The sequence below is a fragment of the Giraffa tippelskirchi genome, chromosome 3 (genome assembly GCF_054371585.1).
Source record: "Giraffa tippelskirchi isolate mGirTip1 chromosome 3, T2T-mGirTip1v1.2.pri, whole genome shotgun sequence".
In the NCBI taxonomy this organism is placed as follows: domain Eukaryota; kingdom Metazoa; phylum Chordata; class Mammalia; order Artiodactyla; family Giraffidae; genus Giraffa; species Giraffa tippelskirchi.
Genome location: NC_137277.1, coordinates 1521008 through 1652144, shown reverse-complemented (window position 1 = coordinate 1652144; position 131137 = coordinate 1521008). Strand labels below are relative to the sequence as shown.

Here is a 131137-nt window from a genome sequence, read left to right as displayed (position 1 = left end):
CATCTAAAGTCTCTTCACTTGAGCCCCTGTCTAGGCAAAGCCCCTAATTGTTACCCCCAAGACTCTCTTCGAAGACCTGGAACAATGGTAAACATGTACAAGGCTCTGCTCCCCACCCTCTGGGGAAGAAAATATAGGCCTCTTTTTCCTAAAATAATTGAGAACAAGTAGACATGGTTTCTTTGGGTCCATAGTTCAGCCTTGGCACTGATCCTGTGTTACAAAGAGTTCTATTTGGATGCCTGAAATCAAAACAGATTGGTTTCATACAATTTCACTTGTCAATTTACCTCAATAAAGCTGAAGGATCATTTGTTTTCATGAATAAGTGTTAAAATACAAAAAAAGAAAAGGTTGGATTCTTGGACTGTGCTTAGGAATCCCATTCTTAGGAGGGTGACCGTGGCCAACGCCACTCTCCCTTCCCCGCCCCCTCCCTCTGGTATCCCCGACGGGGCGGTGAGCTCATGTATTGCGGGGCGGTGAGCTCATGTATTGCCTTGGGTGACAAAGGTGGTGTTACAGACTGAGGATTTCACACGTTGCTTTCTGATTTCTCTGGGGGGGGGAAGCTGCTGCCATAAACGAAGCGGAAAGGAGGCCAAGAGGTAAAAGGAAGACAAAGAAACTCAAGCGAGTGAAAAGAATAACATTAAAAAGATGAAATAAAAAAGATAAAAACTGTAGTATTAGGTTGGCCAAAAGGTTCGTTTGGGTTCTTCCGATACTTCTTGAAAAAACCCAAACAAACACTTTGGCCGACCCAATAGCGCCCTCAGTTTCTGCCTCTGGCCCTGAGCAGTTTCTGCCTTGAAGGTGTGAAAACAAACTCCCTGTGCAGGTGTTTGCGATGAGGCGCCCAGAAAGGCAAGGCGTCTGCCTAAAGTCATGCGGCAGAGGAGCCTGGGTTTGAATCCGTGTTCTTCTTAAAGCTTCAGAGCCCATGTTCTTGTTGATCAACGGCAGAAGCACCCTGTCCTCAGCCCTTAGAGAATCTTACCAAACAGAAGAAAGAAGCAGCAGAGGAGTCCCTGGAAGAGTCATCATTCAGAGTCAAAACTTGGGTGGAAAGCATTTAGCGCGCCTGTCTTGTGCTGGCCTCGGCCGTTTGCACCTCTCGTGTCATTGAACAGAGACCATTAAAGAGACAAATCGCACAGAGGCTGGTGGGGAAAGTGCAACCCCCTTGGGGACACAGGGTAACCTGGCCGTGTGAGGACCGGACCGGGGCGGAAAGCATCTTGATGTCAGGGGGTTGGCGAAATTCCACCCCGAACGCCTCCAGCTCGGCTTTGAGCTGGTTTTCACACTTACAGCACTACCTGCTCAAGACTACGATGTCTTTGTTTTTTGCTAACTTCTACTATGAACAATTTCCAAATGTCCACAGCATTTAAAAGAATAGCACAACGAGGGGCTCAGTGGTGTCTCAGTGGTAAAGAACCCGCCTGCCAGTGCAGGAGACGTGCGCTTGAACCCTGCTCCGGGAAGATCCCACAGGCCAAGGGGCAATAAGTCCGTGCATCACAACTCCGGAGCCCGTGCTCTAGAGCCCGTGCCCCCAAACCATCAGAGCCCGCTCGCCCAGGAGCCCAGGCTCCGCAACGAGAAGCGCCACGAGAAGCCTGCGCACCGCAACTCTAGAGGAGCCCCTTCAGCAACGAAGACTCAGCACAGCCAAAAATTGATGAATAAATAAAATGATGAAAAAAACTGAAAAAAATAAAGACTAGCACAACGAACAATTTTTTTTTGACCTGTTGTCTTATTTTATTCAAATACCAGGCTGCTCACACATGGTCCAAGAACACCCGAATAATAAAGCAAACATAATCACATGTTACATATTGGTCTTCAAACATCACAACCAATGATGCCACACTTGGCTATGATCTCGCCAGCATGAAACCACATCCACAGCTCAGCGGTCACCAAACCACCCAGCAGAGCTGCCTTAGCTGGGAGCTGTCTGAAGCTAGCAGCTTGAGCACCATTCAGTTCAGTTGCTCAGTCGTGTCTGGCTCTTTTGACCCCCTGGACCACAGCACGCCAGGCCTCCCTGTCCATCACCAACTCCTGGAGTCCACCCAAACTCACGTCCATTGAGTCGGTGATACCATCCAACCATCTCATCCTCTGTCGTCCCCTTCTCCTCCTGCCCCCAATCCTTCCCAGCATTAGGGTCTTTTCCAATGAATCAGTTCTTTGCATCACGTGGCCAAAGTATTGGAGTTTCAGCTTCAACATCAGTCCTTCCAGTGAATATTCAGGACTGATCTCCTTTAGGATGGACTGTTTGGATCTCCTTGCAGTCCAAGGGACTCTCAAGAGTCTTCTCCAACACCACAGTTCAAAAGCATCAATTCTTCTGCCCTCAGCTTTCTTTATAGTCCAACTCTCACATCCATACATGACCACTGGAAAAACCATAGCTTTGATTAGATGGACCTTTGCTGTCAAAGTATTGTCTCTGCTCTTTAATATGCTGTCTAGGTTGGTCACAACTTTTCTTCCAAGAAGCAAGCGTCTTTTAATTTCATGGCTGCAGTCACCATCTGCAGTGATTTTGGAGCCCAAAAAGATCAAGTCTGTCACTTTCCACTGAGCACTACAGATCATCTTTTTTCGCATTTTGCCCCAAAATGCGGCCGATTGAGGCTTGGAGTAAGTTGCTGCAGACTTAACTGGTACTGGGGCCTTCTCTGCAAGGTTATGGATGAACTGGGCCATGGTTCTTGGGTGGAAAGTCCATCGCCCTGACTGAAAGATTCAGATCTTGCCCTTTATTGTGTATCTCTGTCTGTCTCTGGGAGAGAGGTCTTGCTGCTCCATCCTCTTCCCCTACACCTCGCCCCCTCCTCCCTGGTGAGCCCCAGGCCTCAGGGCCTGTGCACCTGCTGTACCCTTCGCCTAGAATGTCTTCATCCTGCCTGTCTCTGTAGAAAAGTTAGAAAGGGTGGAGAAGACAAGATGTCTTGTGATGACCATCCCTCCAAAATAAAGTTAACATTTTGGTGTCTATTTTTAGTGTTCTTTGTTGTTGTTGCAAACTGTGTGGAATGATTGACGGCTCAAATTCTTTTCTGCAAAAACAGTCTTACTGTGTATATAATTCACGAACTATAAAATTCACAGATTTAAAGACACAATTCAACAGTTTTTAGTCGATTCACAGTTAGGCAACCATATCTATGATCTAGACCTGATTTTTTTTCTGTGCCATGCGTTAATCTATTTTATTATTATTTTTTAATGTTTTTATTTTTAATGAAGTATAGCTGAACTAAGACTTTAATTTTTTTTTTTTGCCATGTGGGATTTTAGTTCCCTGACCAGGGATTGAGCCCTGAGTCCATAGCAGTGAAAGAATAGAGTCCTAACCACTGGACCAATAGGAACCTCTAATTTGAGGACAAGACCATCAGACCCCAAAGAGAGTCACACCCCACCCCCCATCCCAACAGCCCCAGGCCATCACTAACATGTGTTCTCTATCTATAGATTTGCCTGTTTGGGATATTTCATATTTATGAAATCATATAACATGATTGTAAAGATACAGCCAGCTTCTTTAACTTAACGTCATGTTTTCAAGGTTCATCAATGTTGTAACGCATGTCAGTACTTTATTCATTTTATTGAATAATATTCTATTGTATGAATATTCCCCATTTTATCCACATGTCAGTGGTTGGACGTTGGGGTTCTCAATTTTCCTCTATTATAAATAAAGCTGCTCATTTACCCATTTTTTATGGACGTGTTCACACTTCTCTGGGGTACATACCTAGGGGTGGAATTGCTGGGTCATGTGATAACTCTGTCTTCCTGGGTGGCTCATTGGTAAAGAATCCACCCGCCAATGCAGGATATGCAAGAAATACGAGTTCAATCCCTGGGTCGGGAAGATCCCTGCAAGAGAAAATGGCAACCCACTTCAGTGTTCTTGCCTGGGAAATCCCACAGAAGAGGACCCTGGTGGGCTACACTCCATGGGGTCGCAAAGAGTTGGACACGACTGAGCAACTGAGTATGACAACTCTGTGTTTAACATTTTGAGGCCCTGACTGTATTCTAAAGGAAAACAATCTCACCAGCAGTGAATGAAGGTTCGATTCTCCTCCATCTCACCAACACTTGTTACGGTCCTTTTTTTTAAAAATTCTAGCCATCCTAGTAAGTGTGAAGTGGTTCTCATTTGTGGTTTTGATTTGCATCTCCCTGACAGTTAAGTGATTTTGAGCATCTTTTCATGTGCTTATTGAGAGCTTAAATTCTCATTTGGGCATTGCTACAAAGATCTTGGTTACTGTGCCAAAGACAAGTATCAAGTTGCCGGTGAATAAAAACCTAAGTTTGGTAACTAAGCACCCTTCCTGGGCTCTCAGTTTAGAGCTGGTTTTTGTAAACAACCATGAGGACCTCCTTGGACACAAACACTATACTGTTGGACGCATGAAACTAATCACCACAAAAAGCCCCCCAAACCTAGAAATATAAGAGTAATAAAACTATACTGAAATTTAATTTTACAACGTTGAAATAAAATGTATATGCATAGGTATAAACATATGTATACCTATGGCTGATTCATGCTGACATTTGGCAGAAAACAACAAAATTCTGTAAAGCAATTACCCTTCAATTACAATAAGTAAATTTCAAAAACTCATTTTATTATTTTTTATTGTTAAATGGGTGAAAAATTATTTACTATCAGATCTAGAGATAGCGTATGGAAAACGAGAATGTTTTTCACAATACCAGTGGTAACATGGAATGCGGGGTCAGTCCTAAAGAGTTCTGCTCAATGGTACCACAAAGAATCTGCGGTTGAACTCTCAGGAAAACCTGGAAGACCATAGAAACGGTGGATTTATGAGAACATAAGATGATTCCTGAAGCAAATGCCCCGGCTCAGAAGTCATCTGGTTTGCAGAAATTTGAACACAAAGCAGGCACGTGAACACAAATTTAACCATCGTTGTTGCCATTTTTAAAATACTTGTATTATTTATTTACGTTGTTTTGTCTGCTCTGGGCCTCGTTGCTGCGCACGGGCTCTTGCGGAGCTGCTGTCTAGGTGTGCACCGGCTTCTCACGGCCGCACCTCTCCTTGTGCAGTGCAGGCCCCAGGCGGCTGCGCTTCCGGAGCTGCGGCACGTGGGCTCGACAGCTGTGGTTCCCGGGCTGCAGAGCGCGGGGTCAGTCGTGGTTCCCGGGCTCTAGAGTGCCGGTCAGTTGTGGTGCACGGGCTTAGCTGCTCTGAGACATATGGGGTCTTCCCGGACCAGAGAGAGACCCTGAGGCCGCTGCATTTGCAGGAGGATTCCTAACCACTGGCCACTAGGGAAGTCCCATAGTTGCTACAGTAAGAATAGTTCGCCCCGCTAGCTTGGGCAAGAAGTCAAAGTAGAAAGATACAGGCAGGCACGAAGTGAAATATACAGCCATCTAGTTATCACTGGGACTTAAGCTAAACATGTTAATGAATCATATATACAGAAAATGGACTAGACAGAAATACTAACTTTATTTTAGTGGTTGTGTAGACTAGTAACATTGGGGTAATTTTTTTTAAGCCAAAAGTTTTTGGTCTTATATGGAGAATATAATATTCCCTGGAAGGACTGATGCTGAAGCGCCAATACTTTGGCCACCTGATGTGAAAAGCCAAGTTACTGGAAAAGACCCTGATCCTGGGAAAGATTGAGGGCAGGAGGAGAAGGGGATGACAGAGGATGAGATGGTTGGATGGCATCACCGACTCGATGGACACGAGTCTGAGCCAGCTCTGGGAGTTGGTGATGGACATGAAAGCCTGGTGCGCTGCCGTCCATGGGACCGCAAAGAGCCGGCCAGGACTAAGTGACTGAACAACAAGAGAGAAAGTTTTACAAAGCGGTGTTAAACGGAAGATTCTCAGGAACTCCTGGATTCTTATCACAGGCTTCCCTGCTGGCTCAGTGCTAAACAATCTGCCTGCAATGCGGGAGACCTGGGTTCAATCCCTGGGTCGGGAAGATCCCCTGGAGGAGAAAACGGCAACCCACTCCACTATTCATGCCTGGGAAATCCCATGGACAGAGGAGCCTGGTGGGCTACAGTCCATGGGGTCACAAAGAGTCAGATACGACTGAAGGGACTTAGCATGCATGCACACATATTAAAAATATTCTTTTCCATTATGGTTTAACAGAGGATATTGAATATAGTTTCCTATGCTATACAGTAGGACCTTGTAGTTTATCCATTATTAATATACATACAGAAGCTTACATCTGCTAACCCCAATCTCCCATTCCATCGCTTCCCCAAGCCCCCCAGCCCCTCCCCCTTGGCAACCACAAGTCTGTTCTCTGTGAGTCTGTTCCTGTTTCCTAGACGAGTTCATCTGTGTAATATTCTAGATTCCACACGTAAGTGGTCTCATATGCTACTTGTCTTTGTCTGACTTAGTTCACATACTATGATGATCTCCAGGTCCATGCCCGTTGCTACAAGTGGCATCATTTCATTCTTTTTTATGGCTGAGTAATACTCCACTCTAAATATGTACCACACTTCTTTATCCTTTCCTCTGTCCATGGATCTTTTGGTTGTTTCCACGTCCTGGCTATTGTAAGTGCTGTTGTTAGGAACACTGGGATACATGTATCTTTTTGAATCACAGTTTTCTGCAGATATAGGCCCAGGAGTGGGATGGCTGAATCATTTCTAGTTTTATGAGGAACCTCCATACTGTTTTCCACAGTGGCTGCCCGAACTTCAGTTCCCACTAGAGTAATTTTTATCGCAGGTTGAACTGAAATAATGACCGTAAAATGAATGAATCTGACTTTCATGTATCTGAAAGCTCCAGTGAGTTTTTGAGGACATCAGAACCTAACTTTCAACACCTCAGAAAGACAACACACTGGAATATCTACGGCCTGTTACAAGGGCATTCTCCATGAGGAAAAGAGGGCAGGAAAAAAATAACACACTGGTAGCGGGGAGGCGGGTGGTGAATTTTCCAAAAATCTGTTGAGTTACCCTTAGAGTCTTCAGAGACATGTAGTTATAATTTTCCCCATAAAATCCTTTTTTTTTTCCAGGAAAACTTGAAGACCTTATCATAGGAATTTTGTATATACAGACTATAATCCTGTATTACACTATGAACTATTTTTGTTGCAAGTTGGGATATTCTAGAAGGCTTTCAAGAATCTGAAAGTAGTAAAGAACATGGGAGCCATGGAGCTCAAGCTCCTCGTTTCCCCGATAATCAGTCTAGTCGGGCCACTCTGTAAGTTAGTGACCATCCCCGAGGGCGGGCTGAGTGCTCTTCACCCCTCAGGCTCCCCTCAGGCTCCGTCCCAACGGGTCGGCGAGTCTTCTAAGAAGGGGACCCTGTGTGGTGCCTCTTGGGGAGTCAGACACGTCAGACGGGTGTACTGCGAAAGCATCCATGTAATAATGTTGGGTTCGTGTCGTCGCGAGCAGAAGAGCTCAGCGCGGACGTCAGCGGCTCCACAGGACCGGCCCTGAGAGACAGCTGCAGCCTGGGGTGGAAGCCAGCCTGCCATCTCCCTCTCTCGCAGTCTCAAAGGGTGGGTGCGATTTGTTGCCGTTCAGTTGCTAAGTCCTGTCCAACTCTCTGTGACGCCATAGACTGCAGCACGCCAGGGTCGTCTGTCTTTCACTGTCTCCCAGAGTTTGCTCAGATTCTTGTCCGTTGAGTTGGTGATGCCGTCCAACCACCTCATCCTCTATTGTCCCCTTCTCTTCCTGCCTTCGATCTTCCCCAGCATCAGGGTCTTTTCCAATGAGTCAGCTCTTCGCATCAAGTGGCCAAAGTATTGGAGCTTCAGTTTCAGCATCAGCCCTTCCAATGAACATTCAGGGTTGATTTCCTCTAGGAGGGACTGGTCTGCTCTCCCTGCAGTCCAAGGGACTCTCAAGAGTCTTCTCCAGCCTCACAATTCGAGAGCATAAATTCGACCGAGGGATGGAACACGCGTCTCCTGCAAGGCCCGGCCAATTCTTAACCGCCAAGCCACCAGGGAAGCCCTTAGCAGGATTTTGCTAAGAGAACCAGGGGAGAGGTGCGGGGGCAAACAGCCACGTGGTCCAGCTGGAATGAAGGAAGCAGGAGGGGAGGCTGGCTGGAGAGGGAGGTTGATGCCTTGAATGTTGGGCGGAGGTTTGAACAAAATTTTGTTTCCTATGCCTTAGAAAGGGCTGTGCTGGGGCTTCCCCGGTGGCTCAGAGGTAGAGAACTTGCCTACTCAAGCAAGAGACATGAGTCTGATCTCCCATCAGGGAAGATCTCGTCTGCCATGGAGCCACTAAGCCCGTGAGCCACCACAGGCTTATCCTTGAGCCTGCGCACTCGAGTCCGTGCTCCACCTCCAGAGAGCAGTCCTCACTCACCGCAAGTAGAGAAAAGCCTGCGCAGCAGCAAAGACCCAGCACAGCCCAGAATAAAACGTGGATACGTGAAGAAGGGTGCTGTCTAGGGCACCCGTGTCACACTGAGGGTTATCACTGCCGTAAAGCCGGGCAGCAACCCAGGTTTGGAATGTCCTCTTTTTCAAAAATATATTTATTTATTTGGCTGTGCTGGGTCTTCGTGGTGGCACGCGGGCTCTAGTTCGCCGACCAGAGATGGAGCCCGCGCCCCTGCCTTGGCAGTGTGGCACCGTCCCTGCTGGACCCCCGAAGAAGACACTCACCCACACTGACTCATAGCATCGTCCCCCAGAACTACAACCTGCCTCGGAAACGCAGGGACGGCCTGGGCACCACCCGCTCTCCTGTCTGCGGAGCCTGGGCATGGCGATGGTCTTTTTCTCAAGATAAAGTTTCAGTGGCCTCATTCCGGCGTTCAATGAAACCAGCGAGTTGATTCTCGCAAAGCTGACAAGAGCTGGGATTTTCCACGGAGGAGAACAGACAAGAGAACACGCACGCTTCTCCTCTCCCGAGGTCAACAGTATCTGGCCTCGTGGCGTCTTAGAAGTTCGTTCTCTCCCTTCTCCCACGTTTGACGGGAGCAAAGTCCAGCCCAAATCTAAAGTGGCCGTGAAGTCGGCTGACGAAAGAACGATCAACTCTTCGAGACGCCTCACTGCTTGTCTTCCTTCCACGGAACTCCGTGGGGAAAACACCAAGCAACACTGTACGATCGTTCCTCCTGGGGGCACTTCCTTCCGCCTCCTTGGGGCTGCTGCCCTGCGGTGGCCTCGGACGGAGCCCCGCGGGAGCCTCTCGTCTCGGTGGACCTGCAAACAGACGCTCGGGCACTCGTGACCGTGTTTCTGTCCCTCCTTGCTCCAGCTGCAGTTCTGTCTTCCAGGGGCCCCGCTTGCTCCCGGGGGAAAGTCACACAGTATGTCTTTTAAAACATGGCCTGAGTCTTTTTGTTTTTTGGAGGATTTGCCAAATTTCCTGTCACCCAAACAAACTTCTGGTTTAACCTATGAACTCCGAGTTTCCTGCATTCTCAAGGGACAGAAGTCTCTTTTCTCTTTCAAAAACCCACAGTCTGGGCAACGGGGCAGGCCATTTTGCCAGGGCGATGTGACTGCCAATCAGCCATGTCGACAGTGCCTGGCACTTGACTGGACAACAGGTTTTTAGCCGTCTCCATCGACAAATGAGTATTCTCTTGTTCCAACAACAGAATAAGAAAAGTTGTGGGATTTTCTTTTTTTTTTTAAGACCTCTTGGTTTGCTTTGGGAGATTCAAACGCACAAGTGAGTTTAGTTTCAATTTTAAAAGATCTTAAATCTCACAAAGAAAGCCTGTTTGCAGTCTACAAATTGGTAGGTATTTGTAGATTTGGAAGTACCTCCAGATTTTTCTCAATTTTTCTTGCGGTTAACAGGGAAATCTCACAGTAAATGTGAGTTTGGGGCACAATTTTTATTTTGCGAGAAACGCCTGGAACCAACCAGTCCTGGATTACAGCCATCACCACGAATGCTTGTTCACACCTGATCTGCAGTCCCGATGGTAGGGAAAGCCCCTTCTTTCTGCTCTGGGGAAGAAAAGCACCCATTGTCTCCCGTAGCGGCAGTTAAGGAAAGGTGCACACAGACCCGAAGGTATCGGACTTCTGACCGAGCGGAAGTTGCAAAGGAAAGGACGAATGATGTAATCGCACAAGTGCCGCCTCAGCTCTGAGGCCCTGAACACAGAACCCAGTCCAGTCACGAGGAAGACACCAGGCTGCTCCCAACAGAGGGGCGGGCAACCGCACACCCGCCTGGCATTACTCCCCAAACCGCCGAGGCCACCCGGAACGAGGGAAGTCTGCGAGGCTGTGACAGGACGGCCCAGACAGACAGGACACGGCATCGTAAGATGGCGTCCTGGATGGATGGACTTGGAATAGAAAGGGGCAACAGGGAAAAACTAAGAAAATCTGAATGAATATAGGTTTTAGTGAAGACTAAAGTATCGAAATCGACACTGGCTCATTAATTTTAACAAATGCTCTACTATGGGACATGAGTATAATGCAAGGCATTAATTAGGGTAGTTCAAGATGTTCACTGGGGAGACCATCACCCACAGTGCGGTTTCAGGAAACTGCTACTTTTGCAATTTTTCTGTAAATCATCAAGTTTCTTGAAACAAAAAAAGGAGTGGAATCGTATCAGTTTGCTTTTAAAACACCATTTCAGCTACAAAAGACGTTAACAGTGTTAGACTTGCAGGCGGACAAACTGACACCAGACAACTGTACACAACTTCAGTGTTTTCAAGAGCAGCAGAGAGGAGGTGGCGTTTCCTGCTCCTGGTTCCCACTCAAAACGAACGCTGGGGAACCTTCTTGAAGTCCACATCCCTTCTTCAGTGAGGAAACGTTTATAGACCAACTTAAGTCAAAGTATTGTCAGAGATCTGCCAAGAGAGATTGCTGAGGTTCCAGTCACTGGGTGGAACTTCTTTCAGACTTTAAGTATCTGCTTTACTCTTGACATTAATCAAAGAGTTAGTTTAAATAACATCATAGTATGGAACAGCTTATAAATGTTTATTAAAAGTCAGTAATTTTTACAAAGCAAATATTAATAGCAAGAGGCAAAATTTTTGCAAAATATGTACAAAAGTAAAAAGCCTTGATGACTAGTAATTCATTTTATCAAATCATTCTTTCCACTTTCAGACCTCCTGTAGAAATAATTTATTGCCAATCCTAAAGCACTGACAGAAAAAAAAATGTACAACAATTACCAAATAATGTGCTCAGTTCTCAGAGTTATAAAAAGATAGATGTATAAAAAATCTGAAGCTGCAAATACTTTGATACAGAGCTAATACAAATCATGTTGTTAGGTACAGTATCTATCAGGTTGTTACAAAATAGACTTTTTGATAAGGCGTCTGTGGTAAATGAGCTCCACCACACTGGAGTAGCAGGGAAAAGCCATTTCAACATTTTGCAATTCTACTTTCAAGTAAGAGGTAAAGAAAGGGTAAACGGTGTAGTCTGCTGCATTGTTACAGGTCCTTGCCAAGAATTAACCCCTAAACAGGCATGATTGAGGATGAACACAACACTTAACTGTGGCAAGAAATACTACAAACAGGATTTCCAGAGACAAGCCCAGATCAGAGACTGAGTAAGGAGCATCCTTCATCAGGAGATTCACAGACTGAGAGTGTAATGCCTCCTGGGGCCCTGCTTCCGTCCATCTGGAAATGCTCATCACTCAAAGGTGGTGAGTGTTTTGGAAAGGTCACAAAATCTCTTACCAACCCAGAAATCACTGCCCTACCACTAACATTTTTTGTTCCATGTAAGCTCTGCCACTGGAAATCAGGCAGACCTAGACGCCGCGAGGATGAGTTCTTTCTATGCTAACTATCCATTCAAGTACAGACAGGAGAATGCCAGCGGTGCACTGCAGGTGTGTCAACAACCACGCCTCTGCCAAGGCTAGTAGCAAGCTGATGGTGCCGAAAAAGCCTCCAGGTTCAACTTGATTGAAAAGTGTCCAGGTTTAGACTTGACTTTGATCTCTATAAATTTATTAAGCCCTAACCTCGTACCATAAAATAATGGGAATGGTTACTGTTTGCTTTATCTGGAACGTGGAGACACACACACACACTCACACACTCTCTCCCTTCCTCGTGGTTACTACACTGAAAAGCCAAGCTGTATCCTATCACTCGAAGGAAGAAGGAAAGAAAAAGCAGCACTTTTAGTCCAGCAGCACAGACCTACGGACAGATCACCTGTGAGTAACGTAACTTTGCCTGATGAAATGATGTGAAAGGCAGATAAAGTCAGATTTTCAACTGAAAAAAAAAAAAGACATGCAGAATCTGTGCTCTTGATCCCTCAATTAAAACTTTCTTTCATTAAAAGAAATGAAAAGGTAACGGAGTGACTTTCTCTAGGTTTATTAGCGAGATTATTACAAATGTGTGACTGAAATTTACAGGCATGATTTCATGGATTCAAACAAGAAATGGAGAGTTAACACTGATAGGCAGCCTTCTCAATACAGGTACAGAAGTAACACTTCTACAGATTGCAACGGAGAGAATTTTGTTTCAAATGGCTTGGTTTGGGGCTCTGTCACAATGTATCATTATATAATGAAAGCACCAATTTGAGGGTTTCTCACACAGTGATTTGAATTTCAGAACATTGCAGAACATGACTTGGTAACTTTATTCTTCATATAAATAAGGCATAACCGGATACGTGTACTAATGCTGAAAATAACATCCTACCAAAAGCATAAATACAAGTATTTGGACAGATGCAGGAAGTTAAGATTTACTCATTTCTGCTTACAATTATGGAGCCCATGATTTCTGTGCATGTAAATCAACACTTCTAATCACTCCTGGGGTTGGGGGAATCTGACTTCTTCCTGCTTTATACCGACCACTGAACAAGGACTTCCCTCGGCAGCCTCACCAGAGTCTAACCAGAGGGTCTTCGCCGTGTGAAGGACACGTGGTGGGGCTTCCACGGTCGCTGTAGGGCCCTAGCTATCGGTGCCCGTCCCAGAAAACACAGCTACAGATTCCAGTTTAACAACACTTGGCAGCAAGCGATCATGTCGGTGGTTAAAAACGATATTTAAGTGGCAGAGGCATGCCTTTCAATTATTTGGATCTTCAGAAAAAATATCTGACAAAAAACTCTTCCCTATTTAAAAAAAAAAGGCAAAAATTTGAGGTGTTCTTTGCTTTATAAGGCAACTCTGTATACTCTAAGGTTCTTCAAGGTCAATGAAGACACTTGTGTGACATTTCTTAAGAATTAAACAAGAAGACATTCAGACCTAAGAACAGAATGTAATGGAGAATTAGGCACATTTTACTCCAATTGTAACCATGAAGACTTAGAAAATTAAATACAGTGAAGAATTTTAAATTCCAATTGCATTCTTAGAGACTGGGGTGGGGGGACTGGCACGGGGAAAACTAGGAGCACCCTTGCAGGTTCGTCCCTAACGTCCATCCCTCCTTCACATAGTGGTATTTTAAAAGGATCTGGTTTCCATGATACAGGTATAGGACTCTTTCACATGGTTTAAAAATACAGTATATAAAACATGTGAACTAAAGCCTTCAGACTGAACCTGCAAGCCTGTATGAGTAATTTACTGCCTCAAAATATTCTCAAGGTTTTACTTTAGAAGAAAGTTGACTCTGAGACTTCACACACATCAGGAAAGGAATCTCACATGCTCAGAAGAGTATCCCACCTCTTTGGTGTTTTAACATCTGATTGCGGTGGTCAGAATGGGGACCTCTGCTTTGTCAGGCCGCGCGTGGCTCATGTCAAAGGTCCGAACGAGCACCTCCCAGACCGTCCCTCCTGCCTGCACACACTGACTTCAGCCCTCACTGGAGTGAACCACCACCTCCCGCTGAACCGACGCACAAACCTCCACCAAAGTCTCCGTGTAGCGTGCACGTGCGTGCCCTGAAATGGTTCACTCTGCGGGTTAAACGACACACTTGTGTTTGCTAGGAAGCACTGGACACGGACTCTCAGACATGCACGGGCCCCGCTCTACGGCGCCTGTGTCACAGGGAGGGGCTCACAGCAGCCGCACAGGATCAGCAAGACACGGACACGGGCAGCCGCGGGAGGGAGCGGCGGAGGAGCTCCAAGTGCGAGAAGTCAGGCGCGCCGACAGCCCCTGGTCGGGTCCCTGCCGAGTCCTACCCTGACCGGAAGCGAGACGGACCGAGAGCCCGACCGGGGAGGCCTGGGGGACCCAGAATTCTGACCAGTCTTTCCAGGACTTCCTGCCTAGAAAACGCCCGAAAACACAGCCAGCTGCACAGCACAGGGGCAGGGATCACAGTCAGTCACCATTTTCAGGGAAGGGAGAAAACCCATCACTTTCCAAACCGTCACTTTGTACACCTGTTTCTCTACCCAATTCCAACACCACACATAGCCTACAAGGCGGCCCTCTTAATGCTGAAAACCAGCCATTCTGAGGCGCTGGAGGAGGATGCGTCTGTTAATGGCAAAGCTCCTTGGGGGGGTGCGTTTTAATTCGGGGCGTGGTGGGGGAGGTCACATGTAAGCATCTTTCAGCAGAAACTGGAACACGACTACTCATTCTTGGGAGAATCCTTGAACCTTCCAAATGCAGCTCAGGAGAGCTGGAATTCCACCAACAACAGCGCTGTAAACACGTACAGCCTCTTTTAAAGCCATACCAAGAAGGAATGAGAACCTCAAACAATGGCTTCCTGAATAGCGTGACAGGAAAATACTGCCCTTGGCAAGCTCCGAAGAACCGCATAAATGCTGCCGCCTGGAGCTGACTGGAATAGGCAGGAGCGTGAAGAACCACGTCGGTGATGGTGCGACAGGGATTCCCACTGTGGGACCCACCGCGTCTGAGACGGGATCTCAACGTCTGAGAGTAAAACAGAACATCCTTGGGAAGGGCTGTGTTTATTCAGGAAGTTGTTACCAGGTTGCACTTCTTAGCTGCTGCTATGGCCAGAGTGTTCCCTGCATGGCACCTATGACATATCTAAGTTTGAGAACGGCAGCCTGAACGTCACTCTTCTGACTGCTGATGAAAACGCTGCGCAAGGCACGTGCCTGCGCACACTGAACCACGTGAGCTTCCGCCCGCGTCGGATGAGACAGCCTTCCGTAAACTAAGACACACGCAGAATCCTGCCTTCAGGAGCCACAGAACAGCACAACTGCTGGGTACACAAGCAATCAGAAAATCGCGAAGGCCAAAGCCAGGGAACTGACCGACCGCCCCTCCTCAGAGCAAACTTCCCCCAGTGGCCCTTTCCCAAAGGCCACGAGGCTGGACACGGCCACGGCCGCTGCGCGCGGGCAACGGGAGGCACCCGCGCGCGCCCGGGTCTGCGCGTCCCCGAGCTCGCCCCGCAGGGCCAAGGGCGCCAAGCGCACCACAGGAGCACTGCTGGAGGAGCGGAGGGTCAAAGCCGGAAGGACACCTCGGCGGAGGCCTGGTGGGAGGACGGCCCGCGGGCGTCAGCCACGGGCGGCCCTCCGCCGGGGGCCGGGACTGGCAGGAGGAGAGCTGACATTTCCAAGGAGTTAAACCCAGAATCAAGAGTGTTCTAATGCCTGCTGTAAACGCCTGCTTTAAAAAGGAAACAAAGAGCGAACAGGAAGGCGGCGGGCGGGCGCCGGGCGTCACTGCAGCATCAGCTGCTTGAGGTTGTCGTGCAGGATGGTGTCCTTGACGTCGCGGAACACCAGGCGGATGTTCTCGGTGTTGATGGCCGTGGTGAAGTGGTGGTACAGGGGCTTCTGCTGCTGCTCCCGGCGCTTGCTGCGGAAACACTCCACCAGGAATTTCTGGACGTCTCTTAAGCAGTGGGGGTCCCCTTCAAATTCTAAGAAATAGTCTTTGATGCTCACAATTTGCACTTTCTCCTCAAGCAAATCTGTCTTGTTCAAGAAGAGAATTATGGAGACGTTGCTGAAAACCCGGTTATTGACGATGGTTTCAAAAATGTTCAGAGACTCGGTCAGGCGGTTGGTCAGTCGGTCTTCCATGAGCACCTGGTCAAACTCGCTCGAGGAGACGAGGAACAGTATAGACGTCACGCTGTCGAAGCACTCAAACCAGCGCTTCCGCTCTGACCGCTGGCCACCCACGTCAACCATTTTGAAAGGAACATTCTTGATTTCAAAGTCGTACTCGTGGATGCCTTTGGTGGGTCTTCTGGCGAGCAGAATGTCTTGCTGGGATGGAATGTACTCCTGGAAAAGAGAAAAGTATTTCCTGCTCAGTGATTCAGGAATAATGAGAAAGTGTCGTGTACCATTAACTGGTCTGCACACGAATCTGAGCAAACTCCGGGAGACAGTGGAGGACCGGGAGCCTGGCAGGCTGCAGGGTATTTGCTGAATGTCGAAGAGGTGCCAGGCACTGTCGCTAAGCAGCAAAAACTCAGCTCTTCAGAACCAAGACACAAGGTCCCTGTCTTCAGGGAAAGAGGCAGGGAAAGACCAGCCAACCTCACATGAACAAACAACTGTAATACAAGCAATGGAGTCTGAAAACAAGAGGAAGGACCCAGGATGAGTGGTATGTTCAAGGAAGGCCTACACGAAAAGGCGAACTCAGAACAGGTCAGGTCCACGCTATCTGAATTGGAAAACATGAAATACCTCTTAAAAACTGAGTTTATCCACTAAAATTTCTCTCCACTTGGCTGGTACTTAACTTTTCTTTAAGGCTGACTACCACCTAACCCGATGGGAGAGTGACAGTGAGGTAGGTCTTCACACAAAGTCTCACTGATGTGGACGGAGCGGACAAACCAGACAAGCACAGAGGCCTCCACGGAGAGCGAACCCCGAGGACACCCGCGTCTGGGGAGACGCGGGCCACTGAGCGGAGGAGGGAGAGCAGGGGGAGGGCGGAGCGCATCCCGCCAGAACGAGAGCAGGTCCTTCTCCACATCCTGGACACGCGGGGCTGCTTCCTACCCGCAACAGGGCTCATGCTGTGCGCTCCTTCCGTTTTATTTTCAGGGTTAAATATCTCCAAGACCCCGTAAGACCACATGAGACTCTACACAGAACCGGGTTCAGGAGGAGGCACCCGAAGCCAGGCTCGGGAGGGGTCGGGACTGGCGCGGCGCCAGAGCAGCGGCTCTCAGGGGCCTTCTGAGCAGCGGGAAGCCTCCTCCAGGGAGGCCTCTGCCTGAGCCCCGCGTGGAGAGTGGCCAGCGCCAGCCTCTGCCGGCTCGGGGCCACGGGGAACACACCGCGGGACGGTCCAGCCGGCGGCTCCCTGGGCACGAGTGCCTCTGCCCACACCACAGCGTCGAGAATCCAGCCTCCAGCCCTGCAAATGGGGTTCCTGAACTGGAAAACACTGTTCGCCGGAAGTTCCGAACTCAGTGAGCACTCTGCGTTCAGCCTCCGCTTACAGAAAAGCAAAGACCGCGACACGGACTCGTTCATGTTCCAGCTTCTTTTCCAGCATAAACTTCTTTCTGTAAAGTTTTACCTTCATGAAACAGTGGGCAGCGTGGAAATGGCAGCGGTCAGGAGGGGAGAGGGTGGAAAAAATGAAGTGGGAACAATCCGAATACAGCCACGAGGAAAAAGGGAATAATAGCTCAATACATAATTTTTCCAAATTTTCTCATCCTGGCTACTGCTTTCTAACGGCAATAAACATAAACACTGCCTGAAAACTTACTGGTTCTCCGAGTTTATCCAAGTTATCCAGGAAATATTTTACAGATTCACCCTGAAAACAAGAAGAAAATAAATCGTTATTAGCGCTGAGAAATGGAAGACTTTGTTACAACAGTTTATGTTAAACTGTCTGGTTGTACACTTAATCCAAACATACTCTGTTTAGTCACCAACTTCAGACGGAGCAGCTGACTCCACTAAAAACGTACAAAACGTCTGCTTCCGCCGAAGCCTGGGAGTCTCTGAGTCTCTGCACGAGCGTCCACCGCGACCACCCCCTCAAAGAGGATTCCACGCACACACTTCCACACAGCTGCAAGTCCACAGGGAAGACCTAATGAAAAGGTGCAAACTGCTTTCGAGATAAAACATACAACTACAGTCCCGGTGGGATGGTTTCTGTCTACATCCTCCCATCTCAAGCTTACGTCAGTGGTGGTCGTCTTCTGAGACAGGGGCAAAGCACGGACGAGGTGGGGACCCCGAGGGGACAGGCGAGTCCAGGCACACGCCCCGCCCCCGAGCCCCAGTGCCCAAAGTTCTCCCAGACGTCAGGCAATTTCGGACACCTGAAGAGTTCGGGAGCACCTTCCTCAAGGAAATCCTTGAACAGCGGACAGACAGGTGAGTGGGGAGCACCCACGCAGAGAAGGCTGTGTGTTCACTCCCCACCCAATGAATATCTGCCACCCCAGCGCCCGTCTGCCAGAAGCTGCCCCCCAGGTCTGGCTCCGGAAGGCCGTGCCTCCCTGATGCAGAAGAGAGTCACCGAAAGGTCTTGTCTGTAGGTAGTTTCTGCAATCAGGTGATTTCTGGGGCCACACTCTGAGTCATGAGGCCTTAGAGCTGCGGATCTCACAATTTTAGTCTCTGGATGCCCTTTATACACTTAAGATTCTTCAGGATCCCAAAGAGACTTTGTTTAAGTGGATTACAGCTACAATACCATGTTAGAAAGTAAAATGAGGCAGCTTAACAAATATTTTACTCATTAATTCACTTAAAAATACCAATAATAAACTCATTCACGCGAGCTCAGTACAGACAGTAAGACACGCGACTGCGTCTGCACCCGCGCTGCCACCAAAGGGGACTTCAGCTGGAGCCACTTGAGGAGGTCCGGCCTCCTACAGAATGCCCGCTGGAAATGGAGTATCTTAATAGCCTCTGCCGTTGTAGATATTTTTGTTTCTACACCGGAATTTGACAAATGACAGCTTATTAAAAGTCTACCTCGTACTCTGAACGGGTCTTTTAAGCCCCAACAATTTTGCAGCATCAAGCCCTGGAATACAGTGGACAATGAGTTGTATGAAACACGATGTGGAGAGAATCATACTCACTGTCCTCAGCATGGCCTAGTAAGAAGCCTTGCGGCTCGGGACGTCAACAAGCTCACAGTCGCAAGCAGACGCAAGCTTTCCTAAATTATGATCGCAGTTGAAAGCTTAAGTTTTATCAATGGCAATAAACTTATTTTCCTCAAATTGACGGGCTAATAATTTCACTCATTTTCTTAAAAAAAAAGAAAAGGCCCATCAAATGCCCAAGTGTGAGTAAGCTGGTTGTCTGTTTCAAGGAATAACGGTGTTCCATGAAAAATACAGTGAATTCGAACACAACACGGCCAGTCACCAAGGCACTTCCCAGAGACTGTGGTCTGCTGCAGGAGGCTGCTCCATCCAGAGCTCTTCACGTGGAGATTTGAAACAGTCTTCACTGCTCGATCAAGGACAATCTTAGGGAAACCTGGTGTGTGTTTTCCTTGGGGCTTCTCTGGTGGCTCAGACAGTGAAGCATCTGCCCCGCAATGCGGGAGACCTGGGTTCGATCCCTGGGTCGGGAAGATCCCCGGAGCAGAAAATGGCTACCCACTCCAGCATTCTGGTCTGGAGAATCCCATGACAGAGGGGCCTGGCGGGCTACAGTCCATGGAGTTGAAGAGAGTCGGGCATGACTAACACTTAACTGCTAAACTGAGGTAGATGATTACAAAGCGAAGGACCACAAGCTCCCCGTGAGCTTGGCCCCAGCACTCCCGTGGCAGCAAAGCCGACCCAAACTGCCGAGAGGCACTGTGCAGTCTTTATTTCTCGTACCGGGTCAAACTATTGAAGTGTTTTGCTGCAAAACACGGTGGAGATTACACAGTATGCAGTGTCTATCTGTAATCCAGAAAATTCTTAATTCCGTTAATAAAGGTGTACTCGGGGGTTCATGATAAGAATAGTTCTGCAGTACATAGGTTTTGGTTTTCGCTATTTAAAATATGGACTAGGTAATCTGGCAGTTCTGAGTGACTATATTCTCTTCTCAAAACAGGAAAATCATCCCCATTTGGTCTCCTCTTGGTATTATTATACAAAGAAATATTTTAAATTTCACTAAAGCTTCCTGATTTAACTGCATTCTCTAAGAGGGGTCTCAGAACGTGCCTTTGTTTATTAGGAATTCATAAAGTCATCAAAATCACATGATGATATTACACAAATACGCAAGTGCTCCTGTTAACAAGTTTCAACTTCTACTGAAGAAAGTTTCATCAGTATCATCTACAAAGTCCTCTGTGCACTTGACACTGTACAAAATCTAAATAAAAACATTTTAATTCATTTTCACACATTTCAATGTGTGGATTATCGCTAATATTTTAAATCCTAAATAAGGTGCCCTTTGCCTTCTCCCCTAACATTTGGCCAGTATCTATTCAAGGACAAGAAATGCTTTAAAATATTATTCCTGTGAAAAACATGTTTTGGTTTAAAATAATTCCTCAGTCAAAAAAAGCAATGTTCACTCATCTTTTATATCACAGGTGACATGACTGAGCCTCCGTTAGTGAGAAGACTGAAGTAGGAATGATCATCTTAAGAATAACCTCAATGGTCTTTTGATGGAGGCCTCTGACTGTCGAGAGGTGAAGTTTCCCCCCAGACCTGTCCTGAGACAATACAGGTTTAAACACACACGTGCGGTGTGAACACACACACTATGGAAGGGTGAACACTCTTCTGAGTTCGGTAACTCGGGGGAAATTCCTTACAGGAGCTTTAAGGACCTCTACTGGGGAAACAGCAGAGAGAAATCTATTTTTACAACCTTAAAAAAAAGAGAAACAAATCCAAATTAAAAGATAAAAAAGGACCTCGCTGGTGGTCCAGTGGCTGAGCCTCTGAGCTCCCTCTGCAGGGGACCCGGTTCGATCTCTGGTCAGGGAACTAGATCCCTCATGCCACAACCAAAGTTCAAATGCTGCACCTAAGATCTGGAGCAGCTAAATAAATAAACATTTCTTAAAATATATATAAAATGTGTGTTCCTTGCAATTCAACCATGAAGGACAGAGAGAATGAACGACGGCATCCCTGTTCTCAGTAGCCTCTGTCTGAGCAGAGGTTCCGTATGCAAACCCGACGCCTCACTCAGCACGGCCTTGCGGCCCCCTCGCCTCCCCTCCGGGGCCTGGGGATGAACTGTGAAGAACCCAGGGCCGACCTCCCTCAAATCCTTTGCCCTAACCACTTCAGAGGTGATCGGAAGTCTTTGGACTGTCTAACATTAACTTTGATTCGAGTCCTCTCCTCAATGCTGAGCGATCTGGCAAGCCCCTAAACTTCTCTGAGCCTCAATCTAACGGTCGGTAGAATGAGGAAGTCCCCTGGTTCGATGGGTAATCACCAAAGCTGTGCCCTAGGCAACAATTCCAGTTTGTACAACTGACTTGAAGTGAAGTTCTCCTTTCCTTTACCTTTGTGCCTGCGAACTCTGAAGTGGGCACTTCTGCTGTGACTCACTATTCAAGCTCAGTCCCCTGGCTAACACAGAAGTAACTTCAGGTCCTGGGCAAGAAACACCATGGGTTCAAGACTCACTTTTCTGATCATGACTTGAGGCGCCATTATAACTCTCCTCAGTATGTTATGTTACTGAAGGGAATTCTTAATAAACTTCCAAAGAAAAGCCATTTCACATTTACGACTTTTAAAACCTAAGATGTTTGAGGTCATCCCTTAGTTCTTTTCTCTGTGTGAAATCCTGAGGGAAGCTTCTAGGTTGCTGCGGCCGGCCTGAGGGGTACAGGGCTCTCTGACGGGCTCCCCGTTTCTCCACCCGGTGTGTGTCCGGGTTCGGCCCACACAAGGGCAGAGTGGCCGCAGACGCGGTGCTCATCACATGACAGGCTCCGCTGCTGACAAAACCAGGGGCCTGATGACGTCACCTCAAGAGTCAGATAAACTGACAGGTGAGATCAACTGGCTCCGGCATCCCTCTGAACTGAATTCTATGAGTTCTATCAACCTCACTCCGTGCCAGCTTCACAGAGCTGAGCCTAAGCGAGGGCTGGCCTCAGCGTCGCCCCTGGACAGGAGGCACGTGTCAGAAAGACTGTCTTTGCTGGCGGAGACGAAGTGGGTCAGGGCCACAAGCGCACAGGTGTGCGGACGGCGCTGAGCACCACAGCGCAGACCAAGCTCTCGGAACAGAACGCCACACCACGGAGGAGCAAGGCAACAAAACCAACATTCTAAACGGAACAGCTCGTCACAGGACTTCTTCACAAGAGGTAAAAATGGAAATGAGGCTGCAGCTGAGGGCTGACGAGTCTCCGGTAGCTGGGGTTTGCGAGCCAAGGGAGGACTGCCCCCACTGCCCAGGGGTGGTTTCCTCAGGGGTCAGTGCCAAGCACGGAATGACTGAAGAGGGAGCCTGAGCGAGCGGTCTGCGGGAGAGCTGCAGGCGAGCGCGCACAGCCTGCGCCGGGGCCTGCAGCACGGCCGCCAGCAGCGAAGGTGTGGAGCAGAAAAGGCCACTTCACAGACTGTGGAAACAGTCACACCACAGGTTCTTCGGGAAGATTCTCCTGGAGAAGGGAATGGCAACCCACTCCAGTGCTCTTGCCTGGAGAATCCCATGGACAGAGGAGCCTGGTGGGCTGCAGTCCATGGGGTCACAAGAGTCGGACACGACTGAGCGACTAACCCCCCCCGGATTCTTCACTAGCAGGGACTCTGCAGGAAACACCTGACGTCTATACTGTCTTACAGAGCCAGTGCTGTTAAGGAAAGACTTAATCTGCTCTCATGGACGGGACTGTCACCAGGCCCACGAGCTTGGTCAGCAAGAAAAGTTGAATATGCTGACCTGCCCTATTACACCTGTCCCATGTCTCAGCCGGGGTAAATTTTCACTGAGATTTTAATGGATGAAACCAAATTTTTTTGCAATAAGAACCCACCTTCAACCACTAAAGCGGAACACTGAACAGTTTTTCAAAATCAACTTTGGGGAAGACTTGACTACACTTCCCAACGAGTTCAATCCAAACCTAAAGGCAAAATACATTATGTAGGGGCTTCCCAGGTGGCTCAGTGGTAAAGAATCCACCCACCAATGCAGGAGATGAGGGTTCAATCCCTGGGTGGGGAAGATCCCCTGGAGAAGAAAATGGCAACCCACTCCAGTACTCTTGCCTGGAAAATCCCATGGACAGAGGAGCCTGGCAGGCTACAGTCCATGGGGTCGTAAAGAGTCAGACATGACTGAGCACGCACATGCATGCAAAAATCACTTTGACAGTCAGCATTCCTGGAATTACAAGCAACATCCAACCACTTAGAACACGTTCTCAGCTGTCAAGTTAAAACAGTGGGCCTCCATTTTCACGCAAACATGCAGCAGACAGATATTTGTAAAATAAAACATAGTTCTAGCAACATCTTTCAGACCATAATGCAAGTGTAAAAAAAAAAAAAAAAACGCAGCCATACTTCGAATTCCACTCAGCTATGCAAGAACTGGTGATGGTAAAGCTGCAGCATAAAGGCCACGCCCAGAGGCAAACACGGAGAGGCTCCAACAGAACCCTCTCAGATCTCTCACGGTAAAATCCATCCGGGTGAGGCAGAGACTCTCCCAAGGGTGAGATGCACAGATCAGCATGAACAGTGAGCACTTATCACTGATTCTGATGACAGCAGACTCCTCCCAAAAGCAAAACGCTGCCCCCTTCCAGAAGAATCTAATTCTCATTAGTAAACCTGTACTAAGAAACACTGTGTACAACTTACTATTATGGATTTCTTCAATAAAAAGTCTGTGGAAGTTTGAATTCTCTCTTGTTAACACAAATACCTACAAAATGCCCTGGATTTTGTCCTTTGGCATGTGAAGTCTAAAATATCATACCATCAAGCCTATGACAAGAATTTTTGAAGAGGGTGCTCCTTAAAAACAAAGCTTCCCTAGGCCTAGCACAGTTCCACCAAATCAAAATTTTAACAAGTCCCACAAGAAGTGATTCTGAGGAGCCAATCCCAGCATCAGTTCAGGTCTGGACTTACTGAATATTTTATTCAAAACTGGATTTCATATTATCTTTTTTTAAAAAAATTGTTTTTATTTATTTATTTGGCTATGCTGGATCTTAAACGCAGCCTCTGGGATCTAGTTCCCCGACCAGGGATCGAACCCAGGCTCCTGCATTAGGAGTGTGGTCTTAACCACTGGACCACCAGGAAGACCCTCATATTAATTTTATCTTTTGATATTGATTATACCAAACCAGCTAGGGTTTTAAAAAGCTTTGTAAAAATGCCAAGAATATTAAGAATCTATAATAGAAACTTACTTAGCTTTACCTTATGACCAAAGTAGGTTTCAAGCACATTTACTTGAGTTGAACTACGTTTCACAAGAAAAGCATTGGGCCTTCCTTTGACATATCTGAACTGTGACCTGAAGAGCAAAATTAAGCCTTTGAGCACAGCTTTCTCTTTTTAAAGGCTGGCGTGGTGACTCAGAGGAGCTTTACTTCCCGTGTTACTGCAGCCCTGGCCGCTTTCCTCTCCGTACCCCCAGAGCCCGTTTTCAAATGTCCACAGAGCCCACAGCCTTCAAAGTGAGCCCCCAGAGCCTCCCGTGGTTAAAAGTCAATGAAACTGGTACTACAGCTGTAACCGAGTACGCAGCTAAAAAAGCACAAATGAGAACAACTATTAGAACTGCTACTTATATTTTGGCAGCAGGACCCTAAGGAACTTAAATTTAACTTCAATTTGTTATAAAATTAATTTGCTTCTGCAACAGACAGCTGAACTTTGCATGACAGGTAAATAAACCAATGCAAAGTGTTTAAGAGCAGTCTATCTTTTTACCGGGTGAACAGGTAAAAATTACACTTTAGAAAGAAAAGAGCTGATAAAATTCAATCAAATGTGAACTGTAAGTACTGCAACAGATTTTAGCTTGTTACTAAAATGCTTAATCTTGTAAAATGTCTAGAACGTAACTGCAGGCTGATTAGGTATGTCTCATAAATGGCAGAAAATTCACTGTGAATAAAAGTCAATTAGAAAAATATAAGTGCTCCTTAATTGAAACATTCCATTTTTATGTGTGGAGGCCCTTCTAGTTACAAGATTGCTGTTGTTGTTTAGTCACCAAGTCACGTGTGACTCTTTGCAACCCCATGGACTGTAGACCGCCAGGCTCCTGTGTCCATGCAATTTCCCAGGGAAGAATACTGGAGTGGGTTGCCATTTCCTTCTTCAGGGGATCTTCCTGAGCCAGGGATCAAACCTTCATCTCCTGCTTTGGGAGGTGGATTGTTTACCACTGAGCCGCCAGCGAAGCTCCAGTTATGAGACTAGCACTATTCACTAGTTTTTTAAGAGTAAATGTGGGAAAAAAAAAAAAAACAGTAAATGTGGGAGTACAGGAAATACTACAATTCAAAGAAAATCTGTATCATCAGGATAATTAAGCAGAGAGAAGTCTTCCTCTGAGATCTAAGCATACACGTGATTCTGAAAACGATGACGTAAGTTAATATTCAGCTTTTCCTTACGCAGAGGAGCCGCCACTAGGCGAGCATTGTGACCGGCGCACACGTCCTGAAGAGCAATCAACTACGAACAGAGGCCCGTGTCCCAAACAGCCAAATCTAGCGGCTGAGTGGCTCTCACAGCTGCCATGCACTTTAAGCCCTTCCCATCTGCAAGTCTGGAGTATTTCAAAGAGGAGACAGAATCAAGAGATAAGAGAAAGTTACAAATCTCTTTACTCCTTAAATTGATCACAACTGTCAACTGACCAGCCCTGTGGTGTTGCCTGGACTGTCATCGGAAGTTTTTTTTTGTATACCTATAATATGCCTTTACTTTTCATCCATCTTACAATCCTCAAACTAAGCCAGGTAGACATGTTTCCTGAATACTCATTTAGGTAGGCTTCACCATACATATGTTTAAAGAACATCTTATTCAGTAGGAAACTTATTAACTTGCCTTTAAAAGTCACCTAGAAGGTTTTTTTTTTTTAACTCAGTAATTCATATTTGTATACACTGATAATTTCAGCCCTGCAAATATCCTGGTGAAGCCACATCTAAATAGACTTTAGAGAAGACTTTAAATAGTCTATGAATAGACTCTGTGTAATATAAGCCTTTCCATCTGGCATTTACTTATATATGTAAGATTTACAGCAAGAATCAAATGCCAAATATAAACAAGCAACAAAATGGAAATGTTTGAGGTTAAAGCTGGTTAGTGAATCGAGACTTCTCATTCCAATCTAAGGATGTGGCTGGCAATAAAGACAGGAGGCAATACTTCTTGCTGGATGGCCCCAGGTCCGTTCCCCCTTAGTTTTCATTTTGAAGAAAGACGCGGTGGTGTGGCTGACGAGCTCCCCGCGCCAGTGGGCACGGCACTCTCCTGTGCCCGGCACCCGCCTCTCGCAGCTCACTTCTGCTTTCCTTCGCCTGCCCTTCCAGACGTGCTCCTTCTGCCTGCTCTCCACAAAGGACCCATTTCACTGCTCCTTGTCTTCGAGATGACCGACCTTTTCTGTTTTTACGATGACGTTCATTCGTCTCTGGAGAAAGCATCGCAGTGCACTGAAGTGACACATAGCACGTGTTTAGTGAGGGGGCTGCTTCCCCTCCAGGTGCCACCACTCACACCTGCTGCGTGGTTCACAGGCAGGAAGACCGTCTATTTACACTCGAAGAAAGGTAAGGACTCTTCCCCTGCTCAGCGGACAGGTCTAAATTAAGTGGAGTCCAGCTGAATGCGCTTGCAAATATCTCACTAGCATCTTCTACGTGCACCACTCAAAACTCCCCAAAGAGCCAAAATTGGTCAGTCACATTAAAAAGCACCAAACATTTTTTGAAAGCATTTTTTTTCAAATTAAATACCTCTCCAGACTAAGCTAGGTTATAACAGCCTAAGCAGAATTTTGGAAAGAATACCTCTAATTTAAACAGCTTCAGATTTCTCTTGCATATAAGCTAGAAAAACAAAGCAGTGCACGATATTAGTAATAAGATACTTTTGGAAAGAAGTTAGCACTTTATTTTATAAATTGACAGCTTCTTGCCACTGCTCACAAATACAATCTTTCAATATCAGGCTTTCTAATTAGACTTATCACCGAAATGACGTAAAGCTAATGATCTTAGTTTTCTAACAGGATTCTTGTAGTCCTACCAAATTCCAATTTACATGTAACACAAAATGTAAACGCAGTTTAATAATTCTACTACAGATGTTACCAAAAAATGAAGGACTTTATTAAAATGCTTCATCCTGGAGAGACAGAAAGAGAGAGTTTGGCTGTATGTTTAATAAGTACTTATAAATGCTTATGTCTTACACTTATATGATGTTCAATTTTGTTATCTTCAAGTATCAATTGGGGCTTCCCTGGTGGCTCAAAGGGTAAAGCGTCTGCCTGTAATGTGGGAGATCTGGGTTTGATCCCTGGGTCGGGAAGATTCCCCTGGAGAAGGGAATGGCAACCCATTCCAGTATTCTTGCCTGGAAAATTCCATGGACGGAGGAGCCTGGTAGGTACTGTCTATCAGACTGCAAAGAGTCACACATGACTGAGCAACTTCACTTCTAAAGTATCAATTATTTTCAAAAGCCTATATAAGAATCACAGCCCCTTCTTTAACATGCAGGTTTCAGAGTGGCAGACGGTATTTCCTTACAAAACCTCACTCCCTGAAAAATCAAACGCACATTTTCCGTGTGTGGTAGGAGGCGGTAATGAGAGGTGGGCGAGCTCTGATGTCGTGCACCACGCAACTCACCAGGGCAGCGTGACGACAGGACTACCCGTCAGCACCACCCTCTTCACAAGATACTCACGTGTGGATACCAGAAAGAACTGTCCATGCAAGTCAAAAATTCACACCCACTTTCCAGAAGAACACCTTGCCAGTCCTCCGAGAAAATCACCTCCTTCCAGGAGATGCTAATGGTACAACATTAAATGAAGGGATGTGAACTTCTGTACAGAAACTACAGGAGAGGTGAACTCGACGGCAATAGTGTATCCGAAGACTGGAAGACAGCGCACCAGCGGCTCACCAGAGGCCAGCCAACAGCGGGCACGGACGCGCTTTAACATCTAAATCGGAAAAAAAAAGCTATTTTGGATTCTGGAGCCTATTACAAGTAATTCCCTCAGAAGATAAAATAAAAACAAAAACCAATCACCGTCTTTTCAGATGATGACAACACTAAGAAGCTTAAGAGCTCTGAACCCTGAAAAAGTCCTCAAAATTAAATACTTTTTAGAAAAGGAGCAATCATATACGATCCTAACAGCATACAAAGAACTGCTGTGAGTTCAGAAAGAAACGACCCTGACTGCTGAGAAAAACAAAACAAAAAGAATATGCAGTTTTCCAACGTCAGACGTAACTTCCCAAATCGAGTTTCAATTCCCCTGCTGTCTAAGCAGAGGAGCCCACGCGCAGGAGTGCTGTGACCCCGGGCGCCTCTGCACCGGGCTGCCGTGCAGCGCTGCCCCTTGCGATCCGCTCGACCCAACACACGCGACAGTCAACCTTCATGAACCAAGCCTTCCTACGCCTAAGAGCACACCGCAGGTGAGAGGAAAACCTGGGTCACTTCACTCCCAGTTTCCCAACCTTGGGGCAGCAGAGAAGCCGGCCTGAGCACTAACGAGCCAGCCCCAGCCCCAGCTCCAGTCAGGCAGGCCGGAAGGCACAGGCGCGGGCAGTCTCACACACTGCTGCGTGTGGCCGCGGCTCCCGGCGCGCAGTCACCGCTGGGCTAGCTGTGCTCTTAAGGGAGGCGGGGGGGCACCGCAGTCAGGATCCCACCGTGACCCCACTCACCCAAACTAGCCCTGACCTTACCCTTGAAGGGCCTGCTCTCCTGAGCTGCAGACACTTGCCGATTGCGCCTGCTCGTGGCAGGGAGGCTACAGATCAGTGCTCTACACCGCTCACTGGATCGCCAGCAGCACTGCGGGGGACTTACCTGCCCGTCCCTGGACCCAGAGCTCCGTGAGGGCAGCCCAGCAGGTGGTTCCCGGTCCCCAGGGCCTGCCCATCCCAGGACACGTGTGGCAGGCCTCCCACACACGCCTGATGAGGAGGCGAGCTGACGGGCTCCACACTCCGTCGCTGGATCCGTGAGCCACGGTCACAGGTGAGCACTGCCAGCCTCCGGGACAGCGCACAGGACGGATGGATGCTGGCTGGCTGCTCCTTCCCTGGGTGCCCACCCCCAGCGAGCTCCCCCCACACAGGTCCTACACACGTGGTCCTCCTCCTGTCGGGCTCAACTCTTTCCTCATCTTTCCATCCCTGGGGTCTCAACCTCAACCTCACCTCTTCTGACCACCCTCCCGCTCTCTCGTCACCTTCTTTTCTTTCCCCCAGAGCATTTATCACATGTGTGGCTATTTACTTCTTTGCTTTTTAATGCTGGTTCCTCCGAATAGCATCTAAGATTGATGCGAACAAAGACTACTTTCATTCGGTTCGCTAGCAAGTACTCAGCCTGCTAAAAAGTGCCTGACTGGTTGGTGGGTGGCCAGTACCACTGTCCTTGAACAGCTGCTGAAAGCTGGCAGCTGACGTGATTTCTTCAAGGTTTAACTCATCTCCTGAAACGTGCTACATAAGGCTTTCTTGTCCTTTTACACTTGCTCTGCAGTTCTCACATTTGAAAAGAATTCAGATTATCATGATGAAAAATGGATACTCTAAAAGTAATGCCTAAACCTTCACATCTACACAGAGTATAAAATAGTTACACATAAAAATATCAAATGGATATGTTCATATATATTCCTATAAAAAGAATGAAGTTCTACCGGATGAATTTTTTTTTATAAAGCTCCTTTTTCAAAAGAAAGCTATCTTACATTAAGGTCAAATGTGCAAAATACAAGAGGTGGGGACACTGGCTTCTCACTAGATTGTAACACCAATCTTAAAATTGATTGCAATATTTGATCATAACATAACAATTAAAAAGTTAAAGAAAAAAATTAAGTATAATGCTCCTTACCCTAGCGTAGGGTTGACATGTATATAATCTATATGACAACAATTCAATGTCCCCATCATTTTTGAAGCTGCAGCTAACAAAGACAGTTTTACTGCAAATGTGACAAACAAATTAGTATCATTTGAAAATGGCAAATCATTTGCAATGCAATATTTTAACTCTACAGGCTAAATCACATTCCTTTTATGAAAATATTTCAATGAGGATATACAGTATTTGCAGCTTTGTAAATATAAAGCATTTGACTATTAAGGTTTAAAAAAATTTAATAGAAAATGAACTGAGACGCCGCCTCACACCTGAAGAGCCACGTGCCCGCCTGCTGTGGGCGTGGGCCTCCTCTCACCCGTGGGGCCCGCCGGGCACTGCTCGCCACTCCCCAGACACCGGAGAAGCTGGTGCCACCGCTTCCAGCCAGCGCTGCCCTGAGGTTCCCTTTTACTTAACGTCAGTAAATGCGAACCACTACACTTCACGGCAAGAAGCCTCAGCGCGCATCGGAGGATGTAAGAGTGCAGACTTGCTGTGCAGTCTCTAGGGAGGCAGTTCATCCTCCTTCAGAGGAAAATCATCTTGAAAAGATCACTCGGGGGTAACAAGTGGTAACCAGGATACCGAAAGGGAAAGTGAAAGCCTCTCACCCCGTGAGAATACTCACTTCCTAGCACCTCTTGCTGAATTTTCTGGAAAAGAGAAGACAAACATCCCACGAACAGGCTGATGCGGCTGCACTGGTGGAAGAACCCAGCGACACCGGGCTGTCTGGGGGAAGCAGGGCTGACACTACACGAGTCCTGTTTGCAAATCTGAAGTTTATTTTGCTCCATTACTCTATTAATGTTTTTAGTTGGTAGTTTTTAACAAAACGATCAGGAGTTCTAAAATCTCTCAGAAAGTAACATGAAACCTTAAACAAAAAAAAAAGATTCTGTGTTTTATGAATATAACGATTTTTTCTAGGTTGGAAAAGCCCAAATACCCTCCTTAACATGAATGCTGACATCTCTGCCAGGGAACGGCGAAACGGGGAAGAGGGTGCGTGTGTGCAGTGGAGGGGTGCTGGAGAAGTGCAGGGCGGGAAGCCGACGCCCTGGCCGGTTCTGACCACACACCTGAAGCGTTTCAGGAGCACATTCTCCAAACAATTAACTGGTTCTGGCTATACATATCATGCAGTGCAAGAGACCCAGGTTCGATCCCTGGGTTGGGAAGATCCCCTGGAGAAGGGAATGGCAACCCGCTCCAGCATCCTTGCCTGGGGAATCCATGGCCACAGTCCATGGGATGGCAGACAGTCAGACACGACAGAAGCAACCAGCACGCACACATGCAAGTAGAAGAACCACATCATGAGCGTTCCGTCTGAAAATCAAGCACAGCGACGCGAGGAAGGAAACAAGAGGCAACGCGGCCATGAAAACCTCAAACCCTCCCGTGGCGCCGCCTTCGTCCGAGACCACGCGGTCTGACGAGAATGAAGTACCGTCCTGCACCAGTTAGAACACAGGACCGTCACCCTGGAAATCAAGCTCAGAGTCAAATCAAAGTTCACAGGGCTTTATACTGTAGAAAACGACTTACAGTCTGTGCACATGGCAGGACTGTTCATAGCTAATGCTGAGAACATGGTCAACAGGTGTCCAGGTGTCGGACACTGGGCCACAGGCTTTAATTACATGGATGATCTGAGCTCATGGAATCCCTGCAACTCATAATAGTCTCAGAATCGTCCCCACTTCACAGTGGGAGAAAGAGGAAGTCAGAGAGGCTGGGGGCCTTGCCGGGGTCACACAGGAGAGGCGGGGCCAGGACGCCCGCTCGGTGTGGCCTTCGAGGCCACTTCACCCCATGGCCCAGCGGGGAACCACATCACACTGTGAAGTCACATTAAAGCCGTTCAGAAGAATGTTCTACAATATGTGAAATACATCAATACATCCAGACACGGTTACTTTCCAATTTGTTTGGAAGATACAAAGTAAAGTTCCACGTGGAAAACCAAGTGTCTAAGTCTTATGACTTAGACCAAAACTAAAACAAATCCGAGACGAGTAACTCTCCTGAAGTACTCCGCAGCTACTGTACAGCAGTCGCGGATGGAAAAGTTCACCCACTGCACTGATTTCAAAATCTTTTTTATTCATTTTGCCAAAAGAAGAGAAAGTGAATTGGAAAGATAAACAACTACCATCACTGAAAGAGACTGGCAAATTTAGCCAAGGCCACTAAAGTCCAGTTTCAAAACAAATCTATTTCCTTGATCTGTATCAGCTCATTCTAATAATGTGGATGTAACAAAACCTCTTCAAAAAAGGCATCTTGTAAAAATAAAATGTTCACAACACACACTGAAGAATTGTATCACACAGCTAGGAAAAGACCATGGAACAGAAATCACTATTAATTTCCAGAAACAGGTACTTTATAATTGAAGAAAAATCTGCAACAAACTGTAATCTGAATCTGGAATGCTCATAAGCAGAATGCAACCTGTGGCAACTACATGAGAAACACGGCAAAGGGATTCATACACGTAACAGAAGAAAAGCGCCCTGACATCTTCTAACCCCAAGAACAGCTCTGAGCAACTGTGTACACGATGTGTGCCGAGTCCCAGTGTCCCTTTCCCAGAAAAGTGTACGCCTACCTTTCAGACAACTGGCTGTCACTCAACTTGTCCTCTTCGGGGCACATTAAACCATGTTCACTGATGCAACAGCAAGTGAGGGTCACCAAAGCGAGCTTTCAAGGCGGAGAACGTTCCAACAGCCTTTACCATGACCCATGCTGGGTGGGATAAACTGCACCTCTCTAAGTTAGTAAGTTTACCAGTGCATTTAGGATTATCACCATCCCCATCATAACTATGAGGTAATACAGGGAAAGAGGAGCGCACGGGATGTCAGGAAAAGCTCAGAACAAAAGTGACTCTGTGCCTGTCAGAGCAGCGCCACATATTCCTAAGAAAACACATATTCAAAACGGGGTGCCAGAGCGTCCTAGGGGGGTGTTAACTGAGTGCATCATGCTGTTCAGATGGAGGCCGGGACAAGAGGAAAGAGCCCCCGAGGCCTGGGCGGCCCCTGGACAGGAGGCGCAGACTGGGCTCCAGGCCCAACCTGTCGCCACGACCACCTCTGCGATCGGAAGGCACGACCGCGCTGCCTCCGAGTCTGTTCATCTGTGAGAGCAGGACCAGAGCCCACACTGCGTATGTTCGTTCACTCGAGGATTCAGTGACAGTGCATGTCATAGAAATAATTAATGTACTTTGAAAAGCACAAAGCAATTTTTGCAAAACATAAGGAATTAAAACGTCGTGTAATTAATCACCAGCACTAGAATTTTCCGGAGAAACCGGCGCCTGCCGTGGGCTGACAGGACGGGACCGGGCACACCGGTCGGGCTGCCTCTGTGGAAGGTGAGCAGGACCCTGCCGTGCACGGGGCCCTGGGGCCAGCATGCTTCCCCTACCGGCGCGCTCCCAGCCCCTCTCCCGAGGGAGGGCTACACCCCAGCCCAGGAGAGCAGACGCAGGCGGCACACCCACAGCCGCTCTTCAGCACCCGAGTTCAGATCCCTACAGCCAGCCAAGCTTCCGCCTGAAGTGAAATGACCTAAACACGAGCGTGTCACCTTGACAGAGCACATCGGGAGATAAACTCAGGTGTGCGTATGTGTGTTACATGTAGAGTGTGTTAGTCACTCAGCTGTGTCTGCCTCTTCGTGACCCCATGGACTGTAGCCCGCCAGGCTCCTCTGTCCATGGAATTCTTCAGGCAAGAACACTGCAGTGGGTAGCCATTCTCTTCTCCAGGGGATCTTCCCGACCCAGGGATCGAACCGGGGTCTCCTGAACTGTGGGCAGATTCTTTACCAACGGAGCCCCCAGGGATCTCGGTATTTGTTACACACACGCGATCTCACAAAGTTACAGGAAAACTATAAGCACACGCCAAACCGGCCTCTTTGTTTTCAATGTAAACAGGAGGACAGCTCTAGGTTTCCAAGGCTTAGATAAAATGGAACCATTCTGACATCCAATCAAGTTCACCAAAAAATAAAAACAAATTCTACAGAGACCTAAATTTAAAATCTCTACAAATTCTAATGTTACATATAATCCTTGTAATACAGACTGAAATATTTCCCCCTAAGCCTACCATCAGTAGAGTTTTAGCAACTTGAAGTCAAAGTCCTTAAGTGATTTCATTTCATAAAGAAAATGGACCAAATCCTTCAACTATTTTCTCCTGAAAATAGTTCACAACTGAAACAGTGATTCTCCCTCTAAAGCAAACCCTGATCGGTGCTACGGAACAAACAGAGGCCTCTCTCCCCACAGTACCGCGAATCCACGCCGCAGTGCCAACAAGTAACGAGCGTCTCAGCCTGAAGGAAGTTTCTATTTTACTGAGCTCTCTGCGCCTTTCCACAGGCCCCCGCCTGAGGCTAAACAGTTACTGTCACCCAGACTGTGGGAAGCTCAGTCCTAAGAAAGACTAGCTCATCAACCTGGAGAGGTGAAGCCATCCTCAAGCACCAGCTGTACCCCTGGAGCGAGAGAAACCACGTCAAACTCAAGGTACCACACGACACAGAAGGCAGTTTCAGCTGCGGGATTTGCAAAGGCAAGACTGGCCATCTCAGGAAGTCGCATTAATGCTGACGACGGCAGAGTGTGTACAGAAGTCCAGGAGTGCTCCCCCCAGGGTCACACACTCTCCTGCCCTATGTAAGCAGGTCTGTACATTTTGCTTAGGCTCCTGAATAAGCAACTGTGTATTACACACTCCAGTGACTCCTAGCTGTGTTGTTAGTTCTGACATGCATCTCCAACCTCTGGAGCCTCCATCTCTGGAGCCATCTCAGCAAATTCCCTAGCTACGGTCACCTTGTTTTTCTAGAGAGGGTATCTCTCCAGCGCAGTGGCAGGCTATGGTGAAGGCACGCCCCAGGCAGAGGATTAGACATTTAACCGAGACACTAAGAGACCACCTCTCAGGATGCACCTTCCTCAGTGCGCGAGTTCACAGGAACGAGAAAAGACAACGTAAGCTGTGACAACAACATGAACCTTTAGACTTTTCTTTTCCACAGTAAGGCATTTAGCTCACTCACAGTGATACTAACCAGAAAAGGAAATGTTTGCCTTTGGGAGCTAGAGAAAGAAAACACTCATGTTTGCACCCAAAGTTACTACTAACAAATGAACAGCCTGCTAAAACCTAAAAACCTATGCTGTGCTATCACTCCACTGCCCTCGGCCCAAAAACTGACTCAAGGGCAGTCATTCCTCTTAAGCTAAAAAGTGGTAAAGAGCTTAGAAATTGCCATTTTTTGGCATTTGAATTTGCATTAATAAGCTTAATAATCAAGTGGTAGTTGAAAGCAAAAAGGCTTATTTCAGTTCTTTTAGCTGCTAAATCCTCGCATTTCCTCTGATGTTTACTCTTCCTACCCAAGATTCAAGAATACACTACACGGTCAAACATAACAAAAAAGAAAAATCGATCCGTAATGCGAGAACTTCCCATCTCCTGGAAAATTAACAAATCAGCACACAGAGAACCCCACGGACAGGGAAGCCTGGCGGGCTCCAGTCCACAGGGTCGCAAAGAGTTGGACACGACTGACCGACTAACACAACAGAAACACCCGTGTTTCCCAGGAAACAAAAAGGCTGTTTTTTTCTAGAAAAGCATTATAATTCAGATCACCTAACAAAATGAGGAAATACGTAGGTGGCAGACCCTATGCCAGTGAGAGAGAAAGAGACCAAACAGAGGCAGCCCAAAGGAGACCCTGCCTCAGAGGGAGAGCTGGCCCAGGCAGGGTGCTGGCGGGGTCACCAGCAGGCTGAGGGGCCGCCTCCAGGTCCAGCGGGAGGACCAGGCGAGGCCGCTGGCAGGGGCGCTCGGGGCCGGACAAGCCACCCCTCACCCTCCCGTGGGTCTGCCACAAACACTGCACCAACCAAGGGGCCCTCCAAGGCTCCCCAAGTGAGGAAGGGGTCATCGCAGAAACTGCTGTTCTTCGGATTCCAGCTGAACCCACGGAGAGGGCCCCGGGCCTGCATGGAGGTGCGTCCGCCCTGTTCTGTGCAGGGTAGACCGGATGAACGGTATGGGCGTGAAGGAGCCGGGCAGAGGACCTGGCGAGGGCAGCCATGGGGGTAGACGCCCTCAGCGCGCGGGATCTGAGCGGGTGCAGGGTGTGTGCCGTGGTCTAGCAACACTGGCGTCACAGGCAAGCCCCTTCGAGTCCAGGCTCACGGAAGAGGTGGCTCTGTTCCGGAAGCAGTGGTGATGAGCAGAGCTTCCCGGCAAACCCGGCCAGGTCTGGATAAGGTTACTGGGGTCCAGGGAGGAGACACCGGGCCAGAGGGGAGGAGGGGCGGAGTGGAGGATGCAAGAGACTCTTAGGGGCAGAAAAAACAGAACTTAGGCTTTGTGTATGCAGACGAGAGAAGGAATGAAGAGGACTCGGAAGAAAATTTTAAGTAAGCAAAGTGACTTCCCAGTGTCAGCCGCATGCTAGGCACCACGGAGCATCCCGAAGTGTGAGAGCCATTAATCCCACCTGACAACCCAGTACCTATCGCCTGTGCCACGTACCGTTCACAATGCAGGGCGCACAGAAGGATCCCTGTCCTCAGGAGCTTAAAACCAGACCTCTCCCTGTTCCTCTTTCCTTGTGCCTCTACTTCTTATCATGAACTTGCCTCTCCTTGTCCCTGAGGCTGTCTGCTCTGAAAGCATCAGCTGGCTCAAGCTAAGAATCTGCAGGTTCTCAGCCTGAGCGGTTTAACAGTCTGTTCTTAATGGCAAATAAATTCTCAGGAGTATCTTCTCAATAGTGATGACCATGAGAGTGTCAGACATGAACGTTCAAAAGCAAGAAGTGCCAGGGAGGTCCATCTTCACCTAAACGGACTTGCGGAGCTTCCCAGAGGCCCGTGCAGGACAGCAGGCTGGTCACTTCCTGAACTAACACGCAGTGTGTGCTATTACACATAGACGTTTCTTCCCTAACCTGGAAGGATGAATAACCTCCTGACAAAGCGCATAGTGAAATGTGGAGTTTGTTGAGAAAATGAATTTAGAAGAAAGGAGAATAATCCGCACTTAACAACAGCAGGGAGGGTAAATGAAGTTGAAGAGAGGTGTGTGAAAGACAAAAATTAACTCCAAGTCTGACCGCTGGATGGAGGCTACTTGTCAAGTCAAATTCATAATTTTCAACGTATAATGCTTCCAGCTACTCAACTTTAACAAGAATGTAGGACTGCCTCTGCCGCTTATTAATGCGTAAGTTAAACAAAATACACACAGCAAAGAAAAGAACTAACCCAGCCGGTACACAATCAAGTGCTCGGCTGTGTGACCCACAGGAAGGCCATCATTCAGACAAAGGAGCGATTCAGGTCTCTGCTTTATCAAGAGCCGTCGTGAACACTTTTTGAGAACTCTGGCAGCCAAGGCTGCTGCTGAGTACAAACTGTGACAGCAAGGACCGCTGGCTGCATGTCACTTCGCAGCCACACCCAGATACATGAACTGTCTTAACACCGTGATATCATCAAACAAGTTTCTAAGCAGTTTTACTTTTAACAGTCATTTTATTTTGATCACATTAGTAAAACTTACTTTACTTCCGAACTCCCTCCAAACTGCATACAGGAGAGATGGCTATCATTCCTGGGATCTTTCTGGTCTTTGGCATAAAACCCCAGATACAATCAACCCATTCACAATTAGACTTTTTTTTATCAAGTGCTTTGTAATTTATTTCGATTATTATTTTTTTACTTTTAACCTAGATCAGGACTTTATTTCCCACCCTCTCTTCAATGCTGTGTAATAGCTACAAACTTTTACACTCTTGTGTAAGACAAAGTTGAAATAATAAATGCAAAATAAATTCTAGGTGTTTCCCATGGAAAAGAGAAGTACAAAAAACAACACATTATTTTAAGGAGGAACATTCTGTAAAATGTGCTTAGAAGCTTTTAAAAAGCATAGCATGCAAATATACAAAAAGCACAATGACTGTTAAATATTAAGGATTTTAACCTCTCTATACTGATGAATTGTGAAATAAATACCTCTAAAGGCTAAAGAGCATACTTGAACAATTAAGTTACTGAACTCTTAATTCAAAAATAAAAGGTCAGTTTTTAGAAAGATCAATATTGCTGTTATAACTGAGATGAAATTACTTTTAAAAGGAGAAAAAATTAGATGAAAGTGCCTGAGAAACTCATTATGATCTTACCCTCGAAAAAGAAAAAGGACCAACTAATTACTCAATATAACAGCTTCACAAACCCACTGGGGATTTGCACTGATTTCATCTGGGTCAGTTTATAAAGCTCATCTAGAAAACTATCCACATTTCTGAGGCTGAAACTTTGGATACACACATCATATTGTGGAAGGCAGTGAAAAAGGTGTATTACAATTAGATGTTAATAAATGCCTTTAAAATAAAATCACATTAAAAAAAAATCTCTTACCAGCTGAAACTCTCGACGCCGGTCGTAGGCATTCTGTATGCCACTGTCTGCCCATAATGCTCTTATAGCAGGAAGGTACTGTAAGAAAACTCGCGTTTCCACAATTCCCTGGGCGGTCAAGGGCGTCCGGGTATCGAATGCCATCAGCTTGTCTCCATTGAGCTGGTTTGAGTTATCCCCCCAAGGAATGTGGAGTTTCTCTCGGGCATCTACCAGCACCCTCATACCTTTGTTTAAAAAAAAAAAAAAAGTGTAATGGGAGTCATTAGATATTCTCAGAGATTAGATTCTAGTATTCTTTCCTTAAATTTCTTGAGTCCTCGAGGCCCAGCACCTCCAAAAAATGGAAACCAACATCAAAACAAATAGAAGTAACTTCTCAGAGTGTAAAAAGAAAAAATATAAAAACTGGCAGTTGTTCAGTCATAAAATTAGAACCTTGAAAAGCAAACACAATTAACACAAGTGCTTCTCCTGTAGGATTTTAACATGTTCTAGTTAATAAAATAATTCCTGGGCAGAAGGGAGTCGTAAGACAACCAAGACCAGCAGAGGAAGAAGGAACCACGCTGCATGACCTGACGCCCAGGCTCTGAAGACCCGCAAACGGGCCGCTGAGCCTCTCAGAGACGCCCAGGCTCTGAAGACCCGCAAACGGGGCGCTGAGTCTCACAGACAGACTTCTATGAAATGCCAAGAAGAGACTCAGCGCCCCGTGTTCTCTCGGCCCCTGAGCACCCTGCCCAGCCCAACCCACGGCTTCCAGGACCACGCTCAGCACTCAGACACTTCTCCCCTCCCAAGCTTCCAATCCGGGTGAGGCTCAGGGTGGCGTGAGACTTCCCTAAAAGGAGGAAGACCAACTGCAAAAAAGATGTAGAAGCAGAGATTTCAACTCACAGAGATTAATTCAAACCCATTATTTCTAACACTAAACTGTTACCTTTAGTCCCTCCTAACAGTCAGGTGACTATTAGGTCATTTGTTTAGATAACCGAAAAACCGTCGGGCTGTCAATTTTCTGATCACGTCAACTCAGAAACTGCAGATGGCTAGTGACGTCATCTCATCAACGCTCGAGGTAGGTCACAGTTAGGAGCCAGTGTACAAGAGGAACTGGGCACTAAGCAAGAGTCAGGTGTCTACCTGGCCATCAGTCAACAGCTGGTCTACTCATTAACAGAACCCCTTACCATCAGCTGCATCAGATACAAAGGTACCTTCGGTTAAGGACTGACTACACGGAGTCTTGGGCCTTGAGAGACACCTCAGACTAATTTTGTACTAAACTTGAAGAAAGGATAAATTCAACCTCTTCACAGCTTCCAGCCGAAGCCCGAGGGCTGGCTGCGGTCTGAGCTCCTGGTGTCCTGCCCCTCCCTCACCGTCACCCCCACAAAGCTCCCCCTCTCCATTCCCCGCACCCCAAGCGGTTTTCCTCCACTCAATCCTGGGAGGGGAAAAAAAAGTGACTCCAAAGAGTGACTTAAGTACTTCCTCAACAAAACCCCCCCCTTAAAAAAAACGCTGCTTGGAAAGGCTTGACATCTATTACCAACCCCTAGATAAACTGCTACCCAGATGCCACAGCCAGCACCTTCACGCACCTTAAGAACCAGGCCCTGTATCTCAATTCTGCCAAAATGCCTTTTATAAAGTAGAAAACAGCTGGACACTAAAAAGAGTGCTAATTATAGCTCAAATGACAAAAGTAAAATCCCCTCCTATTTGTTTGAAAGCCCAGAACTAAAATTCCTGTGCGTTCTTCACTTGAGAACAAAGCTCAACTCTAGTTTTAAAAATACCCACGAACAGCAGCAGAACCTATGACCCACGTCAACAAGGATTCATTGACCCACCCTGCAGGGTCTCAGGCCCTAGACCCTCTGTACCCACACACAAGGCCGTTTAAGCAGCAGACGCTCCCCCTACCGCAGTCAGAAGCAGGAGGGTGCAAGGTGCTCAGTGATGACAGGCACACATCCTGCCCGACCGTGACACTGGGGCGAAAAACCACTGATGCTAAAACTTTTTTAGACCGACTGCATGGTGCGCTCTTTCCTGAGGGCAGCACAGCAAACAGAACACCCTCGAGTTTCACATCCTTGCCCCCAAAGGGCCAGGAGCCTGTCACCCTTCGCCCTTGACCAGAGTCTCGGGCACAAGGTTCCGGAGCTCCGCGGCCCCGGAGCTGGGAGTAGCCCCGACCCCATGTGACTCGGCCACCCGCCACCCGGCGCGCGAGGCTGGGCGGGCAGCGCCCGGGCGCGGGGTGGGCTGGCTCAGTCCGGGGGAGAGGCCAGCCCGCACCCCGGGGCGCTTCCCTCCGGCGGGGGCCGAGGCCAGCGGCGGGGTGGGGGGGCCCCGCCGCGTCCCCCGCCCGGGCCGCCGCCGGGATCCTCTCCCCCGGCCGCGCCCCCTTCCCGCGGCTCCGGAGAGGAGGGCGGTGCCCGGCGCCGCCGCCCCGGCCCCCGGCCCCCCGCTCCCCGGCCCCGGTGCCCCCGCTCCCCCGGGCCCCACCTTTGATCACGTTGCTGTAGATGGTGGGGCGGAACTCCTCGCGCGCGCGCTGGTCGAAGTCCTGCCCGTGGATGATGCGCATCTGCTTGAGGAAGGTGGACTTGCCGCTCTCGCCCGCGCCCAGCAGCAGGATCTTCACCAGGCGCTTCACGTAGGTCTTCTCCCGCGACAGGCACTTGTCGATCTCCTTGGACTTGCGCTGCTGCTCGGCCTCGCCGCTCGTCAGCACGCAGCCCGGGAAGCACACGGACAGCACGGACCGCGACGGCAGGAAGTCCGCCATCTTGCCGCCTCGGCGGGGCCCTGCGGCTCCTCCGCCCGCTCGGCGCGCGGCTCCGGCTCCGGCTCGGCGGCTCGAGGGCGGGGGGCGCCGCGGCGGCCCGGGCGCGCCGGCGGAGGGCGGGAGCCGGCGGTCTGACTCGCAGGGCGGGCCGGGCAGGGCGGGCCGGGCGCGCCGCGGAGGGAGGGCGGGAGGGCGGGCCCGGCGGGGCGGCGGCCCCGGGGCGTGCGCGCGCACGCCGCCTCGCGGGGGCGCGCACGCAGGCCGCGCCGGGAGACTCGCGTTCTCTCGCGAGCCCGCGAGCTCCGCCGGGCGCGCGCGGGGCGGGGCGGGGCCCGGCGGTCACGTGGCCCGCTCCGCGGCTGCGTCTCCAGCTTCCTTGGAAGGAGCCGCACCCACCTCGGGGCCGCGCAGCTACTTCCGGGGTCCCCGGGGGCCGGAGACGCGTCCCCGGCCCTGCCCTCTGGGTCCCAGCGGCTTCCTCGCTCCCAGTCCCCGCCGCCGGCCGCTGAAGCCTTTGGCTCCAAAGTTGTTCAAACAGAGCGCGGGCGTTTGCAGTTTCGGTGCATTTTCTCCCAGTGGGTCCCTTGACACCCCGCCCTCCCGAGCCCGGGATGGGAACCGGCGTGACCCCCCAGCCCCACCCGCAGACCCTGCCGAGACGCTGCTTGGGGAGGAGGGGCCGGGGAGGCGCCGGGACGGGCTGCGGATGCCGCCGGACGCGGTCTGCGTGCGGGCTGACGCCGACGTCCGTACGGTAGTTGCTGGCGGGTGAGGTCACCCCGAAAATCCCCCCGCACCGGACGCCGACGCGGCCGTTCCCCAGAAGGAAGCAGATAAGCAGACAGACCGAGGACAGCAGCCGGCGGAGGTTAGGTTTCCTGCCGGATTGCAGAGGATGTGACCGGCCAAGACTCGGGCCCAGACACCTGCAGGGCTGCGTGGCGACAAGTGACACCTGGGCTGGCAAAGGGACGCCTCGCAAGGACCCTGGAAGCCAGCTTCTCTCTCAGCGCTGTAGTTTCAAGTGGAAAAAGCCCTCTGGGCAGGTCTCTATGGCAGTGCAGCTCCTCCCAAGAGCCTTGCCTGAGGCTTCCGGGGCTCAGAAGCCTGTGTGTGTCAGGCAGTGAGGTAGCAAGAGGTCCGTGCCCCGAGAGGCTCAAGAACACGTTTAAACAAAAAAAAATCAGTGCTAATCAGTTTGCTGGCCGGATTGGGTTAAGGGCTGAGGAGACCCATGACTCAGTAAATTGGCTGCAGTAAACAATACCTGCCGTAGATTATCTCCTGTTATCCTGGCCAAGCCCATCGTGTGGACAAGCTGCCGTATACAAAGTAGGGTAGGTTCTCCTCCAGTATCACTAGGCGGTCCTTTAGGCAAAATATATAGTAAAAGTCCACCCAGGTTGGAAGAGCTCTCTGCAGCTTCAGCTGCTGTTTGGGAAGCTTGGTTCTCCACCCTTGAAAGGACCGACCTCTGCCCAGGACAGGGTATAGTGCTGGCCCCCAAGCAGCATGTCTGCTTGGACTCCACATGCTGATCTGAATGCCACAAAAACAGGAAGAGGGAAGCCTATCAATTAGATAGTTGGCATCTTTTTCTTCCTTTTCCAGGAGTGCTCACAAAATAATTGAAGCACCAACGATGCCTCGCGGGCAGGAAGGCTTTCCCGCCCTGCCAGTTCATGCTGTGACATGTAGAAGAGCAGAGGAAGCTGTCCAGAGCCCTGCCTGTAACCTCGCGTTGAACAAGCTTGACTCATATCAAACCCCGCTGCTGGCCCCAGTGCTTCAGGAAAAAAGAGACCTCTTTGGGCCCTGCCTGGGGTCAGGCTGCAGTCATCCAATAGCTGCTGTCTGGTTGTCAAGCCACCTTGAAAGTGTGAGCATTAAAATGAGCTGGTGGTACAGTAGATAAGAAACCTCCTGCCGAGGCAGGGGCCACAGGGTTCAGTCCCTTGTCCGGGAAGATCCCACGTGCTGCAGAGCAACTGAGCCCCGTGTGCCACAACTAGTGGGCACACGGGCTCCCAGAGCCCACGCTCTGCAGTGAGAAGCCGCTGCAATGAGAAATGCAACATAGAGAAAAGCCCGTGCACAGCAATGAAGACCCAAGGGCAATCAAAATTAAATAAGTAAATTATTTTTAAAAGTGATCTGGAGGACTTCCCTGCCAGTCTGTTGGTCAAGACTTCTCCTCCCACTGCAGCGGGGCCCAGGTTCCATCCCTGGTCGGGGAGCCAAGATCCCACATGCCTCTTGGCCAAAAAACCAAAGCATAAAACAGAAGCAATATTGTAACAAAGACTTTAAAAAAAATGATACACATTAAAAAAAAAATCTAAAAAGAAAATGAGCTAGAGATTTGATGGTTCCTCAGAAAGTTACACTTAGGATTGCTGTATGACCCAGCAATTTCCTTCCTAGGTATATACCCCCAAAGAATTGAAAACAGGTGTTCAAAGGAAAAATTGTACACCTGTGTTCATGGCAGCACTATTCAGAACAGCCCAAAGGGGTGAACAACTCATATATCCATCGATGGGTAGATGGGTAAACAAAGTTTAGTGTATCTATGCAGTTCAATTATTCAGGCATTAAAAGGAATGAAGCGCTGATATGTGCTACAACATGGATAAACCCTGAAAACATTATGCTACATGGAAAGGCTGGTCATGAAAGTCCACACGGTGTAAGGCTCTATTTATAAGAAATGTCCAGAACAGACAAATCCATAGAAACAGCAGATTAGTACTTGCCAGCAGTAGGCAGAAAGGAGAACAGGGAGTGATTGCTTCATGAGTATAGGCTTTCCTTTCGGGGTGATGAATATGTTTAAGAACTAGATAGTGGTGATGGTTCATTCACAGAATTTTGGGAATATATATATTATATACATACATATAATATATATATATGTATAGGATGTGCTCAGTTATGTCCGACTCTCTGTGACCCCATAGACTGTAGCCCGCTGGGCTCCTCTGTCCATGGGATTCTCCAGGCAAGAATGCTGGAGTGGGTTGCCATTTCCTTCTCCAGGAGTTCTTCCCCATCCCAGGGTAGAACCTGCATCTCCTGCACTGCAGGCAGATTCTTCACCCACTGAGCCATCGGGGAAGCCCCTGGGAATCTACTGCTGCTAAGTCACTTCAGTTGTGTCCAACTCTGTGTGACCCCATAGACGGCAGCCTACCAGGCTCTTCCGTCCCTGGGATTCTCCAGGCAAGAACGCTGGAGTGGGTTGCCATTTCCTTCTCCAATGCATGAGAGTGAAAAGTGAAAGTGAAGTCGCTCAGTCGTGTCCGACTCCTAGCGACCCCATGGACTGCAGCTCACCAGGCTCCTCCATCCATGGGAGTTTCCAGGCAAGAGTACTGCAGTGGGTTGCCTTGCCTTCTCCGGGGAATCTACTAAATGCCTCCAAATCATACACTTTAAAATGGTCAAATGATGAATTTAATGTTTTGTAAATTTCACCACAATAAAAAATGAGGTAGGGAAAACAATAGCTCCCATAAACCAAAAGTCACTGGAGTCATTTACCATTGAAGACCCACAGTGTACAATGTTCAGTGAATGAAAGTGTGATGATGAGTTTTTTTTCTTTTTTGGCCTTGCAGCTTGTGGGATCTTAGTTCTCTGAGCAGGGACTGAACTCAGGCCCTCAGCAGTGAAAGAGCTGAGTCCCAACCACTGGATAGCCAGGGAATTCTCTGGTTATGTTTATTTTAAAGTAACTCGAACGATTTAAATTATTTGCACCAGAAGCAAATCTACTCTAGCTATTGCTTCAAGTCATCATTGTAATGATATTGATAGTGAATATTATAATTTTCAGACGAATTGTTCCATAACTGAAAAGAAAATCTAAACTTTTTAAGGGAATATAGAGTCCGTTGGTTGGAATTGGATCTGCTGGCTACTGTATTTCTGATAGACGCAGATGTGAATCCATCGGAAACATCTGTATTAGCCGGTGAATCCGTGTGCAGATGAGGGGTTCAGATACCCCGAGGAGGAGCTGTGATAAAAAGATTGCACAGTTAAACAGTTAATTAGTTGTAGTGTGGCTCTCTTCTTACCAGAAACTCAAAGTCTAGTGGCAGTCTTGCTAGATAAATAATCAAGGTGTGACTAACAGTGTAGAAGCATATTTCCATACAGCTTTTCTGCTCTAATGTGGTCCCCTTACGAAGGATCAGGCCCCGTCTAGCAATACTGTTGATTCCTCTAATCTATTGTCTGTTCTTTTTTTTCCCTCCTTGGCCACTCCATGGGCTTGTGGGGTCTTAGTTCCCCGACCTGGGATGGGACCCGTGCTCCCTGCAGTGGAAGCGCTGAGTCCTAACTGTTGAACCTCCAGGGCAGTCCAGCTATTCGTAACTTTCTGTTGGAACTGAAAGAAAGCCAGGTTTCCTGTCTTACAGTCACAGTTGTTTAAAAAGTGTGGGCTTCCCTCGTGGCTCAGTTAGTAAAGAATCTGCCTGCATCCTGGAGACCCTAGTTTGATCCCTGGGTCCAGAAGATCCCCTGGAGAAGAAAATGGCAACCCACTGCAGTACTCTTGCCTGGGAAATCCCGTGGACAGAGGAACCTGGCGGGCTACAGTCCATGGGGTTGCAAAGAGTCGGACACGACTGAGCAACTAACACTTTTTAAAATAGTGGCACTACTTAGCTCACTTACCAGACTCTGTGACAAATAACTTTGGGCTGTTTATAATCAATGTTTTTCACAAAGGACAAAAATGTGTCACCCTCAGACATGTTTGAAAGAATGTGCCAGAGGCTCTCGGAAGGATTCCAAAAAAGGAGTTTAAAAAAAAGATTTTGGAACAATGGGAAACATAATTTAAATAAGTGTTTGGCCTGCTAAGGTGACTACTCACTCTTCAGGATGGGACAACACCCATTTATGTGTGTTTATTTAAAAATCAGTCACATTACTGGATGGGGAAACCATGGGTTAATTTTCTAATAAAGATGACAACACACCCAAGGTTCTCTCTACTTGACTCTTCAGTCTCATCACCAGCGTTATTATAATAGGTGGATTCTGCTGCTTTCTTTCAGATAAAACAGGCGTGGGTTTTTCGTGTATTCCTTTCTGTGCTAGGAAAGGAAGGGAATTCCCTAGTCTTCCCAGGATACAGATCTCTTTTGAGTTGTGTGTGTGTGTAATGTTTTAAACGCCCCAAAGCACTTTGACCTACTTTATCTCATTCTCTGCTCACAACAGGCTGACGGAGCACCCAGTGTTGAGCCAACTCCCTGAGCAGGAGGAAGCCGGGGGGAGAGGTCTGAGGACTCCCAGCCTCCATCCGCCTGGCCGGGGGCAGAGTCAGAACCTAAACCACCTCCTGTTGACTCTAAATCCAGGGCTCTTTCTGAGTCATCAGAAAGAGGTAGTTCCCCGGGTGCCCAGGTGTATGAAGATCGCATTTAAGCAACAAGTAGTTAAGTTTGTTTATTTGTTGGCTGGTTACTTGGTCTGTTTTTCCAGCCCCTTTTGGGCTAAATGCCACCTCAAAGTTTACCAGCTTTCAGGCTGATTCTAGCACAGTAAGATGTTCTGCACGGGAGCTCAGACTCTGGTTTGTAAAATGTTCTGGGTGACCGAGGTAGAAACAAGAAAAGAGGAGGCAGGCTTTACAGCCATATTTACATGGTGGCGGAAGCCCCAGAGGGTCCCTTCACGTGAGTCAGGTATGAAAAGGCAACTTTGTTAGGAAACGCGATGGTGCCCTTACGAGAATAAGCCTCTCATGTGGAAAGTTTTGTATGAAACCCGGCATGTGGAATTACCTTCGTGGTGGTTTTTGTTGCTGGTGTTATTGAAGGAAAACGTGACTTTAATTACTGGTTGTGTTTTTCTCAGCCTCCAAGGAAGATCCGTGAGCTGCTGTTGGGCAGTCGTGACTTCTCTCAGCTTCTCTGGAGTCAGAAGCCTGCCTCTGAAAGACACACACCCGTCCTGGGAGAAATGCTCACGCCTCGCTTGCTCAACCGCGCGGGCGCGTTTATGGGCAGTCTGTTTATGTGACCCTGGACGCGAGGCTTTGCTTGGAAATCTGGGTTCTTTCTGGGAAGCTCAGAACATCCTGCTTGGTGGGCCTCCTCTTCCCTAACCGCTTCCGAAGATGAGGTCAGCTTTTTCTGTTGTTCTGCCTGTACACGGCCCGCGCCTTGCCGGTAACAGTAAAGCTTCTCTAACATAAGTTCTGATTCTCCAGAGAAGCTAAAGTGTGCGGGGTCTCAGCTGACTCCTGTATCTTCACACCCTCTGCTCCCAATGCAGTGTTCTTTCCCTCGGAACGTGGACTGGCAGGCCGGGCCTGCTGCTTCCATGAACCGTGCTCCTGACTCGCTGGCAGCCAGGCGTAGCGTGGCATGCCGAGACCGGCCTTCGCCTCTGTACCTGCCAGGGCGCTGACCGTCACGCAGTCAGGGCTCACCCAGGGCCACCGAGAAGCGGTCCCCAGGGCCTTTGTCAGCTGCGGCTGCCTGGCTCCCCGGGGCAAATAATGCCATCCCCGCACTGTCTCCAAACTCCTGTGTCAGCCGCTAAGGGAAAGAACAGGCTGGCTCCCGGCAGGATTCAGGGAGGGACACCAGCTGCTGAGTCAGAGTCACAGGCTCAGAGGTCTGGAAGCTGAGCCATGAAGGCCTGTCTCCGTCTCTCGCTGTAGTTACTGCCTTTCTCCTGGCCCTGGGAGGGTTGGCCGGGCCCCTCACTCCACAGAAGAGGATGAGGAGGGGGTAGAAGCAAGAGGAAGCGTTTCCTTGTGTGCCTGCGGTTCTCCACTCGTTGTTTGCCCTTTCTTGTACACAGCTGGTGCTGGGAAAAGTCCTTTAAGCAATGAGTTGAGGTCACCTGCGTCTCTGGTTTAACCCTGTGAAGTAGACCAAACCGTCTGCTGGTTGTTCCCTTTCCCAGAGAAGGAAAGGAGCAAGGGTGCAGGACCTTGGGGAGAACTCCCTGAACATAGCGTGCCCCACTTTCCCTGTCTGTAAAATGGGAGTTTGGTGATGATGGTGATGGTGATTTTTACCTTTTGGCCACATCGAACAATGTGAGATCTTAGTTCCCGGACAGGTGATGGAACCTGTGCTCCCTGCAGGGGAAGCTCGGGGCCCTAACCACTGGACAGCCTGGGAGGTCCCTCAGGATAAAAGCGTTTTCTTAGGGAGACATTGCTCCTGGTGAATTTCATGCCACCCTGGTCCAGTGCCGGCCATTTTTCTCATTTGGCCCACGGTGGCAGAGAAGACCCAAAGTTCTCCCTGCTGTATTTCCCAGGTCTTGTGCCTTTTGCTTTCCTTCTCAGACCTCCACCCCCACCCCCATCGCCCACCCTGTCATCATTTCTCTCCCCTCCTCCCTCCCCCCACCCCCAGGCTGATTAAGGTTCCCAGCCTCTGAGGTCCCCCAGCATTCAGAGCACGGGTCACAGTGGACTGTAACTTCCCTCCCTCCCCCACTGCCCCGGAATCTGGGCTCCCCCCGGCCGAGGCCAGGACCACAGCCCGCTCACTGGTGCCTTCGGCATCCAGCGTGGCATTCGGTGTGCACTCGTGTGCTTGAGCTCAGTCGTATGCGACTCTCTGCGACCCCGTGGGCTGTAGCCCGCTAGGCTCCTCTGTCCACGGGGATCCTCCAGGCAAGGACACTGGAGCAGGTTGCCGTTTCCTTCTCCAGGGGTTATTTCCGACGCAGGGATCAGACCTTCGTCTCTTGCATTGGCAGGCGGATTCTTCACCACTGAGCTCCCGGGGAATCCCATGTCATATGGTAAAGACTCACTGAATGTGTGTCATTTAAATGAGTAGTCACTGTCTGCCGCTCACGGACGTCTCCCTGCATTTCTGACGCTACCAGCTGGATCTGCAGCCCTGCAGGACTGGAGGGACGTGTGTGCAGTGACCACCCTTGTAGCTCCGCCCCACCGCTCAGAACCAGGGTACAGATCCTGCGGGATGCTCCGCTAACTTGGCACGGCCGGACACCGCTCGTGAGGGGCTCTCAGGTGACCTGAGCTAGCGGGAGGGTGTGCCTGCCGCGGGCGACTAGGACATGCCACCACTCCCTGCGATCCGTCAAGCGGCCGCCCTGCGGGGCAGCCAGGACGCTGCAGACGCCCGCAGGCCGGGAGAAACTAGAACTTGAGCTATCATCTCTCTCAGCTGCTGCCCACTCCTATCAGGCTCTGGCTGGGGTTGCGGAGAGCAGCAGGGAGAGCTGGACACGCGTGGGATCCAATCCGAGCTGCTGCCCACGCGTCTACCCTGTCGTTCTTGTTGTCGTTCAGTCGCTCAGTCGTGTCCGACTCTCTGCGACCCCATGGACTGTAGCACGCAGGCTGGCTCTTTAGTGAGAGCAAGGACAGAGGCAGAGGTGCTGGGAGGCGTGGGGGCTGCCCGTCTGGGAGACTGGGTTGACCCTGAAAGGCTTAAGGCGCGAGGGTGCTTCTGTCCATCAGAAAGCTCCTCTCCTGAGGAAGGACTGAATGCAGGCCCAGGAGACTTGTGTGTGTGTGTGTGTTTTAAAACAAATGTGTAATTTATGATATCTACTCCACCCTCTGAATCACACAGTGACCTGAGACTTTGCCCAGAGTCTGTGAGATTGTGAAGGACACTCCTTAATTCTAGGAACTCCTGGAGGTGCTGGGTCCAGGCTGGAGATATCAGAAGTTGGAGGAAAAGTCAAGTCTCCAACGGCTCCCTGGCTAGCTTTTCAGTCCCCCTCATACCTTCCCCGGGGAAAGGCACGACTTCTAACAGGACTTCGGGCTTTGCTGTGTTGGAAGGGGGAAGACTCTGCTGGAAGAGAGCTGGCCCACCCACCAGCAGGCCTCCCCCTTTCCCCGGCTCCTCTAATCCTCCAGCGGCCTGAGTCACTGTGACCCCAGTCTCCTTCTGCAGACGGTCCAGGTCAAAAGCTGGCCTGTGGTGGCTGGTGTACAGGGAGGGACTGACCTATGGACCATGATACCAGCCCAGCACTGCTCTCTCTGGACGTGTGGGGAGCATCTGTGTGGGCCGGGCACTGTGCCCTGTGTTGTAGGTTCAGAGGGGAGGGCCATTGCAGGGAGGGTGCAATAGATGAGGCCAACTGGTCAGCCAGCCATCACAGTGCTAAGTTGGGAACAGGGACAGCTGATGTGTTAGAGCGAATCCACCAGCCTGGGAACTCAGGTGGGGCCTTGGAAATCAGGTGGATGGTATTTGAGTTATTTTGAAAGAAAAGAAGGGGAACAGGGGGCTGGGAAGGTGAACGTTCTGGGCTGGGGAATAACATTCGGAGAAAGACAAGGAGGCCTGGAATGACAGTGGAACAATGAGACGATGCTGGTGGAAGTTTGTTGTCCGGAGCTCTCGCTCTGTGCTGGGCGAGCCCTGTTTCCATTTCCCAGATGGGTAGACTGAGCTGTCAAGGGCACTCATCAAGTTCGCACTCAAGGGGTGATGCTGATTGAAATCCGGAAATGCCTGACTCCGGCCATCCCACCCAGCAGCGCGGGGCACCCTGGGGGCTGCAACTCATTTGACTTCACGTGGGGGGCACGTGGGGACCCCACACTGATTCACAAGCATTTTTTTCTTTGAATTGTCTTGGTGAGTAGACCTGGAGGAGCTGAGCAGGTGGCTCTGTGCAGGACACGAAGGAGGCCCTAAGTGACGGTCGTGCCCTGCCCAGCATGGCAGGTCCGTCGTCAGGGCGGTGTGTGCAGTGTGGCCTCGCCCCCGGGCACGTCAAGCAGCTCTGGGCTCATGGGCACTTCATGGGTGCTGGCTGGGCACCAGATGTGGGTTTCTTTCTAGGTCAGGCGGCCCGAGGATGCAGTCAGTGTAAACTGCAGACCCGGCCGGAGGGCTGTGTAAACACAGACTATCTCCTACCCCACTCTTTCCTTTGCAGAGGCCTCTTCCAGCTGGGGCACTTGATTCCAACTTCCTTATCAATTTGGGCTTCCTACCCTGATATAAGGAAGCTGTTAGAGTCCACTTCCTGGTCTTGCCTTGACCTCCCCTGGCCTTGTTTGCGCTGGCATGGAGCTGTCTCATCGAGTGACCGAGAGAGACAGGGCCCTGCCTAGCTCATGCCTGAGTGTGACCTGTAGCCGCTCGTGTTCCCTGATGTTCCACGCTTCGGTCCTGCCCATCCCGGCCCTTTGCTCCCGCCATGGCCCGGGGGACATGGGGAGCACCTTCTGTCTACCTGTCAGACACTGGCTCTGAGATGCTCTGACAGCCAGGTCACTGGGAAGCTCAACTGCTCACCTCAACACCTGCTCCCTCCCCGTCCTGCCTGGGGGCCTGGGAGTCCAGGCGGGGGGTGGGGGGGGTGGGGGGGTGGAGTGGGGGTGGGTCTCCTGACAAACTGGATCCTGGTTCCCAGGGGCTGCTGCAGGGAGCCTGGGCTGAGCAAGGTCCTGCGTGTCCTTTAGGGACCCTCCAATGGGGACCTGCCGCCTGCTCAACCATCGCTTTACAAGTGCGTCTTCCCGAATGTGTGGGGAGGGGCAGGAGCAGACCTTAAAGGTGAATGCCACGGGCTCCTGCTCCCCAGGTCTGCGAGGAGGAGGATGGACTATACAACCCAAGGCTGGGGCGGGGGCGGGCAGCGATGGGAGTGTGGGGATGGCAGGAGGCCAGGCCCCGTTTTCACCTGGGAACGGGGACCTCCAGGCTGTCAGTGTTAACCTGCTGGCCTCTGGAAGCAGGGTGCCAGGCCGCTTGGAGAGTGGTGCCTTACGTCTGTTCCAGGGGCTTTTGGGAAGACAGAAGAAGGGGAAGGGAAGTGCAGACCCTGGAGTCCCGGCTGGCTTCTCTCCAGGGAGCTGTGAGGCATCCTTGGGAACACAAGAACCCAGGAGAGCCCCCGGAGCCCCCGGAGCCTCTGCCTGCGGGTCTGGTGGTGGCGAGGCCTCCCCAGCTGTCTGAGCCTCCCAGGGCTCCGGTCACATGGCACCAGCAACAGAAATGCACGCCCCCCCCTCAACCGGGGGCCACAAGCCCAAACTCCCGGGGTGGCCAGCTGGGGACGAGGCGACTCCTTTGCTTGTCCAGCGTCTGCGGTGGCCGCACTCCTGGACACGCCCCGCCTGCAGGCACACCGTTCTGCTCCCACGGCCGTTTCTTTCTGTGGGTCTTCCCGTCATCTTCCTTGCGTCCAAATTTCCCCTTGTAAGGAAAAGGGTCTACCTGACCTCGTTTTAACTTGATTTTCTCTGAACAGACCCTGTTTCTCTATCAAGTCACATTCTCGCATATACGGGGTGTCAGGACTTTTGTACATCTTTTGGGGGGACACAACTGGACTCCTGTCCCTGGCCTCACCAGGCTATTCTTAGCAAGTCCCATAACCAAGGCAGAAGGAGACAGAGTCAGAGACAGACAGGGTGGAGCAGGCTCAAGGAGGAGATGGCAGCAAGCAGACGGAGCTCACACCAGGGAGGCGGAGGCCTCCAGCGGAGGACAGTTTTACCCTCTGGCAGGAGTCAGTGAGGACGCACCAGGGCAGGGTCGGGGGGGGGGGGGGCGGTAAAGGTCAAGAGCGCCAAGCTTCCTACAGAGAATCAGAGAGGTGAGGTCTGCTCAGGGGTGTGGACGAGCCGCAGGGGCCCCGCCAAGGTCACAGGGCGATGAGTAGTTTGAGGACCCAGATCAGACGGCGACCTGGGGTCGTGCTGACGAGATTCCACAGCCGGGTTTTCCTCCCGGGTCTCTTATTCTCTCGCACGAGGCATCTCCCCTCACCCGGGGGGCTGGAGGGCGAGGCTGAGCACGGGGGCCCAGGAGGCTCGAAAGCGAGTTTGCTGGCTGAGCTGGAGTCCAGCGAAAGGGGCGGGAAGCGCGGCCACTGGAGGCGGGCGTTAGGGGGGCTGGGGGTGGAGGGCCTGAGGGGCGTCAGGGGGGGCTGGGGGAGGGCCTGAGGGGCGTCAGGGGGGCCCAGGGGGGAGGGCCTGAGGGGCGTCAGGGGGGCGGGGGGGGAGGGCCTGAGGGGCGTCAGGGGGGCGGGGGGGGAGGGCCTGAGGGGCGTCAGGGGGGCGGGGGGGGAGGGCCTGAGGGGCGTCAGGGGGCGGGGGGGAGGGCCTGAGGGGCGTCAGGGGGGCTGGGGGGAGGAGGGCCTGAGGGGCGTCAGGGGGGCTGGGGGGAGGAGGGCCTGAGGGGCGTCAGGGGGGCTGGGGGGAGGAGGGCCTGAGGGGCGTCAGGGGGGCTGGGGGGAGGAGGGCCTGAGGGGCGTCAGGGGGCGTCAGGGGGGGCTGGGGGAGGGCCTGAGGGGCGTCAGGGGGCCGGGGGGGAGGGCCTGAGGGGCGTCAGGGGGCGTCGGGGGGGCTGGGGGAGGGCCGGAGGGGCGAAGCCGCTCGCAGGCCCTGAGCTGGAATCCAGACTCTGAAGGGCGCGCGTTGCTGGGTGAGGACAGGGTCCCGTGCGGCCGTGGGTGGTGTGGGCGGCTGACGCGGGGACAGCAGGGTCCCGGGGGTCTGTGAAGCCGGGAAGGGTGGCACAGCACCCGGGGCTCTGAAGGCACGCATGATGAGGAGGACAGGAGCGACGGGGAGCCCCAGGGGAGCGGGGCTGCCAGCCTGGGCGTGGGGGCGGGTCCCGGGGCTGGGGGGGCCTCTGCTCTGGGCTGGGCCTGCGGGGGGCTGCTGCTTGGAGTTCTTGGGGGGCAGAGGGCAGTTCGTTTAGAAAGGGGGTCCCGTGGGGCTGAAGAGTGTGCGATGCAGGGGCCGGAAGAGGGGTGACAGGAAGTTGTCCCGGCCCCCGGCTGTACCCCGGGGACGCCCACAGTGCAGAGGGGACCCGGGCCCCTGGGAGCTGTGTGTCACACGCAGGCCCCGGGCCAGCGCGGAGAAGAGGAAGGAAGCGTGGCTGCGACTGCACTCGGGGGGCTTCGGGGCCGCCGCGGTCGGACCCGGGCAGGGGAGAGCCCAGAGCTGACTGTAGGTCCAGCATGATCCAAAGCCGCTCCCTGCACTGACCGAAGAGGGGGGGCTCGGGAGGGTGAGGGGGCAGCACTGGCTGGAAAATGAGCTCAGATCCCGAGGCCTTGGGGTGTCAGGGGAGGGGCGCCGGCTTCTCCCAGGGGGCACTAGGGAGCCACAGAAGGTTTTTGCGGGAGGGATGCTGGCAGTCCCTGCGGAAGATAAATTCTCTTGAGTTTGGATTAAAAAGAAAAAACGCCTGGTGTCTGCAGGGCAGCCTTGGCTTTGGTCCCAGAAAAGCTGCCTACCCAAAGAGTGAGGAGGCAGGAAGACAGGACTGCAGCTCCCAAGGTCAAGGTGCTGCTAACGTTACTGGGGAGAGAGGGAGGGGCTTGGAGGGGAGGACGGGGTAAGGGGGAGGGGGAACCGAGAGGCGGGAGGTGAGGGCGGGACCGAAGTTCCCCGTCTAAATAAAGAAAGTGAAACTGGTGCATGTGGAACCGGCCTCGCAGGTGCCTCTTCTGTCTTCACTTCCTGCGGTCGGTCATCTTCCTGAGCTCTTCCAGAGGGGCTCTTCCCAGGAAGACCAGAGCCGGAAGGAAGCAGGGTGGGAACCTTGGAAAGTCCCAGACTCGGGAGCATCACAGTTAAAAGGACATGGAGACGGTGCTTTTCTCTCTGATGAGGGTGAAGCTGGAGACCTGAGCTTCGGCTGAGGGTCCAGTGGGCCTGCGGAAGCCGGAAGGAGACGGGATCTCCCGGCTGGCCCAGGGCAGGCTTTTCAGGGGCGGGCCGCACTGGAGAGATGCTACCTGTGGGAAGCCCCAGCTTGGGGGGGAAGGGTTTGCCCGTGGGATGAGTCACCTCCGCCCCAGGACAGAGGGAGCAGAGGGGTGGCAGGTCGGTCCACAAGCACTTCACTGGGAGTCACAGAGCCCTGCAGCGGTTGCTCTAGACTTTGGACCTGGACTGCTGGGTTGGAATCTCATCTCCCCTCCTTCCAAGTCCTGGGCCAGGCCTCATGCGGTGTCCAGGTTCTCTCTTGAACACAGAGCGGGTGGGGAGGGCATCCACGTGACATAAAGACTAAGTCTTTAAAACAACCCTGGGACTTCCCTGGTGGTCCAGTGGTTAAGGCTTTGCTCTCCAACAAAGGGGGTGTGGGTTTGATCCCTGGTCGTGGAGCTGGGATCCCACATGCCTCAAGGCCAAAAAAACAAAACATAAAATAGAAGTAATATTGTAACACACTCAATAAAGACTTTAAAGGAAGGAAGGAAGGGAAGTCGCTCAGTCGTGTCCGACTCTTTGCGACCCCGTGGACTGTAGCCTACCAGGCTCCTCCGTCCATGGGATTCTCCAGGCAAGAATACTGGAGTGGTTTGCCATTTCCTTCTCCAGGGGATCTTCCCGACCCAGGGATCGAACCCAGGTCTCCCGCATTGGAGGCAGACGCTTTAACCTCTGAGCCACCAGGGAAGTCCCAAAAAGACTTTAAAAGTAGTCCATAAAAAAAAAAAAAAACCTTTAAAAAAGGGCCTTGCCTGTATTAAATCCAGGGGCTCCAGTCCTCCCCTTTCCCTCCTCCATTCCATTTCAACTCAAACTTCTTTTCCTAGATTGGATGCAAAGTTCAAAAATTCGCTTCTATTTCTATATTTTCAGTAGTGAGCATATATTTACAGTGGAACAAGGAGACTTGTAAAATCAAAGATGTCAGTTTTCTCAGAGTCCACCGGAAGGCAGAGGGTGATGTCTTCTGGGGAACAGAGGATGGGACAACATGGTCCTATTTGCCTTTGATAATTTCTAGCAGGTGTTTCTGGGAAGTGTGTGCCCTGGACTCACTGCAGGAGCTCGTCGCCTTAGGATGGAGAAGATGGAGGGGAATCATTCCTCACTTGGCTCAGATCATTCTACGTGGAGTTCCTGAAGTCCTGGCAGCCAGCCACATTCCTACGTTCCTACCAGCTTCCTCCATCCCTGACTCACTCACTCACCCGCCTCACCTGGAAGCCATGGAGGTGCAGCTCAGGTTGAGAAACAAGACGTCCTGTTACTTCTGAGCTGAGCTGATCGGTTTAGATAGACAGGCGTGATCTAATCAAGTGCCTTGCAAAGAAAGCAAATTTTCATCAAACTCCAATGTATTTTCACCACACTGTTCTTCTCTCTTGCATCTTGGTCTAAAATAAAACAATGTAGGTTCAACCAACATTTGGATGAATATAGTCACTTATCTTGAAGATCATTTCAACTACACAGTTTTTCCTTTCTCCCCCCTCCTTGTCCAATTCATCAAGCCAACTCCCATTCACTACTCAAATACAATTTATTTCTATCCCAAGTCATTCCAAAAAGGAGTTGTGGCTGACCAAAAGGCCAAAACCCAGAGAATGAAACCAATCGTACATGAATTCAAATAGGAAGACAGATTGGAGAAAAATTGAACATTCATTCCAGCTGCTGCAAGAGAGCCTAATGCCAGGTTTGTTCTGCTGCTCAGGGTGGGCAACATCTGGGTGCACATCTCTTTTTTGATCAAGGAAAAGGATACATTATGATTTCTGTCTTCAGGGAACTAAACTTGGAAGGAAGTTTCTTTTGCGGTGTTTGGTAGAGAGACAGGATAGACACTATCTTGACAGCAGTTTAGGGTCAAGTCTGATTTTTTTCAAAAAGAAATTCACATGACTTCTTCCTGTAATGATTTTTGCTAACTACTGGAAGCCCTCACACTGTTGCCCGGAGATGCCAATTCAACGTGGGCATTTGAAAGCACACCGGTGGAAGCTCAGACTGGCAAGAATTTTTGGAGGCAAATGTTATTTTGTAATGTATTGGCCATTATTTTATTTGGCATCTTTGAAAATGTAAACATTATGTTGTCAGTGTTGTCAGCCAGGTCATTATGATTTTTAATAGGATGCCATTAGGTGAATCCTGTGACATACAAGTGGGGACTAAGGAGGAGCTGGGAATGTGGTCATTTGGACACAAGTCCACTTAATCTAGTACTCATCCAAACTATTGATTCATTTATACCATGCCTCTTTTTGGGCTTCCCTGCTGGCTCAGACCGTAAGCAATCCTCCTGCAATGCAGAAGACCTGGGCTTGATCTCTGGGTTGGGAAGATCCCTTGGAAAAGGGAAAGGCTACCCACCCCAGTATTCTGGCCTGGAGAATTCCATGGACAGAGGAGCCTGGCAGGCTACAGTTCATGGGGTCAGTTGCAAAGAGTCGGACACAACTGAGTGACTTTCACTTTTACTTTATGCCGCTTTGCACAATTGAATCAGTGAGGCACACAGGAGATGCTTAATATAAACTATGTGTGTGTGCTCAGTCGTTCAGTTGTGTCCGACTCTTTTCGACCCCCTGGACTGTACCCTGCCAGGCTCCTCTGTCCGTGGGGATTCTCCAGGCAAGAATATTGGAGTGGGTTGCTATGCCCTCCACCAGGGGAATCTTCCCAAACCAGCAATCCAATCCAGGTCTCCTGCATTGCAGGCGGATTTCTTTTTACCATCTGAGCCACCAGGGAAGACTTAATATAAAATGGTAAACTATAAATTAGAAATCAAGATAAGGAAGGCGTTCCCTGGTGGTCTAGTGGTTAGCACCCAGTCTCATGCCAACCTGTTGATTCAGAATCTGCATTTTTACAAGATCCTTGGGGGCCTGCTATGTGCATTAAAGTTTGAGAAGTTTGAAGAGCGGACTCTGGGGAACGCTGAACAACTCTGCCCGGGAACTGGGATTCCCTGAGGTGACGAGTCTTGCCTGACGTCCCCACTGGGTCAGTGGTAGATTTGGGATCAGCATTCAGGTGTCCTGAGTCCTAATTACATTCCTTCTTCCCACCCTACTTTGTCCCCTTCATCTGGGAAATGAGGACACTTGCTGAGATCCTTGTTAGCATAGTAAACTCTGCGGTGATGAGGGTGGCCTTTCGATTTATCATCTGAGCAAAGCCACCTTAAAGAGGACACTGTGAACTTCAGGATGGCAGGCACACAAAGTGACTCAGGCGGTCGCTCTATACACCTGAGTTCTCTCCTCGTTGACAGAGCCCCCTCACAGATGTTTAGTAATTTAAGCAGCAGAGACATCCAGTGACCAGATGATCTTAACGTTCTATCTTTTCAATAAAATCTGATTCTTAAGGAAACACACACACACAATCTCATAATAGACAAGTCACCATCTAACCTAACATCTAACCTAATTGAGAAAAAAGCCCAAGTCAACAAATAAAAGAATGGGGAAACAAGTAGGCCAATTATGAGATTCTGAAATCGTTTTGCTCTCCTCATCCCAGTGAGTCTGGGAACCCGGCTGAAGCCAGGGATTTCCCACTGTCTGTCACACTCCGTGGCCGCCGCCTGGCAGGGCTGATGTCACATCTCCTGGCTTTCAGCCAAGTCATTTCCCGATGAGTCAACCAACCCTGAGAGCTGGGCTATTCTAGCATTTCAGCCCAGAGCTGAGATGTCAGAGCAGCTTGGCAGGAACTCAGTTCTTCGGCTGGGATGGGAACCCAATTATCTAGAGGCTGGTTTGTTGATTGCGCCTCTGACGGCAGCTGCCCATGTCCCCTCTCTGACATGGTGTCACTGGCTGCCCTTGGCTGCCCTTGGCTGCCCAGCTCTAGGCAAGTCTCCGTTTTTCACAGAACGCTGCTGCTAGACCTCCGGGGGCTCGCCCTGTCAGAGACTGGAAGCTCTAGTCACCCTTTACAGATGAAGAAATTGAGGACGGGCGGAGGGAAGTGGCTGTGAAGATGAGACTGTGTTCATTCATTTTGTGCTCTTTCTATTATACTATCTTTAATGACACTAATATCAATAATAGTCACAACTGGTATCTATTGGTCTGCATACTCTTGTCTATCGAGTAGGCAGTCACTGTGCCATTCCAATTTCAGAGGGGTTAAGCAGCTTGCCCAGAGCCACACGGTTCGTTGGTTAGTAAGTAACAGTGTGGAAATATGATCCCACGTAATCTGACTTCAGATCCTATTCTCTCACCTCCATTGACTACTCAAAGAGTCCTCACATTATTCTGGAAAGATATAGGACTCAGACGATGGGTGTAATGGAGTCACTAGAGGTGGCAATTTTTAACAGTCCCCCAAAACACATGAGAAACTGTGGTTTATCTGACATTCACCACTTGTCAGTCACGGTTCTAAGTGTTTTTAAAACATTTTTAAATTTTATATTGGAGTATAGTTGATTTACAATGTTGTGTTAGTTTCAGGTATACGGCAAAGTGATTCAGTTATACGTATATATATATATATATATCTCCATTCTTTTTCAGATTATTTCCCATTTGGGTTATTATAGATTATTGAGTACAGCCTCTCTTTGCGACCCCATGAACTGTGGCCAGCCAGGCTCCTCTGTCCAAGGAAATCTCTAGGCAAGAATACTGGGGTGGGTTGCCCTTTCCTTCTCCAGGGGATCTTCCTGACCCAGGGATCCAACTTGAGTCTCTTGTGTCTCCTGCATTGGCAGGCAGCTTCTTTGCTATGGCGCCACCTGGGAAGCCCTCATTAACATTCTGTGTTATATACAGTAGATCCTTGTTGATTATCTATTTTATTTATATATCGTAGTGTGACCTGGGATAACCACGATGGTGTGGTCACTCACCTAGAGCCAGACATCATGGAGTGTGAAGTCAGGTGGGCCTTAGGAAGCATTACTACAAATAAACTAGTGGAGGTGATAGAATTCCAGCTGAGCTATTTCAAATCCTAAAAGATGATGTTGTTAAAGTATTGTACTCAATACGCCAGCAAATTTGGAAAACTCAGCAGTGGCCACAGGACTGAAAAAGGTCAGTTTTCATTCCAATCCCAAAGAAAGGCAATGCCAAAGAATTCAAACTACTCTACAATTGTGCTCATTTCACATTCTAGCAAGGTAATTAATGCTCAAAAATTCTTCAAGCTAGGCTTCAACAGTACATGAACTGAGAACTTCCACATGTACAACCTGGATTTACAAAAGGCAGAGGAACCAGAGATCAAATTGCCAACATCCACTGGATCATAGGAACAGCAAGGGAATTCCAGGAAAACATCTATTTCTGCTTCATTGACTATGCTAAAGCCTTTGTGTGGATCACAGCATACTGTGGGAAATTCTTAAAGCGATGGGAATGCCAGACCACTTGACCTGCCTCCTGAGAAACCAGTTTGCAGGTCCAGAAGCAACAGTTAGAACTGGTCAGGGAATGATGGGCTGGTTCAAAATTGGGAAAGGAGTACGTCAAGGCTGTATGTTGTCACTCTGCTTATTTAACTTCTATGCAGAGTACATCACATGAAATGCTGGGCTGGATGAAGCAGAAGCTGGAATCAAGATCGCTGGGAGAAATATCAACAGCCTCAGATATGCAGATGACACCACCCTTATGGCAGAAAGTGAAGAGGAACTAAAGAGCCTCTTGAAGTAGGTGAAAGAGGAGAGTGAAAAATCTGGCTTAAAACTCAACATTCAAAAAATGAAAATCATGGCATCTGGTCCCATCACTTCATGGCAAATAGATGGCGAAACAATAGAAACAGTGTCAGATTTGATTTTCTTGGGCTCCAAAGTCACTGTGGATGGTGACTGCAGCCATGAAATTAAAAGACGTTTGCTCCTTGAACGAAAAGCTATGACAAACCAAGACAGTGTATTAAAAAGCAGAGTCATTACTTTGCCGACAAAGGTCCATCTAGTCAAAGCTATGGTTTTTTCAGTGGTCATGGATGGATGGGAGAGTTGAATCATAGAAAAGGTTGAGTGCTGAAGAACTGATGCCTTTGAACTGTGGTGCTGGAGAAGACTCATGAGAATCTCTTGGACTGCAAGGAGATCAAACCAGTCAATCCTAAAGGAAATCAACCCTAAATATGCATTGGGAGGACTGATGCTGAAGCTGAAGCTCCAAAACTTTAGTCACCTGATGTGAAGAGCTGACTCATTGGAACAGACCTTGCTGGGAAAGATTGAGGGCAGGAGAAGGGGGCGGCAGAAGATGAGATGGTTAGATAGCATCACTGACTCAAAGGACATGAATTTGAGCAAACTCCCAGAGACAGCTGAGGACAGAGGAGCCTGGTGTGCTGTGGTCCACGGGGTCACAAAGAGTTGGACATGACTTAGTGACTGAACAATGAGTGTGGGCTTCCTGGTGGCTCAGCAGTAAAGAATCCACCAGCAATACAGGAGAGGAGGGTTTGATCCCTGAGTTGGGAAGATCCTCTGGAGGAGAAAATCGCAACCCACTCCAGTATTCTTGTCTGAAGAATCCATGGACAAAGGAGCTTGGGGGGCGGGCGACAGTCCATGGGGTTGCAAAGAGTTGGACATAGCGCATGCGCGCGCGCGCGCGCGCACACACACACACACACACACACACACACACACACACACACACACACAGTGTGTGGGTATGTTAATTCCACATTCCTAATTTTATCCCTCCTCCCCTTTCCCGTTTGGTAACCATGTTTGTTTTCTATATCTGTGAGTCTGTCTCTGTTTAGTAAACCAGTTTATTAGTATCGCTCTTTTAGATTCCTCATATGATATTTGCTAAATGCTTTTCACATGTATTAGCTCAGGTATCCTAAAACCAAAACCAAAACTCTCCCTCCCAAAGAAAAACTCACAAGGAGGGAGCGGCAGTGTCACCGCTGAGATGGGGAGAAGGAAGCAGGGAAAGGTTACGTAACTGGCTTGAGCACAGCGAGTGGCCATCTGGGGTTCAGAGCCAGTCCACCCGGCAGGGGGGCTGCATTCGTCCTCGCTAACCGCACTCCGCGGCCGGTTCACCGGGTTATTCATTCTGTCCTCGCAGCGCCCGACACACAGACAGGTGTCACTTTCCATCCACTCACTTTTCTCCAGCGAGATGAGGACACGGACGCTCAGAAAGTTCAAGCAGCTTGCTAAGGCCCATTCAGGGAGCTGGTGGCAGCCCAGCCAGGGATCCAAGTCCCGGGGCGCACTGTTCACGCCCCCGGGCCTTGGTGCTGGGTCCAAGCTCGCCCCGGACCACAGAGCGTCCCGGCGCCCCGGGCGCGCCTCACCTGCGGCGCCCCCGGCCCGCCGGCCCGATGCCGCCCCCTGGCGCCAGGTGGGCGCCAGCGCAGCGCTCGCCCGGGCCGGCGCGGCGCGCTGATTGGCCAGCGCGGATTCGGGCTCCGGTGGGTGCGGGTCCCGGGCGCAGCGGGCAGCCTCGCTCCGCCTGGGCTCGGGGTCGCGGGCGCGCCCTCCGGGGTGTTTCCCCTTCCGTCCGGTGCGTCCTGTTCTGAGTGCCAGGGGCCAGGATGACCATCCGACACCAAGGCCAGCAGTAAGGGCCGAGGATGGCGTTTCTGCGGAAGGTGAGCGAGGTGCCATCCTCCGGGCCCGGGAGGAGCGCGGGGACCCCCTCGGGGAAGTGCCGGCGGGGACGTGGGCAGGGCTGGGGGCGGCCCTCGTGGGGTGGGGGGCGTCCCTTGTGGTCTTAGTAACCGCAGTATCTTCCACGCCGCCTCTTGGTTCATGTTGGACCACGCGGGCCCGACTGTCCTGAGGGTGTCTACAGGCCACACTTGCTCCGAGAAGCTTCCAGTGACCCCAGGACCCACGGGGGGGCACCTGCACAGGAATGCACCTGGCATCGCGCTCCTTTCTTTCCCTAGATCGGGCCCCCAGCCCCCACAGCCACTTCCGCGCATCAGACTGCCCACCGGACACTATAAAGATAGGTTTGACTACTGTCCCCATTTTACAGGTAAGGAGACTGAGGCGAGTGGGGACCAACACTGGAAGAACTGTCGGTGTGATACAAGTCTCCCTACAATGGTAGGGACATAATACAGTGTCTGGTGGGAAGGGGCTTCAGATTCTACTCCAGGAGTGAGGGAGGACCGCGGGGGCGGGCTCATTGAATCTGAGACCGAAGGATGCTGCATCGGGCTCTGCTGGGCCCAGGAGGGGCAGAATGAACACCCAGGTGATGCATCTTGTCTGCAGGGAGCCCTCTCCGGTTGGTGGGAGCGCCCCCTGGCTGAGATCTCCGTGGAGAGTTGCTGCAATGTGAGAAGCACTGTGACCAGTGCGGGGTGGGCAGGATGTTGAAGCCATCCCTTCTGATACTTTTGGTGACTGCCTGGATTCCTTGAAACATTTGTGGTCACACCTCGGTGAGCCGGAATCTGAGAGCGGGAGTGCCAGGCCTGCCTGAGGGGTCAGACAGGCCAACGATGACCTCTTGTCACAGCTGGGAAGCTGTGGTCTGGTCACCCCTGTGTGTGTGTGTGTGTCTGCGTGTCTGTGTGCTGTGGAAGGGGTCTTCAGCAGGGATGTGCACAGCACAAGGATGATGGGGGGCCCAGGGAAAGGCCACAGCAACAGCCTCTGTGCAGAGCTTGAGGGTCTAGGTAGGTTTCCTGTTGGTGGAGTTTCTGCTTAAGAAAAGGAGATCATGATCGCTCTGAGATCCTAGGCGTCAGTCATATATATATATATATATATATATTTGCACTTCGGATTGATAACTTTTTTATATTTATATTTAATTTTTATTTATTTCCAGGTCTTAATTGTGGCCGCAGAATCTTCTAGCTGTGCATAGGAACTCTTTAGTGGAGGCATGTGGGATCTAGCCCCCTGACCAGGAATGGAACCCAGGGCCCCTGCATTGGGAATGCAGAGTCTTAGCCACTGGGCCACCTGGGAAGTCACTGACGAGAACTTTTTAGAGGGAACCATTACAGTGGTTCCTTTAGAGTTTGGTTGGCATTGGTGTGTCCTCTGGAGCCTGGTTATCTCTGTGGGAACTGTGGTTTCTGGCCCTACAGGATGGAGGAGCAGACACTGGAACAAGGACACTGTAATGTCTTGTTACTGTTATCCCTTGACAGGTCTTGCTTGAAACTGCAAGTTTAGTAACATACTATTAATAGTAAGTAAGTCACTTCAAAGCTCCCCTTGATAGAGGTTTGGGCCAAAACTGCCTCATTAAGAGATTCTGTTGTTACTTCAGTAACTACATCATCGTGAATAAAGCTGAAGACGTTCCTTGTACTGAGTTTTATTCTATGTTAGGGCAAGTTTCCAGTGAATGTTACCTCATGCGCACACATACAACATTCTTGAGTGTTTCTTAGCAACATTCTATTTATCGGAGGAAATGTTAATCATGTTTTACTAAAGTAGGTCCTTGAACAAATTTCCTAGGTTTGTCATTAAGAAGCCCTGAATTGTTGAATTTCCACTTGGAACAATTTGTATTTTTTCCATGTAATTGTTTGTTTTCTAAATAATACATTGATAACACTGGCTCAGTGATATTGAGACGCTATCTATTCATGATACATGCAGGAGGAAGGGCGAGGAGGGTTCACTTCCTTTTCCAAATGTTAATGGCTTGTAGTACTTCATTATTTATGGACTGATTTCTCAAACATCTGTAAAACTGAAACCATTCTTACGGAAATCCAGTCAGATGATTTTCAAAACAGGAGTTCTGAAATGTCGTTTGAGAAGTGAGAGTGACTCTTGCACTGGTGTGTGCTCAGGTGAATGATTTATGTCCGCATCTCCCACAAGTGTGTTCTGGGAAAAACCGCCGTCGGTGGTGGGGAGAGGGGTGGCTATTAATAGGGTGTTACCCAAAAGTCTCTGAGGTCAAATGCTTGAAAACCACTCAGCTAAACAAAGTCAGGTGAGCTCCATTATTGCAGAGCTTCTCAGAACTGTTTAATCTTCTATCAGTAACTGTGGTAAGAAACTGGAGTTCAGATCCCAAACTTACATGATCATCTTTTATTGTCCCCTCAGGAACACACTGTGTGAAAGCTTCTTTATGTGAAATATTCCCCAATGCAGTCTTACAGTGTCAGAGAAGGTAAATCTGGTTCACTGAAAAATGCATGCCACAGAACAGTCACATGCAGCAGGACAGGGGCCCATACAGGACAGGATGACATACAGGAGGCCAGGGTCCCACAGGAGGACAGGACGATACACTGCAGGAGGAGACCACACACAGGAGGCCAGGATGGCCGCTCCCACGCTCCTCACAGCTGAGGGCACTGAGGGCAGACAGCCCGGGCGGTCAGCGGGGCCGGAGGCCAGCCGCTACCCGGAGGAGGAAGCCCGGGTTCCGAACGGGTCCCCCGCCAGGCCCACTTCCGGGCGGGGGCTCGGTTCTGAGCGCCCGGCCTGCGCCGGGGGGGCCTTTCCGGGGCGCCGGCAGGGCCTTCTCCCCACACCTGCACGCGTGTGTCAGTTACTTGATGCGTTTTACACGCGCGGCCGGTCCGAGCCAGCACGACGAGCCCTAGCTCGTCCTTTTAGGTCGGGTTTTCACCCTTCTTGTCCGCAAACCAGTCGCCTGGAGGGGTTGAAACGAGGAGACAAGTCCACAACACTGGGGGTCGAGGGGCCGACCCCGAGCCAGGCCCCGGGGAAGGGCCCCGGGAGTTGGGGCCCGGGCCCCACCCACCCCCGCTGGCGCGCCCTCACGAGCTCCGGCGGGAGGCCCGCCCCAGAGGGCGGCCTGCGCAGGGAGGGGCCGAGCCGGAAGTGGCCGAGCCGGAAGTGTCCGTGCCGGAAGCCCTCCGGCTGAGCCTACCCTTCCTCTCTAGGACTGGGGCGGTACCCGCGTCTCTGTGGTCCGGGCGCGGCGGGCGGCGGGAAGCGAACGCGGCGCCTGGCTCCGCCTTGGGGCCCTTCCCTGCCCTTTGGCACCTGTGCGCGCCTGGCGGCGCTGCTGGCAGAGTCGGGAATTGCCCTCCTCACGATGTTAAATGTGAAGCTGCGGGAACGCGACAGGGCCCCGTTTTTCACAGCGCGGCCGCAGGTGCTCTGTTTATCGACGTGAAGTCTGGCGCCCGTGCGCTCACACGAATAACTTTTGATCCATCAAAGCGGTCTCACACTTGAAGTAACTTTTGAGCCTGAAGCCCGGCCTGGCCGCTGGACCCGCGGCTCCTGTGTCCCTCCGGGTTCGGCCCTCCGGCGCCCTGGCTCCCGCGCCCTGGGTCTGCGGGGCCGACAGACACACCTTCCTTCTCTTCCCCGCGGGCCCACTGGCTCGCCTGGGTTCAGAGGCTCCTGTTAGCGCCCTCTTACTTGGATTTTCTGGTCTAAGAAGAGAATGGAAACTATACAAATACAGAACCTAGGAAAAGCAGAAGAATCGTCTAGGTTTAAAAAACTTCACAGCATCCAACACAAACAAGGGCGTGGTGAAATTAGTTCATTCTGGGCAAAGGGAATGTAAAAACAACTCTTGCTGAAAAACTACTTGGCGTAGTGTTATCAAAAGCCACTGAAGGAGCCTAGGCGCTGACCCACCAGATACTGTCTGTGGAGAATTCATCCTGGGCAGAATCAGAGAAGTGGAGGGGGAGAGACGGAGGAAAACCTGCATTTCTGAAGTGATCCTCCCATGAACGTCTGTTGGGTTTGTTTGCCCAACACCAAGTTTTCTTTGTTCCAGTTTTAATATGATGATTTTTCTGTGGAAACCACCTAGCTCTTACTCATCGTCTGAGGTGGGCACAGGACCAGGCGTGGCGGGTGGGAGCGCCCCAGCACATCGGGGGGGTGAGGTGTGAGGTCGGAGGCTGGGTAAAGAAAAACCTGCTTTAAATTGTAGTACAGTTGATTTCCAATGTTGTGTTCATTTCAGGTGTACATCAAAGTGAATCAGCTATACATAGGCATATATCCACTCTTTTTCAGATTCTTTCCCCATGGAGGCTGTTACAGAGTATTACATAGAGTTCCCTGTGCTATATAGTAGGCCCTTGTCCCTTATCTATTTTATTGTTTTACTTTTTATTTTGTATTGGAGCATAGCCAGGTAACAGTGTTGTGATAGTTTCAGGCGGGCAGCAAAGGGACTCAGCCATACACATACATGTGTCCATTCTCCCCCAGACTCCCCTCCCGTCCGGGCTGCCCCATAACACTGAGCAGAGTTCCCTGTGCTGTACAGTAGGTCCTTGTTGATTATCCCTTTTATATATAGTAGTGTGTGTATGGTAATCGCAACCTCCTGATTTGTCCCCCCACTTTCCACTCTCTTTACTACTTTGTTGAGTGGGGGTGTTTTTTTTTATTGGAGTATAATTGCTTCACCATATTGGAGGTATGAATAACAGACGTCTACTCCTAGACTGTAACTCACGCTTGGGGAATTGGGCAGGTACACTGAGGCCTGTTACTACAAACCATTATGATTTCATCTCAGTGCACTCTCTTCAGCTTTCTGCTTTTTCCTTTTCTTTTTTGCCTCCCACATGATCCCACATCATCCACTGCATTACCCCAGAAGTTTATTTTACATCTTTTTTTCCTACTGGAGACACCCTCAAGGCAGGACCATGTCTTCCGTGCGTGCTCAGTTGTATCCAACTCTTCCCGACCCCGTGGTCTGTAGCCCACCAGGCTCCTCTGTCCGTTGGGATTTTTTTTTTTCCAAGCAAGAATACTGGAGTGGGTTGCCATTTCCTTCTCCAGGGGATCTTCCTGACCCAGGGATCAAACCCTCGTCTCCTATTTGGCAGACAGATTCTTTACCACTGAGCCACCTGGGAAGCCAGGACTGTGTCTTACTCACCTTTATACCGTGGGTGCTTGACACGGTTCCCACCCCAGAAATGGTGCTCGGTCAAGTTTGTCGAACAAAACTGAACACTCCCTGATGCAGAGCGGAGAGCACTGAAACAATGAATGAAGATGTAGTGAATCCTAGAGGAGAAACAACAGGGAAATGTTGAAAACCACATGAAACTGGAACAACTTTCTTACTGAAAATGGTGCGAGCCCTAGAGACTGCAGACTCCATTTCTTCCGCCCTTGGACTTGCTCTTGTATGGTGGGCAGATGCTGGTGGTCAGCAATCTACTGGTATCCAAGACTGACTTTCTGAACGACTGCTTCTTTTTTTCTGCATTAGAACCCATTTCTTCTCTTGGGGACTGGCAGGAGAAATGACCACCGCCTTCAGAGAAATTAAATCTACCCTCAAGATATCAGATATTGCCCTGTGAGCCCAATGATCAGGTGCAAAAGTTCACAGATATGATGCAGAGCAGAGAGTGAGCCTCCTTAGGCACGGACGAGATGGATCCGGGCAGCCAGAAAACCCTCTTTTTTTAAAAAAAATTAATTTTATTTATTTATTTGTATCTGATTTTGGCTGTGCTGGGTGTTCGTCGCTGCACGGGCCTTTCTCTAATTGCAGGGAACCGGGGCTGCTCTCCAGTCGCGGTGCTCAGGCTTCTCGCCGCGGTGACTGCTCTCGCTGTGGAGCGCGGGCTCCATCAATAACTGGTGCCCGGGCTTAGCTGCTCTATCGCATGTGGGCTCTTCCTGGATCAGGGATCGAACCCGTGTTTCCTGCATTGGCAGGTGGATTTTCTTTTTCTTTTTCTTTTTTACCACTGAGCCACCAGGAAAGTCCCCAGAAAACCCTTTCTCAGGGATGACTGCCCAGCCTCCAGTGGTGATGCTGGGTGAGTGATATCACCATCTGTTTTCTCTGCTGAGCAAGACTCACGAGGAGCCACATGGTCTGAGACTCAGTAATTCTTTGAGTCAGAACAGACGCAAGCACTGAGTGTAGTGTAGATCTCATTTACAACATCCAGGACCATGGCCCACTTAAGATGTGAATATCCCAGTGACTCCCGGTTCACTGGTCCATGAGATAACCTATGTAGTTTATGGAATATTCTAGTTGCTAGAAAGTTTTTCACCGAATCGTTATGCAATGGTGCCCTAATTCAGATTTTGCTAGTTCTTAGCAAGCTTTGGTGCTGCAAAATGAATCCAGCAAATGCAAAAGGACCTTCACCTACCACCCAGCGGCCCTGTGGCCACTGATGTCACAGCAGTAGGAGCACTGACACTGCGGGAATCGGTGACGCCGCGGTCAGATCTGCCTCCTGCCAGAACCAAAGCCCGGAAACCGCCGCTCACGAGCTGCGGGCTGACCGTGTCCTTGGCGAAACTCATAGAGTAGGAGGGGGTGTAAGGTGTGCAGCAGTTATCTCCCCCCAAATCTGCGTGGAAAAAATGCCAGGTGGGTGGCACCTACTCTGTGCTGAAGGAGGGGGGAAGAGGGAGATGTGAGCAGAAGATGTGACGGGAGAAGATTTGGAGGGGAGAAAACCCACCACGGGCTGGAGAAAAAGTAAATGTCAGGGCTGGTGAGAGGGAGAGACTCCATGTTGAGGAGCATGAAACTACAGCTGACAATTCAGATCAGGCCAGACTGGGAGAGGATGAGCGTTTTCAGGGAGGTGATGGGAGCCATTGAAGATTTTTAAGGAAGGGAAGGGGCCTTATAAGAGCAGGACCTGGGGAAAATTATTTCTCTGACCTTGCACTTCAAAAAATTGAGATAATAACTCACATACTATAAAATTCACCCTTATAAAGTATACAGTTCAGTCATTTTATCTATTCACAAGGTGGTGCAAGCACTGCTGCTGCTGCTGCTGCTAAGTCGCTTCAGTCGTGTCCGACTCTGTGCGACCCCATAGACGGCAGCCCACCAGGGTCCGCCGTCCCTGGGATTCTCCAGGCAAGAACACTGGAGTGGGTTGCCATTTCCTTCTCCAATGCATGAAAGTGAAAAGTGAAAGTGAAGTCGCTCAGTCGTGTCCGACCCTTAGCGACCCCATGGACTGCAGCCTGCCAGGCTCCTCCATCCATGGGATTTTCCAGGCAAGAGTACTGGAGTGGGTTGCCATTGCCTTCTCCGCGGTGCAACCACTACTGTCTAATTCCAGGACATTTTCATCAGCCCCAAGAAGAAACTCAATACTCATTAGCAGCCACTCTTTCCTCCACTAAATATATGTACTTTTTACAAAACACCAAATTTAGTTACCTGTGAAGTGACTTGAATTTTGAACCCAGGAGGGTTTATGTGTTCCAAACATAAAGAGGAAAAGGACAGTGGCTTTTCTGAAAAAGAAGTGGCTTCTCCAAGGTTCTGTTGCTATAACCAGACATTATCTATCTATCCATCCATCCATCCATCCACCTACTCAGAAAGATAAGAGAGTGAAAGAGAGAGAAGGCAGTATTAGATCCATACATGGGAGCAAAGAGCGTGGGTGGAGCTGATCTTCAAACCCAGCATCTGGGTGACGTGGCAGTTCTGGATATTAGAAGACAAGTCTTACACGGGGATCATGTTTTTACCTGCGGACATCTCCCATATCAGCCATCTTCCTGTATGCTTCCAGACACTGCCATTCCTGGGGAAACCAAGAGAGAGCAGAAGGCGCAGAAACTTGGAAAATCCCTTGCTCTGGAAAGCCCTAAGGAAGACCTTTGCTCTCCATGGCCCTCTCGGCTCTTCTCTGAGGACAGAGGTGGTGGCTGGAGCCCAGGGCTGTGGAGCCTGAGCCACCCCACAGGCAGGGGTGGCTTCTGAGCGTCAGGAGTGGGGCTCCCTCTTGCCCTGCCCCCCCATCCCATGTGGCAGGAATGGTTGGGGCACGTCCATGTTGGCATCTGCTCTTCAACCACGTGGAACCTTGGGCTGTCTGGTCTAAGGGCAGCAGGGCCTCGATTTGTAGGGAGCACGAAATCCCGCCCTGTCAGCCTTCAGGCTGATTGAGCTGTATATTTTCCTTCACATGTTAGAGTCTCGAGACTTCAAGACTGGAGAGTAATTCTGAGTTCATCGAGCCCGACTCTTTCTTATTACTCCTGAGAAAACAGAGATTCAGAGCGATTGGGTAACTTGATCAAATCCACCTCTCCCACTAATCGAAGTGTCAGAAAAGCGGGGGGTGGGGTGGGGAGGGTGGGGGGTGTCAGCGAGAGGGACAAAGGCCACAAGAAGACCTTGGGGGTAGCATGCTCCCCATCTTGACTATGGGTGTAGTTTCCTGGGTGGATACAACACCGAAGCCCATCAGGTTGCTCAGTTTAAATTTCTGCAGTTCAGTATGTCAGCTCTCACTCAGTAAGGCTGCTGGAAAAGAGTCACACATCCGGGGAGAGGCGGGGCAGGGACCGGCCAGGAGCTTCACACTTCCCTGAAACCCAGCGCTGTCTTAAAACCCGAACCTATTTGAAGTCGTGAAAATGCCTTTTCCCATAAATTCATTTTTCCCTTTTTTAAAATGAAAAAAAATTTAAAAATTGAAGTGTAGTTGCTGAACAATATTATATAAGTTACAGGTGTGCAGTATAGTGACACAATTTTAAAGGTTACACTCCATTGGTAGTTACTATAAAATATTGGCTATATTCCCCGTCCTGTGCATACATCCTTGTTTCACACCTAATACTTCGTACCTCTTACGCGCTCCCTTCTCCTCCCCCCCCCCCGCCTTGTCTTCCATCCCAGCAGAGTCCCATCCTGCCTAAGGGCTCGCCCCGGACCACAGAGCATCCCGGCGCCCCGGGCGCGCCTCACCTGCGGCGCCCCCGGCCCGCCGGCCCGCCACCGCCCCCTGGCGCCAGGTGGGCGCCAGCGCAGCGCTCGCCCGGGAGGGCGCGGCGCGCTGATTGGCCGGCGCGGATTCGGGCTCCCGGGGGCGCGGGTCGGGGGCGCGGCGGGCAGCCTCGCTCCGCCTGGGCTCGGGGCCGCGGGCGCGCTCTCCGGGGGCTTCCCCTTCCGTTCGGTGCGTCCCGGTTCTGAGTGCCAGGGGCCAAGATGACCATCCGACACCAAGGCCAGCAGTACAGGCCGAGGATGGCGTTTCTGCGGAAGGTGAGCACGGTGCCATCCCCCGGGCCCGGGAGGAGCGCGGGAACCCCCTCGGGGAAGTGCCGGCGGGGACGTGGGCAGGGCTGGGGGCGGCCTTGTGGTCGGTCAGCGCCCCTTGATGTTATTGAGTGACTGCCGTGTGTGTGTGCGTGTGTGTGTGTGTGTGTGTGTGTCTGTGTGTCTGTGTGTCTGTCTGTCTGTGTCTTAGTCTGTATTGGTTAGTTCCCTTGTAACCTGTTTATAGTGGAGAGTCTGCAGCGGGGCGATGGTCGGCTGGAGGCTGGAAACAACCTGTTACTCGGGAGAGGAGGCTCCCGAGGACAGTTTGGCGAGGCTGGGTCATTTCTGAGACAGTCTCCAGACATTGTTGGAAGGCGCCCAGATAGTAAATGAACATATTTACAGTTTTCTGATTCAAAGCGGCAGTATTTAAAGTGTGTGTGTGTGGTTAGTGTGTACACACAGAAATGGTGTGATCTGTAAGCTAGAGAGACACCCTGCTTCCAGCACCCCTAGGCTGCTCTTTCCAGCGTGTGTGTTTGTGGCCCTCGGCTCTCTGGGCTGGCGGCAGAAGTCAGAACCCCTCTGTTGCAAGGGCTTTCTCAGACCAGGTGGCCAGGCGCGGGGTGTCCGTCCTGGGGACTTGTGCCAGGTGGAACGCGTCTTGTGGGGTGGTGTATTTGGGGACGAAGTGGCTCATTTTGTTCTGGGCTCTTGAGATAACTGGTATTGGAGGAGGTTGGCAGAGGCTTCTGTCCTGGGTCACCCTCCCGCGCCCCCTCCCATCTGCGATGAGGTGTCCCCTGTCTTAGGCTTTATCCTGAGTGGAATTAGCTGAATCCTTTGTGACAATAAGAGCTGCCCTGAACCCTTGGAGCTCAGCAAGCTCTTGTTGTCAAAACTGCCCCGATTCGTCTCGCAGTGTTAAAAACTGGGCAGTTTGGGCTACACTGGGACATTGGTCAGCCTTGGCCACTTAGTTCAGTAAGCCCGTGCGTCTGCCAGGTGTAGAGGTGTGAGGGCATTCACAGAGGTGCAGCGTCGTCTCCCTGGGGAAGAGCATATATTAGGGAGTTGGTGTTGTTGAGTCAGTGGCTCAGTCGTGTCCAGCTCCTTGCGACCCCATGGTCTGCAGCACGCCAGGCTCGTCTGTCCTTCACCATCTCCTGGAGTTTGCTCACACTCAAGTCCATTGAGTCGGTGATGCTATCTGGATCCCCAGGTGGTGCAGTGGTCAAGAATCCCCCTATGAATGAAGGAAACCAGGGTTCAATCCCTGGGTCAGGAAGATCCCTTGGAGAAGGAAAGGACAACCCACTCCAGTGTTCTTGCCTGGGAAAGCCCATGGACAGAGGAGCCTGGCGGGTTGCATTCCATGGGGTCCAAGAGTCGGACACGACTGAGCACGCACGCAGTGAAGAATGGCATTTAGGGAAACCCAGAGCTTGGATGTGGGAATAGTGCGGGGCCATGGGGGAGCCCTCGGGGTGGGGAACCAGCTTGGGCGGGCGAGAAGTTGATGATGGAAGGGCTGGTGGTGAAGGAGGGCTCACAGCTCAGGGTCCGCACACGTCTTGCGGAGGTTGGGGGTTTGACGCTTTCTGTGTTCAGTGAGGAGCTGCTCGACAGTTTAAAGTCGGGAATGAATAAAACCCGTTGGTTCCTGTGTTAGAAAAATGATTCTGGTTAGAGGGGAGGAGGGCCTCGCTACTCTGGTGACACTTTCAAAACTATGGCCATCAGATCATCAGCCTTAGAGTTTCTGATTTACTTAGAAGGTAATTAAGTCATTAAGTCTGTGGAGCCGAAACATCGGTGTTTTTGAAAAACAAAAGAAGCTTCCCAGGTGATTTGAATGTACGTTGCAGAGAAAAGGCCAAGGGACACTGAGTGACATCTGGGGACGTTGTGGGGAGGGGGCTGCTCCTGGCATCTCTGGGGGAAGGCAGGTGCTGCCAGACCCCCGGGTGCACAGGACCTCTGGCCCCGCATGTCAGCAGCAGCAGCGCTGGAGGGCGCCCTGGAGGCTGGGGACCCGCCAGGCACAGGCAGAGGCCAGGCGGCTGAGCCTGGGGGTCGGGGGGGAGGTGACGTGTTCCCCCGGAGGCCAGGTTCATGGGGGGTGGGGGACTCAGCAGAAACAAGCCCAGCCGGTGAAGCTGGTGGGGCCCCGGGGGCGCCTCCTGGGCGTCTGTCCCGGGGCAGAGCAGGTTTTGGGGAGGGGCCCGTCCGGGAGTGGGGCCCCCGGGGGGTGGTGGTGACGTGACCCGGTGCCTGCTGGCCCCTGGCAGGCAGGCTCCTTCTCCGGGGCCTCGTCCCCTGTTGGCCAACAAGCCCGTGGTGCTGCTCACTCGCCTGCTGTCTGTACAGAAAAGGGCTGATGATTATCGTCCCCTGAGGAACCTTCTCAGGCTCGGAGGAAAATTCCAGCCCACAATCTTGCCCCGTGAGTGAGTGACAGCTCCCTCCTGCAGGAGCGGGGTGGGCGTGGGAGGTGGGCCTCCGTTCCCGCTCCTGGTGACACTGGAGTTCCCTGTCACGCCTGCAGTCACGCCCAGCACGTGGCCTCCAACGCCCCCATCCCACCCCCAGCTCGGGGTCACCCGGGGTCAGACAAGGCCTGGGTCCCCCTCCATCCTCCTGCTGCCCAGGATTGTGGGGGGCTGAGTCTGGGGGGCTGGAGGGGGCCTGACGTTTGGGGTGCGGGCAGCCATCCCCCCGGTCTCTGGGCCCCCAGGCACAAGGAGGAGTGGGGCGGGGGCAGCTGGCAGCAGGTGGAGCTGAAAGGCGGGGCCTCTCACCCGCTGAGGGCCTGGGGCTGGCTCAGATGGCCCCATCTATGAGGGGCACGGGGCCTTCCTGCCCGAGGCAGAGCTGGAGTCTGGGTCTGCATGGCTGTGCTGGGCCACGAGGGCAGAGGCGGGGCCCGAGTGCGTGCCCTGGACGGGGTGTGGGAGGTGGTCTCCGGGCGGCCCGCGCCGTGGCCCCTGCTGTGGGAGGTGGTCTCCGGGCGGCCCGCGCCGTGGCCCCTGCTGTGGGAGGTGGTCTCCGGGCGGCCCGCGCCGTGGCCCCTGCTGTGGGAGGTGGTCTCCGGGCGGCCCGCGCCGTGGCCCGCGCCGTGGCCCCTGCTGTGGGAGGTGGTCTCCAGGCGGCCCGCTGCGTGGCCTTCTGCGTGGCCCGCGCCGTGGCCCCTGCTGTGGGAGGTGGTCTCCAGGCGGCCCGCTGCGTGGCCTTCTGCGTGGCCCGCGCCGTGGCCCCTGCTGTGGGAGGTGGTCTCCGGGTGGCCCGCTGCGTGGCCCGCGCCGTGGCCCCTGCTGTGGGAGGTGGTCTCCGGGCGGCCCGCGCCGTGGCCCGCGCCGTGGCCCCTGCTGTGGGAGGTGGTCTCCGGGCGGCCCGCGCCGTGGCCCGCGCCGTGGCCCCTGCTGTGGGAGGTGGTCTCCGGGCGGCCCGCGCCGTGGCCCGCGCCGTGGCCCCTGCTGTGGGAGGTGGTCTCCGGGCGGCCCGCGCCGTGGCCCGCGCCGTGGCCCCTGCTGTGGGAGGTGGTCTCCGGGCGGCCCGCGCCGTGGCCCCTGCCCAGTGTATGTGTGTGTCAGTCGGTCAGTTGTGTCCGGCTCTTTCCAACCCCGTGGACCGTAGCCCTTCAGGCTCCTCTGTCCGTGGGATTCTCCAGGCAAGAATACAGGAGTGGGCTGCCATGCCCTCCTCCAGGGATCTTCCCAACCCAGGGATGGAACCTGTGTTTCCTGAGCATCTCCGGCACTGCAGGCAGATTCATTACTGACTGAGCCACCAGGGCATCCCCTCTGTGTGTGTCCGAGTCCTTACCTCGTCTCTTCAGTGGACACCAGCCAGGCCCGCCCTAATGACCTCTTTTTAACTTGGTCACCCTTGCAAAGGCCCTGTCTCCTGATCCAGTCACATCCTGAGGTCCTGGGGGCTAGGACCCCGACCTATGAATCTGAGGAGTGGGCGCCATAAGAGGGTCTCTCGGAGGTGGGGCCACGATGGGGCCACCAGCCGAGTCCTGTGGGTTCCTGCCTGGGGAGACCCCGGGGCACTTCTCAGGGGACGTTCTGAGGACGGCGGACCCAAACCCCCGCATGTTCTCGAGGCCCCTATGCTGCCCTCCCTCCCACCGCCCCCCTTTTCTGAGAAGTGTGGCACCTGCCAGGGAGAAATCTGATTCCCCTCATTGTGTTTTTAAAATAACTCTCATTATTCCTCCTCTGAAGGTTATTTTCAAATCCTTTGTATCTAGATTTTTTTTTTTTTGATCCAAAGAGAAGGAATCAACCCCCCTGACTTTCTGCTGGAGAAACTCAGGTTTCTAACTCATAACTTGGGTTTCTATTTCTTCTCCAATGTATGGGTGCCTGGACTCCATGAAATGCTGCTATTTCATCTCACACGAGTTTTGGGATGAACATGGACTTTCTTCAGGGAGCTAACGGGGGAAGCGGGGCGGGGGCCGCCGGGTTCCCAGGGACAAATGGCTGGCAGCCCTGGGAGGAACAGGCGCATCCCAGGTTCACGGGCGGGCATGAGTCCAGAGGTGGCGCCTCCTGCAGCCCGAGGCCCTTGGTCCCTGCCCCCGCCATGTCCAAGAAAACCCCCCTCCTCCCCTGGGGGCGTCTCCTCGCCCCCCTCTGCTGGGAGCCGCTCACCCAGCCTGGTGGCCAGAGACGGCAGGGGCTCCTGGTGGCCAGTGCCCCATGTTCCTCTTGGCATCTTTTGCTCCCTCGGTGCCACTCAGCTGACCTGGGCGGTTCTGTCTTGCAGATCGAGGCCCTTGTGAAGGACATGCAGGACCCGGACACGGGGGTCAGAGTGCAGAACCAGAAGGTCACGGTCATCAGCATCCCTCACGCCATGACAGGTAAGGTATCTGGAAGTTTGGTCTTGGCCTGAACAGACCACACACAGGTGTTGGCAAACTAGAGCTCAAGGGCCAGAAGCAGCCCCTGTTCTGTATTTGCAAATAAAGTTTTATTGGAACAGATCCACATCCCCATTTATGTATTGTCAGTGGCTACTTTTGCACTGCAGTGACAGAGTTAACACACACACACACCCACACACACGAGTCCAGTGTCCAGCCTCTCACCCCTTCCTTCCTAGCACCTGAGGCCCCTTCAGTTCCCGGATTTGGGGAGCTGCCCACCGAACCACAGTCCCCCTCATTTCTCCTATGTAGTTGAATCCCAACCTCAGTCAGAGCCCCGGAGGAGCCCTGTTGTGATCAAAGCAGACTGGGTCAGTGCTGCTGCCCCTCGGAGGGCAGGTGACCGGGGCTTAGGGGACGACAGGGCTGACGTGTGAGCTGAGATCAGCACAGGTCACGCGGTGGACACCCCGGGAGCCCCTAATCCCATCTGATCTATTTCAGGAAGCACCCGAGTAGATGTGAACGTCCTTGGCCCCTTGGCGGGGAGTGCTCACCCGACTGCTGTGAGCTAGGGGCAGGGGGTCTTTTTCTCGGTGTGGACACCTCTGTGTAGATGTGGGGCGGACCGTCTAATAAAACACCCAATCCTGGGATTTTAAGTCGGATTTTAGGTGAAGGAGTCTGCTTCTGAATAAGCAGTTCAGTCGCTCAGTCGTGTCCGACTCTTTGCGACCCCATGGACCGCAGCATGCCAGGCCTCCCTGTCCATCACCAACTCCCGGAGTTTACCCAAACCCATGTCCATCGAGTCAGTGATGCCATCCAGCCATCTCATGCTCTGTTGTCCCCTTCTCCTCCTGCCCCCAATCCTACCCAGCATCAGGGTCTTTTCCAATGAGTCAACTCTTCGCATGAGGTGGCCAAAGTATTGGAGTTTCAGCTTCAACATCAGTCCTTCCAATGAATACCCAGGATTGATCTCCTTTAGGATGGATTGATTGGATCTCCTTGCAGTCCAAGGGACTCTCAAGAGTCTTCTCCAACACCACAGTTCAAAAGCATCAATTCTGCGGTGCTCAGCTTTCGTCACCGTCCAACTCTCACATCCGTACATGACCACTGGAAAAACCATAGCCTTGACTAGACGGACTTTTGTTGGCAAAGTAATGTCTCTGCTTTTTAATATGCTATCTAGGTTGGCCATAACTTTCCTTCCAAGGAGTAAGCGTCTTTTAATTTCATGGCTGCAATCACCATCAGCAGTGATTTTGGAGCCCAAAAAAATAAAGTCTGACACTGTTTCCACTGTTTCCGCATCTATTTGCCATGAAGTGATGGGACCAGATGCCATGATCTTAGTTTTCTGAACGTTGAGCTTTAAGCCAACTTTTTCACTCTCCTCTTTCACTTTCATCAAGAGGGTCTTTAGTTCTTCTTCACTTTCTGCCATAAGGGTGGTATCATCTGCATATCTGAGGTTATTGATATTTCTCCCGGCAATCTTGATTCCAGCTTGTGTTTCTTCCAGCCCAGCGTTTCTCATGATGTACTCTGCATATAAGTTAAATAAGCAGGGTGACAGTATACAGCCTTGACGTACTCCTTTTCCTATTTGGAACCAGTCTGTTGTTCCATGTCCAGTTCTAACTGTTGCTTCCTGACCTGCATACAGGTTTCTCAACAGACAGGTCAGATGGTCTGGTATTCCCATCTCTTTCAGAATTTTCCACAGTTTATTGTGATCCACACAGTCAAAGGCTTTGGCATAGTCAATAAAGCAGAAATAGATGTTTTTCTGGAACTCTCTTGCTTTTTCGATGATCCAGCGGATATTGGCAATTTGATCTCTGGTTCCTCTGCCTTTTCTAAAACCAGCTTGAACATCTGGAAGTTCACGGTTCACGTATTGCTGAAGCCTGGCTTGGAGAATTTTGAGCATTACTTTACTAGCATGTGAGATGAGTGCAATTGTGCAGTAGTTTGAGCATTCTTTGGCATTGCCTTTCTTTGGGATTGGAACGAAAACTGACCTTTTCCAGTCCTGTGGCCACTGCTGAGTTTTCCAAATTTGCTGGCATATCCAGTGCAGCACTTTCACAGCATCACCTTTGAGGATTTGAAATAGCTCAACTGGAATTCCATCACCTCCACTAGCGTTGTTCGTAGTGATGCTTTCTAAGGCCCACTTGACTTCACATTCCAGGATGTCTGGCTCTAGGTGAGTGATCACACCATCGTGATTATCTGGGTCGTGAAGATCTTTTTTGTACAGTTCTTCTGTGTATTCTTGTCACCTCTTCTTAATATCTTCTGCTTCTGTTAGGTCCATACCATTTCTGTCCTTTATCGAGCCTATCTTTGCATGAAATATTCCTTTGGTATCTCCAATTTTCTTGAAGAGATCTCTAGTTTTTCCCAATCTGTTGTTTTCCTCTCTTTCTTTGCATTGATCGCTGAGGAAGGCTTTCTTATCTCTCCTTGCTATTCTTTGGAACTCTGCATTCAGATGGGAATATCTTTCCTTTTCTCCTTTGCTTTTTGCTTCTCTTCTCTTCCCAGCTATCTGTAAGGCCTCCTCAGACAGCCAGTTTGCTTTTTTGCATTTCTTGTCCATGGGGATGGTCTTGATCCCTGTCTCCTGTACAAGGTCACGAACGTCTGTCCATAGTTCATCAGGCACTCTGTCTATCAGATCTAGTCCCTTAAATCTATTTGTCACTTCCACTGTATACTCATAAGGGATTTGATCTAGGTCATACCTGAATGGACTAGTGGTTTTCCCTGCTTTCTTCCATTTAAGTCTGAATTTGGCAATAAGCAGTTCATGATCTGAGCCACAGTCTGCTCCTGGTCTTGTTTTTGCTGACTGTATAGAGCTTCTCCATCTTTGGCTGCAAAGAATATAATCCGTCTGATTTCGGTGTTGGCCATCTGGTGATGTCCACGTGTAGAGTCTTCTCTTGTGTTGTTGGAAGAGGGTGTTTGCTATGACCAGTGCGTTCTCTTGGCAAAACTCTATTAGCCTTTGCCCTGCTTCATTCTGTACTCCAAGGCCAAATTTGGCTGTTACGCCAGGTGTTTCCTGCAAGGGGCTGAATAAAGCCGAGAGCGACAGGGGCCCCTCTGGGAGCTGTCACGGTGGGCACGTGGACGTGGAGAGTGGGTGGCTGGACGTGTGTGCCCCCGGCGCGTGTGTAGGAAGGGGCGGGCACAGGCTGTGCCCCCTCAGCCGTGCTGTGCCCCCCACCCCAGGGCACAGGCAGTGGGGTTTAGACCCTGGCTCTCCCCCGTGGTGTGTTTCATGGGCCGGTTTCCACTCAGGCAGGGCACCCAACTCGGCCCTTGGGAAGCAGGCTGGGGTTGCTGGAAAGAGTGGTGGTTGGCATTTGCACAATGGCTGGGGTGCGTCTTTGTTCTGAGACTATCTGCCGCCTCCAGCGAGGAGCGTGTCCTGCTGAGGGGCCGGGGGCCTGGCCGAGCAGGAGACACGCAGCTTCCTTGAGGCCCCGCGTCTGCTCTTGGTTGGCTGGTGGGACTGGGCCTGTCCTGGCCCTGAGATCAACGTGAGTCCTTGAGAGGGGCTCCCCGTGCCCCGATCTTGTCCCCGTCTGCCTCCCCTGCCTTCTTCCTCGCTGGCCTTCTGTCTGCGTTGTTCCCGGGCCAGCCCCCCGGATATGCAGGGCGCAAGGGCAGACGGAGCCCACCTTCCACGGTCTGAAGTTGTAAACAAGACTACAGAGTATTCCTGAGAAAATGTCTAGTCCTTCTGCTTTGACAGATGACCTGAAAAGCCAGGCTTGGATGTAGCACTCTCCAACCCTCAGGGTTTTTCTGGCGAACTTAGGGGCGTCAGAAATCCAGCACCCCAACCCCGGCGCACCCCCCTCTCCTCCCATCCTGGGTTCTCATTTACTCCCGGGACTGAGCTCCATCCAGAGCGCCATGGACAGCTTGCTTTGGGGCTGTTTTTTCCCAATGGTCAAGACTTTTTTGTTTACTTCCTTCTTGATGGATGACAGTCCAGGCACCCGTTATTCTAGCAGTAAGAAACGAGAGTCAGTACCGCAGAGAGGTGAAGGCTGAGGGGGTGGAGGGGACATAGGGTGGAAGTCTGGCTGGAGCCACATCACGGGCGGCCCTGAATTATGGGCTGGGGATTCGGACTGGACACAGTTGGGGGTGGAGTGCAGGGAGGTCCCTGGAAGATCTGAGCAGCAGGACGAGAACACGGCTGAACAGGGAGGCCGCCAGCTGGGCGGCACCGTGGAGGCTGGTGTGGGTGTCGGGGAGGCTCTGACGTTGGCCAGATCTTTCTGATTTGCAGGCAGCGATGTCCTCCAGTGGATCAGCCAGCGCCTGTGGATCTCCGGACCGGGTGAGAGCTCGTCCTGTCCTCAGCCCGACCGAGGGCTGCGGGGCGCATCACCCCGGGGCGCATCTGGGTGGGCCTGGGTAGGGCTCAGCCTGTGTCTCTGAGAAACTGACCTTTTAATTGGCGAGATGAGGCCTTCCTGGGTAAAACAGCCAAACTCAAAATGGAAGGGATGATAACCGGGGGGACACAATTGTTTTTTCATACAAAATACTGAGAGTGTGTAAATTACAATATTCCCTGGTGGCTCAGATGGTAAGAATCTGCCTGCAAGGCGAGAGACCCAGGTTCGATCACTGGGTCAGGAAGATCCCCTGAAGAAGGGAATGGCAGCCCACTCCATTCTTGGCTAGAAGAATCCCATGGACAGAGGAGCCTGGTGGGCCACGGCCCATGGGGTTGCAAAGTGTCAGGCATGGCTGAAACGACTACCACTACCACTACTAAGTCACAGGAGTAACTAGGGAGGAGTGAGTCAAGAAGGACTTCCTGGAGGAGGTGACACACACATACACTTGATCTGGAAGGAAATGATGCCTGTGAAGCATGGAGGGGAGCTTGGCGGATCTGGACCCAGGGTGCAGGCAGAGTCCAGCTTGGGGCAGAAGTCGACCTCCCCTTCCTGCTTCTCACAGGGTGAAGAAGGGTCTGTTGGTCAGAGACACTGTCCCTGCTTCTTCAGACCCAGCGGGCCCAATGGTGCTCCTCCAGGAAGTCCCCATCTATCACTCCAAACCCTGGCACCCGTCAGCCCTGGGGTTCACCGGCTCCCCTCCAGACGCACTGAGTTTTCATTTGGGGCGACCAGGCGGGGGGACACTCTGGTACCATCTCCCCAGCTGGTACTTGTCCACAGCGAGGGTCAGGGGGGGACACTCTGGTACCATCTCCCCAGCTGGTACATGTCCTAGCGAAGGTCAGGAACCGCTGTCCCCACTCCTTGGTGAAAGTGCTGTCAGGATGGGGGCGCCCGTCCTGGAGTTTGGGGTGCTGTGCAGGGGTGGGGCGGTGAGCTTCTGCCCTTGGCCCCTGCTCTTAACTTCCTTGTCTCACTGCTCCTCCCAGAGGCCCAGAACTTGGGGAACTTCATTGTCAAGTACGGCTACATTTACCCCTTGCAAGACCCCAAGAACCTCACTCTGAAGCCCGACAGCAGCCTCTATCGATTTCAGGCGAGCCTTGGCCTTGACCGGGGGTGCTAGCGGGGCGGGATGTCATCTGGAGGTGTAACTGGTTGGCTTCACGTCCTCCCAGAGCTTTAGAAACGATGGCGGAGGCGGAGGCAGTTTTATGTTCTGGGCTACAGGGCGGGGGGCCCAGGGCTCACAGGCTGCGTGAGTGTCAGCCTGGCTCCTGGTTTCTCTCGCAGACGCCGTACTTCTGGCCCACACAGCAGTGGCCGGCTGAAGACGTCGACTATGGTAAACCGCGCCCACCCCGGGCCTGGCGAGGGCTCCCCGTGCTGTGCAGCTGCATGCTGCGTCTGGGTGACGTCTGCGGTCATCACGACCGTTCCGTCCGCCCCCGTCTGTGTTAGGAGTGGCTCCTGGGGGACGGGAGCGGGTCTGGGAGCGTTGTCTGCCACGCTGAGCACGGCGGTCTCATGCGTAGAGGGGTTTCAAAATGTGATGAGGGTGGAAAACGACGTCGTTTTCTTTTCCAGCCATCTATCTGGCCAAGCGAAATATCAAGAAGAAAGGGATTTTAGACGAGTATGAGAAGGTACGGAGATGCTTTCAAGTGTAGCTTGTTGCAATTGAGTGCGATGTAGTCTGGAGCTGTTTCCCCCTGGCCCCCCGTTATTCCATCCATACACGTGCTCATCAGCCCTCCACCCTCATCCCCGTCCCTCATCCTGCGTCCATCCCTCATCCGTCTGTATATTAATATTTGGAAGCAGCTGGTTGGAGTAAATTCTCCCCCACGTTGTACTACGGTTTCTCCTGCTGTAGTTTAAGCCCTTGTCTCAGAACTCCTGGGCGCACAGTAGTGACCACTTTCCTTTTTCTGTCCCCAAATAAGAGGACTTAATATGTGTGATAATGCACATCATAGGATGGACAGATTAAAAAAAAAAAAACATTTTGTATTGGAGTATAGCAGATTAACGATGTTGTGATGGTGCCAGGGGGACAGCAAAGGGACCCAGCCATACATATACATGTATCCACTCTCCCCCAAACTCCTCTGCCATCCAGGCTGCCACACAACACTGAGCAGAGGTCCCTGTGCTGGACAGCAGGTCCTTGTTGGTCCGTTTTAAATAGAGCCGTGTGCACACGTCCGTCCCAGACTCCCTGACTACCCCTTCTCTGCATCCTCCCCACGGGTAACCATAAGTTCCTTCTCTAAGTCTGCGTGTCTCTTTCTGTTTTGTAAATAAGTTTCTTTGTTATCATTTCTTTTTAGATTCCACATATAAGGGATGTCATACGATATTTCTCCTTCTCTGTCTGATTTACATCATTCAGTATGACCATCTCTAAGTACAGGATGGAGAGATTTGAACCTGAGTGTGAGACAGGAAAACAACAGTGTAGGCTTGTTTTGGGCAGAATAAGTCAGATTTCTCAAAGAACACACCCTAATCCTCAAAAGGCTAGATTGCTGGGCAGATGGCAACAATCTTGCTGTGTTTACTTTTTGAAAGCGAGAGTGTTAGTCACTCAGTTGTGTCCAACTCTTTGCAACCCCATGGACTGTAGCCCCCCAGGCTCCTCTGTCCATGGGATTCTCCAGGCAAGAATACTGGAGTGGGCTGCCATTCCCTTCTTCAGGGGATCTTCCCGACCCAGGGATTGAGCCCAGCTCTCCTACCTTGCAGGCAGATTCTTTACCGCCTGCACCACCAGGGAAGCCCCAAACGAGTTTTTGGCAGGGCCGGCATCACGCCAGTGCTCGGCTGAAGCTCTGTGGGTTTGTGGTGCTCTGCTGACTGTTAAGTTTCCACATTCTTCTCCACGCAACTCCCATCTTCCTAATCAGATTAGGATACATTTATTGAAAAACAAATCCAAGCTCACCTGTGGCTCCTGTTGTGGAAGCTTGTTGAGAATTCGGCACCACCCTGTGAATGACCGCCTTTGTGCAGCGGGGTGGGAGGGGGCGTCTGGGTAGGTCTCCTGGTTGACTTAGGGCCCCCTGCCCACTGCAGGCAGCAGAGCTCAGTGTTCTCATTCTGTCTCCCTCCTCTAGGAAAACTACAATTTCTTGAACAAAAAAATCAACTACAAGTGGGACTTCGTCATCATGCAGGCCAGAGAGCAGTACCGGTGAGTCGGTGCTCACCCTGGTCCCCTGGTGGCCCTCCCCGCTCCCTTCCTTCCTAGTTTCTTTAAAAAAAATAAGCTTTTATTGAGTGTCTATGTGCTAAAAGTGGGCTAGGTGTAGGGAAGGGAGAGGCATCGTCCGGGGAGCCTGGCAGACAAGCAGACAGGCCACAAGGCCTCAGTGAGTTGAGGTGCACGTTTGGGTTTGGAGAAGGAGCTGCAGAAACAGCAGCGGAGGGGGTCTCCAGAGGAGGGGTGGGGGTGGGAGGACGGTGGGTCTGGGGGTGGGGGTGCCCGCCTGAAGCTGGGAGCTGGCACAGAGAACGGCAGGAGTGAGGCTGGATGTGTTAGCGGAAGCAGGTTGGGAGAGGGTAGGCTGCACAGGACTGACGGATGGCGAGCAGCCTCAGTTCATGTGCCGTGAACTCAAAGAACTTTATCTTTTTTTAAAAAAATTTTCATCGGAGTGTCGTTAGAGAAGGAAATAGCAACCCACTCCAGTATCCTTGCCTGGGAAATTCTATGGACAGAGGAGCCTGGTGGGCTGCAGTCCGTGGGGTCACAAAGAGTCAGACACGACTGAGCAGCTACACAGCAACACCGGTAGTTGATACGCAGCGTTGTGTTAGTTTGGGGTGTATGGCAAAGTGAATCAGTTACACATACACATACACCCACTCTTTTTAGGTTCTTTTCTCACGGGGGTCAGTACAGAGGACTCAATCCACGTCCCTGTGTCTGCTGTGGGTTCTTGTTAGTTTTCTGTTTTATACATGATAGTGTGTGTGTGCCAGTCCCAGTCAAAGAAGCTTTTCTGATTAGCAGTTATTACTGCACACAGATCACCCTGAAACTTCATGGCTCCAAATGGCAACAGTTATTTTACCTCTCAAGGAAGTTTCTGGGACGGTTTGGTCGGACAGTTGTGGATCAGAGCCTCTCATGTGGTTACAGTCACGAAACAGTCACACGAATAGTCAAGAAGTAAATATAAAATGACATGTTGGGTCATGAACTTTAAGGGCATGTTCTGTGCACTCTCATGCGGAATCAGGGGTGGCCCCTGTGGTGCTTTTTAAATCTGTCTACAGTTCTGAGGGCTTCCCAGCGGGCTCACTGGTAAAGAATTCACCTGCAGTGCAGGAGATGCAGGTTCAATCCCTGGGTCGGGAAGGTCCCCTGGAGGAGGGAATGGCACCCCATGCCAGTATGCTTGCCTGGGAAATCGCATGGACAGAGGAGCCTGGTGGACCACAGTCCATGGGGTCGCAGAGAGTTGGACACGACTGTGCGCCTGAGCAGGCACGCGTGGTTCTGTGACCCCGTGCACTGTGACCCTTCCTCCCCTCTGGGTCTTCCCCGGAGGTCCGCCTTGGGCCTTCCTCACCGCCTACAGGTGGTCGGGAAGGAGGGTGGCGGCTGCCCACTTTGGTGGCCCAGCCGCAGAAGCTGCCCGGCGCCATCTTCCCGACGTGCTCTCTTGGTCCATACAGCTGAAAATCCCACCCGGTCTCTGTGGGGGAGGACACAGACGCTCCTCACAGTGGAGGGAACTGTAGACAGATTTAAAAAGTGCCGCAGTGGCCATCCCTGATCCTGCATGCAGTACACGGAATGTGTCCTTAGAGCACACAGCGAAATTTGTGATTTTACATGTATTTCTTGACTCTTTCTGTAATATTTAGACCAGAAGCTGTTCAAGGGCAAGACACAGGCTTGCGTGTCATGCAGCTCAGGCTGACGTTTTGAAACGCCGTTTACTGGGTGACCTAAACAGCAGACACTCATTTGCTCACAGGCCTGGAGGCAGGGAAGTCAGAGTTCAAGGTTCTGCCAGGGTTTGGATTCTGATGGTGACCCTCTACTCGGCTTGCAGATGGCTAGCTGCCTTTTTGTTGGGGTGGGGGGTGGTGGGCAGAGGACAGGGGCTGGCTGGTGTCTCCTGTTACCAGGGCACCAATACTGTCCTAAGGGCCCCACCCACATGACCTCATCTAACTGCTTCTAACCTCTGAGTGCTTCTCGAAGGCTCTACCTCCAGTACTATCACACCGGGAGTTAGGGCTTCAGCGAATGAATTTTGGGGGAGAGTTACTAACGTTCAGACCTTCACAGTCTGTTTGGTTCTCCCAGTGCTTGGATCAGAGTGGAGGTCAATAAATACAACATTGAATGACTGTGGGAATGAGTGAATAACTGATCGATTCGGGAATACTTTTGCTTTAAAGATCATAAAGTGAGAAACTACGATAATTCCTCGCTCACAGTTCTCTTGGAGCCCATTCCTCACGACTCTCCTCCAATAAGCCCCATCGCAGATGAGCAAAGCCAGAGAGGACGCTGCAGTAAATCAGCCCTTGACCGCATTTCCAGGGCTGCCAGCCTTGTGGAAAGTCCCCAGTGCCCCAGGCCATCTGTGGCCCACCTTCCCGGCTAGTTAACCCAGGAGAAAATCCACTTAGGTTGGCAAGGGGACAGTGTTTGTAGTTAATTTCCAGAGGAGGTCGCAGAGCGCCCCACCGGAAGGGCCCTCCCCACCCACCTCGCTGGGTGTCCTGAAGTTACTCGCAACACGTGAGCTGGCGCACGAGCCCACCGACTGTCTTGAGAGGGTGTGTGCGTCATTGTCTTGAGAGGGTGTGTGCGTCATCCCGCGTTGCCTGGGAGAATGAGCCTCCCCACGCGGAGTGCAGGTCGCCATGGAAACGGTGCTGAGGGGCCCACGGCGGGTAACGAGGCGGGGTAACGAGCACGGCCTTGTTTCCTACCTGTGATGGCGGGGGAGCCTGCGATGGGAAGGAACAAAAGTAACCTCCCCCAGGAATCAGGCTGGGGGCTCGGGAAGTCCCTGACTTGGCACAAATCCTCTGAAGCAACAGTGTGGAAGTGACGCTAGAGAGAAGCCGAGACGCCCCGTGCAGGCTCTGCGAGACGCCCCGTGCGGGCTCTGCGAGACGCCCCGTGCGGGCTCTGGAGATGCCGGCCGCCCCCTCCCTCGGATGTCGATGGTGGTCTTTATCAGAGCAGGGAAAGTCCGGAAGCCGGGTGGGCGGATGTCAGCCCAGCAAGTCCTCCGTACTCCTGCAGGGGCGACGCGGGTGGGGATGGTCTGACCCTCAGCTGGTTGTGGGGGCTCGATCGCCTCGCGCCTCGTGCTCTCGGGGGGAGCTGGACTCTGGGACCCGTTGCCAGTTCAGGTCCCGCCTCTGCCTCCTGGTGGCCCCATGACCCTCAGTGGGGGCTCAGCCTCTCTCTGCTTCAGTCCTCGGGCTGCAGGGTGAGGATTGCTCACGGGGAGGATTCGGTGAGTCCATATGTGTAGAAGTATTGATAAGTGTGGTGTTAAGGTTTGCTATTTTCATCATCATCACTATTATTACGGCAAATACTCAGCTTATCTGGGCAGATTGGGAGAGTGGTCCGGAAGGGGGTCCATCAGGAAGGGGGTCCATCAGTGAGCAGAAGATGCAGCATCTTTCTGGCCTCCAACATGGCTTGTGGCTTTTCAGGGCCGGGAAGGAGCGGAGCAAAGCGGACAGGTACGCGCTGGACCGCCAGGAGAAGGCGTACTGGCTGGTGCACCGGTGCCCTGTGAGTAGCGCCCTCCTGGTTCACCCGCCTCTTCTTACGCCTGCCTGCCCCACCCGTACTCCCCACCCCTGCGCGGCTGGTCTGTCTGGGGCTGGAGCTGAATCTGCAGGAGCTCAATGTTGGCTGGCACCCAGGCTCCTCTGGCTGGAAGGGGAACTTGACTGTCTGGATGGAGTCTGCCCGCCCGTCCGTTGCTGTCAGGATGGGGGGAAACTCCCTAACCGAGGGACCGGGATGAGTCTGTCTTGTGGGAGGGCTGGGACTCGATGCCTTGGAAAAAGAATATAAGAAGGAAAAACTGCACTTCTCTGGGGCTCCAGTGGTTAAGACTCTGCTCCTGGTGCAGGGGCTTAGGTTCAATCCCTTGTCGGGGAACTAAGATCCCACGCATCGCATGGTGAGGCCAAAAAGTTAAAATGAGAAGAAGAAGAAAGAAGTAGAACCCAGGCTCCACGGCAGGAGCCACCCCCGCTGCAGGACGTGGAGTCGCCTCGCTGCGGCCTCACCACGGTGCCCCCTCACCGCCCTCCGTTTCCTCGTCTGGGTAGTCCCGGGGGCGGGGCTGGGAGGGGAGGGCGTGAGGGTGTGCTCAGCCTCGTGGTTTCGAGCGCGGGGCTCGGGGACGGTAAGAGGCCGAGAGAGACCAGCCGTGATGGCCAAGTGGCCTGTCACAGCTCGTTCCCGGGAAGGCTGGCCTCGTCCCCCAGCACACAGCCGAGGCTGTGCCCGGCACAGGGAATGCCGCTGTCTCTGTTCACGCCTGCGTCGGACCCCGATCGCCGCAGGCGAAGGGATTCGGAGAAGTCAGGTGTTCAGAACAGAGTTCCTCCTCTTCCGGGAACCGAGTTCTCAGAACCAGAGTGACCTGCATCTCCCATGGTGTCCAAGCTCCTGGATTGTTTGAACTTGGAGCCCATCAGGGTTTGGCTGTTTTGCTCATTTTCTTTCTAGATTCAAGACAGTCCATAATGTGTTCCATCTGTGCAGGCGTTGGTGTGGACACCATGCCGGCCTAGGCTCAGTGCTAGGCCTCATTGTGCAAATTCTTTCTCCTTCAGAAGAAGATTCTTTCTCTCTTTGGCTGTCTCAGGTCCTCGCTGCGGCATGCGGTCTGTGGTTGCGGCGTGTGGGATCCAGTTCCCTGACCGAGGCCGGAACCCGGGCCCCTGCATTGGGAGCACGGAGTCTTGGCCCCCGGACCACCAGGGACGTCCCTGCGCACACTTTCTTATTTCACCTGTCGGCCTGTGTGGGAGGCACTGTAATTAGTCCCTTTATGCTGATGAGGGAGCAGAGCCCCAGGGCTGGTGCGGACTCCCCGTGAGGGCCCCGAGGCCCCGCTCTTCCTCCTGGAGAGCTCCTCTGCCTCCCACCACAGCATCATGTGGTGTCACTGGGCGTGCGAGGCCTTTGTCACCTCCTCGGTCATGAGAGCATCGCGTGATTGCTGCTCAGAGGCACCTGCCCCCTCGTGGGCGGCCCTGAGGAGCCACGTTCAGAACGAGGCCTGATGTGAAAGAGCAGACGTGAGCAGACGTGAGCACATGTGAGCAGACGTGAGCACATGTGAGCAGACGTGAACAGACACAAAGCCGCTCTCGCACCCCGGCCCCCTCCCTGCTGCCCTGCTCCATCGGAACTGGACCGGGAGTTGAGGACGAGACCAGGGTGTCCCTGAGTCTCCTCTCCCCGACTCCCTTAAAACTCTCAGCCTCTTGCTGGCCTGGAGCGTCGGGATGGGGGGCCTTGTCTTGCTTGAGGAGCATCCGCTTTGAAGTCTGTCTCGGCGGGGGATGGAGCGATCCGAGGGACAGACCAGCAGCCCAGGCCATCAGACGGTCTCTGTCTCCTGGAGACCCGCCCGCTGTCCGCAGGGGGCAGGAAGCATTCTATGGAGGGGGCGCCGGCAGCCACCTGCCGCGTCTGTGCAGCCTTCCCGGGGCCTGAGTCTGGGCCAGTTGAGGAGCCGGGCGCTAGCAGTGGGACGGCCGCTGAAGGCTGCTGAACCCTGACTGCGCGCCCCCTGGATCTGCTGATGCTGAGATGTAGGGGTGTCACGGTCCCCGCCCTTCAGGCGGGAGATCCGGCCCAGGGAGGTGTTGTGGCCCCGGGCAGTGCTGGAACGGGAGCCCTCCTCTGTCCGCACACTGCCGCCGTGGAAGGTGCACCCCGGGCGGGCCCTGCTCTCAGCTCAAGGAGCCCCAAGTCCAAACCGCCGTCTCGGGTGAGCCGCACTCTTGCAGAGCTGAGCCCTCAGCGTGCGGGGTGTGGCGGAGGTGATGGGCTCAGGCAGGAGCATCCTGGAGGGAAGGAAAGCCACGCTCCTCTCACACGTTTTATCCAAATGGATCAAGTTCAGATATGGGTGCGATGTGGACAACTGTTCACTGTGTGAACAAACAGAAAAAATGGCTCCCTCAGAAAAGTCACCTTGGGGCTTCGCGTGCCTCGTCCCCACGCCTCCTGTGACGTCTGTGTCTCCCGAGGATACTGTCTGCTGACACGTGGACCACGGGGACCAGGAGGACGTGGTCTGGGGATGCAGGTGGCTCTGGCGTGTCCGCTGCAAGTCAGGCGGTTGCTGGAATGAGCACTGAGCTCAACGGCCTTGGTTTCACCCATAAACACAGCATTTACCGAGCGCGTCCGCCCTGGGCTGCACGCAGCTGCGCGGCTCCCCGTCCGCCTTGTTTCCTGTGCGCTGACGTCAGCTCTGAGGGGTCTCCATTCCAGCTGCCTCTGGGGTCCCAGAAACTGCATCAGAGTGTGGGCCAGGTGTGTGTTTGTGAGAGTGTCAGACTGCTTTCCAGCTCCCTAGGATGGAGGGTCCCAGATGGTGCAAACAGAGCAAGTGAAAGACCTGAACTGCTGGCCCGAAGGAGCTCAGAGCTCAAGCAGCACTGGCCGGGGAGGCGGCAGAGCTGGGGACCAGCTTGGGGCCAGGCATCAACACCAGGATCTTAGGGTGAACACGAGGCCTTGCCTGGTGACAGTGGCCCTCTGTTGTGAGCTTCCATCGTGCTAAATCCTCACGAGAACCAGACAGACAGGAGGGGTCATCTTTGGTTCTCAGCGCAGAGAGGAAAAGTAGTTTCCAAGATCCTCCCCCCAGCCTGGAGATGGCAGAATCCAGATCAGAACTTCTGTGTGCTTGACTGAAGCCTGGACTCCCCAGAGCAGTGATCCGTGGAGCCGAGCGGTCGGAGGGCCCTGTGCTAATCCCATGAACTCCGATCGTCTGCGTGTTGTTTAGCCACTCATCCACCCGTCCACCCATCCATTTATTTATCCATCTATCCACCCAGTCCCTTGGACAGCAAGGAGATCAAACCACTCCATCCTAAAGGAAATCAACCCTGAATATTCATTGGAAGGACTGAAGCTGAAGCTCCAATGTTTTGGCCACCTGATGCAAAGAGCCGATTCACTAGAAAAGGCCCTGATGATGGGAAAGATTGAAGGCAAAAGGAGAAGAGGGTGGCAGAGGATGAGATGGTTAGAGAGCATCACTGACTCAGTGGACGTGCATCCGAGAAAACTCTGGAAGATAGTGGAGGACAGAGGAGCCTGGCGCGCTGCCGCCCATGGGTTACAGAGAGTGACTTAGTGACTGAACAACCACCACCGCCCATCCTCCCATCCATCCGTCCTCCCTCCCTCCCTCTGGGGATGCTGTGGTGGTGGAAGACCCCCCCCCCCACCTGGGGAACCTTACACACCCCTGTACCTCCCCAGAGACGGGCCACAACCCTCAGCTTGGTCTCACGGTGGGCAGCTTGGCCAGAATCCAAAGTTAATCAGAAACTGGAGACTCTGCCTGCAGTGGTCCTTACGTTGTTGTTTTTCCTCGTTCAGCCAGGAGTGAACGACGTGCTGGACTATGGCCTGGACCGAGTGACTAATCCAAATGAAGACCAGGTAAACCAGGTCAGTCTCTGCTGCGTACGTTGGGTGGGGCCTGGGTCAGGGGGGTCTTAGGCGTGGAAGATGTCCATGGGTCTGTTTGCGTCTGTAGGGCAGTGGTACCTCTGCTCTGAGATGGCCAAGGAGAGGAGGCCTGTGCACTCTGCGGTGTCAGAGAGGGGAGGCTAGGGCAGGGCTTCTGGTCAAGAGAGTGGCCGTGGACAGGCCAGGGCAAAGGGGGTCTAATGATTGGTTTTCAGACTCCTGAATCACTTCTCTCTTTGAAAAGCTGATGAAACTTATCAACCCATTTTAGCCACAGAGGCTCAGACAGGCATTTTGCATGCCGTTTCCACCAGTTCCCTTCCCCCTCAAAGACAATAGGCCCCAGGCTCACAACCCTTGAATCAACTTTGGGTTTAACCCTTAATCCACACGACAGGACCTGGTCTCTCCACTCTCTTTTGCATCTCAGTCGGGTGGGATCTTTGCTTTTTTTTTTTTAGAGGACCGCTTTCCCCAGTAGGCCACCGCTGATGATGAATGGTTTCCTATGATGGGTTTTTATTTAAGGAAATGTGGTTCAGAAGCTGCTGAAACAGAGGGCAGCCCGATTAGGGTTTCCCGGGCATGGCGCATGCGCAGTTATTTGGGGCAGATATTTCTGTGGGGCTGTCCCGTGCCTTGTGGGGTGATCCGCAGCACCCCTGGCCTCCCCCACTGCATATCTGTAGCTCCAAGCATCTCCCTGATGCCTCCTAGTCCAGAAATGTCTCCAGACATCATCTGGTGGCCTTGGGGGCCAAGACTGTCCAGGCTGAGCACACGGATCCCAGTGAACCAGCCTATCCCCACGTAAACCAGTTGTGACGGCTCCCTTGCTTTCTGCCCACCGCTGTCTTTGGCCCCAAGCAGCCAGGGGCCTCATTGGCCTCATGTGTTACCTGTAAGCCTCGGGGGTGCCTGGAAATGCTGGCAGGAGGTCTGACTTGTGCTTTTAGCCCACGGGGACCCGGAGCTCCGATGATTGTGGGCCACCAGTGCCTACAGGTTTTGGGTGGAGTCCGCATGGAGGGCGTCCATACCCAGAGGCCAGCCCTGGGGACTCCGCTGGGCCCCATGTCCCTAATTCAGAGCCCCTTCCCTTGATACATGGTTGGCACCATCAGCGGCCTTTTCCACATTCCCTGCATCAGATGAGGGATAATTGCCCAGGCCTTGTCGGCCTGGTTGCCATGGAAACAGATTCATCAAGGAAAATACTGAATAGGGCTGAGAGATTTGCTCTTTTTATGGATGACTGGCAGCCCTGGAAACCTGTGTGGTGTGGACGAGGGGGCTGTGGAGGGGAGGCCCGTCACTCAGCCTGACCAGCCACGCAACGCACATGTGTGTGTGTGTTGCATATATGTGTGTATGTGTGTACCTGTATATTGTATCTTTCTGTGTGTATGACGTGTGTATATGTATGTCTCTCTGTGTATATTGTATGTATCTGTCTGTATTTTATGTATATATGCATGCGTGTATATGTGTTTGCGTTATATGTGTATATGTGTCTCTGTGTATGTGTATGTATTGTGTGTGTATGTGTGTATGCATGCATATGTGTGTGAGCATTGTATGTGTGTCTCTGTATGTGTGCATGTATGTGTATGTGTTATGTCTGTGTGTGTGTGTGTGTATTGGGGGTGGATTGTGTGGATGTGTGTGTATTTGTGTATGTGTGTACATGTGTATTGTATGTATATCTCTGTGTGTATGTGTGTGTGGTGTGTGTCCCTCTGTGTGTTTATGTACTGTATATATATGTATGTGTACGTGTGTATGTATTATATGTGTACATGTGTGTTTATATGTCTGTGTGTGAATGTGTGTTGTATGTATGTATGTATGTGTATTGTGTGTATTGTGTGTTGTGTGTATGTGTGTATGTGGCAGAGGCGGGCCCTCTGGCTCCGGCCCTGGGAGGATGTGTGTGTATTTGTGTATGTGTGTACATGTGTATTGTATGTATATCTCTGTGTGTATGTGTGTGTGGTGTGTGTCCCTCTGTGTGTTTATGTACTGTATATATATGTATGTGTACGTGTGTATGTATTATACGTGTACATGTGTGTTTATATGTTTCTCTGTGTATGTATGTGTGTATGTATGTGTGTGTATGTATGTGTGTTGTGTGTTGTGTGTTGTGTGTATGTGGCAGAGGCGGGCCCTCTGGCTCCGGCCCTGGGAGGATGGCTGAGATGCTGAGTGTGCGGCTTCGTGGGGGTGCTCTGTGGGGTGACTCCCCAGGGGGTGGCCAGCCCCTCCTGGCTGAGGGTCCTCGGGGCCCCTTTCTGGGCAGAGGCAGACGGTGCGCTCAGCCCGGAGCCCAGGCTGAGGCTGGGCGAGGCTGCGGCCACAGCGCTGGGGGGCGGGGGTGGCGCTGGGGGGGGGGGCAGGGGTGCCCACTGCTGGTGTGTATCTCAGCCGTGTACCCACTGTTTTTCTGTCTCTCTCTCACCAGCTCCCCTCCTCCGTCTGCACTGGGGCTGCCCTGGCGCCTTACGAAGAACAAAGCCTTGTAACTCTCCTGCACGCGGGCCCCTCCCAGCCCCCCGCCCGAACCCAGGGCCCCCAGCCCCCCGCCCGGGCCCAGGGCCGGGAGTGTGTGTGTGCTCCCGCAGCTGGACCCCGTGTCCCTGCTGGTCTGGCCCGAGAGGACGGGTGCCGGGAGCAGGCGGCGTGTCCCGGGGGCTGGGTGTCCATTCCCGCCTCACTTCAGAGACCATCTCGCGGTGCTGGTTTGAAGAGCACTCCTTTGACAGTTTGTAAATTCTTGAAAGACCTCTTTTCCTTAAACAGAGGCAAACGACCCAAGAACTGTAAAGACCGTGGAGAGAGGAAAGAGGCTGGGGGTCAGCAGGTGCCCGGGGCCCTGGGGGACCCCGTGCATCAGGGTTGTGGCTGCCGGGGCTGCCCAGCCCGGGGGGGGGGCCGGCCGGAGCGGGGTGACCCGGGGAGCGTGTCCTCTTGGTCCTGCTGCCCCAGCTCGGGTGGGGCGCCCTTTGTCTCAGAGAGCACTTGTGCCCACAAGGAGGAGGGTGAGTGGTGGCCCGCCCCAGCCTGGCTGTGAGCAGTGGTTCCTGGGGCCGGCCCTGCCGCTGGACTCCAGCAGGGTCTCCAGGTCATCCTGTGACGAGGGCCAGTACCATGTGCCCGTGGGAGCTCTGACATCAGGATGAGGCCCGCTCCCCACTTTGGCAGTTGTGTGATCTCAGACAGGCCGTAGCTCAGGCGAGCTCTCGGGCTCAAAGCCTCGGTTTCCTCATCTGTAAAATGAGAATTAGGATAGTGCCTCCTTCGGGGTTGAGCGAGGTCATTTATGCCAAGCGTCTGCAGTGGGAGCGGCGTGTGGGGACACTGCACACAGCGGCACTCACTGTTGTCATGATCGTCTCTCTGCTGCCGGAGAGAGCATCTGTGGGGCCTGGAGACGCTCGGCCCCGTCTGGGGGGCTCTCCCTCACCCCAGGTCTCCCCCTCATCCTCGTCTCTTCTCATCCTTCTGCCCTGTTGGCAGGGGAGGCTTGCACGCGCCTGTGCCACCGCCCTGCCTGGCCCTGTGGATGGCTGCGGAGACCAGCGCTGTCCACACTGGCGGCCCCTCCGGCCTTTGGGGGAAGGGCAGACTCGTGGCTCCGCGGTCACGTGCTGTGCCCTGCGGAGCCCCGGCCAGGAGCCCTCCGTGAGCGACGCCCCTCGCCCCGTATGTTCCCACCAGCCAGGGACAGACCTGTCTCCCTCTGGCTCCTGTGTGACCAGCGGCGGCCGGGGCATCCCTGGGCGCCTCGCCCCCGCCAGGCCTCCGTGCGGACTCAGCGAGCGGCTCGTGACGCGGAAGCTTTGGCGTCTGCGTTCACAGCTGGGGAGACAGGCGCGGGGGGTGGGCTGCCCGTCCCGGACACACTCTCGGGGCTGGTGAAGCCAGGTGTGAGCTGACGGGGCCCTCGGGGCCCTGTCCACGTGTCCTGATGTCTGCTACGCGGCTTCTGGAGGCTTTGCTAGAGTTGATTCTCTTGCAGAGAGATGGACCCGTCTGCTCAGGCCGGGCCGGCCAGGGGGCATGTGGGTGCCGGTTCTGTAGCCCCTGCTGCTCCGGGTACGGCCTCCCCATCCCCACCCGCAACCCTGCGGTCCTACACCTGGGGCCCTCTTCATGGACGGGTCTGTGCTCAGGCCCCCAGCTCTACGCTCAGCAGGCCCACACTTGCCTGTGATGCTCTGCTGTTCTAGAACCTTCTCTAGGTCCCTGGTCCCTTGGAAGCTGTGTGGTCAGTCCTGCCCCCATTGGCAAGGACACTGCGGGACAAGGACTTCTCCCAATGCTCACAGCCTTGGACTCTTGTTTCCTCAGACGGGTGGCTGTCCTCTTGACTTTTCCTGTCCGATTTGCTTTAACCACTTTAGCGCTCGGGTTTCCTGGTCTCTTGCTTTTGACTCTTCCTCTGCTCTCAAGGCCCGTGTTGCCGGCATCCCTGGGGTCCTCCCCACCTTACGTTTCACTCCACGGCTTGCCCAGCCCTCACCTCTGTTTCTGCGCAGATACCTCCCTGATCGCCTGACCCCAGGGTCCCTGCTCACCCCTCCCCAGGGTCGCCCAGCCTCTGCCTCCGTCACCCCAGGGAACGACCCTGAGCCCTCCTGCCCTGTGACCATCGTCTGCAGCCTGCGTCTGGGTCTCAGGGCCAGCACGCTGGCCACAGGGCTGTGTGTAAACAGGCTCTGGGCGTGTCCCTATTTGGGCAACTCTGCAAGTGAAAAATCCCAAGTCAGAATTCCAGGAATGCAGAGAATGCTGATTCCTTGGGCAGAGTGCTCCTCCTGTCACAGCGCCCTCCCTGGGCTGAGGGATGAAGAGGTGACTTCACCCCAGGAGGCCAGCTGTGGAGACAGCGGGGTTTCTGCGTGCCTTCCAGGGCGCAAGCCGTGTTTATCTCTAGTCTTACCATGAGACGGCTTTCTCAGAATTGCTTAGAAATATGTGTGTGTGTACGTTTTAATGGGATTCCCTGGTGGATCAGATGGTAGAGTCTGCCTGCAATGCGGGAGACCCAGGTTTGATCCCTGGATTGGAAAGATCCCCCAGAGAAGGAAATGGCAACCCACTCCAGTACTTTTTAATAACTGCACTTTGATTAAATGTTTCTTATGACTTTTTCTGCTTCCCTGGTGGCTCAGCACTGAAGAACCCTCCTGCCAGTGCAGGAGACTTTCAGGAGATGCGGATTTGATCCCTGGGTTGGGAAGATCCCCTGGGGAAGGAGATGGCAACCCACTCCAATATTCTTGCCTGGAGCGTCCCATGGGCAGAGGAGCCTGAGGGCTGCAGCCCATAGAGTTGCAGAGGGTTGGAGGTGACTTACCGACTGAGCACGCACACATGGCCTTTTCTGTGTTGATAGTAATAATCATATTGATAGGTTTGTGAGGCTTAGCAAATAAAATACAGGAAGCCCAGTTATGTTTAAGTTTCACGTAAGCAGCAGAACCTCCTGTTGGCGTGTCCCCAGTATTGCCTGGGCATCCCGATTTGCCTCCTGACCGGGGTTAACGCGGTACCTGCGCATTCTCGGCAGAAACAGCCAGTGCAGCGAGTGCCGCCCCACGCCGGTCACTACGGATCATGTCACTTAATCCCCCTTTCCTACCCCTCTTTACAGATGAGGAAGCAGAGGCTTTCAGATGCCAGATAACTTATCCAGAGTCAGGTAGCCAAGAAGTCACAGAGCCAGGATTTTGACCTTTCTGACCCAGAAAGTCGATACTCTCTTAACGACCCCCATCCCGTCAGATTCTCTCTCTGTCTTTTCAGAGAAGTCCAGAACCCTCTCCCCTACTGCCCAGATACACACACTCCAGACAGGAGAGAGACTCCCTGTATGTTAACCTAGAGGAGGCAGTCCCACGAACAGAGGGGTTTTTTTTTAATGATAATTTATTTTTTTAATAGTTAGGCTTCCCAGGTGGCGCTGGTGGTAAAGAGCCTGCCCACCAGTGCAGGAGACGTAAGAGACGTGGTTTCGATCCCTGGGTCGGGAAGATGCCCTGGGGAAGGAGATGGTAACCCACTCCAATATTCTTGCCTGGAGCGTCCCATGGGCAGAGGAGCCTGGTGGGCTACAGTCCACAGGGTCACAAAGTGTGGACATGACTGAAGTGACTTAGCATGCATGCGGTAGCTTTACGGTGTTGTATTTTTGCTGTATAACAAAGTGAACCAGATATATATGTACATGTATCCCCTCCCTCCGCCCCACGCTGGACATCAGTTTTTAAAGTTAGAAATAAATGCTGACGTCCACGCGGGTGATCCAGGGTGGAGGTGGACAAGCTCTTAGACTCCAAGGAACGCACTGCAGTCTGATTCCCAGGAGCTCGCTGGTAATTTGGGGGAACAAGAAAGCCCACAGCAAGCCCAGCGCCCTGAAAGGACAGTAAAATCAAGAAGGGAATTAAAATATAGAAAAGTTTAACACCCTGAAGACTGAGATAGTGGCCTCAGAAATAACAGGTATTAGGCCGAAGTCAGACCCTGCCGAGGAGACTAGAAGTGAGTGTGCTGGTGGCCGGTGGTGTGTGAGGACAGCCCCCTGGGGGCCCAGAGGCTGTGGACAGGCTGGACTGTGTGTCTTGCCCGTGTCTGCCCACACAGGGCGCGCAGGGCCAGGAGCAGTGGCTCGTCCTGGGGCCTCGGCACTGAGGGAGGGTGTCGGAGACACTGCCCGCTGGGCACAGCCCGAGCACAGTTGCAGTCTTCACCAAGGTCAGTGGTCCCATGCTCCAGCCTTGTTGAGATATTACTGGGGTTATAGCATGCGCAGGTTTCAGGGGTACAGTGGGTGGTTAGATGTGAATAGATACGGGTGAGTTCCACCAGTGAGTTCACACCTCCACCCCTGATGTGATTGTGACTTTGTGGTGTAACAGTTAAGATCTATGCTCTGGACAATCTCTAAGCATGTAATGCAGCGTTGTTAATGACAGTCTCTGGGCTGTGTGTGAGACCCCAGGCCTCATCTCTCCTCTAGCTGGGAGTGTGTTTTACCGTCGTTAGTGTTAATTAACAGGTGAATCAGGTGGTGTTCCTCTTGGATTGGGGCTGCCGCATTCTTTTTTGCTTTTAATTTTTATTGGAGTATAGTTGATTTACAGTGTTGTGTTAGCTTCAGATTTACAGCAAAGTGAATCAGTTATATGTACACATATACACATATATCTCCTGTCTTCTGGGTCCTTTTAGCATACAGGCTGCATCAGACTGTTGAGCGGTGTTCCCCGTCCTGTGCGGCAGACCCTCATTCTTCATCTGTTTGATATGAAGCAGCGTCTCTTGGTTGGACAGGGGCGTTCCATTCGGAATGCCTCAGCTTCAGGGCGAGGGAGGAACAGGTGAGGAGAACAGACCATCTTCTGATTCTCCCGGATCACTCCTCAGATGTTTCTTTAACAGCCTTTTCTCAGCCTTTCTGCTGCTGTTCTTGTTTTCTCTCAGCCGCACTCTGCTTCGTGTGGGATCTTAGCTCTCTGACCAGCGATGGAACCCGAGCCCCCTGCAGGGGAAGCGCAGTCTTAGCCGCTGGACCACCAGGGAAGCCCCACTTCTCTGCTTTGCCAGAGTCACATCTGGGTTTGAATCCTGGTCCAGCCAGTTACCAACCAGGAGGCGTCAGAGCCTTGATTTCCTTGGCCGAAAATTAGAAGAATAAAACCTCCCTCCCTTAAAGTCTCTAAGGGCTCAGAGAGGTGTGAATTGCTTTGTATCTAGCTAGGTGATTTTTACCACACAAAAGTCCAGCTTATCTTTTGAGTGGAAGGCATAAACCAGTAGATACTCTTCTTAATCCAATTCCGCATGACTTGAACAGAAGCATCTGCTTATATTAGATTTGAATGCAAGTCCACCCTGACCCTGGGGTCCTTTTCTACCTGAAATGTGTGTGTTGTCACACAGCCCTGTGTTAGGAGAGCATAGGAACAGATAATTAGCGTAATTGCCAAACTATTTGGGTCACGTGGAGAGTGTTCTCAGTTTTTTTAAGCAGAAAAATACTCTCTTCACCTTAAAATGCATCTCCCTTCTTCTCAGCCTCCAGGCACACAGCAGTCACCCTTTGCCTGGTATTTGGTGAGCGTCTGCTCTGCGCCCCACGTTATGCTCAGGAGGATCAGCATGGTGTTCCTGCTCCTGGTCCTGCCTGATGGGTGATGCATGGATGAAACAGAGGGGCGCACAGACAGTATCTAATCACAGCTGTGATGAGCGCGACGAAGGAGGAAGTGTGTGTGGGGTGCGGTCAGATCAGAGAGGCGTGCCTGAGCGTTCCCTTCCTTTGTTTTTGACTGTGTCCGGTCTCAGCTGTGGCGCGTGGCCTCCGGCGCCCACGTGGTCTGTAGTCGGGGTGCAGGCGCTCAGTTGCCTGGTGGCGCATGGGATCTTAGTTCCCTGACCAGCGATCGGAACCACGTCCCCTGCATTGGAAGCTGGATTCTTAACCCCTGAACCACCAGGGAAGTCACACGTTACCTTTCTGAGATCACTTGTCCTAGCTTCCTACCCTGAGAAAAGCAATCACGTAAAAACAATTTAATGATGCAAAGTAGAAAGGAGACTCATCTGTGGACGTTCCAGCTCAGACCCTCCTTCATTCCGTGTCGCTGGCTCTGGCCCAGGACTTACTTCACTAGCTGCCTAAAGGAAATCGTGTCGTCCTTGGACTTTTCCAAGGACGCACAGCCGGTGCCCTCAGCAGCACGGGTGTTAGCTGCCAGGAATGGAGACGCTCAGCTTGATATGTAAGAGTCATACTAGGTGGTCCTTGGACGCAACCAAACCTAGGAAAACCGGTTTTGGAAACACCAGCTGTACCCAGCCTCCTCGAGTTGGATGGGGCAGACAAGTGGTGCCCCATGTCAGATGGTAGGAAGGTTTAGGAGGAGGCAGGTCTGAGTGGTTTCCGGGAGCTTCCAGGATCCTAAACACGGGGCCTCTCTCGGAGTCGCCCTTCCTCTGCTGTGAATGTCCAGACAGAGGATGGAGCCCGACGTGAGAGCTTCCGCATCTCGGCTCAGCTCTGGGACTCAGCTTGCAGTGGAGGCTGGTCTCGAGGCTTTGAAGTGTGTGCTTTATTTTTGGTGACGTGGCTTTCCCCTGCAACAGCGAGTATTGGTCAGGTGGCTAGTTCCCCCATCAGAGGTTCTGTAGGCGCTGTGGTGGATAAAGTTACAGTGGCAAAGCACCCCCTTCTGTCCCCAGACCTCTTGGTTGATCTGATTCCCCAGTAGTTGTGCTGAATAGGGTGGAACAAGCGCTGATGGGCGATTCTGTCTTTTAAGTAAAAAACAAAAAGATGGGGAGTGTTCTCTCGGGGAAGGGTTTTTATGTTTCAGATGGGTATTTGGACTCTAATGATTTCATGACGTCTGTTTAATGGTTTTTGCTTCTTTGTTTTTACAGAAACAGACAGTGGTTTCTGTCAGGAAAGAGGTAATTAGCCTCCCAGCTACAGGGAAGTCTGAGTTTAATCCTCCAACAAATTATATGTGCTTCGGCTTCCTGCTGTGCACTCAGTGATGATATGAAAACCATGTGTGAGGTTCAGACAGTTGTCTACAAAGTAATGGACGGCATAGAACACCAAAGCATCTCTTGTAAGATGTGCGTGGGGTTGAGCTCTATGCGGGATATGAAGCATCCTCCGAAGGCGCAGATCTGAGGGACGTGGGGTGGGTGCCCGCACCCAGATTCCCGCTCTTACAGTCAGAGGAGCTCAGCATCTGTCCGGGGTGACGGGCTAACCGTGTGGGCAGACCTATGCAGGGCCCAGGACAGAGCCCTGGGTAGTGATGGCCGCGAGGTTAGATCTGCTCCTGTGAGTCGGAGGCATCTGAGGAAATGCTGAGCCTTCGTCTCGGTTTAGAACTTTCATTTTTCACAGGTGGTGTCTTTTCCGAGGCGAACACACGATGGATTTAGGCTGCTCATTTGGAGTTGGGGTCCCCTGTGTGCTGCAGACCTGAGCCCTGGGGTCCTGGGCTGGGCGCTTTGATGGGGAAGCAGCTTCTGGTGTGGGGTCATGTTTAGGCATCGGTGCTGGACGCCGTGGTCTAACCCCTGTGTCTCTTGCAGATCACGTATTACCGACAGGCCTTAATGAGGTCCACGGTGAAGTCGTCCGTGTCGCTCGGAGGGTAGGTCTCTAACTTGTTGCTCTTGCTGAGGCTGGCACAGCAGGTCATCAGGCAGGAGAACTGCCTCAAGGAGGACTTGACAAGTCGTGGTTGGCTTGAGATTCCCAAGGACTGAAAGGGACAAAAGCAGTCTCACGGGGGTTAAGTTGGGTTGGTCTCCAGGTCGGGTGAGGAATAATCGGGGCGGGTGGGGGGAAGTGCTAGACAGTCTGTGGATGGGAAAGTGGGAAGCGTTCACAGGCTAGATGGTGTGGTTCAGCGGTGCTGATAAACATCTGCTGTTAACCTTTGATTAAAATCCAATTGGGAGAGACTGGAAATTAACGTTTGATCTCTCAAACATTCAGGCTGTCTTGATCCAGTCTCCTAGGAGACATTACTACTCTGACCTGGTCCAGAAAGTCAGTTTTATGAAACCAAATGGACAGTCCATTAGAGGAGGCTCAAAGGCTGTTGGATACCTTTAGACTCACTGTCTCGGAGCCTCATTACCATAGTTTTGACACCATTAGTGTCTGGGCCTGCGGGCACGTGCTTTTCCCCCTTTCTTCCGGCTGTTCCACGGTAAAGGTCTGATGGGAATAAGAAGGTCTTGTGAGAAGTGGAGCCCGGGCCTTGAGTTCCAGCCGGGACTGAGAACCGAGGGCGCCGCTGTGTCTCTGGGGCACGGGTCCTGTTCCGTCAGTCTCTCCTGGCTGTGGGCAGACTTCGTGGCGGGCGTCTAGTGTGTATATTATGGATGCAATGCCCACCCTTAGGGTGAAGACCTGGCACGTTTTTTTCCAAACTCCCAGACACCGGAACACATGTTGGCCCCTCTAGAAGGAGTTAGTGCTTGCCTGCGCTCGTCTCGGGGAGACCGCAGTGTTGAATAATGGGTCTGAATTCCCGAACACGGGCATCTTTGGCAGAGGGTGGACCCAGGATGGTGACAGAACCTCACTGAGTCCGTGAGACCTCGTGCTTCCAAGATGGTGGCGAGACCCCTGTTTGACTGCGTGCAGACTCAGCTTTGCTTTGTGAAGACTCACGATCAAGGGTAAAGAGGCCGTATTTTATGAACCAAGTACAGAGAGGTCACCAAGGAGCCGGACCAGGAGACGCTGTTTCGTTTCACAACTAGAATAGGACAGATATTGTTAAGCACCTGCCAATCCTGAGAACTGTTAGAGTGGTTTTCTGAGAAGACAGTAATAAGTGTGTAACCACGTGGACAGAGTTGAAGGAGGGCAGGCTGGTCAGTTGACCTGAGTGTTGACCTGGTCTCTGGGGTGTTGAACTTCTAGGAAATCACTTTTCTGTTTTTTTGTGTTTTTTTGCTTTTGAGGATCGTTAAGTATAGCGAGCAGTTTTCCTCCAACGATGCCATCATGTCAGGCTGCCTCCCCAGCAATCCTTGGATAACAGACGACACTCAGTTCTGGGATTTAAATGCCAAACTGTATGTATTCGCGATATCCGGGATCTTTTCAAAGAAACTTTCCGAGTTATAATTTTCATGTCATAGAATTCACCCACTTAAAGCGTATGTTTCAGTGATTTTGACTATATTCATAGAATCATGCAACCACCACAGGTCAATTTTTAAAATATTTTCATCACCCAAATAAGAAACCCTTGAGAATCCACCTGCACTGCAGGAGACCCAGGTTCGATCCCTGGGTTGGGAAGATCCCCTGAGAAGGAAATGGCAATCCACTCCAATCTTCTTGCCTGGAGGATCCCATGGACAGAGGAGCCTGGCGGGCTACAGGCCATGGGGTCGCACAGAGTCGGACACGACTGAGCGATTGACACATACACCCTTTAGCTATTACCCCAAGTCCGCATCCCCCAAAGCCCTCCAGCCCTACTCAGCCAATAAACTCTGTCTCTCTGGGTTTGCCTCTTCTGGACGTTCATATAAATGGAATCATACAATATGAGGTCTTCTGTGATTAGCTTTTTTCCCTTAGCATGATGCCTTCAAAGTTTATCCATGTTGAAGCAGATATTAGTACTCAATCTCAAATTATGGATGAAAAATATTAATTTTATGGATAGACCACATTTTGTTTATCCATTTATCAGCTGATGGACGTTCAGGTTGTCTCTGCCTTCTAGCAGTTGTGAATATGCTGCTATGAACATTCATGGGCTTGTTTTCATGTGGACGTGTATTTCTCATTTCTCAGGGTATGTACCTAGAAATGGAACTGCTGGGTCAAAGGGTGACTCTGTTTTAACAATACAGAGATTGTTTTTGAAAAGAAAACAATCATCTCTATGGCTTTCCATTCTCGATTTCTAGTTAGACTAAAAGTAAGTTCCCGGAAGGCAGAGCCTTGGGGGATTACGGCACTCATTCCTTCGCTGTTTGTGGAATTAGAGGGCTTGCTGCTGCATAAATCTGCTGTTTGGAAGAGGGGGCAAAGGCTGAACTGCAGACGAGAGAACGAAGCTGACACAGGAAGAAAGAAGGGCCACTCAGAGGGAGGAGCGGCTGGGGTGAGGGCGTGAGGCGGCGGGGAGGCGGCAGGGCCGGGGCGTTGGGACCAAACCACGGCTGCCACCTCCTGAGGCCTGCGGAGCACCCTGGCGCTCAGACCCAGCCGGGTGAGCAGGCCTGGGGGGCGCCCTTTCCCTCCTCCACGTAGCCCCTGTGGTCAGCTGACGGGGCAAGGAGGGCGCCCGTGGGAGTCGGGGGTCAGCTGCAGGGCCCAGGACCCCGGAACCATCTTCGGGCGGCTCTGGTCGTGAGGACGGTTCCCGTCAGCCTGTGTGTCTCCCAGTGCATCGAATAAGACTTGTTGTTCGTGCTCAGTCGTGTCCAACTCTGCGACCCCGTGGACGCAGCACGCCAGGCTTCCCTGCCCTCCATCTCCTGGAGCTTGCTCAAACTCATGTCCTTCGAGTCGGTGATGCCATCCAACCATCCCATCCTCTGTCGTCCCCTCCTCCTCACACTTGCAGTCTTTCCCAGCATCAGGGTCTTTTCCAATGAGTCAGCTTTTCGCATCAGGTGGCCAAAGTATTGGAGCTTCAGCTTCAGCATCAGTCCTTCCAGTGAATATTCAGGACTGATTCCTTTAGGATGGGCTGGTTTGGATAAGAGAGACGACCTGAATCTGGGTCTGGTGTGGCGGCTGGCCCTCGCCTCCGCAGGCCTTGGAGGAGGCGTGCATGTCCCTCTGTTCTGAAGGGTTAGCGGGGGGGCGTCCCCCCCCACAGCCCCACCCCAGGCAGCCAGCTCCTGACCCCAGGCCCAGGGGATGTGTCTGAGGCTGCATTTTCCGAGCAGGGGGTTACTTGGCTGTCTGTGCAGGGATGGGGGACGGGACGCGTGGAGGTTAGCGGGGGCCAAAGCCCTTCAACCCACGCAGGTCGCCGCCTGGCACAGCCCAGGTATCTGGAGCACTTAACACGTGGTGGTCCTTGCAGGGTGGACATCCCAACCAAGATGCGGGTGGAGCGCTGGGCCTTCAACTTCAGCGAGCTGATCCGGGACCCCAAGGGTCGGCAGAGCTTCCAGCACTTTCTCAGGAAGGAGTTCAGTGGTGGGTCTTTGATTTTGTTCTTAATAGAAACATTTGCTTTTGGAGACACTCGTGGACGTCTTGCCTGGGGCTGGAGGATGCTTGGCAGGTGTGTTCACGGCTCTGCTCAGGCCAGCTCTTAGCGGGAGCTTTCCGGACCCACCCCCTCCTTGGGCTCGTGGTGGGGCGGTTGCTTTGCCCACGGAAGCCGTGTGAGCTGTGACCCCTCCCCAGCGCCCCGTCCCCTCTGGCTGCCTGCACCTGCCCACCCTGAGCCCCAGGGTCACCGTCCACGAGCTCCAAGTCCCCTGCCGCCACGCGCCTGGCTTTCTTCAGCGCGGGCGCCTTGGCTGCCTGTTCAGTTCTCCCGGACCCCACCCCCGGTGGTTCCTTTCTAATTGGTTTGGGGTGGACTCTGAAGTTTCGATATCTCCCCAGGTGATTATAACGTGGCCCCGATCAAGGGCCACCATCTCAGCTCCCAGTCTGCCTCCTTAGATGGGGCAGGTTCGGTGGAGTGGGTGGGGCTGGGGGATCTAGTGCCCGATGACCTGAGGTGGAGCTGACGTAGTGACAATGGACGTAAAGGGAGACTGTTGCTCCCTCAGTTGCGTCTGACTCTGTGTGACCCCGTGGATTGTAGCCCACCAGGCTCCTCTGTCCATGGGATGCTCCAGGCGAGAATACTGGAGTGGGTTGCCATTTCTTTCTCCTGGGGATCTTCCTGTTCCAGGGATGGAACCTACTTCTCCTGCATTGCAGGTGGATCCTTTACCGTCTGAGCCGCCAGGGAAGTCCGTGGACATAAAGTGTACAATGAATGTAACGCCCTTGAATCGTCCTGAAACCATCCCTCCCCTCTCGCCCCCAGTCCGCGGAACGGGCCCCTGGTACTGAAAGGCTGGGGACCTCTGGGGGGCCCGCACCTCACAGATACGCCGCGTAGGGAGGCACCCGGGAAAAGCGGAGGCCGGGCTGGGGCCACGTCGCGCGGGTGGAACATTCCCTGGGCTTCACCGCCTGCCCGGAAACCCTGGCTTCCATGGGTCCTCTTACTTCCCGCCGAGTCCCCAGCCCCAGGGCATCCTTGACTCTCCCTTGCTCCCCAAGAACCGCTGGCCTGTGAGGTTGCACCTGAAACTACCCCATGGACGTGCCATGAGCCTGTTTGCCTGCCTGATGTGGCAAATTAAGTTCTAATAGGGATTCTGGAAAAGCCTTTTCTCTGACTAAGCCTGATTGCCAGGATGTAATAAACCCAGAGACGGAGAGGGGGCTGCCTTAGGCCAGAAGCACCCGGTGAGGAAGTGGGCTGGGCGCCATCTAGTGGCCCGCTGAGGAACCACACCCTGAGCTTAACGTATGCACACCTTCCTTAGCATCAGCGAGAATTCATCTCTATGATTTCCTGGCTGTTATTTAAGAAAGAGCGCTATTGATGATCTCTGGATGACATTCCCAAGGCTTCTGGTACAGGCAGAACAAGTAAACAGTCAGTCCACTTCATTAAAATTTTAAAAACTGAGATATGCTTCAGTTCAGTTCAGTTCAGTCGCTCAGTCGTGTCCGACTCTTTGCGACCCCATGAATTGCAGCACGCCAGACCTCCCTGTCCATCACCAACTCCCGGAGTCTACCCAAACCCATGTCCATCGAGTCAGTGATGCCATCCAACCATCTCATCCTCTGTCGTCCCCTTCTCCTCCTGCCCCCAATCCCACCCAGCATTAGGGTCTTTTCCAAGAGATATGCTTCACATGTTATACATTCACAGACCATATAATCCACCTGCCCTTTTAAACTGTGCAGTTCAGTGCGACTCACAAAGTTGCACAACAGTCACCACTGTATAATTCTAGAACATTTTCAGCACCCTAGAAAAGGAACCCTACCCCATATAAGTCATTCCCTATTCCTCTGTCTTCCTCTCTCCCCACAGCCCCCTGCCCCAGTCCTAGGCAACCACTAATTTTCTATTTTCATGGATTTGCTTGTTTTGGACATTTTCTATAAATGGAATCATACAATATGTGGCTTGGTGTCTTTTTTCACTCAGGATAGTATTTTCAAAGTCTTTCCGTGTTGGAGCATGTAATAATGCTTCATCCTTTTTTAATGGCCAAATACTATTCCCTTCGGGCTTCCTTGGTGGCTCAGCAATGCCTGCCAATACAGGAGACGTGGGTTCGATCCCTGGGTCGGGAAGATCCACTGAAGAAGGACATGGCAATGAACTCCATCCAGTATTCTTGCCGAAAAATCCCATGGACAGAGGAGGCTGGCAGGCTACAGTCCACGGGGTTGCAAAGGAGTTGGACACGACTTAGCTACTAAACAACAGCAGGGTTCCATTCTGTGAATATATGTTTTGTGTATCCAGTCGTTAGGTGGTAGACGTTTGGGTGGTTTCTGCTTTTTGGCTGTTACAGGTAGTACTGCTGTGAACATCCACGTACACACTTCTGTGCGCTCATTTATTTACACTGATAAAATAGTCGTAAGACTTGCCATGGTAACCATTCTAAGTGTGAGTTCAGTGAAATTAACTGTCACCAGCATCCATCTCCAGAACTTTTTAATCTTTCCAAACTGAAACTGCCTGCTTTAAGCACTAACTCCCCATCCCCCTGGAAACCATTCTACTGTCTCTGAGTCTGCGTGCTCTGGGGACCTCATGGAAATGGAATTGTACGCTATCCGTTCCTTTGTGTCTGGCTTCTTTCGTTGGCACTGCTTACTTCAAAGTTCACCCCCGTTGTGACTTGTGTCAGAATTTCCTTCCTTTTTGAGGCTGAATCATGTTCACTGAACGTGTGCACCACGTTTTGCTTACCCGTTCTTGTGCTGATGAACATTTGGGTTGTTTCCACCTTTTGACTTGTGTGAACAATTGTGCATTTAATTTTACTCCTATGCAGTGAACCATCTTTTGCTGTGAGCAGGGTGGTCTCCAGGGCCGTGGCTGTAAGGCCAGTGGCTGTCACTCAAGAGCATCCCGGCCTGTTTGCCCCTGCGGGTGGTCTTGGCCCTAAGGACTCCCTGGATTTTATGCGAAAGAGGAAGGGTCTCTACAGAATTAGGGGACAGAGTCAACTCACTTAGGCTCGTACAGCCTTCTCTGGTCTGAAACGCCCAGGAGACTTCCAGAGAGCATGGACATGGAGCACAGTGATGGTGTGTACATTTCCCCACATGGTGGTGGTCCGTGATTCACTCCCCACATGCAGGCACACACAGACACATGCACACACGTGTCCACACACACCTGCACACACCACACACACGCATGCACATATGTGTGCAGTCATGTACACACACCATGCACACACACAGGCACAACTACTCACACACATGTCCAAACGCATACACACATGCACACACTGTACACACGATAGTCACATGCATGCACACGTGCCTGCACACATCATACACAGACACATGCATGCACATATGTGTGAAAACATGTACACACACCATGCACACAGACACAAGCACACACGTGTCCACACACAGGCACACATGCACACACGTGTACAAGACATCATACACACAGACACATGCACACACACAGGCACACTTGTGTACACACACACACAGGCTCTTGCTTTTCCAGTGCTCTGACCACCTTCTCTCAGGTGAAGCTGCCACCTGGGGTGAGGTACCAGGTGTTCACACTCCTGGGTGCAGGGGCACCAGTTAGAGAGCGTCAAGCTGGAAGGACACAGGAGGGGGGCACCTGGCTTTCCTTCTGGGCCCAGAAGGGCAGGGTCTCCGGTTCAGGTGGCCCTGTGTTTAGTCCCCCGCGGCCAGGCCTTCCCCGAGAGTCAGTCCTCAGGATCGCGGCTTCAGCAGCCTATCTGTGAGGGTCTCTGGCGGGAACACGCCCTGCAGGGGCTCTCAGAGGCGGGGTCTCTGTGCACCAAGGAGGCACCGTCGTGCGCTCCCTGGGTTCATGCCCTCTCCCGTGCCCTGGACGGAGCGCCCCCAGGAGCCTGTGGTCCCACCTCCACCCCCGCTCTCGCAGCCCAGGGCGGGATGCATGCCCGCTGACCGTGTCTCTTCTTTCCCTCCCTCCGCCTCCCATCCGGGCTCCTGTCCGGCTGTCCATGGCGTCTACCCCTCTGCCCCTTGCAGGGGAGAACCTGGGCTTCTGGGAAGCCTGTGAGGACCTGAAGTACGGCGATCAGTCCAAGGTCAAGGAGAAGGCGGAGGAGATTTACAAGTGAGCATGAGCCGCGGGTGCAGAGCCCCCCCGCTGGGCTGGCCCTGCCCTGCGCTTGAGGTCAGACTGGACGGCGGCCCCGCACGCCTCGTGTCATCAGTGCACCTCGTGTGTGGACGCCTCACCCCTGCTCTGGGGGGCTGGGGTCACCCCACCCGCTGTGTGCTCTCTAAGAGGTTGGGAATTCCAAAGTTAAGCACATTTCACATTCCCAGTGCTGGCAGGGAAGTCTTCCTGCTTCTAGGAAATGTTGCTTGACAACCCGTTCAGATGCTTTAGAGTATCCTGGAAAAGGACCCCTTACACCCCGGAGTGGGGGTGGGGGTGAGTCACGTCTGCCAGCCTCTGTCTCCCGAGCAGCTGAGAAGGTTCTATTCACTGGCTTGGTTTGGCTACTTTCTTTTTAAATTTTAAATTTAGTTTTGGCCACACGACACGGCCTGTAGGATCTTAATTCCCTGACCAGGGATGGAATTCACACCCCCTGCAGTAGAAGTAGGGAGTCTTCACCACTGGACCACCGGGGAATTCCTGGTCTGGCTACTTTTGCTGACATTCTCCTCCCGGTCTCAGGCTGTTCCTGGCCCCCGGGGCGAGACGGTGGATAAACATAGACGGCAAGACCATGGACATCACGGTCAAGGGGCTGAAGCACCCCCACCGCTACGTGCTGGACGCGGCGCAGACCCACATCTACATGCTCATGAAGAAGGTAAGCAGGGCCGGCCGAGCGTGAGCCCGAAAGCCCTCCCGTCCCAGGGTACCCGGATGCGGGGGGAGGGGCAGTGTGTGGTCACGGCTGGAAGGCCTCCCCTCCCGGGGTACCCGGATGCGGGGGGAGGGTGTGTGTGTGGTCGTGGCCTTGCTGCTGTTGGGTGCAGAGCTGTCAGCTGTGTCTTCCACCTGCCGCAGGGCTGGCCCCTCCCTGCGCTCCCGAGCCCCCTGGCCAGGGAGGAGCAGCTGCTGAGGCTGAAGTCTTCTCAGGGCTTCTGGCTCTGCAGTTGAAGGGCTGTCCTGACATAGTAACTGCACCAACTTACATTCCCACCGCCCATGCGGGAGGGTTCTCGTCTCTCCACATCCTCTCCAGCGTTTTTCGCTTGCAGACTTTTTCATGATGGCCCTTCTGACCGGTGTGAAGTGGCACCTCGTTGGGGTTTTGCTTTGCATCGCTCTGATAATAGTGGTTGAGCATCTTTTCCTGTGAGTGTTTGGCTTTCTGTACGTTAGTTCTGCCCACAGTTCTCATGACTTTTGCTGTCACTACTTAGTCTTTAGAATGGTATCGTTTCAAGAAATTAAAATCAATTCCCCATTGATTGTTGAGAAATTCTCCCAGTTGTTGCTCTGGGATTTCTCCTGTATTTGTTGGGACTGAAGTTTGCAGTTGCTTTGGGTGAGGCAGCATTTAGGAAGTGACTTCTCTGAACCTGCCCAGGGTCCCAGGAAATAGACACAAAGGAGTCTGGGCTTCCTTGGTGGCTCAGACGGTAAAGAACCTGCCTGCAGTGCAGGAAACCCAGGTTTGATCCTTGGATCAGGAAGATCCCCTGGAGAAGGAAATGGCAACCCACTCTAGTATTCTTGCTTGGAGAATCCCATGGACGGAGGAGCCTGGCGGGCTATAGTCCATGGGGTCACAAAGAGTCAGATATGACTGAGCAACTCAGCACAGCACTGTAAGGGATCAGGGGAAATGGATGCTGCCAGCCTGGGGACCACACTTAAGAACCACAGCTTTAGATGCAGATCTGAATGCCTTGAGCACAAGGAAACAAATCCTCTCAACTCCCGTCTCGCTGCTGGGAGGAGGCTGGGAAAAAGGCAAGTGTATTCTTCTGACTGGACTCTTTCCTTCTCATAATTCTCGTTTTTCTCTTGTTCCTGCCAGGACTCTTATGCTCGCTACTTAAAATCCCCAATCTATAAGGAGATGCTGGCCAAAGCGATTGAACCCCAGGAAACTATGAAGAAAAGGCAAGTGGAATGGGCTGAAATCTCTCATGGGCTGCTGTTTTGTTTACAGGGAAAGGAGGATCTTTTTGAGCCAAATGGCTATTATCACGATATTTTCTGGATGAAAATATTGAGACTGGGAGGCATTCTTAGGGTCTGATCACCTCATTGGCTTCATCACGCTCTGAAAGCATGCTGGCGAGATGCACACAGTCATTACTGCCAGTCAGTTTTGCTTTCCTAACGCTGGTTTGAGAGAGTTTTGATTATCAAATGGAATAATGACCTTTATTACAGATGGAAGCATCGCGTTGGCCTTTTAATTGGCATACTTCTCCACTCCAAACTGGCGTTTAGGAATTAATTTAGCTACGTCCTGGTAATGTCCTTTGTGATGGCTCAAGACTGTGGAGACAGGGGCAGATTGCTCCCAGAGGAAAACACTAGACGTTCAGGGGAACGAACAGGGGAACTATTCTTGCTGACGACAGGGGACTGCCTTTCATCAAATCCCTCCGTTCCTTTATTCATTCTCACCTTCCTCGCTGGAGCTGCGAATGTCCGCCTGGCAGCCCTTGGGCAAAGGATAAAACGTTCTGAGGGGCAGTTTGAACTCTTTGGGGGCGAAAAAGAAAATGCTAGAGGGATTTAAGATTGAAAAGAGTAACCAAACAACAGCTTGAACAAAGATTTGGGACTTGGGCCGAGTTTTCCCAGCCCCAGGGCCTGTCCTCCCTGCCCATCCCCCTCCCGTAGATGTTTCCCATTTGTCAGCTCAGCCCCACGCCAGGCCCTTTTCCAGCATCGACAGTCAAGCCAAAGGAGGGGGTGGTTGGACCAGGACCTTTATCAGAGGAGCTTTAAAAGACCCCACGTTGATTTCATTTTTGAGGATAACGGCTTTGTTATGAAAAGGAGAGAAAGGAGGTCTTGGTGGTGCATTCTGCTAGGTTTACGGGGTAAGGACAGGAGTTCAGTGTCCCTGGGGACTTGAAAGTTCCTTCTTTAAGCCACAAGAAACGGCCACAATAGCTCCAGAAGTCCTGCCAGAAAGTAGTGAGGAAGGGAGGAGAGCGTCATGTGCCTCTGTCCAGATGTTTTTTAGGGTGGCACAGACCTGAGAAATCAGCTGGGCTCTCTTGTGGGGTGCGTGGGCGCTTGTCTGGGGTGGCGCCGGACCGCGGGGGCAGTGCTCGGCTTTAGGGCCGAGTACTGTGGTCTGGTGATGCTGTCGGCGCTCTGGGTAGTAAGCGCACCCACGGGGCCCGGGAAGCCCGGCCGGTAACTGTGTGGGGACGGCAGGGGTGTGAGTGTGTCCCGTGACTCTCGGGTGTGAGAGTGCACGAAACTGAAGTTTTCCAGAGCAAGCTAAGTGGAGCTGCAAGCAGGCAGGGCTGGGGGGACCGCGTCTCAGGCACGGCTCACAGGTAGGGCGTGGTTCCTCCCTGGGCAGATACTGAAGTCCCAGGGGTTACGTGCTCCCGAAGTTTGGAGAGGCCCTAGGTCTGAAGTCGCCCTTTGCGGCTGAAATGCTTCTTCTCCAAGCCTGCTCACCGTCGCCCCCGTCACACACCCTGAGCTGTGTCCTGGCGCCCGAGGTGATGGTGGACAGGGTGGTCTGGGCGATGCGTGGCTGGCGTTAGTGGAAGGGGCGGACGGGTCGGCGCATGCGCACAGGGCCTCCAGCGCATCCCCGCTCCTCGGGCCCCTTCCCCTTCCTCTGCAGGTCCAGCCTCGCTCTGCCATGGCCTCGCGCTTTCCTTCCTTCCCAAAACCTTGACTTTTGAAAACACACGCTCCAGTTCTCCCTGGGGGGCGAGAGCCCTTGGGCTCCCGGTACCCAGGCCCCCTTTCCCCCTTCTTTCCCGAAGAACCTCTAGGAAGCTAAGGGGACGCGTTGGTTTCCAGACACTACGGCGGGTGGTCTGTGCTCGGCGCTGCCCAGGCCCTTCTGGCGGCCTCGACGGCAGCCGGGCCTCACTCTGGGCCCATCCTCCCGCAGCTGGAGGATGAGGGGCCGCCAGAGGCCGGCCTCACCCGCCAGGTGTCCAGTGCTGCCCTCCGCCGACCACCCCCTCCTCCCTTCCAGCTCGAGCCTCCTGTTCATGCGGCGGCACCTGCGCTCCAGCCCCAGCCCCGTCATCCTCCGGCAGCTGGAAGAGGAAGCCAAGGCGCGGGAGGCGGCCACCACGGTGGACATCACCCAGGTCATGAGCAAGCTGGACCGCAGGAGCCAACTCAGAAAACAGCCGCCTCCCAAATAAATCCACAGTTGCTTCCTCCCGGGGTGGGGGAGGCAACTGCCTGGCCGGCCAGGGGAGGCAGGGCTGGAGGAGTCCTTTCCGCCTTCGTGGGGCGGTGGGCCGCTCGGGTTCACGCTGGTTGCTCAGACCCCCGTCCTGGGCTTTCCCTTCCCCCTCCAGCTCGCCAGGGGCCCGGGTGGGCAAAAGCAGGGGGTTGGGCACCTGACTCCATAGCTGTGACATCTGCTTGCTTCCCTCCGGAGCCCTTGGGGTGAGAGCCAGAGAGAAAAGCCGCCTCCTGAACCGCTATTGGCTTCGGGAAGTTCAGAAGGGCCCTCCCCACCCCTCCGCATAGTTCTTTCAGGCAGGTTCGTTGTTTCCAGTGGCTTCGTGAAGCTCCTTCTCCAGTCTCTCCAAGTTAGACTTTGTCTCTAAAGCAGTTGGAGACCCCTCCGCCCCGCCCGGCCCAAGCGGCTGCTGCAGGGTCCTCCTCCAACCAGCCCGGAGAAGCTCTGCCGACCCAGTCCTGTTGAGCCTGTGCTCAGTCCTGAGTTTTGAGGGCTGGTGGGATCTCTCCTTTGCTTTTGCCTCCTCGCCCCATTACACGATGCCAGGGGAATTAGTAGCGTGTAGGAATGAAGGACTCAGGCTGGAGGCCTCCGGATTGGTCCAGGTAACGCGGAGCATCTTTCTGGACAAAAGCTGAAGGTGCTGATGTCTTCATTTGTAGAAGGAGGGATGGTTGGAGGTCTGTGACGTTTTCAAAGTGAGTCAGGGTCAAAGATAGTTTTCTTCAGGTTATTTTATAGATGTTGATGCGTCCTTCTTTTGTAGCTTTAGATTAGGTGAGCCTGTGGCGGGGCAGTACTCTTTCTGTTTTTCCCAGTCAGAGACCAGTTTATACTCTGAAAAAGCAACTAGAGAGGTACTTTGTTCATCTCTCTGAAGAATGTTGGAGTCCTCCTATTGGGCGGGCGCACCTCAAGCAGAAATTTCAGGTGATGAACCTTTTGTAAACTGAGTGACATGAGAGGAGAGACAATACCTTACCATTTGGAGTCTAATGCTTTAGATCTAGTTAATTCTGCATAAAGGCATTGCGTGAATGGATGGATGGATGAATTGATGAATGGGTAGATGAATGAATGGGTGGGTGGATGGAAGGGTGGATGGATGGAAGGGTGGATGGATGGATGGGTGGATGGATGGATGGGTGGGTGGATGGATGGGTAGATGGATGGATGCGTGGATGGGTGGGTGGATGGATGGATGGAAGGGTGGATGGATGGATGGAAGGGTGGATGGATGGATGCGTGGATGGGTGGGTGGATGGATGGGTAGATGGATGCATGCATGAATGAATGGATGGATGGATGGGTGGAAGGGTGGATGGATGGATGCGTGGATGAATGGATGCGTGGATGGTGGGTGGATGGATGGGTAGATGGATGCATGCATGAATGAATGGATGGATGGATGGGTGGATGCCTGGATGGAAGCGTGCATGAATGAATGGATAGGTGGGTGGATGGATAAGTCGATGGATGAGTGGACAGAGCCTTGGGTTTGGAGAAGGCCTCCTAGGCTCTGGTCCTCATTCTCCCACTAGCCATATAGTCTTGAGCAAGTCTCTTTACCTCTATGCTTTGTGATTTGTGAACTGAGGCACTGGGGCCAGATCCATGCTTCTTAGACCAGACTTAGTGAATTCCAGGAGGATACCCAGCCTGGGGCATCAGTTTTACTGGGAGATTTGAAATGGGAGGAAAGATAGATAATTTTTAAAATTTCACATTAAAATAGTCATGAATATATTATGAATTAGACTGCAAGATGTATATGAATTTTTAAGATGAAATTTGAGACATCAAAGCCATCTCATGCCTGGCTGTGGCAGATTCAGGCTTTGCCCTCAGACTCCTGGGACAGCGTGGCTCCCCGGCTCTCCTGCTGTTTGTCCTACTTTCACAGGAAAGTTTGAGAAGCATGATCTGGAGGTATTTGCCACCCCTTCTGGTTACCCTCTGTGAGCTGAGGTTATGCACCCAGCAGAACGGTGGTGGCTGGTGGGAGTGTCGAAATGCACCTTGAATCTTCAGGTCATGTAGTATGTCTTGTTCATCTTTGACTCAACCATTCACCTGCCCACTCCTCACTGTGAGACGTGTCTGCTTCACACGACCCATCCTCCAGCAGAGTACCGGGTGCTCTGGGCCAGACACGTAGTAGGTCTGGCACAAATGCTGCTGGAAACCTTCTCATGTCAGGCACACAAGGACCCCACGATCCAAGGAGAGATGTAGGCATGTCAACAAAGTAGGTTATCATTCTCTATTGGACACGTGAGCTCCATCTGAAGGAAGGCAGATGACAAATGTCTTCACTTCTGGATGGCAGCAGTTACATTCCACACATGTTTTTTATTTATATTCTATTATTATTAAAGTAGAGTTAGGTTTCAGTATTATGTTGGTTTCAGGTGTACAGCACAGTAACTCAATATTTTTATAGATTATACTCCGTTTAAAGTTATTATAAAACGTTGGCTGTATTCCCAGTGCTGTACATTATACCCTGGTATCTTACTTATTTTATACCTAGTAGTTTGTACCTCTTAATCCACATCCACCAGTGGACTTTAAACACCTGCTTTGTGTGAGTGCCTGTGGCAGGGGCTCTGGCCCAGCTGCAAAAGTGGGCGAGGTGTTTCTGCCCTCATGGGGCTGACGAGGGTGCGAACAGCCACAACACAGGGCAGAATGCAGTCAAGGCTGAGTGGGCAACACGGACAACACGCCAGAAGAACACAGGGACGGGAGAACTGCCTGGCTTGGGAGTCGAGGGGTCCACTGGGAAATTCTCATGTTTGGCAGAAACCACAGGCCCCTCCCCAGGTTTGAGGTTTTGAAAGCATGTCTGCTTCTGGACTCCAGCCGTGGCCCCTGCCCCTGCCAATTTGTCTCTGTGCTTTCCTGGTAGCCCCACGGGGCCTCTTTGACTCTCAGATGGTATAAAAATAGTATTTATCTGGACAATATTGTTGCTACATTTAAATTGCTATCATACTCCTTATTATGCCCTGTACTTAGGCACCATCTCAATTCCGTTACTATCATACTTTAAGCAGTTGGAGTTTCTCTATCCATATCGAGTATATCTAATGTTGGAATATAAGTTGTGCTACAGAGTACCAGGGTTCTCTTTGTAGAATTTCAGTTTGAAGCTCGACTTTTAGAGAAAAGACTGCTTTTGTTGTGAGCGTTGAGTGGAAAAACAAGGGCTAGAGAGTCGGGTAGAGTGCTTTGGAAAATGCCTGGCGTAAGTGCTCAGTAGATGCTGGCCGCTGTGAGCAGCGTCACATCCATTATTACTGCCATCCTCACCGTCTGCACCAGCGTCCCCATCACCGCCACCATCACCGCCATCCCTAGAAGCTTCGTGCTTTTGAAGCGCCTGCTCCCTTGCATGTCACTGTTGCCCAGTACAGTGACTCACTATTCTTTATTATTTGGGGCATTTCATGAAGTGTATTTAAAGCCTTGTTGACCCAAACCATCTCACCTCTGTCCTCTCTGAGAATCTGGCTCTCCAGGACCGTTAGGAGATATTTGAGGGGAGGAGAGTGGGGCGTCGATGTCCTGTGGTCTGTCCGCAGCTCCTGGGAGAGGGCTGACCAGCAGCAGGCAGTGGCCAATCAGTCCGTGGGTCCTGAGTCTCGTTTATTCCAAGTGGGCAGGCTGGCGCTGGGTGGGGCGCAGGAGATGACCAATAGAAGAAACGGGGTGTTTGCCCGTGTGGATTTCCCTCCGCGGGTCGAACGTGCTCACTTGCTTTGGGGGACAGCAGAGACAGGGAGAACGAGAGGGGGCGGGAAAGGGGGCCTGGTGCAGAGCATGCAGCCCTGGAAGGTGGCCCCCTCCTCCCGCCTGCTCCCAGGAAGTGGCCGCAGGGTCTCCTCCAAACTCCCAGCTGGCTTCTCGACGGGACGTGAATCGCATCCCTGCACCATCTGCTTTGCCTTTCGTTAAAGCCTGAGCTCATGTTCTCATGTCAGCGGCCCGCTCCACACCATGCGCCTTCTCCCAGGAAAATAAATGCAGCACAAAAGAAGGCTGAGCTCTCCATCACTGCTTCTCTGTTGTGTCATTTCTCTGCTATGCGCCTTGCACGCGCCGCTTTGCCATTTCATGCCCGCGGTGGGTGTGGCCTGGGCTGCCGGGGCGGTGGCGAGGGGGGATCGTGGTGGGAGCGGGTGGAAGAGGCATCTTGCTCGAGTGTCCAGGGCCTGTTGGGCTGTGTCCAGGGCTGTTCACCCAGAAGGAAGGACCTTCTCAGACCAGGTGAGTGACGCAGGACGGGAGCCACTCTTTACCTGTCCCGTCGTTCATCCCGGGGAGCAGCAGGTGCTGGGGGTTGGAGGTGGGCTGGGGGAGAGCCCAGAGTTGGGTGGGGGTGCGTGTTGTCACATCCCCTGGGTCAAGCCCCCTCATCTCCGTGGGCCTCAGTGTTTTAGTCTGTGAAGTGGGGTCATAACAGGAGTTGATCACATGCTGAGTGAGTGAGGTTTAAGGTGATGCCCTGGGGCACGGGTGTCCCCAGTGAACTGGAGGGAGGAGAACCTTGCTGCCTTCTGTCTCTGAACAAAGCCTGGTCTCAGTTTGGCATTTTGGCCCAGCACCCCAAGTCCTGCCCAAACCTCGTAGGCAACAGGCTGGCAACGTGGATCAGTAGGCAAGCAAAGGCTTTGGGGGTTACACAGACCTGGGGTCGGAGTCTCATTTGGTCACTATATGAGTTAACAGTCACTGAGGGACAAATTCACACCAACGGCCACCATTTATTAGCTCGCAGTCAGCAAGGTGAGGCTTGGCAGGACTCTGTTCCGGGCACACAGTCAAGGTATCTCCGGGCTGTGTGAGTTCTTACTGGAGGCTCAGGAAGAGTCTGCTTCCAGGTTGTTGGAAGGATGCCGTTTCTTGTTGTAGGACCCAGGGCCCCATCTTTGGCTGGCTGCTCTCAGCTTCCAGAAGCTGCCCAAGCTCCTTGCCACCTGCTCCCCACCCTCATGATTTCAAACCACCATGGAGAACCCGGGCTCGTTGAATATCTATCCCGAGCCTCTCTGACTTCTGTCTCTGGCCTCCAGACTCAGGATTGAAGGGTTCAGGTGAAGAGCTCAGTGTCATCAGAACGATTCAGAGTCACCTATGTCGTATCCCACGGCCTGATCATGGGGGTGACTGCCCGGCACATTCACAGCTCACACCCATCCTGAGGTCTTGGTGGCCACCTTAAAGTTCTACGTTCCGCAGTCACTGGTTTGCAGTGGGAGCCTGGGGATGGTACCAAACCGCTCCAGTCCTCAACATTCTGGTCTCTGAAATGGGGCCGTTGTAGATTCGCAGGGTACCTGGCACAGAGTAGGTCTTCATAAACCTCAGGGCCATACTCCTGACAGTCATCTCTCAAACCCTTCACCAAGGCCAGTCATCCCTGCTGTTATCAGTGTTCCCTGCAGACTGTGTCCTGCGGGGGAGATGGGAGTCCCCGTAGGAGGCAGCGTTAGCAGCACCGGGCTCAGCTCCTCACATGACCTGGCTCTTGCAAAGCTGCGCTCTCGGTGTTTGTGAGGCTCTGCCTTGCCTGAAAGTCCCCCAACTTGGGTTCCCCTCCGGTGGGTCTGGGGTGAGTCTGGGGTCTGCATTTGTAATGGACACCCCGTGCGATGCTGACCTGTAAGTATCCACTGGGCATCACACATGTGAACTGTGGAGCCGGCGAGCTCTGTTGCAAAGCCTGCTGACAGCCCTTGTGTTCCTAGGCTTGGCTCCTGGAAGCCTTAGTTTTCTCATCTGTAAAATGGGCATAGTAAGTGTTAGCTGCTCTGGAGGTACCTGCAATAATTCACATAAAGTTCGCAGCCCAGAAACTCGAATTTCTAAGCTTCTCAAGCATGTTAACAATAATCACGACGGTGATTAGTAAGCATAATAACCCAGCGGCCCTGAGTCAGGGCCTTGGCTCTGGTTGGTCGGCCTGTCTGAGCAGTGGATCAGCATCGGCGGCTCCGAGCTGCTGTTTCAGAATCTTGCTTGAGCTTCAGGGAGCAGGTGGGAGAGAGTGGGAACCCCCTCCCCGCCCCCAGGGCAAAGCCACGGTGGTCTCTAGGCCTTGCTTTTCTTCTGAGGGCTGCTGGGGGCTCTGCCTGCCCGCCCCTCCCCCTTCAGGCTGGGGCCCGCTCACTCCTCTAGTGCATCGATGCCCGGAGCCGCCCTCCTTCGGCCCCAGGGGATGCCCAGGCCCCCGGGGCAGACACTCCCTCTCTGGCGGACATCCGTGCGGCTGTGACGGTTTCAAAGAGGGCTCGTGCTTCCCTGAGGTCAGTCCTCTCTTGGAGGCTGTGTTGGTCCAGCTCTCCCGGCACCGCCCAGGACGGGCCCAGCCCCCAGCCCCGTCCACACCGGGCTTCAAAGTGCTGCAAGGCCGCGGCGGCAGGCCCTGGGGGACACAAAGCCGGCGGGGGAGAGGTGAGACAAGCGAGCCTCCCTGCCCAGGACTTGATCCTGATGCCTGCATCTGCTCGCCGGAAGCTCTCAGGCTCCTTCAGCCGACCGCGCCCCCGGACCCCGCTCCTGCCCCGCTGGTCCGGGACCCAGGGCCAAGGCCGCCCAGGGCAGTTGCCTCAAGGAGCCTCCTTATCTGTGTTTCCAGGCTCCTCCTCCGCCGGGGGCCCAGGCCCCGTTGCGGTGCCCATGGGAGGCACAGGAGAGGGTGGCCGTGGACGTGTGTCGAGGTTCAGGACACGGCGGCTGGTCTCAGGCCTGGGAGGGTCAGCACAAGCTGGGGCTCCTTGTGCCACCTCCAGTGCTCTGGGAAAAGGGTTTTAAACACCTCAGACCTCAGGTGGCACCAAGGGCAGGGCAGGGACGGGCTAATGCTCGGTGGGTGGAGGCCGCGCTCGTGGAGTGGAGTGGATGGGCGAGGGGAAACCCCAGCCCGGCCAGCCTGGCATCCCAGGCCTGGAGGAGCCTCCAGCTGTGCCCTGGGGAGGCGGCCAGGGCTTGAGAAGGCCTGTGCGAGGCCGTGCCACCCTCTCACGGGGCTTGGGGCACCCCTCCCCGGCCCCCAGGGGGCAACCAGACAGGGCTTGGGCTCCAGCCTGGAAGGGGCTGAGTGGGCCGGGGCAGCCCGCGGCCGGGCCAGCCGGGCCCTCACTCCCCGTCTCTCTCCTTCTCTGCAGCCCGGCCAGCGCGTGGCCCCCAGCCCCCACCTGGCTGTGTATACCGGGACCTGCGCGCCCCCCTCGCCCTCCAGCCCCTTCCCCGCGAGTTGCCGCTCCCCCGGAAGACCCTTCCCCTCGCCCGGCCGCTTCATCCGGCGGCCCAGCAGCACCGTCTGCCCCTCACCCATCAGGGTGGCCCTGGAGGGCTCCCCGGGCTCCCAGCGGAAGCAGGAGGCCGACGTGTCGGGGGCCCTGGGCAGGGACTCCATGGACCAGCCCCAGCCCCGGGCCCAGCCTAAGGTGCGCGTGCACCTGTCCCTCAGCCGGTTCCTGAGACGGGGCTGTTTGGCATCCCCGGTCTTCGCCCGGCTATCCCCGAGGTGTCCAGCTGTGTCCCACGGCAAGGTGCAGCCCCTGGGGGATGCCAGCCGACAGCTATCACGACCGAGGTCCCGGAGAGCAGCCAAGTAAGGATGGAGGGGATGGTGTGTGTGTGTGCGCTACATGGGGAGTGTGTGTGCGCGCACATGGGGATTGTGTATGTGCACATGGGGAGTGTGTGTACACATGGAATTGTGTGTATGTGCAAATGGAGAGTGTGTGTGTGCACATGGGGATTGTGTGTGTGCACACTTGGATTGTGTGTGTGTGCACACGGGGATTATGTGTGTGCACACGGGATTTGTGTGTGCACATGCGATTGTGTGTGTGCACACGGAGAGTGTGTGTGTGCACACGGGGATTGTGTGTGTGCACATGGGGAGTGTGTGTGTGCACATGGGATTGTGTGTGTGCACATGGGGAGTGTGTGTGTGCACACGGGGATTGTGTGTGTGCACATGGGGAGTGTGTGTGTGCACATGGGATTGTGTGTGTGCACATGGGGAGTATGTGTGTGCGCACGGAGTGTGTGTGTGCACACGGAATTGTGTGTGTGCGCACACAGGGAGTGTGTGTGCACACATGGGATTGTGTGTGTGCACACATGGGATTGTGTGTGCGCGCACATGGGGAGTGTGTGTATGCACACGGAATTGTGTGTGTGCACACGGAGTGTGTGTGTGTGCACATGGGATTGTGTGTGTGTACATGGGGATTATGTGTGTGCACACGGGATTGTGTGTGTGCACATGGGATTGTGTGTGCGCACATGGGGATTGTGTGTGTGCACACGGAGATTATGTGTGTGTGCACACGGGATTGTATGTGTGCACATGGGGATTGCTGTGGGAATGTGTGTGTGTGCATGTGTGCACACGGGTGTCTGGTGAGGACCCAGGTTCTGTGGTCTGGGGTCTAGGGCCGGGGGTGCTGGGCAGACAGAGCGGGTAGAGTGCTGGGTGACAAGGAGGATTCTGGGAAAGCAGACCCCGTGGACAAACTTTTGGCCTCGGGAGCCTGTCCAGACTCAGCGCTGCCCTCTGCTGTCTTCCTGGGAGAAAGGAAAGTGAAGTGACGGGGAAGTAATTCAGTTCAGCCACACTCTTTTGACCCCTTGGACTCTCCAGGCCATGGGATTGTTTTTCTTTTCCGTCTTTCCCCCCTTTCTATTAACATGCTCTTCCAGGCTTCTCTGGTGGCTCAGTGGTAAAGAATCCACCCACAATGCAGGAGACCCAGGTTCGATCCCTGGAGGAGGGATCCAGTACTCCAGTACTCTTGTCTGGAGAATTCCATGGACAGAGGGGCCTGGGGGGCTACAGTCCATGGGGTCGCAAAGAGTCAGACCTGACTTAGCAACGAAACAACAACACAATCCTCTTCCACCCACCCTGCCCCACCTAAAACCTTGGCCTAATGAATTTGTTGCATTTTTAAAAGATCAGGAAATTTCAGTGGCAGTGGTGAGACCCACAGGTGGTGCTGGGCCCCGGCCCCTTCCCCTGCCTTGGGGGCCCTCCCCTCCCCCGCCCCCTCCTGCACCCATCTGCCCTTGGGGGGCACTCAGGGGGGCTACAGGGTGCTGACAGTGTGCAGCCTCCATTCAGGGCTCGCCCCTGTTATCTCCACTATGGGCGGCAAAGCAAGATGGACCTCTGAGAGCCCCCTGACCCGAGGCAGCTCTCTGGGTGAAGAACAGGGGCTCCAGGGTGCACTTCAGGGCTCCAGGATCCAGGGCAGGAAGAAGAGTTACGGACAATGCAACACAAAGACTCAGCCCCACCTTTGTTCGGTTTGCGGGGAGACAGCAGGGAGCAGCCCTCCACCCACCGCCACGCTCCTGTGTTTGGCCCCGCGTGGTCTTGGAGACGGAGGCTCCGTGCTGAGGTCTTAGGTTGCCATGGATACCCAACTCTCCAGCTTTGGCTGTGCGCTGTGCATCGGAAGGGGGGATCCAGGGGGAAAGAACTTGTCCGTTGATTCCTCCCGATGGGCTCTGCTGAAGGAATATTCTAGTTTGTGGCCACAGCAGGCTTGGGGCTTTTGAAAACCTCTGCTCAGTGGCCATCACTTCATTAGAAGGCAGTTTAAAAGGGCCGAGGCCTGGGTCCTGGTATGTTCTATAGGAACGTCTTGAATTCATCAAAACCGTAAAAACTGAAGCCCCTTGAAAAGGGAAATCAAGTGTTCCCTGAATTATCCTTCATTCAGCAGGAAAGCAGGGGCCTCCCTCCATCCCCAGGGAGAGGGGTCCCCCCCAGCCTCGCGCAGGCCGCCGCACACACAGCTTCCAGAAAGGGCCTGGGTCTGTGCCTCCTCTGGGGTCGGTTACCGGGTGTGTGACCTCCTCCCCACACACCTTCTCTGCTTGTGTGTCTGCAGCTTTTTCCAGATCAAGATGGACGTGCCCATGGGGAGCGGGGCCTGCCTGATGGACTCGGAGGACGTGGGCACCGGAGCACGCGGTGACCAGGCCACAGAAACGGAGGTCATCTGCCCCTGGGAGAGCCCGGCGGAGGGCCACGCTGGCTGAGCCTGGGGCCTCGGGCCAGGGGGTCGCTCCCACAGACTCGGCAGGAAGGGGCCGCGGGACACACTGGCTCTGGGACTAGAGTGCACGAAGCTCACACGTGGGGGGCCGGGGGGACAAGACGGGGGGCTCTGGAGACGAGCGTGCCAGGTGGGCGCCCCTGGCCAGCCCTTCCTTTGCCCCCACCTTTCCTCTTGTCATCAGAAGAAAGGCATGTGGACCAGAGGACTTGACTTGCTGCCTTAAAACCAATAAAAAGTTACCTTGTCAAAGTGTTTTTGGATTCGAATGCTAGTGTACATCTAGTTTTATTAGCTATCTATGACTTCTTGCCTGCTAAGTCCCTCCAGTCGTGTCCAACTGTTTAGCGACCCCATGGACTGTAGCCCCTCAGGCTCTTCTGTCCAGGGGATTCTCCCAGCAAGAATACTGGAGTGGGTTGCCATGCCCTCCTCCAGGGGATCTTCCTGATCCAGGGATCAAACCCTGGATCTCCTGCATCTTCTGCATCGGCAGGTGGGTTCTTTACCACTAGTGCCACCTGGGAAGCCCTTTATGAGATCTTATTTATGCGATAAACTCAGGTCTTGGTTTTCTGAACCAAGGGAACTGAATCACCTCCAAGAGCTCCCTGCATGTATAATTGGTTTGTGCCTGATGCTCTCATCAACTGAGCTCCATGGGGGGAGCTTGGGGCTGGGCAGGAAGAGGGGGCTGGGAAAGGCATCCTCCTGGAATGCCAGGCTTGCTCAGATCCACCCAGAAGCAGAGGGCAAGGTGGGATGAGGTGGACCAGGGAACTGCTAGGGGAATTGCTGGAGAAGGGGGTGGGGCTCTCAGACGGCAGTGCAGGGCCGACCTCTGGGGACGCGGGGGGCGGGGGCCCTGGATGGCGGAGCAGTTCCAGGAACGTCTTGGCGAGGTTGCTGGGGTGTCCTTGAGCCTGTATCTTTTGAGGATGGCTGTGTGTTTAGACCCCACTGTAAGGGCGTTGGCTGGGAGCCTCCGTGCGCGGCCTGGCCGTGCCGTGGACATGCTGGGCCGCTCCTGGAGGTTTGCGCCTTGGTCGCCCCTCCCTCCCAGCTCTTCTCCAGTTCTCAACTCAGCACACTGGACAGAGCGCCCCCACATATGAGTCTCTGCGGGGCCCCAGGCAAGCAGCCGGGACTTCTCCCTTGGTGGAATTCCTCTAGAGCACTGGTTCCCAACAGGGCCCAACTTTGTCACAGGGGCCGTGGGCAGTGTCTGGAGACGTTTTCGGTTGCCGTGGCTGGGGTAGGCCTGTGTCGGGGTGGGGGTGGGGGTTTCCTGGCATGCAGTGAGCAGAGACCAAAGTGAAAGTGAAAGTCGCTCAGTCGCTTCTGATTCTTTGCGACCCCATGGACTGTATAGTCCATGGCATTCTCCAGGCCAGAATACTGGAGTGGGTAGCCTTTCCCTTCTCCAGGGGATCTTCCCAACCCAGGGATCGAACCCAGGTCTTCCTCACTGCAGGATCCTTTACCAGCTGAGCCACAAGAGAAGCCCAAGAATACTGGAGTGGGTAGCTGTTCCCTTCTCCAGCGGATCTTCCCGACCCAGGAATTGAACCGGGGTCTCCTGCATTGCAGGCGGATTCTTTACCAGCTGAGCCCCCAGGGAAGGTGCTGCTAAATGAACTATAATGCACGGGACCGCCCCCACCCCCTCCTTGACAGACGATGGTGGGCGCTGCAGTCTCAGCCGCAGTGGAGGAACGCGGAGCAGAGATCACGGGTCACCGCCTGTGCTGCTGGGCACTGCTGGTTTCTGCCCGAAGCCCCGAAGTGTTGCCCTAAAGGGTCCACTGGGATCATGCTTGAATTGGACAGTGGGCTGAAATTAAAGGTTTACATGGTGAATAAAACATTTCTTAAAAGTTGCCTGGAGACTTCCCTGGTGGACCAGAGGTTAAGGCTTCGCCTCCCAATGCAGGGGATGCCGGTTCGATCCCTGGTTGGGGAGCCAAGATCCCACAGGCCTCACAGCCAAAAACCAAAACATGAAACAGAAGCAGTGTCGTAACAAATTCAATAAAGACTATAAAAATGGTTCACCTTAAAAAAAAAAAGTTGCCTGGAAAGTCCTTGTAGAAAAAAAGGTAAGTGGTTTGCCAAACCACTTATTATGTTCTTCACCTTTAATCCTCAGAATTCAAGAGCCTCTCACTTTTAACCTCAGACACTTGCCTTATTTAGCCCACAAACACTGGGGCTGAGCCATCTCTCTGCATACATCAGGAGACGAGTGGGGGGTAGGTGTGTCCCCCAAACCTGGATCCACTGCCCTGCAGGGAAGCTCAGAGGCTTCAGCTCGGAAATAGCATCTCATTTCAGATTCTACAGAGTCCCCTCTCTTGGAGTTGCTCAGGAAGGGAAAGGGAAACTTTCTCCCAGAGACTGAGCAGCAGTCACGTTTCTCAGAAAGAGAGCAGGCCGATCCACCGCAAGGGTCTCCCTGCTGGCTCAGACGGTAAGGAATCTGCCTGCCGTGCAAGAGAGCTGTGTGTTTGGTCCCTGGGTCAGAAAGATCCTCTGGAGGAGGACCTGGCAACCCACTCCAGTATTCTTGCCTGGAGAATCCCACGGACAGAGGAACCTGGGCTACAGTCCATGGGGTCGCAACTGGATGTGTCTAATTGCAAAGCTGGTCTGAAAGGAGATGAAGGGCAAATCCACACCCTCCCAGCAGCCAGTGTGTCTGGAGACGAGGAGAATTTCAGCACCGGGCTTTTGCACACTCATGCCAGGCGGCTTTGCTCCTGCACGCTCAGGGTCTTGCAGAGAAACCACGCCCAGCATCCAGTGATGGACCATGGAGGACTTTGTGGTTGCCTTAGCTGAGCACGTGTACGTGCTAAGTCGCTTCAGTTGTGTCCAACTCTTTGCAACCCGATGGACTGTTGCCTCCAGGCTCCTCTTCCGGCTCCTGCATTGGTAGGCGGGTTCTTTACCACTAGCGCCACCTGGGCAAGTCCTGCATGAGGGGAAAGTACAGTCACAGAGAAGCTCAGGAGGAAGGAAGGCAGTGGTTCACACGTGAAGGAATTTCTGTCTCCATCACATGCTGTTCAAAGGCAGGGATGTCCCGGGTGAGTGGACTCCAGGGAAGAGAGACTATCAAGGGACAGGTATGGGTTTGTGCCAGCCCAGGACGCCGGGGCCCTCTGGTAGGGGTGAGGGGACACGGGTCTCGGGCTCCTCGGCCTCAGAGGCCCTGCCCTGCACTGGAGACTGTCCCCTCCCGAGGCTTCAGCAGAAGGGGGAGTCCCAGGCTCACAGATCCCCAGAGAGAGGCAGCTTTTCCTCTTGGGGACTCGAGATTGGAGTGGGAAGGAAGCAGGCCAGGAGAAAGGTCCTCTCCTGGCTGGAAAGCCAGGGGCTGGGGGTGCGGGGAGCAGAAGGGACCGGGCCTCCTGTGCTCAGCCCCAGAGCCCCCGGAGCCACTGAGCTGCAGGCGGATGGTGGCCTGCGGGGGTCTCCTGGCTGCTGTGTCCCAAGGGCGACGAGAAAGCCCGGGCCGTTTCTAGTGGCTTTGGTCAGTGTTGAGACTCTGCAGAAAAACTACAGGAAGAAAGCTCCCTTCTCAGCCTGTGGACCATGGCCAAGAGAATCTCTCACTTGGAAGGTCATCTCCGCATGTCCACCCTCGACTTCTGGACTGCAAACTGATTAACTCCCTTCATCGTTCCCCGCGGGCTGCCCAGGTGGCACTGGTGATCAAGAACCCACCTGCCAACGCAGGAGAGGTGAGAGACGCAGGTTTGATCCCTGGGTTGGGAAGATCCCCTGGAGGAGGAAATGGCAACCCACTCCAGTATTCTGGCCTGGAGAATCCCATGGATGGAAGAGCCTGGCGGGCTACAGTCCATGGGGTCGCAGAGAGTCAGACACAACTGAGCGCACACACACGCATCTTTCCCTGCTCAGCCTGGGTGGTTCGTCAGCTCCCCCATCAAGCAGGTGAGGCTGGAGGCTGGGCCAGGCAGAGGCACCTGGACGGAGGGTGATGCACAGGGGAGTCAGCGGTGTCAGGGTTCTTGGCATCTTTGCATGGACGCAGAAGACAGAAAGGTCCAGGTTCCTGGAGAACAGAGAAGCGAGGAGCTGTTTCCCTCCTTCTCTGGGGGTTCGTGATGCCCCCACGTCCTCCCCGGCAATGAAGTCTGTCTGGAGACGTGCGTGTGATCCAAGCATCACACTTACCAGATCTCAGCGTGTCAGCTACCAGGTTGGGCCGTCCTGACCGCAGAAAATGGTTCAGGTCCCTCAGCTGCACCTGGGACCCTCGTGGTGGAAAGACCCACCCAGGAGAGGCTGGCTCCAGGGTTGTTGAAATCGAAGAAGCAGGTTCTGCCGATGACTGCTTAAAATTCATGTTGCCATGGCAGCGTGGCATGAGGCCACGGGTGATCCGGCTGCAGGGAGCTTTCATCTCCGGGAAGGCAGGGTTTCTTTTGCTCTTGAGCTGGCTCCAAGGGGACACTGCCTTGGGGTCAAGCTTTGGCTTTGCTCCTGCGCCTGGGGATTGTCCCAGCAGTGGACAGCTGGGAACGGGAAGACAAAGAATGAGGCTCTCAGAAGTCGGCTAAGCCCAGAGACTAAGATTCTGGTCGGGGGGAGTTGGCTTGAAACCCTCTGGGCAAGAGATTTGGGTCTGAAGAGAGAGCAGTTGAACGGTCTGTAACGAGGGACGCATCTGCGCTGCTCAGCTTGAGAGGGAAGTGCCGATGAGAAGGTTTGTGTGTGTTTAGCGGCAGAGCCAAGGAAGAGCATGGTTCATCTCCAGATGTGGCCTGGCTCAGCTAGTCCTAACAACCTGAGTAATTTAAGGGTTCGTTGATCAGCCATCATGAGGACTTACTGTGTGGTTGGCGCTGGAACATGCAAGAATGAGTCACGTGGCTTAAACCCTTAAGGACTTACTGGATAGTCAGTGCAATAAAGACAGTGGAAGTGTGAGTCGCTCAGTCGTGTCCGACTCTGTGCAACCCCAGGGACCCCAGCCCGCCAGGCTCTTCTGTCCATGGGGTTTCCCAGACAAGATACTGGAATGGATTGCCATTCCCTTTTCCAGGAGATCTTCCTGACCCAGGGATCGAACCTGGGTCTCCTGCATTGCCGGCAGATTCTTTACGGTCTGAGCCACCAGGGAAGGCCCAAGGAACTAAACCTGCATTAAAACGGTGCACACTACTGTGTATAAATCAGACAGCTAGTGAGAGTCTGCTGTAGAGCCCAGCGGGCTCTCCTCAACACTGTGGTGACCCAGTGGGAAGGAAATCCAAGAAGAGAGAAGACGCGGGTACGGCCGATGTACTTTGCTGTACGGCAGAAACTAACATGACATTGTAAAGCAACTCTACTCCAAGAAAGATTTTTAAAAATGATGCAGAGCAGCATGTGATCAGTTGCCTGGAGACTTCAGAGAAGGGAGAGTCACCCCCCCTGGTGCCATCGGGGCTTTCATAGGTGAGTTTAGGTTGAGCCTCAGATGATGGGAGGAGGAGAAGGAGCGCGTTCCAGTTGGAAGGACCACAAGGACAAACGGGTGGCCAGAGGATAGAGGGGGCAGCATCTGAGAACCACCAAGGGCCGATGGGAGGTGACGCTGAGGCTGAGGTTGACCCCAGAGCTGAGCTCAGGAGGACGGGCTTAACTCGATGGGCGGCAAGGGTTCATAGAGACTGAGGGCGTCTGATCAGAGTCACACTTTCGAAGAATACGTCTGGGGGCAGAGTTTGGATGACGGAGCCGCAGCGAGCTTGTGAGACCTCCATAGGGCTCGAGAGGCAAGGGGACTGCAAGAGGGTGACAGCAAGGGGTTAGAAGGGACAGAACAGCCAGAGGCCAAACAGGCCTGGACACTTGGAAAGGGGCCAGGAGAGGGTGGGGGCGACGACGGTGCATCAGAGAGCGGAGCTGCCCTTCGATCGGCCAGGAGACCAAGGGGAGGCGGTGGGTGGGGGAGACAGTGCAGGACGCTGAGTCTGAACGTTCCCAGTGGGCCTAGCAGAGGAGCCGGGAAGGGCCGGTAGCCTTCGTGGGCGTCGAAGGCCTGCTGTTCCAGAGCAGACTGACAGGCAGGGCGGAGGGAGACGGGAGGGAGAGTCAGGAGCAGAGCCCGGGGGGAGCGAGTGAGGAGGAGCCCGAGGAGCGCGGACGGGCGGCTGGAGACCACGGTGCGCACTGGCGGTGCCGGGCGGCCGTGAGCTGGGGCTGCCAGGGTTTTCGCGGGCAAATGCCTCAGCCTCACCGCTTATGTGTCTGTGTGTGCGACGGTGGGGGAGAAAGACGGTGGGGTGACCTGAGACAGTAGCTGGAGGCATACACATTAGCACATGTAAAGTAGAAGCCGGTGGGAATTTGCTGTCTGACCCAGGAGCCCACAGCGGGGCTCCGTGACGACCTCGAGGGTGGGGTGGGGAGGGAGGTGGGAGGAGGCTCAGGAGGGGGACACGCGTGTGCCTTGGGTGATTCATGGTGATGTGTGCAGAAGCCATCAAGGACTGGAAAGTGATTACTCTCCAGTCAGGAATAAAAGTAAAACAAAAAACCAATGTGTCCTTTGGTCCTTTCTCCCTGGAGGCTGACTCTATATATCTGGCCTCATAAGTCACATTTCTGGTGACTTTCAACCCTTTCTTCTTTTTCCCAAGACATAGTTGAAATTTCCTGGTATTATTACTTCTCCATAGTACATAGAAAAAAATGCTTAGTCCTCAGACAACTTTTTCTTCCACCTTTCTCTTCACCCGCCTGACCC

At 52.7% G+C, this 131137-nt stretch overlaps 2 protein-coding genes and 5 long non-coding RNA genes across 10 annotated transcripts; 3 read left to right on the top strand and 4 right to left on the bottom strand.

The window, feature by feature from the left end:
• Window positions 1-1745: 1745 nt before the first annotated feature.
• Window positions 1746-3912, bottom strand: LOC145542297 (uncharacterized). Its single transcript, XR_014079753.1, has 2 exons — window positions 3788-3912; window positions 1746-2936 (listed from the first exon to the last, which is right to left on the bottom strand). It is a non-coding gene; the product is annotated as an uncharacterized LOC145542297 (long non-coding RNA).
• Window positions 3913-11006: 7094 nt separating this feature from the next.
• GNA13 (G protein subunit alpha 13) lies at window positions 11007-41585 on the bottom strand. Of its 3 annotated transcripts, XM_081580807.1 has the most exons (5): window positions 41172-41434; window positions 41073-41096; window positions 38553-38779; window positions 17695-17745; window positions 11007-16241 (listed from the first exon to the last, which is right to left on the bottom strand). In XM_081580807.1, exons 1-5 carry the CDS (start codon window positions 41353-41355, stop codon window positions 15669-15671), a joined length of 1059 nt encoding a protein of 352 aa, XP_081436933.1. In that variant the 5' UTR covers window positions 41356-41434; the 3' UTR covers window positions 11007-15668. The 3 variants fall into 3 exon arrangements, with proteins under 3 accessions (XP_081436933.1, XP_081436934.1, XP_081436932.1); XM_081580808.1 differs by having other exon boundaries at window positions 41073-41434; XM_081580806.1 differs by lacking the exon at window positions 17695-17745 and having other exon boundaries at window positions 41073-41585.
• On the bottom strand, window positions 24087-25604 carry LOC145542300 (uncharacterized). Its single transcript, XR_014079755.1, has 2 exons — window positions 24983-25604; window positions 24087-24515 (listed from the first exon to the last, which is right to left on the bottom strand). It is a non-coding gene; the product is annotated as an uncharacterized LOC145542300 (long non-coding RNA).
• On the top strand, window positions 27664-29990 carry LOC145542299 (uncharacterized). Its single transcript, XR_014079754.1, has 2 exons — window positions 27664-28599; window positions 28881-29990. It is a non-coding gene; the product is annotated as an uncharacterized LOC145542299 (long non-coding RNA).
• Window positions 41586-62492: 20907 nt separating the features above from the next.
• On the top strand, window positions 62493-64828 carry LOC145542292 (uncharacterized). Its single transcript, XR_014079750.1, has 4 exons — window positions 62493-62680; window positions 62981-63072; window positions 63315-63484; window positions 63877-64828. It is a non-coding gene; the product is annotated as an uncharacterized LOC145542292 (long non-coding RNA).
• A 7012-nt stretch (window positions 64829-71840) lies between these two features.
• On the top strand, window positions 71841-124643 carry RGS9 (regulator of G protein signaling 9). 2 transcript variants are annotated; one of them, XM_081580799.1, is made up of 19 exons: window positions 71841-72036; window positions 76813-76909; window positions 81243-81293; window positions 82356-82462; window positions 82660-82711; window positions 82954-83012; window positions 84486-84562; window positions 88069-88150; window positions 92006-92068; window positions 101552-101581; window positions 102224-102285; window positions 103613-103726; window positions 105706-105821; window positions 109935-110022; window positions 110596-110734; window positions 111914-111999; window positions 114068-114185; window positions 121462-121910; window positions 124207-124643. In XM_081580799.1, exons 1-19 carry the CDS (start codon window positions 71980-71982, stop codon window positions 124355-124357), a joined length of 1998 nt encoding a protein of 665 aa, XP_081436925.1. In that variant the 5' UTR covers window positions 71841-71979; the 3' UTR covers window positions 124358-124643. The 2 variants fall into 2 exon arrangements, with proteins under 2 accessions (XP_081436925.1, XP_081436924.1); XM_081580798.1 differs by having other exon boundaries at window positions 92006-92077.
• LOC145542293 (uncharacterized) lies at window positions 117704-123688 on the bottom strand. Its single transcript, XR_014079751.1, has 3 exons — window positions 123608-123688; window positions 119955-120073; window positions 117704-119631 (listed from the first exon to the last, which is right to left on the bottom strand). It is a non-coding gene; the product is annotated as an uncharacterized LOC145542293 (long non-coding RNA).
• Window positions 124644-131137: the final 6494 nt, after the last annotated feature.

Excerpts from the sequence above, each read along its gene's own strand:
- RGS9 (XM_081580798.1), top strand. The coding sequence starts at position 71,980 with ATGACCATCCGACACCAAGGCCAGCAGTACAGGCCGAGGATGGCGTTT. Across the intron at positions 103,727-105,705 it reads TGGGATTTAAATGCCAAACT|GGTGGACATCCCAACCAAGA; the intron begins GTATGTATTCGC and ends TGGTCCTTGCAG. Across the intron at positions 110,735-111,913 it reads TCTACATGCTCATGAAGAAG|GACTCTTATGCTCGCTACTT; the intron begins GTAAGCAGGGCC and ends TGTTCCTGCCAG.
- GNA13 (XM_081580808.1), bottom strand. The coding sequence starts at position 41,355 with ATGGCGGACTTCCTGCCGTCGCGGTCCGTGCTGTCCGTGTGCTTCCCG. Across the intron at positions 17,746-38,552 it reads GGCGTCGAGAGTTTCAGCTG|GGTGAATCTGTAAAATATTT; the intron begins GTAAGAGATTTT and ends TCTTGTTTTCAG. Across the intron at positions 16,242-17,694 it reads TGGATAAACTCGGAGAACCA|GAGTACATTCCATCCCAGCA; the intron begins GTAAGTTTTCAG and ends TCTCTTTTCCAG.